At 40.0% G+C, this 144179-nt stretch overlaps 1 protein-coding gene across 1 annotated transcript; it reads right to left on the bottom strand.

Annotated features, from left to right (window-relative positions):
- Positions 1-24988: 24988 nt before the first annotated feature.
- On the bottom strand, positions 24989-125616 carry LOC124721527 (exostosin-2). Its single transcript, XM_047246544.1, has 10 exons — positions 124770-125616; positions 124458-124682; positions 111516-111687; positions 75780-75919; positions 70218-70443; positions 69945-70128; positions 69184-69350; positions 49949-50092; positions 47585-47713; positions 24989-25485 (listed from the first exon to the last, which is right to left on the bottom strand). Exons 1-10 carry the CDS (start codon positions 125357-125359, stop codon positions 25264-25266), a joined length of 2199 nt encoding a protein of 732 aa, XP_047102500.1. The 5' UTR covers positions 125360-125616; the 3' UTR covers positions 24989-25263.
- Between the last annotated feature and the right edge of the window lie 18563 nt (positions 125617-144179).

Raw genomic sequence — 144179 nt, 5'->3', positions numbered from 1 at the left:
GTATTTAATTCTCTGCAGTTCCGCGGTATTGCCATCTATTTATCTGCTGTATCACATACGCCGTATTGTTTTAGATAATTTTTTATGGTAAATAATTAAAAATTCGTCATAATGACGTTAAGAGCAGATGTGTGTACGGTCAACGACATCATCTGACTGAAAAACGAAAAATCGCCAATTTGTCAGTTACGCGGTATTGTTTCTTCATCGACGATATGCAGTTAAGGCTCACCGGCCAGTTGACCATCTTCTGTGCGGATACACAAACAGTGCCCGTGCTCTTACGGGAATCGGCAACAAGCCGCGAATAATGAGTATAATTGGCAGGGGCACTATGAATATAGTGCGGGACAATAAGTGGGTCTCACGGGAGGCGTGCCCCGCAGTCGCACTATCCTCTGTGTCCTCGGTGGCTCAGCTACCGGCACGGTAACTCAGTGTGTTCGGTCACAGGGTTTAGCTACCTTCTGTAATAAAAAATCTGCCGGCCGCGGTGGCAGAGCGGTTCTAGGCGCTTCAGTCCGGAACCGCGCGACTGCTACGGTTGCAGGTTCGAATCCTGCCTCGGGCATGGATGTTAGGTTTAAGTAGTTCTAAGTTCTAGGAGACTGATGACCTCAGATGTTACCCATAGTGCTCAGAGCCATTTGAACCATTTTTTGAATAAAAATCTGAGTAAACGGATCAGCGTACAACCTGAACGACTGTCATCGGACGGCCGCCACGAACAAATTCAACGAACAACATTGAACAAAATGAGATTAAAAAAAAAAGACTGATAGAGCGTCTGCCATGTACGCAGGTGATCTCGGGTTCGAGTCCCGGTCGGGGCACACATTTTCAACTGTCCCCGTTGACTTGTATCAACGCCTGTATGCATCTAGGGGTATTATTTTCATTGTAATTTCAAATACTCACTTAACAAACAGAAAATAGCTCCACTATATAAACACGAGTTCAGCGAAGTTGTTTTGTCTAGTGACATTGGTGTACAGAGTAGGAAATGCTGAGGAGATGTAGCCTTTCTGTGAACTGAAAAGCGATCAGCACTTGTGATAAGGGAAGTTGCCTTTCCCAGAACAATGCTACACCTGCCGTACGAGACCACTGAGAACCATTTTCCCTCTAGCATTGTAGAACAGTGTGCAGAAATTGTGTAGATTCTGTCTACCTGCATTTCTTGCGGTACTATTAGCACTAACTCAGACCTGTATTCCATACAGTTTTAATGCCCTTATTGTAAAATAAAACACCGCAGGGCATGTCTGCACACTGCATCTCCAGCGATCCAGAAGGCGAGCTGCAGAAGGATCGTTATAACTTTGTGGAACGCTCTGTAGCTGCTTTTTGTGACGTAGCGCGGTAGAGAGAATGGGGAACTGCAAACCTATGAAGGAGAGAAGTGCAAGACCACGATCAGGTGCCCTACTTTTCCTCACGCTTCTGACCTCAAACCCCAGTTTCCCATCCTGTTACATTCCCAGAACACAATTCATACCTTAATACGGTTCTACTACATTTATACAGGGTGAGCCACCTAACATTACCGTTGGATATATTTCGTAAACCACATCAAATACTGACGAATCGATTCCACAGACCGAACGTGAGGAGAGGGGCTAGTGTAACTGGTTAATACAAACCATAAAAATATGCACGGAAGTATGTTTTTTAACACAAACCTACGTTTTTTTAAATGGAACTCCGTTAGTTTTGTTAGCACATCTGAACATATAAACAAATACGTAATCAGTGCCGTTTGTTGCATTGCAAAATGTTAATTACATCCGGAGATATTGTAACCTAAAGTTGACGCTTGAAACCTCCGACGTTCAGTTGCGTCATACATTTCGTCATCTGCAGAGCTAGTTGGCATATAAACTTGTACTACTGTAGTAGGCTTGGGCTTTGTGTCTATCTTGGCCACAATAAAGCGTTCACTATGCTGTTTGTAGTAGCTAACCCGCACTCCTATTTTTTTATTCATTATTAAACCTACTCCTGCATTACACCTATTTGATTTTGTATTTATAACCCTGTAATCACCTGACCAAAAGCCTTGTTCCTCCTGCCACCGAACTTCACTAATTCCCACTATATCTAACTTTAACCTATCCATTTCCCTTTTTAAATTTTCTAACCTACCTGCCCGATTAAGGGATCTGACATTCCACGCTCCGATCCGTAGAACGCCAGTTTTCTTTCTCCTGATAACGACGTCCTCCTGAGTAGTCCCCGCCCGGAGATCCGAATGGGGGACTATTTTACCTCCGGAATATTTTACCCAAGAGGACACCATCATCATTTAATCATACAGTAAAGCTGCATGCCCTCGCGAAAAATTACGGCTGTAGCTTCCCCTTGCTTTCAGCCGTTCGCAGTACCAGCACAGCAAGGCCGTTTTGGTTAATGTTACAAGGCCAGATCAGTCAATCATCCAGACTGTTGCACCTGCAACTACTGAAAAGGCTGCTGCCCATCTTCAGGAACCACATGTTTTTCTGGCCTCTCAACAGATACCCCTCCGTTGTGGTTGCACCTACGGTACGGCTGGCTATCTGTATCGCTGAGGCACGCAAGCCTCTCCATCAACGGCAAGGTCCATGGTTCATGGGTGGGGGGGGGGGGGGGGGGAAGGAAATATCCGTGTTATTTTCAAAGGATCCTCCCTAATACTAAAGGAAGATCGGGGTTTAACGTATCGTGGACGACGAGGTCATTACAAATTTGGGCAGGGATGGGAAAGAGAATAGCCATGTTATTTTCGAAGGATCCCTCCCAGCATTGGTCTGAAGCGATTTAGGACAATCACAAAATACCTAAATTAGGACGGCCAGATTTGAAGCCCGGCATCAAATATTCAAATGTGTGTGAATTCCTAAGGGACCAAACTGCTGAGATCATCGGTCCCTAGACTTTCACACTACTTAAACTAACTTATGCTAAGAACAACACACACATACACACACACACACACACACACACACACACACACACACACACACACACACATGCCCGAGGGAGGACTCGAACCTCCGGCGGGAGGGGCCGAGTAATCCGTGACATGGCGCCTCAAACCGTGCGAGGCCCGCGGCATCACTAATTCGGTCCCCAGATTCACCACTACATGTTTTTAAGATTTTGTTCATAGCTGTCACTCTTCCAGCGACTGTGATACATACCGTATATATATTTTTTTCTCAAAATAAAATCAGTCGTGAGCTACACAATTGAAATATTTTATTGCATTTAACCGGTTTCGGTAGATTAGTCTTAATAATGTTATAATAAACCAGTGCTGAACTTCCGAAGATGACAGATTAATCTTTCAAAACCAGTTAAGTACAATAAAATACAGGGTGAAGAAAAATTGGCGCACTAGGACTTGGCAGCGCGATTCCTCGTATACTAGCAATACTAAAATGTCTCTCACAAAATTTCGTCACCAGTATTTTTCCGGCAGTAAATGGACGATAAAGATTGTCAGTCTGGCAACACTGTAATCACATGTACAGTAAATATGTCTGACGGGATAAATTAGAAGCGTTCTGCAATTAGTGCAGTAGTTAGCGTTTTGGGTTAGCATGCAGGAGGTCGAGCGTTCGATCCGGGGTCGACGCTTACTTGTTTTTATTTGCTAAATGTTGTCTGCATGGTACGGTATCTCGTTTCTTAATCGTCATACAGCGATTACAGTGGATCTTCTACAAAACATTTACACTTACCTACTACGAACTCATAAACGGAAGTTCAATCGTTTTCATTGGCCTTCTTGTAAAGGAGCCTTTTCACGTCGTGGACGCGAATTGTTTCGCACCACTGCCTCTACTAGATTCCAAACTTGTTTTTTGTCAACCCTCCCCCAAAGACCCCATCGACTCGTACCAGCAGTTATTCTTGCCACGATCAGGTCCATTAGATTTCGTTACGGCCTTACGTCACCAGAGCTTTGCAGATAATTTCCAAACTCGGTTACCATTTGTTTACCACTAGTTATGCCTTTCAGCATTGATTTCATAAGCGCATGCTGTTTAGTAAGTATATCTATGCGTTACTATTATTATTATTATTATCGATGGAAATATGGAAACATCACGTCCATTACTGTTAGGGAATCATCGTAAGTCGAAAACGAACATTTCACAATTAGCGGTGTCGGGATGAAACATGCAGAAGAAAAGATGAGGTAATGTGCGTCAGGCGGAATAGCACGCTGCGACTAACGACGTGTTTATTCTGTATGCGCTGTTAACCAGACAGGGACCAGTTGCTAGCGGAGTAACGCGCCAGTGACAGATTCCGTGACATTGCTACACATATCGTTTTTTCTTCTTGTGTTATTCTAAAACAGTGTGGCAGACGTACGGCATACACAAACAATGAATATGTGGATATGCTTCTAGTCCTCGGTGCATCTGACAACCGGGCTGGTGCTGCCGCTCGTGAATATGCTGCTGGATATCCTGGTCGACGTCATCCAGATAAAAATGTGCTTCATCGCCTGGAAGTTCGCCTTCGGGAGACAGGCTCTCTCCTTCCACCATCGCGGTGCAGAGGTCGTCCACGGACTCGCCGTACTCCAGCTACTGAGTAAGCTATTCTGGAGGTCGTACACCAAGAACCCCAGCGAAGTACACGTAGCGTAGCGAGCCAGCTGCGCGTCTCGCAACTCACGGTTGTTGGCTTGCAGCACGAGCATGAACTGCGTCTCTATCATTGTTCTTTAACGCAACACCTGCAATCTACAGACCACCGTCTGTGGATGCAATTCTGTGAATGGTTTCAACTACAGGAAGCCAACGACGACATCATAAACACTGTAATATGGCCGGATGAAGCAGCTTTCACTCGGAAGTGTGCCTTCAGTATGTATAATGCCCACCATTGGTGTGACGTTAACTCGCACGTCATCTGCGACCGTGGATATAAAGTTCGCTATGACATCAACGTTTGGGCCGGAATACTGGGAGACAGGAGTTTGGGTCCCTACTTGTTGCTTGACCGGTTGACTGCACAAAGGGATCATACATTCCTCTCAAACTATTTGCCTGACCCACTGGAAGATGTTCCACTTCATGTTCGGTAGATGCTATGGTTCCAACATAATGATGAACCTCCACTCTTTGGAATTAACGGTATGTAGACAGAACATTTTCAGGGAAATGGCTCGGACGTGGAGATTCAGTTGTATGACCTCTGCGTTCATCTGACCTAAATCCCCTGGATTTCTTCCTGTGGGAACACTTGAAAGAGCATGTTTATTCTACTCCGCCGACGCATGTGGAAGAACTGATAGTATGCGTTCTTGCTGCTCTGGTATCTGTGGATGCAGCCATTTGCGAAGAGTCCAGAGCTATACGATACAGCAGGTCACGTAATGTTTGGACGTGCAGATGGATGGCTTTGAGCATCTGCAATGAGGACAAGGTATTCTTTTGTAAACATCGTGCGGTCATTAGCATGGAAATTATTACTGTCACTGGTTGCTAATGTGTTACATCTGAGCGGACGTACTGCATGTGGTATAAGTAACTAGTAGATGTTGAGTTATTTAATTGTGCAATCATCTTTAGCATCTCAAAATTGATATTTATTTGTAGTTATTCTGTCCTATGACAGGTCATTTGTTCCAACTGTCTATTTCTGACTTGTCAAACCATACGCCTCGACCCATAATCGAACCCTCGACCTTCTGTATGCTAACCCAAAATAGCACTACTCCCAATTCCTGACAGAGGTAGCTACCGTACATGTGATTACAGTGTTGCCAGATACCGAACCTTAAAAGTCCATTTCCTGTCGGAAATATGCGCAGGACGAAATTTTGTGGCGCTCATTTTTGTATTGTTAGTATGTGAGAATCGCGCTGCGAGGTCCGAAGGCGGAAATTTTTCTTCGCCATGTATATCAACTGTGCTGGTTTTATTTTGGAAAAAAAACTGTTTAACTTACGATATAAAGTCTTGCAGGAGGCTACGGCCATAATATAAATACTGAGCACTTCTTTGGTACAGTTAAGCACCAACGTTAAGATACAAATCATATGGCGCTATATTCCGTATTGAGTTCTTTTGTCTAATATTCTGATAATGGGATATGGCCGAAATGCGAAAATAAAAAAGACGCGTCTTCAGAGCTTCAGTTCTGCCAGTACCTCTTCTCCTACCTTCCAAACTTCACAGAAGCTCCTACCGGTAGGAGACGAGGTACTCGTAGAATTGAAAATCTCTTTCTGGAAACACCCTCCAGGCTGTGGCTGAGCCATGTCTCCGCAATATCCTTTCTTCCAGGAGTGCTAGTTCTGCAAGGTTTGCAAAAGAGCTTCTGTGAAGTTTGGAAGTTAGGAGCCGAGGTACTGGCAGAATTGAAGCTGTGAGGAGCGGTCGTCAGTCGCGCTTGGACAGCTCAGTTGGTGCCGGCACGGTGGCTCAGCGTGTTCGGTCAGAGGGTTAGCAGTCCTCTGTAATAAAAAAAAAAAAAATGAGTTAACCGATCAAAGACGAACTTAAACGGATGTCTTACGACGTTCGCCCCGAGCACATACAACGAACGAAAACGAACAAAATGAGAATAAAAAAAAAGAAAAGTTGGTAGAGCCATTACCCACGAAAGGCAAAGGTCCCGAGTTCGAGTCTAAGTTTGGCACACAGTTTTAATCTGCCAGGAAGTTTCAAACACTCTGGTGTTCATTTGGGACAACCTCGGAAGACCAAGAGAAATGATAAATCGCGATGACTGAACAGGCATCGAACGTCGCTCCTCCCACATATGAATCCGATGTCTTACATGGGGGTCAAATGCAATCGTATTTTCGATTTTTTTTTATTTATGGTACCTAAATTCAGAACTCAGATATTAATCCCGTAAAATAGTTCGATGCAACCCTCGAAAATTCTCTATAAAATAACTTTGTAGTTTTTCAACCGTCTTTAATATGCTACAGCAAAGTCAAATGTTCTCGACAGGCTGTGTGGCAGAATGCTCGCTTACCGTGTGGATTTGATTCCCAGCCCTGCCAAAATTTAAACAACATTTCGACGAGCAAAATATGTAAGGATGAGAAATAATTTAATCTTTAACTTTTTTAAGTTACAGTAGTTCTACAGGAAAACGCCTATTGCATGCTGCATATTAAGGTTTTTTTACTTTTTTATTTGTCTTGTGCGCCCAGGCACATTTCGTCCAAGTTACAGGGCATCTTCAGGGGTTGTCAGATCGAAGTCTAATTCATTATTTGTAAGCCAAACAGCTTTGTCTCAGTCGGCAAACCGGCTGAAAGTTGGTACTTTTCCTTTTGGCCACTGTTTTCAACGTTTAGCAAAATAACTACCATCTTTGAGTCTGGAGCGCTATTGATTTTTTTCTGTCTTTTGTACCGTATTTTAAACTTCACGGAACTGCTAGCGTCTGACTAAAATTACTCGATAGTTGACTTGTGCCACTTGCCGCTACAGTGCTGCCACATCGGCTGCCGGCTACCGCTCACACAAACAAGGCGGCTCACTTCACAAATGCTGCTAACGTGCAACGCGGAGCAATGTTGGAAGCGGCCGCCGCGAGGTACGTCGCAAATGTCGACAGGCGACAGCTCATTTTAAGTGACAAATGACTCGTTTTACGGCCCTGAATTTAAACTAATGTTCTAAGCTAACCCAACCTCGTGATGTGCCACGTACCCCAGGAAACGGCGGTCGACAATCTGCGGCAGACCTAAAATCGCGACCGCTTTGTTCACGGCTATTAAAGCTAACCTCTACGAGCAAACTTAAGACAGAAAAATTCTGTTTCAGCGCTAAAAGCTAACAGTAATTTCTCGCCGTCAGTGGATACCTGTACCTATCCTCACTCTGGCTACTCGAGCTGCCGCGTTACCAATCCACGAACAGTCAGACCCGTTTGACACTCGGTTGCAGATTATCGACGACACAGGCAGGTTCCAGACGAAAAAAAGTGATACGAAGAAAAATAACAGCAAATAAAAAAGTCAGTGCGATGATGAAAATGACACGGCATAGACTAGAAATTAAAAAAAAAATCATTTAAACCAATTAATTGAATTATAATATTAAAAACTTTTTATTATACTTAGAAAAAATTCGTTGGATTTGAAGGTATTGGGACCTACGAGCTTCAACAGGGTAGGTCATAACGCTACTACTACGCTACGCTACAACACAGAGTTCAGTTGTTAAATTTATGGCTGTGGAATTGCAGCCTTCAAAGATCCGGCTTCACGCGATGTTTTGCGAAGCTTATCTAATGTAAGCCGATCTCTATGATTATGATAACCGTATATGTGACACCGAATCGCGTCTTGTGCGGAAGTATCCAGTAGTGTTTAATTAGTGCTGTACATGGAACGGTTGTATTTCGTTAGCCCGTTGTACGGTGTTTGCGTGTGTTGTTTTTGGTACGGTTATAAAGTATGATGAAATACGAAATAAAAATGCCCGACCCACGAATACAGGATCCAAACACATCGAGAAAGAATACCGGACAAGGGATTGGTAAGTGAACTCACCGGTTGTTGTGTTTGTTTGGCAGCCGCGAAAGGTTCGGGTGTGGCGTTGAGCGCTCTGACTGGAGAAAACAAACCCCTACGCGTGAAATTTTATTCAGGCTATTGTAGAATATGCATCCCTGTTTAAATATTTGCGACAGCCAGGAATCGAACCTAAAACCCATACGTGGCAGTCGAGCATTCTTCCACACAGCCTGTCGATAAAAATCGACCTCGATTTAACGTTTTAAAGACGGTCGGAAAACTTCAAAGTCGATTTGCCCAAAAATTTTGAAGAGTTGCATCGAACTATTTCGTGGAACTTATATTTGATTTGTGACCACCAAGTACACACAAAACGATTGCCGTTTGATCCCCTGGTCCTCTTGTTAGTCGCGGTACGGCGCTTCAACTACCAGTTGCCTCGGTACTCTGACCGTAACTCTAGACGAGAGGTAGGCGGCTCCAGCGGCGAGCAGTTCAGTGACACCGCGCAGGGAATCGCTGCCTCCGCAGCTAGTGGCGTTGTTATTTCAGGAAATGGAGTTTCGACACCGCCGTATCACATGGTGGGGCATTGTAACTGGAGGGAGGCGGCAGGACTCGTCGCCCTGTCCCCCGTCACGTGGTCCGTCGCCTTCAAAACAATATCGTGTTACGCTTCTGGAAACTCTTCCGTATTTGTTCCTGTCGGGCCTGATTTGCTTTCATCGAAAGCAGTAAATTCCCTAATTATATCTCCTCCGCGGACCCTTTTAAATAATTCTCGGGGAGCGGCGCCCGCGCTGGCTGCCAGGTCAGCGCCTTAAAGCAAACTCGCCCACTTCACACCCGATTCATTCCACGCCATTGCGATGTATGGAACAAAGTGGCCCACGAAACACCTAACTAATTGAGATTCTAAGGGCTGTGGATGAAAGTAGCATGGTACGGTTGATGTTACTAGACTACCGAAAAGGTTTCACCTCAGTTCCACATTAATATTTAAAAAAAAGTTTTTGGGAGATTTTTTCCTGGTTTACTTGATGGTCGAGAGCATCTTAACAGGCTAGAAGTACAACGTTATCATGGACGACTGGTCAACAACACAAAGCGCTCTTACTCTCTCTCTCTCTCTCCATCTCTGATACATGCAGCAGTACACCATCTCAGTGGTCTGCCTGTTTTCCTCTTCATTCCCACACGTGTAGCAAACCCCACATCACTCACAATTTGCCTCATGTAAGACATCCGTGGTCGTACCGGCGATTCTTTTTTCTCAATAGCTCCATCTGCTGTTCTTCCTATGATACTGTTATGTCTTAAATGTTTATTTCTTTACGTAGAAAATATTGGGTGGAAGACGTACCAAAGACGGCACTCGCGGGAAGGTTGAGGTGCTCATTTTTCCGCCGAGCTGTTCGAGAGTGTAACGGTCGAGAAATAGTCTGAAAGTAGTTCCACGAACACTCTGCCAAACACTGAAGTGTGAATTGCAGAGTTATCTCGTAGATGTAGATTTACTTCCAAAGACATATAGTTTTCTGTAGTCTTCTCAGCATGTCTTCATTGGTAACTCTATCTCTCAAGTTCAGTTTAACATTCTTTTTACCGTAATTTTGACACTCACATAGGACCGTGCTTCAAATAAGTACTTTCATGACTCTTTTCTTTATTACAAGACTGATGTTCTTCTCGGTGCGTAAGTTCTTTGTCGAATGAAATGCGATATTGACACACCGTATTTTGCGCAGAATCTCTATCCGCCTTCTACCGTCTCTCGTAAAGTTGCTTCCCGTATATCACTTTGAGAAGCAAGATTACCAGAGATGGTTTCCACGAATACATATGCAATTTCGGATTTGTGCGAGGAAAGTACGATTAGGCTGTTCATCATTAAATTGTAATCACACCGGATGTAATTTAGTCAGCCCCAGGAAACATCACGCTAATACCATGTAACACAGACTTGAGGCTTGATAACGACCTCAGTTCGGCCAGGAAGAGAGAGTAAAAGTTTCTACAGGTACGCCACACCCAGCTGATGACTACATACCCTAGAGCTATTAAATTGTGGGGGATGTTGATGGTGACATTTCACTCACTGTTCCAAATAATCCTATACGATTAAGGTCCAGTGACTTAGCAGGCTAGTCGAGGTGCAGTAGGTTGGCTCACAATGGGAATACTCCATCTTAGATGTAGTGATAAAATGGCCCAGTGGATAGCCCATCAAAAACTGAACATAGATCAAGCACGAAAACAGGAAGGAGGTGTACTGAACTGTGAAAAAACAAGTGAAATGGAAACGGTGAACGGTCCAAGCTCAAGGTGTGCAACATTAAGTGAACTGCAACTGGTATGCTGCCGTGGCTGCGCGGTCACCGTGTCGGGACGCAAAGTGGGAGATCTGCGTTAGAATCTCCCTCGTGCCCTATTTCTTTTTCACAAAATTATGAAACTTCCGTCCAGGCATTGACGTGTCTGTTCTCATTCTGTAGTCTCGGCAACTGTCGCACCGTACACTGGTTACAGAATATGAGTCGTGTGGTGAGAACCTATTACTGTTGTAAGTAAATGTGATGAATAGTGAGAGCAGGTGAGATGCCACATAGACCTCCCACAGAAAAAAAAAAAAAAAAGAAATGTGGCACGAGAAAGATTTGAACACGTATCACCGCTTTCACAGTAAGGCACTGTGACCACATAACAGTGACGACGAGGCTATTCAAATTCTCTCGATGTTGCACGTCAGGAGCTCGGATTGTTCACCGGTTTGATGTCGCTTCTGGCTGGCCAGCCGATTTGGAAGGAGGGGACCAAACAGCGAGGTCATCCGTACCGTCGGATTAGGGAAGGACGGGGATGGAAGTTGGCCGTGCCATTTCAAAGGAACCGTCCTGGCATTTACCTGAAGCGATTTAGGGAAATCGTGGAAACCCTAATTCGGGATGGTCGCACATGGCTTTCAACCGTCATCCTCCCAAATGTGAGTCCAGTGGGCTACCCACTGCTTTGTTTTTCACTGTTCAGTACACCTCCTTCCTGTTTTCGTGCTCGATTTGTGTTCAATTTTTGAAGGCCACTAAACCTGAGGCGGGTGCAATGGGAAGACGTCAGTATATTTCAAACGAGGAGCATACGAGTACCGACCTGTAAACGTGGCTGTTGTCACATTTCGAGGTGGGAGTATCCAAAGCACACTCATCGAGAAGTTGTAGAAAATAGGGCAACAGTTAGTCACTGTGAATGTTGAAATAAACATTCTGGTTAATGTACATTGTAACTACAGTCAGTGGGACCTAGTCAAGGTCTGAAGAAATCACAGAATCGCCTCTGACTTGAACTACACTTTTCACCTGGCACAGATTAAACGCTTAATTGGGCCATCAGTGCACTCCACGCCTTACATAATTTGAAAAGAGTCAAAATCACAACTTGTCGGATCACGCTGTATACCAGGTGGTTATAATTAGAGTGCAGTTACTCACATAGGCCAGTGCAGTCTGTAATTACCATATGGCAGCAAAACGTCATAGATATGCTAAAGCGTTAATGTGGCACCAATTTTCTCTGGTAAAAAATTAGTTCCCATTTTGACCACCAGACGGAAATCTGGCACTGTACCCTCTACACTGTTTAACAAGCCATAATATGAGTGAACTCTGTAGCTATCAAGAAGAGAGATGGTGCACTGTTACTGAGAGTATTTTATGTGAATGTTAGCAGTTACAGAGCTGCATTGAGAGAATATCACCTACTGAAAGGTTCGAGGAGAGACTCGATGTCATTAAATGGTTTAAAGAAGATGATAATGAAATGTGAAAACACGACTGAGCTTGATGTTGCACCTGGAAGAGGAAGGTGTCCTATTCTGGTGGAATCTATTGACAAGGTTGCTGTTGCTGTAACTGATCATGCAGCAACGTGTCCCAGGTAGTGCTGATGTTCGTGAAGTGTTATGAGAATTGTCTATCCCATGGTCAATAGTACAGAAAGTTTTGCAGTCAATTTTACACTGGTACCGCACAAGATCCATATGGCACAGCAACTGAAACCTCATGATCCTCAGCAATGTTCTGAATTTTCTCTTAGAAATTTGATAAGATGGTGGAGGATCCACGTGGGGGAAACTAAATGCCTGTGGAAAGTGAGACGAAGAGCTATAGTGCACTTCACAAAACGTAAAACTGTAGTAATCCTTGTCAAACTTTGATTGAGTAAGTGCCAGTGAATGAAGATATGAGTTGGGAGGATCACATAGGCACAGTTTTATTAGTATTCTTCAGCACCCTCTGTGTGATTCTCACTGAAACTGTGAACATAACATTAGACTAACGATAACTCACAGAGAAGAATATAAGAAAATCCACCATGTATAAGAACCACAGTGTGTACATGGTTGTAGATGGTCCATATGGAGGTTTCTTTTGCCATTGTCTTAGGTTTTCTGCTCAGAAAATGCTGTAATTCTGTGAGCCAAAAGCAAATAGACAAAATCATCACCCCACTTTCTTTCACTGCTTAATTACATAATATGTTGTAATGAAAGTGTTCTCCCAGTAGACCTATAACAACACCATCACTACCAAAAATGCTGCTCAGTTGTAGTTGCCAAAAAATATACATACTGCATTTTCCACAGCTTGAGGGTAGGAAGTTTTGGCAGTGTCTGGGGACACATGTTTAATTATCAATGTACATGCAGACATTTTTGTTTAAATATGACAGTTCACAATAGTTCTCAAGGAATATTATGCAGTCAACATACAATAATTTTCAATGGAGAATTATTTTGAAGGTGTGATGAATTTGGTATTTTCAGTCAAATTACACTACATGCTGCATTTCACCATCACTCTCATTTCCACATTCATATGCACAATGCAGTCATAAACTGCACAATGCACAAGATAATGCAGCTTGTCAGTCTCTGTCATTTATTGTACAAGTTAACATACCAGCATCACTTCTTCAGATACAAAGTATTAAATGGTTCTAATGCGACAGTTGATTTCTGAAAGAGAGTATTGTCGTAAGTCAATGAACAATTTTTTCAAATTGCAACAAATTTAAAACAGTACATCCATAATGTAATATCTCTTGTGAGAACTAGATGTATATGACAGCATATGAATAACACATACTTGTGCTACTATTTTTTTATAAGATCATTCTCTCAACAGTCAGATGTAATGTGTTATTTTTTGCAGTCATGTGGCAGTTTCCTCACCTCTATATAGGTCAACTCAGTACAGCCATCATCCAAAATACAACAAATGTTTACCCATTATTTTCAAGAATACTTTTTGTATTACCTTTTAGTGCTCTCTCAATTCATCCATAAATTCACTTGTACATTCAACAAGTTCCCATCAAGAAGAGAAGATTCCAAGATGTGAAACAAGTCAATGATGTTATTAACAAAGTGGGTCAGCTATTGCAATCTGTATTTCCTGCTTTGTCTGTCTTATGTTGTTTTAATCTCAGACTTTTCACATACTGTGCAGTTATTTATAATGAAGTACTGTCTGAAACAAACTGCATAAATATTCAGACAGATCATTATAAAATTCCAAAGCAATGCAGAGCTTAGCAGCTTGCTTTAAATTTTCAGAAATATAAAATTGCACACTTAACAGAACAAAAAGGCATAGTGTCCTATTACTATAATATCAGTTAGTCACAGATGGAATCTGTAAACTCATGCAAATAACAGGATGTAACACCACGTAAAGATATGAAATGGAGTGATCACAGACACTCAGTCGTGGGTAAAGCAGTGGGCGCTGACAACCACGCAGTTGAGTGCCCCACAAAACAATCATCATCATCATCATGGGTAAAGCAGGTGGTAGTCTTCAGTTTATTGGTAGAATACTGGAGAATGCAATTAGTATAAAATGAAGATTGCTTACAAATCACTTGTGCAAGCCATCCTAGAATACTGTTCAAGAGTGTGGGACTCATAAGAAATAGCAGGAATAGGGAATATTGAACATATACAGAGGTGGGCGGCATGAATGGTCACAGGTTTGTTTAACTTCTGGGAGAGTGTTACAGAGATGCTGAAGAAACTACACTGGTAGACTCTTGAAGATAGACATAAAATATCCCAAGAAAGCCTACTTACAAAATTTCAAGAAATAGCTTTAAATGACGACTCTAGGAATATGCTACAACACCCTACATATCAGTCCCTTGGGAATCATGAGGACAAGATTAGATTAATTGCAGCACACACGAAGGCACTTTCCGTGCACCATACATAAATGAAATTGGAAGAAAGACTAATAACTGGTACAATGGGACATAACCTCTGTCATGCCCTTCACATGGACTGTGGTTTGCACAGTAGAGATTTAGGTGTAGATACTTCCTAGGTACAGCAACTGTTGCACTCTGAATATCAGCCGATTCATATTTTGGAGTATAGCAGATCCACATATTCTTATTAGTCTAATTCTGCTTTACTTTCTTCTTCATTCCTGTATAAAATTACTTTTTATGTGCCTCAATAATAATATTTCAATCAGAACACCAATAGCATAGATGAAACTTGATACTTTCAGCCTCTCCTTTTGCTATTTTACTCAATTTCTGAACTTTCCCTTCATAGTTTTTCCTGTTCTTTGCACAAAATGGAAGATGAACTATACTGATGACATACTGTTTCTCAGTAATTGTCCTCCTATCATTGATGCATTATGTCTAACAAGAACATATTTGTCATTGTAGGTATATTTCAAACTTCCATTCCAGAAGATTTCAAATATCTGTTTCCATGCCAGACTATCCTATTCTTTCATACCTAAAAATATTATCGGGACATGCTGAAAAGTAATGCCTCCCAAATGTTTATTCTGTTCTCAATATCAATTGAGATATTATATGTCATGCATCTTACTCAGTCAACTTTCCCGTTTTGCTGACATAAGTTGCAACCCTCTGCCACTAGAGGGCTCCCAATTGCAGCATGTAACATGGTGGTGAGTAATGTAATAATGTCAGTGCATGAGGAACAGCATGCCATAATCGAGTTTCTGACAGCTCAAAACATGCCTCTAATTGAAATCCATAGAAAAATGAAAGTTGTGTACAGTGACGATCGTATCAACATCAGTAACATGCAACGTCGAGTTGTTCGTGCTCACTGTCATCGATCACCTCCCATTTCCCCATACAGCCCCATTCAATTTTCATTTGTTATCGAAACTTGAGGAAAACTTTCAAGGGCTTCGCTTTTATAGTGATGAAATATTTCAAGCAGAGACGAGATTAACGGCTCCGTCAACAAAGTGAAACATTCTATAGTGATGGCATCGACACATTAGTCTCTAGCTGTGAGAAACGTGTTTGACGACAGAGTGGCTATGTCGAGACATAAATATGTAGACGTGAAGAATAAAGATGTTGTATATGACTTCATACACAACTGTAAGGAGAGGTGGGCTACAGAATGGTGCAGCAATTGTCACCATAGGAAAGCCGGACAGGGTAGAAATAATTAGTGAACAAGTTAACACAACAAACAGAAGATTTACTTATGACGTATTTCTCCAATCAAATGAAGACTCATTACACAAAATGAAGCAAGAAACAGAGGTCATCTATCACAATGTCCACAAGAAAGAGTCTCCCTGTTCTAAAGCACAAACAACGAAGGCAGAGCAGCAACCAGGCAGTGTCCGTGTAGCTGCCATAGAGAAGTGATTCTGCATGCAATTGGGGCAAGTTGCTGCTGCCAACCGTGGCAGAGGGCACTCGACGTATCGAGCTGCTCGAGGCTTGCTTGGCTCAGAGGGTGGGTACGATTGGGTCTACCACATCCCGCACAGCTGCTATCACTTTCAGATGGAAACTTGCAATTCTGTTGCTGTGACACTTGTGGGGTGGTATCGATACACAATATCACAATGTGTAATGTTAATAAAGTTAATTTTATTTTAAAATCTTGAAGAGTTGTCACGTAAAAGATTTGGAGGCATTACTTTTCGGCACACCCTCGTACCAATGTAGGTAAATCTTAATACTATAGTGTCTAGTTGTGTAACACAAAGAATTACCATCCCAGTTTTCCTACAGACAAATAATTTTCCAGCAATTCTTTAATTTCTTTCCATGTACTATTTTAAGTAAATAAATTCAGCGCAAAAGACATACAGATCACATAATAGCGTGCCCCAAACATCCGGGACCAAAAATCTGCTGCTGGTGGAGGATCCTAAACCGATCATTTTCAGATAAGAAACTAATGGTTGGAAATGAATATTCAGTTTCTTTTACTGGCATAACAACTTATACCTAACAGCAACTTAATTTCATAGCAGCTGTTCATAGCAGCCCGAATAAATGGCTCATAAAATTTTGATGCACACACTCAAACATCCCTGTTGTTTGCTTCACAATGAGACAGGCAGCTAGGATCCTAACAACCAGCTTCTCTTTCAATTCTACTGGGATTTTTCACACTGACTTCATGTAGCACCATAGGAAAAGATCCGTACAGACAGTATAACGTGAACGTGCTGGCCGTGGGACAGGAACTTCCTTTCCGACCGAACAGTGAGGGAATGTGTTGTTCAGATTCTTACAGACATTAAGACTGAAGGGTGATGGTTCACTGTCTTGCTGAAGCCACATCCAAGTGGACAATGAAACGTTGTGTAGCTACAGCCTCCCATCGGGTAGACTAGTCGCCTTAGCTGACGCCACTTTGGCGTCCCGCATGTCCATTAGGAAGATATTGTGATGAAGACAACACAACACCCTGTCCCCAAGCAGAGAAAATTTCCAACACAATCAGGAATCAAACCCAGACCCTTCGCATGGCGTTCTGTTGTGCTGACGACACAGCTATAGAGGCAGACTAGTGGACAATAACAGATAGTCTCTCCAAATCTGTGACAGCACCCATAGAACAAACAGAAGGTCACTACCTGCACCATTCAAATATGGTGTCAATAAATAAAACCCTATTAATTCATCTGAAACAAGTTGATTTGGCACGACTGTGGCGTACAGATTTTCATCGCTCTAGAATTTGCTATCACAGCAGTTATAAATATCATAACTGTTGAAATAGGCCTCATCTGTGAATATTACAGTTAGGAAGTTCAGCACAGCAGCAGTATGCTGGAAAATGCATTGATAGAATTGAAGTCTGGATTCAGTGTTGTTTGATCCCACTGTCTGTAAACATGTTTTATCATAGCAATGTAATTGCTACTCCATTAGATCACTTTATATTGTATTCTGATTAATCAAACTTCTCCTGTATAATCTAATAACAGTTCCTCAAATCAAACTGTGTGGATAATCCTTTGCTGAGGACATCAGCCAGATGTCTGTGATTTGAATTATCCAGTTTCTATTAAATCTATTCGAGACCATAAGTTTATTTCAGTTACAATGACACCTGTTCTGAAATTTTCTCTGTATGTTTCTCTCAGATTTCTGGGCATTACAGCTTGTTGCACCATAATTAAATGCACATGTATGCAATTTTCTGTAATGAGTAACACTTCATTAACTGGTCACAAACTGTTATCAGTTGTTAGCATCAACAGGGATTCAACATAGATCACTGTTTTATCTAAATTTACTCAATCATCATAGACATAGAAGCAGTTGTTTGTTATAAAACATAAGCAATTTAAAAATACACACCTCACATGCATTACTCACTCAATACTTCAAACCATCTATATTAATTTTGACCAATACTTGAGATATTCAATTTCGTATCCTCTACCATCAGTACAATTTTGGCCCCAGAGTTGTCACTTCTTTCAAAAATTCTAGAGACCAGACTAAATAATTCAGTCTGTTTCTGCCTTATAGGTATAGTGAAAATCCTTCAATCTCTACCAGTCAACTGCAGATTACAATATTAGAACTGCTATCACCACCTGTTTTATGTAATTATCCACCTCAACCCCCCCCCCCTCTCAAAATGTCAATACATTTCTTTTTTCTGTCCTATTACTAGAAAATTATACTATGTTTGACAAACTTTGATGTATTATTTCCACTTGTCAATCCTGATAATATGAGTTGCTGTGACTTTACTGGACCATTATCTCCATGTTTTAAAATAAACTATTTCATCATTTACTAATAGTTATATTGCCTGCCCGGTTAGCCATGCAGTCAAAAGGGGTGCTTTCCGGACGGGAAGACATGCTGATGCCCGGCACAAATCCCCCCAAGCAAATTAGTGTCGAGGTCTGGTGTGCTGGCCAGTCTGTGGATGGTTTTAAAGGCGGTTTTCGATCTGCCTCAGCAAATGCAGGCTGGTTCCCCTCATTCCACCTCAGTTACACTATGTCAGTGATTGCTGCACAAACACTGCCTCCATGTATGCATTCACCATAATTACTCTACCACACAAACATTTTGGGTTACACTCGTCTGGTGCGAGATGTACCCGGGGGGGAGGGGGGGCGGAGGGGACTGGGGGCTGAACCACACTATAACCCTTGGTTCAGTGTGGGGCAGCGATGGGGTGAGTGGATTGCTGTAGCCTGTTGTGGGGTTGTGTACCACTGAGGGCTACAGCAGAGACAAAACCTCTCCGTCATTTCTAGGTCTCCAGTTCAACACAATACAATATTCATATTGTTTTAGTTCGATTATTATCACTTATATATCTGTTTTAACAGATTGTCTCTCACAATACAGAGCATAACATCTCGTCGGAATGTACGCCTCAATATTGATGGAACTATGGCTTAACCCAGACGTTGTCCCAATGCCTCACACACACAGAGAGAGACAGTTTGTGTGGCATATGTTTGGCATATGCCTACATCATATTAGAACTCTTACTATGTGTTATTATGACTTGTCTATGTTTTGTTTTACTTAATTTTATCACGAATGCTCTCATGTGTTTGCAGTACCATACTGTTATGATACTATTACATATCATTTTATGTTTTATGCTTGAGAATCTGAGCATGTAGGATGTTAAAACTAGCTTCATCTGTGACAGTGTTTCAGCACGAGACAGCTTGCTGTTTTGTATCTATATGGTATTATCTATGCAAACTTTGTCTAAATTTTATTCAATAACAATGTCCAGTAGCATGTTGATAGTTTGGAAGATTTCACCATACCTGTAACTGATTTTCTGTTCCATGCAATTTTTCCAGATAGCTTCATTGATGTGTTTTACTATTACTCACCCTATTCTGCTAAAGTATTTGCTAACTGTCTTGTTTGCCTTGCACCTATATAACTACTCTGACGTAATCAAGCTAGAATCCCCTTTGCCCTTCAAACTAAAGGGTGTCCCTCACTCTTTTCTCCAAGAACTCTAATTTTCAGTCAATTTTAGATCTTTTACTGCAGTTACTCAGTATCCACACTAGAGGCAAGGTGTGTTTGAAAAGTTTGGTGAATGGTCTCAGAAAATAAAGGAAACAAGAGTTACAAACCAAATCCCTTTACTGGCCTTTAAAGTAATAACCCTTAGCTACAACACATTTCCAACATCAGTTGTAAAGCTGTTACAAACTGCCAGCAAATGTTTCTTGTGGAATCACTCAAAGCACAGTTGTCACGTTTTGTTGGATGTTCACATGATTACAGGAGATAAGACATGTTGCTACCAATACTATCCGGAGACCAAGCAATATTCGATGGTGTGGTGTTCAACGTCTTCCCCACCTCCCTTGGGTAGAAACTAATGCCGGATCATGCCCCATGTTGGAAAATATGATCAACATTATCTTAATCTTGGATTTTGTCAGCTGAGTTTTTATGAGAAGCGGGGAAGATGACAAATACCATGCTACTGACTGTAGTGCAGACTCTGTATCATATTGGTAGCACCAGGTCTCATCTCCTTTAATGATTTCGATATCCAAGGATGTGTTGCATTGGTGTATTAAGCAATTCCACAAGAAGTGTTTACTGATACCTTCCAACAGCTTTACAACTGATGTCAGAGGTGTGTTGTACCTAATGGTGATCACTTTGAAGGCCAGAAGGGCATTTTCTTTGTAACTCTTGTTTTCTTTATTTTCTGAGACCATTCACCAAACTTTTCAGATGCACCTTATATATTGGTTATTTACTATCACAATCACTATCATTAGAAATGATCATTTACTTTATTTAGGCAGAGCAGCTGTGCCTCATTTGCTTGCGTCAGTGAAAGTGCACCTGGATATCAATTACATGTACACAAAGTTGGTGTGTTCTCTTCCTTCTGTTTGCTTGCATATTATGTTACCTCTTACAAGGGAACCTCCCCATCGCACCCCCCTCAGATTTAGTTATAAGTTGGCACAGGGATAGGCCATGAAAAACTGAACACAGATCAATCGAGAAAACAGGAAGAAGTTGTATGGAACTATGAAAAAAATAAGCAAAATATACAAACTGAGTAGTCCGTGTGCAAGATATGTCACATTAAGGTACCTGTTCCCTGAGGAGCACCGTGGTCCCGTGGTTACCGTGAGCAGCTGCAGAACGGGAGGTCCCTGGTTCAACCCTCCCTCGAGTGAAAAGTTTTAATTTTTTATTTTCAGACAATTATCAAAGTTCATGCACTCAGACATGATCAACTTTGCTCTCCAAAATTCCAGGACATGTTCAGATTTGCTTGGACACATGCAGGATTTGACGGTCTACACACGGAAAAACTTGAAAACGTTAAAAACGTTTGTTTTGACAGAGCACAGGGAAAACTCTGCGACTGTGAAACTGTTGCATTCATTTGTTGCCGTTTATGTGACAAACTCAATGTTTTCATCAGTTTTTTGGGAGTGATTATCACATCCACAAGAAAACCTAAATCGGGCAAGGTAGAATCTTTTTACCCATTCGCCAAGTGTGCAAGTTAGGTGGGTCGACAACATATTCCTGTAATGTGACGCACATGCCGTCACCAGTGTCGTATAGAATATAACAGACTTGTTTTCCTGTGGAGGAATCGGTTGACCTATGAATTTGCGATGAAATGTTTTCGGTTTCCATTGGAGAGGCACTTCCTTTCGTCTACTAATCGCACGGTTTTGTGGTGCGGTCGCAAAACACAGACACTAAACTTATTACAGTGATCAGAGACGTCAATGAATGAACGGTCAGATCGTAACTTTGCGAAAATAAAGTAAGTAAAATTTTTGCTCGAGGGAGGACTCGAAACAAGGACCTCTCGTTTCGCAGTTGCTCACTCTAACCATGGGACCACGGCGCTCTTCGTGTTATATAGTCCTTGATGTTGGATATGTTACACTTGGACAACTCAGTTTGTATATTTTGTTTATTTTTTCATAGTACCACACAACTTCTTCCTGTTTTCTCGATTGATCTGTGTTCAGTTTTTCAAGGCATATCCACTGTGTCAATTTATAACTAAATCTGAGGGGGGTGCGATGGGGAGGTTCCCTTGTTAGTGATTAACGTCCTATTGTGTACTACATAAATTAATGGCAGTATAATGCTGTTGTTACAATGTAATTCCCCCAGATTTGTATCTTTATGCTGAGACTGACTCTTTATGTATTACTTTTACACAGGTGTGCTTGAGGAAGGCACTACAATGACAAAACCAGCCACACAGAATGAAATATGATAAAAAAATACAAATAAAGTGTATTTATGGAACTGCTATTTCTGGGAAGAAAAAAAAAAAAAAAAAAACCTGTTGAACATTTATGCCAGTCTGGGACTAAAACCTACAGATCCCTGTCTTCTGCAAGCCATGCAAATTTAAGCATACCACACAGACCGAATGAAGGCTTCCACCTGCCATGACTGACTAGTCATAGGTGATCAACACTGTGGGCACAGTATCATTTCTATCAGCAGTGCAAATTCCACACCTTTATGCATTATGGACATCATACGTGCACATACAGAAAGAGAACAAAACAATAACAATATTTCTTGTGTGTGTTCATTAGATTTTGGAATGTAGGTTGCGGTGACATACTGGTCATTCATGTAGCTCGAGGTTTAGATTAGGCTGAAAGGTAACACCTCAGTTAGTTGGTGATGCTGTATCAAACGCTCCAGTTAATCCAGCATTAGTGTATTTTACTAACTATGCCCTTACTGGCCAATAATTATGCTGCAGAGGTCAGGTGAAGGGTGAAAGAAACTGGAATGGATGGAAAACTACAAATTCTACAGCTCTGTCTGCTGTTGCAAGACTGCACGAGCAACACTTGGGTATCAAGCAAGCAATGACATATAACTTTTTGCTGTGACAAGTAGTAATTATTATAGTTCTTTGCTATTACTGTGAACCTTCTTTCATCTCTAATGAAAAGGCCATCTATGGGGGAAATCAACAACAAAGGGACTTTAGCAATTTCTTGCCATAGGGCTCGGTAACACTGCCAATATCCAGGGTTGAAGTATTGTCGTCTGCAACAGTTCTATACAATGTGTCAACCTTATTCCACATTAATCATAGTATTGGAGCAGCCCGTGAAACGTGGCATCTCCACTGTTGATCTGCACAAGGGAGGAAATGAGGGCAGTGACTTGCTTTTTGTTTGCAGATGATGTTACACCTGTGGCAATTTTTTATCAAATGCAAGCACAGTATGGTGACAGCTGTTTATCACAAAGCAAGATCTTACAAATGGATAGAGCACTTCAAACAGGAAAGAACTTCTCTGTGTAATGAGGAAAGATTGGGCAGGCAGTCAACGTCAACAACTGAGGACAATTTGGAAGTTGTTGAGGGTACGGTGATGGAAAACAGATAAATCACATTGGACAAAATCACCAATACTTTACATATCAGTTATGGTCCAGCGTATTCCATCTTACATAACAGGCTAAATTTTCAGAAACTGTGCACAAGGTGGGTATGAAAAGAATTGTCAGCACAGCATAAGGTGGAAAGGATGACATCTCTTGCAAACACTTGGCCCATTATCATCATGAGACAGATGAATTTTTATAGCAAATCATTACTGTCAACAAATTGTAGGTGCATCATCACAAACTGGAAAGTGCAAGCATGGCTTGGAAACACCCATCATCACCAGAAGTTAAGAAATTCAAACATCAACCATCAGCTAGTAAGATGATGCTAATACTATTCTGGGACATAGAAGGTGTTGTAGCTGTTCATTCACCCCAAGAGGTGAAACTGTGAACAGTGAGAACTACTGTGATGTGTTGTGAACTAAACTTAAACCTGCAATCAGACCCAAAAGTCACTGAAAACTGAAAAGGTGTCATCCTGCAGCAAGATAACACTCAGTCACATTCTCCCAATCGGATGGTCAAAACAATAAATGAGTTGGGATTCAAATTCCTGGAACAAAATGGCTCTGAGCACTATGGGACTCAACATCTGAGGTCATAAGTCCCCTAGAACTTAGAACTACTTAAACCTAACTAACCTAAGGACATCACACACATCCATGCCCGAGGCAGGATTCGAACCTGCGACCGTAGCGGTCGCGCGGTTCCAGACTGAAGCGCCTAGAACCGCTCGGCCACACCGGCCGGCTAATTCCTGGAACACCCGCCATGCAGTCCAGACCTGGCTCCAAGTGATTTCATGTCCCTGTGTAGCTTCGAATATAAACAAAGTGGTATTTTCTGCTCCAGCCAGTAACAATAAGTGAGTGTGAAAACTTGTTAATTAATTAAGTGGAACAATGGTGAATAAAGTTTTGTTTCAAATTGCAAAAATTGGCACTTGTCGCCACAAGTGTATGGAACAGAAGCTGCAAGTAAAAATGTTTATCAGCAGTTTATTTATCTTAAACATGGAAAGGAAGAACTTTTATGCGTGTCGCATTCAAATCAACTGACAAAAAACAAACTGAAACAACATTATGCAAGTGTGACACATGTAGGTGCAAAGCCAGCAACTGTCTCCAATATTGATATTGGAAGGATTGAGAATAATTAATGACAGTGTCAAGGTCATTACGCACAAGGATTTGGGTAAGGAAATGTCTGTTCTTTATATATGTAAAACAAAATCACAGACAAGCAGAGAGCAACTGCTGCTGATCCATGTGATCAAGATATATTTTTTTGCCAAACCATCTCCAGGGATGAAACCTGATGCTATCAATTTCCCATCCACAGTACCATATATAACAATCACTGCCACATTATCCAGATATTTTGTTTCTTATTTTTATGCGCACATGAAGACGTTAGACCACAATTTTTGTATTGATTCCAAAAGAATTTGCACCTGCAGTTTTCTGTTAGTGTAGACACAGTGTCAAAGGTATGCAATCAATAAGGATAAGTCTGAAACTGAATAAAGATTTAGTTCATATCTTCTGTTTTTGTTTTGATATGATTCACCGCATTTTCAGACACACATTGTACTTACAATCTATTACTGTTGTTGCAATAGACAGAATCCAAATGTACAGTTTTCGTCTGGATGGTAATTTATTGGACTAACCAATACATCATACTGCTTTCTCTGTTTCTTTTTATCTAAAGCACAAAAAATGTAGAGCAAGAAAACACGTAAAAATCACAAAAACAATAGAGAAATTACCAATAATAATAAAACCGTTATAATGAAACTTTTAATAAATAAAATTCTATGGCACAACACATGAATAAAATTAAAACAAAAGAGTATAAAATGTTGCTCACTCACTCGCACACTTTTGACCTTTTTCTTTATACAAAAATATTTCTGAAATGTACCACGTTCCTTCCAAACACAACAGTACATTATTAGTGTCTGCGGATTTTACATAATCTCATCACTGGTTCTACAGGCACTACACTAGTCCTCAAAATTAATGGTGTCGCTACATGTACAAAATCACTTATAAACTACCAATGTCATTGAATCTTTTTAGTTTCTCAGGGAAATTGTCCTTGTATAAAACAGGATCAGCTCTAAATTCAACTGTCTGAAGAGGCATTGTTCCATACACTGCAGCAAATCTATCAATGCACTGTGATCTTTCCATCATATGATTGAGATCAGCTGACAGCATTTCTGTATTTGTGCATTCTGGACATTTAAACTTCTTTCTTGGCGTAACCTGAAAGAACAAAGGTTCCCAATTATCATGTACTTTGAAATTATGAACAAATGAGAGTTTTAAGAAGCATTAGATCATGAGCTTGACTAGACCAGTTGCAGTATCAACGCTTAACCAAAACAAAAAGCTACAATTACACTAAGCAACATGTTTTTTTTTTTATGTTTGTGTAATTTTCACTGTTCCTGAAATACTTTTTTGTACTCATTTCAAATCTGCTACTAGTTTTTTTCCATCACATTTTTCACAAATCAAGTAAACTCACTTTTGTTTAAACCTAAGTTCCACAGACAGAAATTTGATTGCAAGTACGTGAAATTTATTTTAGTAAGATGGAGTAGTTGACCACACTTCTCAAACCCATCTGGCTGTTAGGTGGTAATCTTTAGCATGTCAACAATGAGTATAGTGTTGTGAGGTTATATTTGTGCTGCTGTATGTAGTTTTACTGTTTCTTAAAAATGAGTTCCCTCAAATGTTTGAATAACCCAAAAGTATTATCTCATATTTGTAGTAGCTATGTAATTGCTAAGCAAAGATAGGACATTAACAGTTTTGTGATAAATGTCTATTACTACTTAGTATAAGGCTTGGTGATCAAGACAAAAGTTCGGCACCACACAAGGTATGCAGACATATGTTGAGGGATACAGACTGTGCAGAAATCAATGCCTTTTGCAATTCCCATGGTTTGGAGGGAGCTGCAAAATCCTGTGAATTTTTTTTTTTTATTTTTTATGGTTAACACTGAAGGTCATACCATAAAAAGTAAGAATCATATAAAATATCTTAACTTTTCTCCTTACAATCAGTTATGTATAGTGAATCTCTCCCTATTCAATTCTATCTTCCATTCTTCAAGATTTGCACTGGGGGTGCAGCTTAGACAATGAATGCAATGATAGCGATGATTAAAAGCTGAAAGAAGATTCTGCACCAGAATTATTTAGTTAAAACAAACTGAATGATTTAACTCGTGACTTGAATCTGACAAAAGATGCCACTGAACTGCTTGGGTTAAGACTGAAAGCAAAATCACCTTCTTGATTACTGTTCTCTCGGTACAGAAACACAGAAAAGAAATAAATAAAATTCTTTAAAGAAGATCATATGGTTTTTTGTGTAATATTCTCAGTTTATTGAATTTACTTATGATCCAAGTCAGTGGAGGTTGTTTATAGACTCATCAGAACAGCCTGAAATGTGGACTTTTACATAACAGAAATACGTTGGGCTCAGTATACCATAAGAGGACATTTGTAAATCTCAAGGCTGAGTTGGGATACATGAACTATGAAAAACATCCTTGGACAATATGTGGGGATTTGAAAGTAGTTGACATGTTGCCCTGTCAACAATCCAGCTACACAAATATGCCATGTTTCATTTGTGAGTGGAACAACCAGCCAAAGGCAAGCATTGGAAGGCAACTAGCTGGCCTGAAAGATAAACCCTACAACCCGGTTCATGGAATATAATAAATGAACCAACTGTTCAACCAAGCAAGAAACTATTACCTCCTCTTCACATTAAGCTTGGACTAATGAAACAGTTCACAAAAGCACTTCCAAAAGGTGTTGACTTGGTAACAAGATTTCCAACTGTGTCTTATGAGAAACTTACAGAAGGGATCTTTGTGGGGTCACAGATCAGAAATTTAATGAAAGACAATTTGTTTGAAAATACAACAGATCCAGTGGACAAAGGGCTAGGGTTTCATTTACAGAAGTAGAGGCCAACTTTCTGAGCAACAACAAACATCCAAATTATAATACCATGGTTAACATAATGTTGCAGAGTTTGATGAAATTAAGATGCATTTTCTATAGCCCCATATTGATTTTTTCCCTGCGAATCTTGGCGATGTTGGTCAAAAACAAGGAGAACGGTTCCACTAGGACATCAAGGTAATGGAGAAGTGATACCAGAGAAGATGGAATGCAAACATGATGGTTAACTATTGTTTTATGCTAAAGAGATAAGAGATTGGTGCAGGAAGACAATCAAGAAACAGAAATTTCCTCCATGTCACAAAGAACTTTTTGCACTGAAATCAGTGAAGGGCAACTAAATTCTCATACATATGTTGTGTTTTCATTGTAATTATTAGCGTTTTAAGTGAACATGTACCATTGTGTACTCTAATGCAGTGTACAATGATTCTACATAAGGTACACAATACAATTTATTTATAATGTAATTTTAAAAAATCCCATTAGAAAAAATGGGATTCCAGCTAGAACTTCAGACATGATTTGTACAAAAAAATTACAGGACACAGAAAAATCAAAATTAGATTTGAAACCAGAATGAAACACACTTTAAATATCACCATGGTCATAAATTATCACTCCAAGAGCTTTAAAATGCAGCATATTGATTTGAAAATTATTGGCTTTAAATGTGTTACTTTCCTCTCACAGAAATACATTAGGATGAACTGTTAACCAGTGAGTTAATGTTAAGAAACATATATTTGGATGTAACAACTGCATTTCTTCTTAAACTTTGCAGGTGAACGACCTGTTATGTGTCTTTTATTATTCTAGTGCCATCTCTTCAAGTTTCTAAAATCAAATAAGAAATATTTTGATGCTGAAAGTTTTTGCAGTACCTATAATGAAATACTCATTAGATTCAGTTCTACGACTACTAACAACTACTACTAAGTACTACAACTTCATGTGCAAAGCTGTACTGCTGCTTAACATGTCCATCATCAATGCCTTTCTTTGTATAATCCTTAATAAAAACTGAAGCAGCACATTGTTTCTGAAATTTTAACATGTCAGTGTTGTGTTGTTAGTAATGGACATCAAGACAAGACAGTTATGACTAAGTTTTATTTCTTTCTGTAGTCTTGCGCACGTGACATCGGGGCGCCAGTGACGAGACCTGCAACACCTTTGGTGCCACTGGAAGCCCCTGGTGACCCGGATGTTGCAGCAGCTTCTGATACCCAACATCTGACTGGTCCGTCTTCGCTCCACAGTGGGTGGTAGACAGTGGTGGGTTCGCGTGTCACTAGAGGGAAGGTGAAAGAGGGAGCAGGCCATTCAGCTGGCTCCCTATGTCTTAGCAACAGATACGAGGTGCTACCCAGTGCTGATGATAACTCCAAGCCAGCATGGGATGCCTCTCCTGTTAGGCCAGTGGTCGATTTTCCTGCCCAGTCCGGACAAGTATATAGGGTGGGTATGCTTGTCATTGGGTGCTCCAATGTTAGGTGGGTGATGGAGCCCCTCAGGGAGATAGCAGGCAAGGCGGTCTCATTTGTCATGTGGAGGCAGCCCTGCCAGCAGCAATCGAGCACAATGGGTGCACTCGGCTGCATGTAGTGGTACATGTCTGCGTGAATGACATCTGCTGCTTGTGTTCTGAGGCCATCCTCGGCTCCTTTCAGCGGCTGGTTCATTTGGTGAATGCAACTAGCAACAGATGCGAGGTGTATGCTAAGCTGTCAATTTGTAGCATCATACCACAGTCCTCTGGTTTGGAGCAGAGTGGAAGGTCTAAACCAGAGGCTCAGATAACTCAGCAGTGGTATCGGATGCGAATTTCTTGACCTCTGCTATTGGGTGCCAAATTTCAGGGTTCCCCGTAATAAGTCGGGTGAGCACTACTCACATGAAGCACCTGCTATGGTAGTGGAGTGTGCGTGGGACTTTTTTAGGTTAGAGAATCCCTTCCTTCGGATCAAAGACAATTTGCCCATTAAATCAGCCACAGTGACCTCAGAGAGTCTTGGTTACTCACAAATCAGAGATAGAAAAGATTAATATGAATTTAGTTAACTGCAGGAGCATCCAAGGAAAGGTCCAAGAATTAGTATCACTTACTGAAGGTTATAATGCACAGATAGTATTGGGAAAAGAAAGCTGGTTGAAACCAGACGTCAATGACAACCAAATCCTAAGTTATGATTGGAATGTTTGTCGTAAGGATAGGTTAGTCAACAAAGGTGGCAGCGTGTTTATTGCAGTAAAAACTCAATAAAATCTAGCAAGGTTATCACGGATTCTGAATGTGAATTAATTTGAGTGAAACTGAGCATCAAAGAACGGTCAAAATTGGTGATCGGATGCTTTAATACACCACCTGGGTCAGAACCTGTAGCTATAGAGCGCTTCGGAGAGAACTTGCAGAATAGCATTAGTAATTTTCCTGATCATGCTGTTGTAATAGGAGGTGACTTCAACTTGCTAGGTATAGATTATGAGTGTTATGCCACCAAAATTGGTACCAGAGACAGGGATTCATGTGGCATTGTTCTAGATGTCTTGTCCAAAAATGACTTTGAGCAGATAGTTACAGAACCAACTCATGAGGGTAACGCCTGAGACCTCCTGGCAACAAACAGACCTGAACTTATCAAATTAGTTACTGTAGAGTAAGGTATCAGTGATCATAAGACTGTGACAGCATCTATAACAATGGGTGCTAAAAGGGAAGTTAAGAAAGGTTGTTGTTGTTGTGGTCTTCAGTCCTGAGACTGGTTTGATGCAGCTCTCCATGCTACTCTATCCTGTGCAAGCTTTTTCATCTCCCAGTACCTACTGCAACCTACATCCTTCTGAATCTGCTTAGTGTATTCATCTCTTGGTCTCCCTCTACGATTTTTACCCTCCACGCTGCCCTCCAATACTAAATTGGTGATCCCTTGATGCCTCAGAACATGTCCTACCAACCGATCCCTTCTTCTGGTCAAGTTGTGCCACAAACTTCTCTTCTCCCCAATCCTATTCAATACTTCCTCATTAGTTATGTGATCTACCCATCTAATCTTCAGCATTCTTCTGTAGCACCACATTTCGAAAGCTTCTATTCTCTTCTTGTCCAAACTATTTATCGTCCATGTTTCACTTCCATACATGGCTACACTCCATACGAATACTTTCAGAAATGACTTCCTGACACTTAAATCAATACTGGATGTTAACAAATTTCTCTTCTTCAGAAACGCTTTCCTTGCCATTGCCAGCCTACATTTTATATCCTCTCTACTTCGACCATCATCAGTTATTTTGCTCCCCAAATAGCAAAACTCCTTTACTACTTTAAGTGCCTCATTTCCTAATCTAATTCCCTCAGCATCACCCGACTTAATTAGACTACATTCCATTATCCTTGTTTTGCTTTTGTTGATGTTCATCTTATATCCTCCTTTCAAGACACTGTCCATTCCATTCAACTGCTCTTCCAAGTCCTTTGCTGTCTCTGACAGAATTACAATGTCATCGGCGAACCTCAAAGTTTTTATTTCTTCTCCATGAATTTTAATACCTACTCCGAATTTTTCTTTTGTTTCCTTTACAGCTTGCTCAATATACAGATTGAACAACATCGGGGAGAGGCTACAACCCTGTCTTACTCCCTTCCCAACCACTGCTTCCCTTTCATGTCCCTCGACTCTTATAACTGCCATCTGGTTTCTGTACAAATTGTAAATAGCCTTTCGCTCCCTGTATTTTACCCCTGCCACCTTTAGAATTTGAAAGAGAGTATTCCAGTCAACATTGTCAAAAGCTTTCTCTAAGTCTACAAATGCTAGAAACGTAGGTTTGCCTTTCCTTAATCTTTCTTCTAAGATAAGTCGTAAGGTCAGTATTGCCTCACGTGTTCCAGTGTTTCTACGGAATCCAAACTGATCTTCCCCGAGGTTGGCTTCTACTAGTTTTTCCATTCGTCTGTAAAGAATTCGTGTTAGTATTTTGCAGCTGTGACTTATTAAGCTGATAGTTCGGTAATTTTCACATCTGTCAACACCTGCTTTCTTTGGGATTGGAATTATTATATTCTTCTTGAAGTCTGAGGGTATTTCGCCTGTTTCATACATCTTGCTCACCAGATGGTAGAGTTTTGTCAGGACTGGCTCTCCCAGGGCCGTCAGTAGTTCCAATGGAATATTGTCTACTCCGGGGGCCTTGTTTCGACTCAGGTCTTTCAGTGCTCTGTCAAACTCTTCACGCAGTATCATATCTCCCATTTCATCTTCATCTACATCCTCTTCCATTTCCATAATATTGTCCTCAAGTACATCGCCCTTGTATAGACCCTCTATATACTCCTTCCACCTTTCTGCTTTCCCTTCTTTGCTTAGAACTGGGTTTCCATCTGAGCTCTTGATATTCATACAAGTCGTTCTCTTATCTCCAAAGGTCTCTTTAATTTTCCTGTAGGCGGTATCTATCTTACCCCTAGTGAGATAGGCCTCTACATCCTTACATTTGTCCTCTAGCCATCCCTGCTTAGCCATTTTGCACTTCCTGTCGATCTCATTTTTGAGATGTTTGTATTCCTTTTTGCCTGTTTCATTTACTGCATTTTTATATTTTCTCCTTTCATCAATTAAATTCAATATTTCTTCTGTTACCCAAGGATTTCTACTAGCCCTCGTCTTTTTACCTACTTGATCCTCTGCTGTCTTCACTACTTCATCCCTCAAAGCTACCCATTCTTCTTCTACTGTATTTATTTCCCCCATTCCTGTCAATTGCTCCTTATGCTCTCCCTGAATCTCTGTACAACCTCCGGTTCTTTTAGTTTATCCAGGTCCCATCTCCTTAAATTCCCACCTTTTTGCAGTTTCTTCAGTTTTAATCTACAGGTCATAACCAATAGATTGTGGTCAGAGTCCACATCTGCCCCTGGAAATGTCTTACAATTTAAAACCTGGTTCCTACATCTCTGTCTTACCATTATATAATCTATCTGATACCTTTTAGTATCTCCAGGGTTCTTCCATGTATACAACCTTCTTTCATGATTCTTAAACCAAGTGTTAGTTATGATTATGTTGTGCTCTGTGCAAAATTCTACCAGGCGGCTTCCTCTTTCATTTCTGTCCCCCAATCCATATTCACCTACTACGTTTCCTTCTCTCCCTTTTCCTACACTCGAATTCCAGTCACCCATGACTATTAAATTTTCGTCTCCCTTCACAAACTGAATAATTTCTTTTATTTCATCATACATTTCTTCAATTTCTTCATCATCTGCAGAGCTAGTTGGCATATAAACTTGTACTACTGTAGTAGGTGTGGGCTTCGTATCTATCTTGGCCACAATAATGCGTTCACTATGCTGTTTGTAGTAGCTTACCCGCATTCCTATTTTCCTATTCATTATTAAACCTACTCCTGCATTACCCCTATTTGATTTTGTGTTTATAACCCTGTAGTCACCTGACCAGAAGTCTTAAGAAAGGTAGGAAGATATATTTGCTCAGCAAGGGTGACAGGATATAAATTTCAGAATATCTCAGCAGTCAGCATCAAATATTCAGTGATGAGGATGAAGATGTGGAGAACAAATGGAAAAAATTCAAAGTCATCATCCAATATGCCCTCGATAAGTAGTTCTGAGTAAGGTTTTAAGGGATGGGAAAGATCCACCATGGTTTAATAGCCATGTCAGAAAAGCGCTCTTTGTTTAAAGAGCACTTCATCTCAGATTCAAGAGAAGTAAAAACCTAGCTGACAAACAAAAGCTGAACGAAGTGAAAATGAACGTAAGGAGAGGAATGAGAGAAGTGTTCAATGATTTTGAAAGCAAGATGTTGTCAACCGAATTTAGTAAAAGCCCTAAGAGATTTTGGTTGTATGTAAAACCAGTAAGTGGGTGAAAATCATCTATTCAATCTCTCAGCGACCACACCAACAACGAAATGGAAGCTAACGGAGAGGAGGCTGAAATACTGAATTCGGTCTTCCGAAGTTGTTTCACTGTGGAAGATCGTAACACAGTCCCTCCTTTCAATCTTCATACGAACATTGAAATGGCAGATATTGAGATAACCGATCATGGAGCTGAAAAGCAGCTACAATTGCTTAGTAGAGGTAAAGCATCAGACCATATGAGATACCTATAAGATTCTATAAAGATTATGAGGAAAACTTGCTCCCCTTCTAGTAGTAATTTATTGTAGATCGCTTGAGCAATGACAGGTACCTAACGGTTGGAAAAAAGCACAGTTCATTCCCATTTTTAAGTAAGGCTGTAAGACAGATCCAAACAATTACAGACCCATATCGTTTATGTCAATCTGTTGTAGAATTATGGAACATGTTTTATGCTCAAGAATTATGATGTGCTTGGAAAATGAACATCTCCTCTATGAAAATCACCATGGATTTCACAAACAGAGATCCTGCGAAACTCAGCTCGCTCTGTTCCTCGATGAGATCCACAGCGCAGTGGACAACGGCACTCAGGTTGATGCCATGTTCCTCGATTTCAGTAAGGCATTTGACACTGTCCCACATTGCTGTTTAATGAAAAAAATACAAGCTTATGGAGTATCAGAGCAGATTTTCAATTTGTGTTGGATGCTCTTTAAGGCTATTCACAGATTACACAGTTTGCAGAACGACCTGCAGAGAATTGATGAATGGTGCAGGCTCTGGCAGTTGACCCTGAATGTAAATAAATGTAACATATTGCACATACATAGGGAAAGAAATCCACTACTGTACAGCTACACTATTGATTACAAACAGCTGGAGACAGCATCTGCCGTAAAGTATCAAGGCATAACTATCCACAGTGACCTCAAGTGGAATGACCACGTAAAACAGATAGTGGGAAAAGCAGATACCAGACTCAGATTCATTGGAAGAATCTTAAGGAAATGTAACTCGTCCACAAAATAAGTGGCTTATAAGGTGCTTGTTCGCTCAATTCTTGACTATTTTTCATCTGTCTGGGATCCCTATAAGGTAGGACTGATACAGGAGATAGAGAAGATCTAACAAAGAACGGAGCATTTCATCACAGGATCGTTTAGCTGGTGAGAGAGTGTTACAGAGATGGTAAACAAACTCTATTGGCAGACATTACAAGAGACGTGTTGCGCATCACGGGGAGATTTACTATTGAAATTTTGGGACAGCACTTTTCAGGATAAGTCGGACAACATATTACTTCCCCTCACACACATCTCGCATATTGACCACGAGTAGAAAATTTGAGAAATTAGAGCCAATACAGAGGCTTACCGACACTCTTTCTTCCCTCACACTATTCGCGAATGGAACAGGGTTGGAGGGATCAAATAGTGGTAACGAAAGTACCCTCTGCCACACACCATTAGGTGGCTTGCGAAGAATGATGTAGATGTAGAGGTAGATGATAGAGCACAGTAATCAGTCATCCTTTTCTTGCAGGTTTGACTTGGCAAATCAAGATTTCAGCTAGTGCCTAGCAATTATCAATGCATGTTATAGTATGTCAAGTCCCCTGTTGTTCGGGCTTCTGTCACAGTATGTTCAAGCTAGGCACTAGGCGATATCTAGATTTACCAAATAAAACCTGCAAGAAATGGGCAATTGATTGCTGTGCTCTGTCATCTGAAAGTCATATCACAGTCGTTGAGTGCACCCAAGTTCCTAATGGAAGGTAACCTGATGAATTTCAGTCATTATTCAATCTTCCACTTCAGCCTGTTTAATGATCCATTTGTTTGTTTTCATGTCTTTTCTAATTACTTCCAGCCTGCAATAAATAATACTCAGCAATCTTCAATTTTTAATAGTTTTTAATATTAGAAGTCCCAACTTCATTGTGATAGATCAAACTTGGGAACGCACACAACTGCCAACTTTACATTTCAGACACACTGGAAGTTTAGTTTTAAAAGCACTCCTGGTCACTTTTATCCTACTGTTTACTTTTTTTTGTGAACGTCCAGTTCCCTTCAACTCCCCTACATACAAAAATCCATCTACTTTCTCTACAATCTCACTGGTATTGCGTAGAATTTTCTTTTCAATGAGTTGATTAATGATTAATTTAGTCTTACTATGACTTTTCAGGCCTACTTTCAAACATACCCTATTAAGAATGAGATTTTCACTCCGAAGCAGAGTGTGCGCCGAAATGAAACTTTCCTGGCAGATTAAAACTCTCCGCAGGAGAGCTTCCGTAAAGTTTGGGAGGTAGGAGACGAGGTACTTGCGGAAGTAAAGCTGTGAGGACAGGGCGTGAGTTGTGCTCGGATAGCTCAGTCGGTAGAGCACCTGTCCGCGAAAGGCAAAGGTCCCGAGTTAGAGTCTCGGTCCGGCACACAGTTTTAATCTGCCAGGAAAGTTTCATACCTTATTAAGTTCGTCCTTTACCTGTTGAAGATTATCTGTATTAGAGGCAAACAGTATAATGTCAAAGCAAAATGAAAGAGGTTCAGGTACATTCCATTAACACTCATTTTTCCTCCAATTTCCCAGTCTACGAATTTGAAGACTTCCTCTAGGGGTGCAGAGAATCACCTTGATGATATGAACCACCTTTGCTTGACTATTCTTTCAGTTCTGAATTTTTCAGTCGCCACATGAAGTCTAATGGAAGATGTAGCATTGGTGTAAATATCATTCGGTTTAATAACATAGGTCAAATGAATGTCTCATACCTCAAGGTCTGTTACTACCAAGTTTTCTCAAAATCGAGTCAAAACATTCTCAAAATCTATTAATCCAATTCAAAGATGTAATTCATATTCATTGCTCAGTTCTTTAATTTTATTTACAATTTGTAGCATGTTCAAAGGATCAAAATTCAATTTTTAATGCATCTCTTGATGATTTTAGTGAATAATTTTAACATTATAGAGAGGAAGCAGATAGGTCTGTAGTTCTGTGTGTGGTGTTTGTCTCCTTCATAGTTTCAGTTTCAGGCAATTTCCTTTAGCTGTGCACATCCTACAAATGTTTTTTACGTTCCATTTCTATTTGACTCAGTTTTAACAATTACTACTGAAACACCATCATGGCTGGGTTCTGTCCCTGTCTTAATTTCTCAAATGGGCTTCCACACCTTATCTGGTATTAATTGTGAAAAGTCACAATTTTTGCTAGCCCCTTGCCATACACCCACCTCCACACAGCACCAGGACCCTAACTTCACTCATCCCCACACCCTCTTCCGTACATTTCCCATTCCTCTGTTCCGTCACCCCCTCCCACTCCACTTCTCCGCGTCACTGCTGCACGAACTCACCGGTGCAGTAACCGTGCTCATACCGCGTGCCACATTCCTATCTCATATAGCTGCCACCTCTTCCTCTCCACATTTATATTCGTACACTTGCTGCCTCCTTTGGTGCCATTAGCCATCCTTCCCCAACCGTACCTGCAACACCACACTTCTTTCTGCCCTTGCCTGCTCCCCTCTCTCTCCTGTGAGATTTCTAGAGCTGTCGTGCATCCCACATATCTGTTGCCATCGGTTTCAATCTTCCCGTGCTTCCTAGTCTTCTTCTCTTTCTCTTTTTCTCATGACCTCCCTTACCTCTTGTAAGAAGGCAACCTTCAGTCTTCCTCTTCTCCTTCTTCTCTAGGGGGAGATCATTTTTGGGCACCGATCAATCACATTGTAAGAGCGTAACAGGTGATCTGCGATTCTCATATTTTATCTGTGAGCTGTCTCAAGTCTGCGCCTTTTACCTACTCTTGTATTCATTACGTGGTCTCGTGGAGATATTCTATGTGATCTTTCTACAATTCTTAATTTCTTTTTTATTGACTCTGCGATACTTTTATACATCGTCCTCTTCACTTTCCAACTTATCTGAGAAGACCATAACAGAGGGTTTAGCTCCTGGATTGCTGTTTTTTCATGGGCTACTAATTAAATTTAAAATTTTCATGTGTCTTGAAGTACTGATCATCTACTATTATGTTTTGTACACTTTCTCCACTGCACAGTTGTTCAGTATTTTCAAAATTTATTTTCAGTCCCCACTTATCATATTCTTCTAATAATTTTCTCAGCATAAATCAGCCTCCTCACTAGCCACCACTAGCTGATGATCTATGAAGAACAAAAGTGTACATACATAGATCCTTTGTTATCTGAATGCCAAAAACTGCACATTTCCTACTCTAGAAGTCTGAGGCCTTCTGGATGTATATTTTAAACAATGTTGGAGGCAAGCAGCATCCCTCCATTACTTCTTTTGTAATTTTGAAATGCTGTGACAAAATTTTACTCCCCAATTTGCTCAAATGCTCTGCAAACTCATATAGCTTGTATACAGGGTGTTACAAAAAGGTACAGCCAAACTTTCAGGAAACATACCTCACACACAAAGAAAGAAAATATGTTATGTGGACATGTGTCTGGAAATGCTTACTTTCCATGTTAGAGCTCATTTTATTACTTCTCTTCAAAACACATTAATCATGGAATGGAAACACACAGCAACAGAACGTACCAGTGTGACTTCAAACACTTTGTTACAGGAAATGTTCAAAATGTCCTCCATTAGCGAGGATACGTGCATCCACCCTCCATCACATGGAATCCCTGATGCACTGATGCAGCCCTGGAGAATGGCTTATTGTATCACAGCCGTCCACAATACGAACACGAAGAGCCTCTATATTTGGTACCGGGGTTGCGTAGACAAGAGCTTTCAAATGCCCCCATAAATGAAAGTCAAGAGGGTTGAGGTCAGGAGAGTGTGGAGGCCATGGAATTGGTCCGCCTCTACCAATCTATCGGTCACCGAATCTATTGTTGAGAAGCGTACGGACACTTCGACTGAAATGTGCAGGAGCTCCATTGTGCATGAAGCACATGTGTCGTACTTGTAAAGGCACATGTTCTAGCAGCACAGGTAGAGTATCCCATATGAAATCATGATAACATGCTCCATTGAGTGTAGGTGGAAGAACATGGGGTCCAATCAAGACATCACCAACAATGCCTGCCCAAACATTCACGGAAAATCTGTGTTGATGACGTGATTGCACAATTGCGTGCGGATTCTCGTCAGCCCACACATGTTGATTGTGAAAATTTACAATTTGATCACGTTGGAATGAAGCCTCATCCGTAAAGAGAACATTTGCACTGAAATGAGGATTGACACATTGTTGGATGAACCATTCGCAGAAGTGTACCTGTGGAGACCAATCAGCTGCTGATAGAGCCTGCACTCTGTACATGGTACGGAAACAACTGGTTCTCCCGTAGCACTCTCCATACAGTGACGTGGTCAACGTTAGCTTGTACAACAGCAACTTCTCTGACGCTGACATTAGGGTTATCGTCAACTGCACGAAGAATTGCCTCGTCCATTGCAGGTGTCCTCGTCGTTCTAGGTCTTCCCCAGTCGCGAGTCATAGGCTGGAATGTTCCGTGCTCCCTAAGACGCCGATCAACTGCTTCAAACGTCTTCCTGTCGGGACACCTTTGTTCTGGAAATCTGTCTCGATACAAACATATCGCGCCATGGCTATTGCCCCATGCTAATCCATACATCAAATGGGCATCTGCCAACTCCACATTTGTAAACATTGCACTGACTGCAAAACCACGTTCATGATGAACACTAACCCATTGATGCTAGTACTGTAGAGCAATGAGTCACATGTCAACACAAGCACCGAAGTCAACATTACCTTCCTTCAATTGGGCCAACTGGCGGTGAATCGAGGACGTACAGTACATACTGACGAAACTAAAATGAGCTCTAACATGGAAATTAAGCGCTTCCGGACACATGTCCACATAACATCTTTTCTTTATTTGTGTGTGAGGAATGTTTCCTGAAAGTTTAGCCGTACCTTTTTGGAACACCCTGTATACTTCTAACATTTGTCTTTTAGGCCCACTCCCCCTTAAGACCTAAAACAGTTTTTTCAGTGGCACTGTGTCACATGCCTTAAGATCTATGAACACTCAATGGCTACTCAGTTTCCTTTCCAGTCTGTTTGGCATTAGTTGTCTCAAAATAAAAATGTTGTCATTACAAGATCTTCCCTTCTAGAATTCATTTCCTCCTCAATGTCCCTCAACATCCTCTCCATCCCACCCTTTAGAACTTGATCATACAAACTACCAACAGAGAAGGTGATAATTTCCAAACACCTTCTTACTACCTTTCTTTTAAATTGGACTTAGATATTGCAAATTTCTTTCTTTGGGCCCTTTTTCTCCCTCTAACATGCATGCATTAAACAATTTACTCAAACATTCTCAAAAACCTTCAGCCCATGCTACAGTAATTCTATTGGTATGCTACCTGATCCAGGAGATTTTCCATTACTTTAACAAATCTTCCTACTTCCGCTGCAGTTATTGGGTCTACATTTCACACAGACAATTCATTCTTGAAATCCATATGTATGGCCTTACATCTGGTTCTCTCTTCCATAAGCAGTATCTTGAAACGATTCTCTAATGCCAATGATGGAAAAATCACTGTATAGGGAGTCCCATAATGTTCCATCTCAGAATCAATGCAGTTTTTATTTTATGTAAATTATTTACCTAAAAATATAACATGCCATGCAGTTTTATTTGCAGACAACACATCCACACTTAGTGAAATTGAGACCATAGAACACATTCCTTGAAGAGTCACTGACACCCTAAATCGTTTAGAGCATTGGTTTGATGTAAATTTATTAAAATTAAATATAAAAAACTTTTATACAGTTTAAAACTAAACAAAATCAAGTGACTTCCCAACTACCCATAAAAATTAGGTACTTCGGGGAGTAGAAACTGTCAAACTCCTGGGGATATTTCTAGAAAAAAATTCCTGGTCTTCTCATATAAGCTACTTGGCCAAACAAGCTAAACAGTCTTGCATTCACAATGAGAATATTATCTTATGCAAGTGATATGGACACTAGGAAAGTTTTCTGCCATAGCTATTATGAATCTATTGTAAGATACAGAATAAATCTTTTCGGGGAATGCAAGTAGTGTAAACAGAATATTATTATTTTAAAAGCGTTGTTGTTATTCTTTTTGTTGCTGGGGTCTTCAGTCCAAAGACTGGTTTCATGCAACTACTTGTAACCTACATCCGCCTGAATCTGCTTACTGCATTCACTCCTGGTTTCCCTCTACTATTTTTACCTCCCACACTTCCTTCCAGTACTAAACTGGTGATCCCCCGAGGTCTCAGGATGTGCCATACCAACCAATTCCTTCTTCTAATCAGGTTGCGCCACATATTTCTTTGCTTCCAAACTGTATTCAATACCTCCCCCTTAGTTACATGCTCTACCCATTTAATCTTCAGCATTCTTCTGTAGCACCACATTTCAAAAGCTTCTGTTCTCTTCTTGTCTAAATCGTTTATCATCCACACTTCACATCCAAACATGGCTACACTCTATACTAATACTTTCAGGAAAGACTTTCTGACACTTAAATCTATACTCTATGTCAACAAATTTCTCTTCTTCACAAACACTTTTCTTGTCATTGTCAGTACATTTTATATCCTCTCTACTTCAGCCATCATCAGTAATTTTACTTCCACTACTCTCAATGTCTCATTTCCTTATCTAATTCCTTCAGCACCACCTGATTTAATTCTCTACATTCCATTACCCTTATTTTGCTTTTTTTATGTTCATTTCAAAAAATGGTTCAAATGGCTCTGAGCACTATGGGACTTAACATCTGAGGCCATCAGTCCCCTAGAACGTAGAACTACGTAAACCTAACTAACCTAAGGACATCACACACATCCATGCCTGCGGCAGGATTTGAACCTGCGGCCGCAGTGGTCCTGTGGTTCCAGAACCGCTCGGCCACACCAGCTGGCTGTTCATTTCATATCCTCCTTTCAAGACACTGTCCATTCCATTCAACTATTCTTCCAAGTCCTTTGCTGTCTCTGACAAAATTAAAATGCCATTGGCAAACCTCAAAGTTTTGATTTCTTCTCACTGGACTTTAATTACTACTACAAATTTTTCTTTGGTTTCCTTTACTACTTGCTCAATGTACAGATTGAATAACATTGCAACAGGCTACAGCCCTGTCTCACTCCCTTCCCAACCACTGCTTCCCTTTCATGCCTCCTTGATTCTTATAACTGCCACCTGGTTTCTGTACACGTTGTAAATAGCCTTTTGGTCCTAGTATTTTACCTCTCCTATCCCAGAATTTCAAAGAACGTATCCCAGTCAACAATTTCAAAAGCTTTCTCCAAGTCTTCAAACACTATAAATGTAGGTTTGCCTTTTCTTAACCTATCTTTAATGAGAAGTCGTAGGGTCAGTATTGCCTCGCATGTTCCTACTTTTCTTGGGAATTAAAACTGCTCTTCCTAAGGTTGGCTTGTACCAGTTTTTCCATCCTTCTATAAAGAATTCATGTTAGTATTTTGCAACCATGACTTATTGAACTGATAGTTCAGTAATATTCACATCTGTCAACACCTGCTTTCTTTGGAATTGGAATTATAATATTATTCTTGAAATATGAGGAAATTTTGCTTGTCTCATACATTTTGCTCACCAGATGGAAGAGTTTTGTCATGACTTGTTCTCCCAAGGCTATCAGAAGTTCTAACGGAATGTCGTCTACTTCCAGGGCCTTGTTTCGGCTTAGGTCTTTCAGTTCTCTGTCAAATTCTTAACGCAGAATCACATCTCCCATTTCATCTTCATCTACATCCTCTTCCATTTCTATAATATTGCCCTCAAGTACATCTTCCCTGTACAGACCCCCTATACACTACTTCCACTTTTCAGCTTTCCCCTTTTTCCTTAGGACTGGTTTTCCATCTGACTTCTTGACGTTCATACAGGTCGTTCTCTTTTCTCCTAAGTTCTCTTTACTTTTCCTGTAGGCAGTATCTATCTTTCCTTTAGTGATATATGCTTCTAAAGCCTTATATTTGTCCTCTAACCATTCCTGCTTAGCCAATTTTCACGTCCTGTCAATCTCATTTTTTAGACATTTGTATTCCCTTTCACCTACTTCATTTACTGCATTTTTATACTTTCTCCTTTCATCAGTTAAATTCAATATCTCTTGTTTACCAGAGGATTTCCACTAGCTCTCATCTTTTTACCTATTTGTTCCTCTGCCTTCACTATATCATCTCTCAAAGCTACCCATTTCCCTTCTACAGTAGTCATTTCCCATGTTCTTGTCAATCGTTACCCAATATTCCCTCTGAAACTGGTTACTTCAGTTTATCCAGGTCCTATCTCCTTAATTTCCTACATTTTTGCCATTTCTTCAATTTTAATCTACAGTTCACAAATAATAAATTGCGCTCAGAGTCCACATTCGCCCCTGGAAATTTCTTACAGGTTCATATCTGGATCTGAAATCTCTTTCTTACCATTATATTATCAATCTGAAACCTTCTGGTGTCTCCAGGTCTTCCACATATACAACCTTCTTACAACATTCTTGAACCAAGTGTTAGCTACGATTACAACATGCTCTGTGCAAAGTTCTACCAAGTGGTTTCCTCTTTTATTCCTTTCCCACAAACCATATTCAGCTACTACTTTTCCTTCTCTTCCTTTTCCTACTACCAATTTCAAATCACCCATGACTGTCACATTTTCATCTCCCTTAACTATTTGAATAATTTCATTTATCCCACCATACATTTCTTCAATCTCTTCATCATCTACAGAGCTAGCTGGCACAGAAACTTGTATTACTGTGGAGGGTGTGGGCTTTGTGTCGATCTTGGCTACGATAATGTGTTCACTATGCTGTTCACAGTAGCTTATCAGCATTCCTATTCTCTTATTCATTATTAAACATATTCATGCATTACCCCTATTTTGTCCGCCCCCAGTAGCTAAATTGTCAGCGTGACGGATTGTCAGTCCTCTGGGCCCAGGTTCGATTCCCGGCTGGGAGGGGAATTTTCTCCGCCCAGGGACTCGGTGTTGTGCTGTCATCATCATCATCATCATCATCCTATCATCCTCATCAACTGCAGGTCGCCAAAGTGGCATCAAATTGAAAGACCGGCACCCAGCAAACAGCCTGCCCGATGGGGGGCCCTAGCCATACGATTAAAAAAAAAAACTATTTTATTTTGTATTTATAACCCTGTATCCACCTGACCAGAAGTCCTGCTCCTCCTGCCACTGAACTTTACTAATTACCACTATAACTTTAACCTATCTATCGCCCTTTTAAAATTTTCTAAGCTACCTGCCCGATTAGGGGATCTGACACTCCACACACTGATCCATAGAATGACAGTTTTGTTTCTCCTGATTATTATTAGAAATATGTGTAATATTAAACCTAGACAGTTATGCCAACTTTTATTCACAGAACTAAAAATTTTCACTATTCCACATATTTACATTTATGAACTGTTTATCTTTATCTGTACCATTCCAAAATTATTTACTGAAAACCATTTTCAACACATGTATGACACATGAAACGAGATAATTTCATGTTGCTGTCTCGTAGACTAAAACTATACTCCCAGACTCCTCAGTAAATGGCAATGAAAATTTATAATAAATTAAAAATGAAAAACTTTCACAGTATGGAACTAGATTTATGAAGATAAAATTACGCTAGATGATGAAGATTTCCTTGCACGGTAATAAATTTCAAATTGTTTTTTAAAATTAAGATTGATTTTTTTGACACATTGTATGTATCTCTGTCACAATATTTATTCTGATGAGTCTCCTGTAGTTTAAATCAATGATTCACATATGTACAACACAAGACAATAAAATTCTGATTTTGTTATATCTGTCCCTTCTTTCACATCTCTTCTTCAGTTCCTCACTGTTTTCCAGGCTTCTGCCACCTGTGTACCCCCCATACATCTGTCTATCTTCACATGTCTTTCTTCTCACACCTAATTTATCCCATCAATAATTTCTTTTCATCTTCATTGTCTTATATCCACATTCTTTATTCTAGCCTCCAGGTCCCTTATCCTCAGCCAATTGTTATACATTTTCTTCTCCATTTTCGTCTTTTCACATATGTTCTCCATACACCACTCTGGGCTTTGTTTTGTTAGTCTGCTTTGTTGACCCAGCACTTCATACGCTACCTTGTGAATGCATCTTTTGATTTGTTGGTATTTCTCTACAGAATTTATGCATTCATAAAAACTAAGCAGCTTACTAGCTAGTCTCAGTTTATTAAGAAATTTTAGTCTCAACTCTGAGACTATTTATATTATATTATATTTGACAGCATCCAGGATTTTAATATGAGCACTACCATCCTGAGGAACCCTTTTCCTTCATGGTGGCATGACAATCTTTGCTCTAAGCAGGAAGTGGTCGGAGCCATATTCTAGGCCTCTGTGTACCCTTACATCATTCACACTAAGTGTAGAATTTTTGTTTTGTGTTATACATTCAACAACTGTTCTCAAATCTCTTGAATGACTGTCATGTGTATTTATGTATCCACTTATCTGAAATAAACCATTTAAAATTTTCAAATTCAATGCAGCACATGTGTTTGCCAATCTTTCGCCATTTTCATTTACGACATTTTCTCCACATGTTCCTACTATCTCATCATCTACCTCTGTACCTATTCTTGCATTAAAATCTCCCATACTGATTATTCCCTTTTGAGGCATTATCTTTTCCAGGACAATTGTCAATTCATCAGCAAATCCATCTTTGGTTTTGCTATCAGTGTCATTTGTTGAAGCATACACTCCCACTAACGTGCACCGCATCCACACTTGGGGAAGTCCACAGTCATAATTCTTTCTCTCTAACAAATGGCTTTGCATTACCATATCTATCATACTCTGATAGCTGGAAATGACTAGAAGTGTCCTGTACTTAGCATCTGCCTTGACATTGCTTTACTAGTATCAGCTACATTCGTGAATCTTGGAGATATGCCATGTCTGTAGAACAAAAGCAGAAACATGACACGAATCACTACATGTGCTGCCAAAGCCAGACCCCACGCAGGACACTGTTGAGGAGTACAAACAGAAACACACCTCGACAAAATATTATCCTCCTCCTTCATGAAAGTTCTGTGATACCTTGTTTCAAGGCATAACATTAATCCTAAACACAAGTATCAGTTTTTCCAAGATTCCATTATTGGTACTCAGCAAGCATCCTACAATGAAGCATCAATGAGTTTAGTGTTGGCGTGTTTGTTGCTGTTAGTAATAATTTATCTTGCAGAAAAACTGAAGTAGATAGTTCCTGTGACTTAGTATTGTTAGAGGTTATTCTTGACAACCAGAATAAAATAATAACTGGACCCTTTTACTGACCTCCCAGCTCAGATGATACAATTGCTGAAAGGTTCAAAGAAACCTTGAGAGCAATTTCAAATACGCACCTGACTCATACAATTGTAGTTGGCGGTGACTTCAATTTTACCCTCAATATGTTGGCAAAAATACATGCTTAAACCAGGAGGTATGCATAAAAGATCATCAGTAATTGTACTAAACACATTCTCTGAAAATTATATTGAGCAATTAGTTCATGAGCCCATTTGAATAGTAAACGGTTGTGACAACACACCAGCCCTCTTAACAACAAATAATCCTGAGCTAGTAATGAGTTTCAAACCAGATACACGGATTAGTGAACACAGGGTTGTCATAGCAAGACTGAGTACCATGACTCCCAAATCCACAAAAAATATATCTATTCAAAAACACAGATAAAAATTCAGTTGATGCATTCCTGAAAGACAATCTTCCAAATTAACAATGTAAGTGTAGACCAGATGAGGCTTGAATTCAAAAAAATAGTATGGACAGCAACTGAAAGATTTGTACCAAATAAATTAACAAACAATTGATCTGATCCCCCGTGGTAAACAAAACCAGTCAGAACAGTGCTGCAGAAAAATTGAAAAAAGCGTGCCAAATTTAAATGAATGCAAAATTCCCAGGATTGGCTATCTTTAACAGAAGCTCAAAATTTAGTGTGGATTTCAATGCGACATGCTCATAGTAGTTTCTACAGAAAAACTTCGTCTCAAAACTTGGCAAAAAATCCAAAGAGATTCAGGTCATATGTAAAGTATGCTAGCAGCAAGACAAGCAATGGAATGCAATGACGATGCTGCTAAAGCAAAGTTACTAAACACAGCCATCCGAAATTACTTCACCAAAGAAGATGAAGTACATATTTCACAATTCAAATCAAGAACAGCTGCCAACGTGGGTCCACTTAACACGTATTTAGAAAACAACATTCTTGAGAAAACAACAAACTCTTTACTTACACAAAGTGTTGAAGGCTATTGACAAGGAATTTCAAACTGATTCTGTATTTCTAGATTTCCAGAAGTCTTTTGACACTGCAGCTCATAAGTAGCTTGTAATCAACTCAGTTATGTGTCTGGATTCTTGATTTCCTGTCAGAGAGGTCACAGTTTGTAGTAATTGATGGAAAGTCTCTGAGTAAAATGGAAGTGATTTCTGGCACTCCCCAAGGTAGTGTTATAGGGCCTCTGCTGCTCCTTATATATACAAATGATTTAGGAGACAATCCAAGCAGCTGTCTTAGGTCTTTTGCAGATGATGCTATCGTTTATCATCTAGTAAAGTCATCAGGAGATCAAAACCAATTGCAAAACGATTTAGATAAGGTATCTGCATGGTGCAAAAATTGGCAATTGACCCTAAATAATGAGAAGTGTAAGGTCATGCACGTAAGTGCTCAAAGGAATCCGTCAAGCTATGATTACACCCTAAATCAGTCAAATCTAAAAGCCATAAATTCAAATAAATAGCTACAAATAACAATTACGAACAACTTAAATTGGAAAGAACACATAAAAAATATTATGGGACTGCTTACACTACCCTTGTGTGTCCTCTTTTGGAGTACAGCTGCAAGATAGGATTACACTGAGAAAGTTAAAACAAGGGCAGACTTTTTTGCTATCAAGAAATAGGGGAGAGAGTGTCATGGACATGATACAGGATTTGAGGTGGACATCATAAAAACAATGCCATTTCTTTTTGCAGCTGGATCTTCCTCCTCCAAATGCAAATGCAAAAATATTTTGTTGACGCCAGGTTACACAGGGAGGTATGATCATCACAATAAAATAAGGGAAATTAGATCTTATGGAGAAAGATATAGGTGTTCATTTTTTTTCACATGCTGTTCGAGAGTGGAATAATAGAGAATTATTGTGAAGGTGGGTTGAGGTATCCTCTGCCAGGCACTTAAATGTGATTTTCAGAGTAGGCATGTAAAAGTAGATGTAGTACAAAGGGAATATACTGCAAGTAATCATGAACAAGTTTGAATTTTAAAATAACAACACAAGTCATGCTGATTCTTTTGCTGTGGTTGTTCTGTGTATCTTAAAAGAAGAAAGCAGCTAACTGTACCTTTATTGGAGCCTTGCTGGTGATATTTGCAACAAGGAAGTTCATCGCTATATCTTCACAGTTCATGTGTTCGTCCACCCATTCCTTAATATGACCTGGCATTGCAGTAGTATACAGGTAACTCCAGTACTGTTGGAAAGAACAGTCAGTGTTAGTGTCATGGACCAATGTCGCATTTATATTATGTATAAGGGGCATAATTTCCATAACTGTTAGTGCCTTCATGGAAAAATGCTTGCAGTTGCCTACAGAACCAGGATTGCATCCAGATGTGCACCTCTTCATCTGAAGCAAATCAATGGGCATGAATGTCTTTCTTCAGGACTCAAAAAATTTTGAAATCACATGGGGAGAGATCAGGACTGTGTGGAGGATGTGTACGGGCTTCCCAGTGAAACTTCTGCAGCATACTCAAAACAACCTTGGCAACATGTAGGCAAGCATTACCCTGCAACAGAATAATGCCATTTTGACTATGATGCAGAAGTCTCACTGGGAGGTCCTTACAAATCCTTCATACACTCGCAATCTCTCCCCATGTGATTCCCATATTTTTGGTGCCCTGAAGAACGACATTTGTGGCTATCAGTTTGCTTTGGACGAAGAGGTGCATGCCTGGGTACAATGATGATTCCATAGGCAACTACAAACATTTTTCATTTTTCAATGAAAGCATCGACTGTCTTGTCTTACTGTGCGATAAGTGTATTAACAGTTAAGGAGGTTCCTTTTAAAATAATAAACAGTTTATGTCCTTTTTTCCCATCTGTCTCATTTTCATTTGTGCACCCCTTATATTATTATACAAAAATACACCAAAAACTAGAGAACAAATGATAGCCGTGAAGTTACATTGTGACAATCTCTAACTCATGCTATGGTTCATAGATACAGTCAAATTACTTTTATAATTTGCCATGTCTTGTTTTATTTTCTTTTCCTAATGACATATCACTCATAACAACCAATTAACTTTGAAGCTGGCACTAGTTGCAACAATAAAAAAACTGTGATACTATCCAATAGTTATGCACATAATACTCTTCTCATACCAACACCCATACTTTTCTCATAACAACACTCATTTGCTAAGGAATCTCAGATTTCAAGCCGTCTAATTTGTGAAATAACACTCAATATATCAAAGATTTCTTCCAGCATTTTCATTAGTTGTTCTGATTTCAGGAGGCTGGCAGTGTGCTGTTATCATGTTATTTCTACTAAAAAATTTCTGTTATATAGTTACTTAATAGATTTTAAGAACCCAACTTAACCTTTAAGCCCTTTCTGTATGTAATAACTTTCAAATACAACTTATCCTTGTTTAATGGTGCACTTGAATCATTTGGGTGCATTAATGTTGATGATGCCTAACGAAGAGGACCATCCTCTTAGGTTCTCTTTGTTGATTTGGCATGTTCTCTTTGTTGATTGGGCATTTTTGCTATCCAATAGCTCACCCAAATTAACAGGAATTTTTTTGAGGGGGAAGGAGGAGAGGGGATGTGTTACTGACACCCAAATTGTTCCCACAAGAAGCTAGGGAAATATAGATTGAGAGAGAGTCTTGCATCATCTGGGCAAGCATACTAGAATTTGAGTGCAGCAGGGTTTTACCATGCTTGCAAGCAAAGTGGCCAAGGCAAGATTCCCACTCCCTGTAACACACAGCATTTCAATAGAATGTCCAGAGCTATAATCATAGAGAAGTCATTGGCCAGCCTTCATCTATGCACTGAACAATAGCTTGCTATGTATATGTAGGTCACTACCATGAAGCTTAACAAATAGTGAATGTTCATTCGCCTGATAAATAAGACTACCTTCTCCCAAACTCACAAAAAATATGAAGTAAATTGGAATCATGAAGATTTGCAATATTACGTAATTATTGATCACAAGAAGACAGCAAAACCTTGAAAAAGAAAAAAAAAATGTTGAGTAGAAATTAAAACTAATATTAGTGTAGTTATTCTTTTCGAGAATTACAGAACAACTTGCAAAATCAAAAAATTTACTTGACAGATATCTGAATTTCCATTCCTCCAGTTTCTATTCCTTAAATATGTTACTTTGCTTTTACCTCACCTTCATAGAAGAGAATGTATACATTTAAAAAAGAATCTAAAATTTCTATGTTGTCTACAAAATACCTAGATTTCAGCAATAACTAATTTACCCCAATATAACTTTTACTTACAATATATTTTGCAACAATTTTAATTATCACAGGAAATAATAATTAGATTATATCTTTTTTGTATAAACAGTTCCCAACAATAATTAATTCTTTTCACAAAAGAAAAATAAGAAACAGGGTTGGCATAGCCACTATATTGGTTCTTTTTAAATGTTTTTTCTCACCTTGTGGTGGAATGCAGCACCAGTCAGAACCATAGATATATGATTGGTCCACTCTGATTCATATTTCCAGTGTTGTGTCACATTGTCCCAAACATGGGTTCGTGAAGGAAACCCAACAATACGGTCTGGAAATTCTCGCCACACCTGTGATGAGTAAAATCAATCCCTCTTTTTCCACAAAATTACACAGTATATGTAAAGATTTGATGTACATCACTGTTACAGCAAAGACATACAAAAGCCTACATAAATCTGACATTTGTGTCTAAGACTATAAAAAAATGCATAGAAACATTTGCAGAAATGGCAAGAATTGAACTAGAGACCATATAAATTCCAGGCGCCATGCAACAGGAAACAGTTGTGATTATGTGACATTATAGTTTGCAGACACTTCACAACAAGTGATGACGAGAGGTCTGAATTGAGCAAAACTTTGAAGATCAATGAGATCAAATTCACCTGCTGGCAGGGTTTTGTGTGTATAGAATGATCAGTCACGGCAAGATGTGTATGCTGTTGCATTAGATGACTCAACACCACAAACATTAACACAGAGCACGATCTAAAAGTGTACCACAGTCAGCTAGTGAAAGTGAAAAGGAAGGCAAGCACATCAACCAATAGTAATTCATTCTTTTACACAAGGCTCTCTTCTGTTTGTCAAATCAGTGATTACATACATGTTAATATAGTTCACAGCTAGGTACATTTAGAAGCATGAACTTAGGATTGTGATGCTCGATAAGTAACAACCTTTTTTCAGTACTGCCCAGACACAAAAGTAAAATTATTGTCAGCTCCTTGTTGCAGCACTTATTTGTGAGAAAATGTGAATATCGGACTCTGTTTTGCTTACCATGCACACATTCCAAACTATCAGTTTGTCTAACATTATTTCACTTAGGTTTATTCACATGATTACCAGCTGTCATCAACAAACATGGTGCCACATTTACCCAACAGAGGCAGCACATTTCCCCAGAAGACATCAAGAAACTTTTCCAATAAGTGACACAACAGAGACAGATACTGTCTTACCCAACCATTACCAATTTTCACGTGGAATTGTTGGTATAGGGCTTTGAGAATTTAACAAATCAAGTCATAAAATCAAAGGTTAACTTCATCACCAGAGAGCTTTATGAGCCATGGAGCTATTGTAGCGAGCACTCTCGTCTTCCTCTGATCTGTGAATCAACACTCTGCCCCAGTGATGGAGTGACCTACTATTTTATGTGAAATAGTAACAGAGTGCTTTGGGATTTTAATGTACCTGAAATACAGGTAAAAGTGAAAATAATATTAATCAACAGAAAAATTCAGCAAACAAACACTGACCTTTGTGATTATTGCCTTGGGACTGCACCATAAAGTCACATTTTACATATTTTTCTGATGAATGAGGTAGATTAGTGAAAAATCACTGAATTTACTCTCAAATGGAAGCAGCTTCTAACACCTTAATCATATTTCTCTTAAAATGACATGGTGGTTCCTTCAGCAAGGTCACAAGCAATACACCTCTCATCCTTGCCAAATTAAACATGTAACCAATCTAAAAACAGTTTTCACAAATTAAATTCCTATTCCTAGTTTTGACATGTTGGAATTCTGAACACCAGCAATTTCATCCAATAAACTCAAGACATCTCTGCATGATTTCTGTAAACACATGGTTCAATTCTGGGACACTCATATATAGACAAGGGACTTGCAAAAAATTTTAGCAAATAAATTTACAGCCATTAAGGAGAATTTCAGAAGGTAATAAAGCACTTAAAAAGGCAATGAGTGTCTAGTGTACTAGATAAAAAAAGCATTTGTGTGTCTTTAATGTATTCAATGACATGTAAGTTTACACTGAAATCAGTATGTGGTACCTTTATAATACAACGAAATATCAGTAAATCAGTGCAGCAGGAATCATTAATTGTGCTCCAGATATATCACAACCTATTAAGTTAAGTGGCTTTTTAACTATTTTAAACCAGGGTCATTGCATGCCAAGTGGTCTAGAGGTTTCCACATGACTATTACAGATTTTTTTCTGAAATTCTGTGTGGACATTTGCACATGTCCCAAATGAATATAAACAAAATTTTACTTTGACCAATATCATACTTCCAGCTGCATAGTAATTTGTTAACACTATCTATGGAAACATTTTCTTGAAAGAAACATAACTAATCATCTTGCGTAACGTTTTACACTCTCTTAAGTGAAATAATAAAAAAAGATTTCTTGAGTAATTTTCATATGGATAATTTGAGACAAAGTTGGCTGAAAAATGTGTGCTTGAAAGAATGTGAAGTTTACTTGCTTATATCTCCAGAAATGATAGCAGGATAAACCCGAAATTATGCACATAACAATTTACCAGTACAATGCTTCAGAATATAGAATTTCATTCTCCTACTGGTTTCCAATAGTTTACAAAAAGAGGGCAATGTTGACAATTTTGTAAAAACGCCAAAAATGGCTATTTTTAGCCAACTTTTACATAAAAGAATCTTCTGCAAACTCATTTAAACCATTTTATCGGAAAGACCATTCTAAACCATCTAAAAAAAATAAATTTGGTTTTGCAATGCATGCATATAAGGCCCTAAAAATGAAGAGGTGGAGGCTCATTTAAAATACACCCATACTCTGCAGGTACTCACATCTGACATCTTTTATTACATCTTATAGTTGTTTAGTACTCTCTAGGGAAGGTAATACCAAAAGTCCTGATGACTAGGAAATGAGATTGAGTCAGAACAAACTCAAAAAAACTTCAAAAGAAGGGATGTCTTTTGTCACGACTCATCATGACATATTTCAGCCTGTCTTACTGCTATGGTAACTACAGAACAAAACTGGTTATAAATTTCAAAATTTAACTGTGCATTACCAAGGCACTACACATTATGATAGCAAAATTTTTGCATAACAGCCACAACACACACAGTTCAAACTGCCTTAAGTGTTACATCAATGTCACACTACATAAGTTCTGGGGAAATACATAGCAACCTACCTGACTTTTTTTTTTGGAAAGGATTCACATTATAAAAAATTTGGAGTATGTCTTCTTATTATGCAATGCTATTGACATGCTAGTTTAAAGTACAGGACATTTTGTGTTTGTGTCGTTTGGGGTTTATATGAACTAATGAAAAACTCTGTAAATGAGTTGCTATGGTTCAAGGTGGCTTAACCACTGCTGGTCTCTCTTAAAGTAAGGAAACCAGCATCCCCATTACCATAGGTGCCACATTTGATAGCTGTGTAACAGCAGTCACTGGTGGGTTTCTTTACCACAAGTTCCAAGCCTGATAAGTGTTTCTTTACACAAGATCCCAAACCTAATGATACATTTCTCTAAGTGTCAGAGAACTAAGCTATAAGAGGTATCTTTTAGGGGTCATAAGCTTATGTTTCCTTCATGCTACTTGAATTATAACTGTAATAATGTGTTGTCACAGAATCCAAGACTCTTCACCTATTGATGGACAATAAAATGAGTTTGCTGGGCTATGTGGGTGCAAAAAGCTTATTAAAACATCCTTCCGCTCATCGGAAGTCTCACAGGTATTTTGAATCCACCACTCTTTTCCATAAACACATACAGCAAATTGCCTTGGCTGAAGGTGATTAAAGTGTAGGTGAACAAGGGTAAAAGAATCGGTGAGTCACAGTACATGGAAGAAGGGTTAGATCATTTAACAATTATATTTAGAAGAAATAGCTACCCTGAGAAAGGGGAAATTAATAGGGCACTACATATTAAAATATCAGGATCTTCTAGCAAAACAGAACAAGCTACAGGGAAAGGTCTCCTCGCATTCATAAAAACACACAGATTGCATTAGCAGAGTGCCACAGTACAGGCACAGTGTTTAGACTTTAAAAAAACCTGGTGAATATTTGAACACTGGAAAGTACCTACTCTCACCATTTTCCACAGCAGGAGTATACAAAACCCCTTGCATATGTGATCAGGTGTACACAGGAACTACAAAAGGATGCATTAACACCCAGTTCAAAAAATGCAAACGCAACTGTTATCTGCGCAAGACTATGAAATGTAGCAAGATGGAGTTACTCTATGTAATACTGTTCTACTCTTTTAGATAACTAGAGTTTTTCTTTTGATTACTAGACTGATAGTAGATGTACCTAGTTTATTTAAAATGTCAAAATTCCTATCTAAGCTGTATTTTGTTAAAATTACAGCTTAGATAGGAATTTTGACATTCTGAATTTGTAGTTTACTAGATTATTTGTGTGCTGATAATCCCAATGACAAAGTTAATTTTCCATAAAACGTTTTCCTTTAAGATAAATTTGTAATTAAAGTTGTTCCTACACCAATTAATGTGGTGAACTAATAAATGTTTATTAAAAAAAAGGTCTAGCTCATTGGATAGCCTTAATTTACCTCTTTCCTGCAACCAGTTTATTTTTCCTAGAAACTTGTTTACTAATAAATTATTGTTTTGACCCATGTAAAATTACTTTCATTATTTGAACTTTTAAGTGTGTGTAGTTCCCAAATTTCAAGTTATACTTTTGTTGCCCTAATTTTTCTAAATCAGACAGTGCTTTTCGTTATTCAAATAAGCCACTAATTAAGGATGTAAATAAATCAGGAAAATTAAGAACCTGAGAATTTTACATGTAATTCGGTAAACCATTGCATAAATATACAGTGTGTTACTCAGATAGTACTTTGAACTTTAATACTTTCATACATATCTAGCATATAGTGACACAAAATAAGTATGGATTCAATAGAGTGATCACATTAACAAATTTGAACCTCGCACTATTATAAAGTAGAAGGTAATAACCAATTTATTTAATTATCCATATGGCTGACTGTAGGACCAGCTGACAATGCCACAATCAGTCTGGTATTAGCTATCGAATCTGCGGCTAGCTTTCACCACAATAACAGCTACATACTGAAGTCTGCACTTCCCTATTATCTGAGTAACATCTCTATGATGGAATGTGTATTTTGTAACAAAACTCATTATACAATTCACTTGATTAACACCTCAATGTAGAAGTCGTGCCTGGTAATCACTAGATCAACATTTCTTTATCAAAGTGAGCATCAGAATAAATCTTAGTAAACAACTTTATAGAGTCTTTTGGTTATTTCTTACACTTACGATCTATGGTCTGTGGAAGGCTAATGTGTATACAAACATTAGTGCTGAATTAGTTATGGAACAGCTTACTACATAAGTCGCCAGTGACAATGATTGTGAAGTGACGATGTTCTAACCTCTCATTTGTAAATAATGAAATGTATTGATACGAGAAGCTGATCACTGCCAAGATGTGTGTGTGTATGTGTGGACAACAATAAATGTGCTAACAAGTCAATGTCAAATCAGTGGTGGTGTGTCTTATTTTTCAACTTTGCGACCGCACCTACTCGTCATCACTGATTTCATCCAAATTTGAAGTATATGAAGGGCTTGAACAGAAATGAAAGTGGCAGAGAAGTAAGAGCTCCTGATGGCCAAACGCTTAGATGGCATGGCACTGGTGAGGCATCAGCGATTTATGTTTGCACAGTTCCCCAGGCAGTGACTGGCACAGCAGAAAGAGTATAGAATGGTAATGTGAGGGTTACTGGGTTGGATTCCAGTCCAGAAGCTTTTTTTACTTTCAGTTTTTACATTATTTACATTGCAAGTAAACCAAAATAGTGTTTAATATTTTTATAAAAGGCTAGTGTTTAATATTTTTATAAAAGGCTAGTGTTTAATATTTTTATAAAAGGCATCAAAAGAAATGGCAAAGAAAAATTTGGGATTGGAAACAAATTTCCAGACAGGTATACATGAGAACTTGGTATATAAAATTACTTACTTCGTTATTTTACAGTTGATGATTTACGTTTGCTGGGGTGATATTCATTGTAAAAACCGGAAAACCAGCAATTTTCTCAGCATCTTGCAAAAATAATAAATGATGTATTTTTATAATTACAGGATTGTTTCAATGTTTCTACACAAAAACAAACTTAGTTTACATTCATAAAAGGTTGACTCTCATCACACAGTTTGGCAGCAAACCACACATAATACATCATTTTGCAAACTATTGTTGAGGATAGCTGGTGATGTACAGTGGAATGTATTTTGATACAGTTTTCTCAGAATGTAGTTTATTTTCTCTCTCGATGAGATACTAGTAATTCTGAAGCTGTTTCATCAAATTCTTTGCCTGGTGATAAAAATAGACATTGCAGGGTTGCACTAGCACTGTGCATTTGGGGGAGCCACTTTAATACTGCATGATGGCACTCTTTCTTAATCTAGAAAAATCTCATTGTATAATTGTGAATTTGCTTGTCTTCCCCACAAGTCAATTAATAGAAGATATCTATTCTCCTGCATGTATGGCTTCATCATATCAGTCAAATAATTTTTGAATAAGGTCGTTGTAAGTTCCCCAGATTTTTACACATACTACTCCACCATCTTTTGACTACTTGATCCAAAAGAACCAGTATGCTCTTGTAACCATATTTAGACTATTGGTAATAGTTTTCCAGAAGGGTTCTTCCCAGTGCATGTAATGTAAAAAGTCAAAATGGGAAATAAAATAAAAGAGAGAGCTTCCACATAGAGATTTGACACCACAACCCTCAGATTAGCAATCTATACTCTTCCTGCTGCACCAGCCACTGCATGAAAACCACACAAACGTATAAGGCTGATGCCACACCCAACATATGCCAAAAATGCTATTTTTTTTTTAAACACTTGGCCATCTGGAGCTACCACATCTGTCACTTTCATTTCTGGCCAAGCCCTGTATATATCACATATTGCGATGAAATCAGTGATGACAAGTAGGTGCGGGCCTCTAGTTAGTTAAAAACCCCAAACAGGTTTCAGCAAGAGACATTATGGTGCTACCAAGAAATTTCAGTCTGCAACTAGATTAGTAACACTACATCCGATAATCAGAAGCAACAGATTGTGCACTGGGACCAAGACCACAGAACCACCAAATTTGTTTCTCTGATAGTAAAAGTTTGTCAAGGTCCATTCTTTAGTATGCACGGATATACAGAGATGCCACAGAAATTTAAAAGCACAAAAACAACTTTAACAGAAAAGGAGGAGGATTGAAATTACACAAGTCATGGGCCTGAGTGCTAAATGAAACTTCCAGCACCAGCTCATCTTCCTACCTCAAAAATTTGACTGCAGAAATGATCACAGTACATTAGGAAAAAATGGATGCTGGAACACTGTTCTACTCAAATTTTGGAATGAATTCAGAATTTCATTAACATATAGTATACTGCTTATAAACAAAACAGAAAACCATAGTGAGAAACAAGACACATTACTGACTGTCAGATATGGTTTTCATTGAGCAATCCTTGCATACAATAGCAGTCTCTCTTGTGTACAGCTGCTTGTCAAGTTAAAACCAGGATCTCTCACCTACGTGCAACATCCACCTTGTAAACAAGTTTGACAGTTCAGGATCATTAGCTCTTGGCACTACAAAAAATGACAAATAGTTCAAGAATCACAAAGATTGTTCTGTCACAGCACCTTTACTATTCTTTTCCTTCATAAGGTTGTAAAAACTGGGAGGGGTATGGCTATCCTCCCTGTAAGTCATGTCTTCACTGCTGCTAGAGGGATGTAATGGTTGGACATTTTGCCTTGATCCATCTAATTATTGTTATGTGTGACTTCTTTCACATTTTTTGTCAGTTAAATAGGCTGGTTTGAGAGTGTGCCTATTAGCATGCTTGTCTTGTGTTACACTGTAACTTGATACACTGTAGCCAATTGCATTATCAAAGAAGTCCCATCATGGTCTGTGATATGTTGCCTACAGCACTATCAGACAATAATCACAGAAGTTCTGTTTCTCACCAATGTTTATTTTATACCCAGGTATCTACATGCTTGGGTTCTCTTTGCTGGTTAGCACCAAAATCACCTATTATCTTGACAATTTGCTAACTGATTCCCTCTAATTTTGCCCTTGTGTTGGCAGCTACTATTATTAATAAACCACTTGCATAGGAAGTGCAACATGTGATACTTATCTTATCATGAAGCCGGTTCAGTAGTGGCTTTCTCTCAATATTCCAAAACTCTGTGTTACACACAAATACCTTGTGCTCTTGTGGTGCTGTAGCAGAATAACTAATGAATACTGCACTGACATCTCCTCAAGACAGACAATACAGTGAAAGGTGGTAGCTTTTTGTTGCACGTTTGCATGGCGAGCTTCAGACAGCTGGTTATTTGCCCTTTGGTGCATGCCTCCCACTATTGTACTCTTCATTGGAGTAATGTTTATTAATATTGTTGTTTGATTCTCCGGCACAAATTCAGTCTTCTTTCTCATTGTATTTCCCTTATTGACCTCTGGTATTATCTTCTCACCTATCTTGTTCCATGTCAGACGGCACGGTGGAGCTCTATGGAGTCATCGTCCCTTCGGAATTTCTGAGGAATTTTAGGATCAGCTCATCTTGTACTGTCTCCAGTGTTTGTATTAATTTGTTTGCTTTGATGTCAACGTAGGATGTTCATATTTGTTATACTTAAAGTACATGAAATTTTAGTGACATGTTTTAATTCAGACACAGGTCCTCTTCAGTGTGTAATGTGGTTACTAACTTCCTAGTTTGCAGGCATAACATCTATGTTAATAGTAGTAAAGCCTTACACTGTCAGGGAGGAGACAGCAGCCTTAATGTAATTCATGAAGTTAAAAATTTTTAATCTAAAACTTTTTTAAAGCCTAGACCACATATTTTTTCCTTAAACGATTAAATCATGATAAGTAGTTTCAGTTGCTTTTTACAACCATCTTCAGATTACCCAAACGATAAAAGTGTTGAATATGCAGTAGAAACTATCACTATTAGCTGTAATCATGATGGCAATTTTTACTGCATAGTCACCACTTTTTTATGGTTTGGATGATCTGAAGATGATTGTAAAAAGGAACCAAAACCAGTTATCATCCTTTAACTGTTTAAGAAAAAAAATTAGTCTAGGCATTACAAAATTTTCATTTCATAAATATCCTGATTTGATGTTACAGTTGTATTATTATGAAAAGTGTGTGCATTTATTAAAGAACCATTCATGACATAAAGCTGCATTCTGAAGCCACAGTCCTCTTTGGCAGTTACTCGTTCACTGGGTGCACAATGCAGATTTTGCAGTAGCATCCCTATTACCAAACAGTGTGTGTGTGTGTGTGTGTGTGTGTGTGTGTGTGTGTGTTTTTGCATTCATGGCGTGTCTTTGACACTGTTGTGCTGTTATCCATCGCCACTATGATGGCTGTTGGACAATACCCTGATGTTATGACCTGTGCTGTGCCTGGCATGTGAGGCAAATGTCTCATTTCTGGATAATGACGCCTTTATACACTTTCTTTAGTTATTGTAACACAATGGCACAATGTATTACATTTATTTGTTCAATTTTTAATCTTTTTTCTATGTTCAATTACCATTAGTGTTTCAATATTGAGTGAGAATGCTGTGAGTAACAACAGCTGTTGGGCCACTACAGCATGTAATCATAAACAATTCGACCAAGTGTCATCAGTAATTGCTTGTAGAGTGCATGCAAAATTACCTGGCCCCTAGCTGTGCACACAGCATGGTAAGAGAGGGGACAATGGTAGTGGTGGGGGTTCTGTTGAGGACGGGGCAGCATAATATGAGAGGTGTAGTCTTACAGCTGAATCCTTCACACAAATTCCTATCTTGCTGAACTTCAAAGCTACAGGTCATGCCAATACAACCACTAATCTGATAAGTCTATCATTTATTATTGAAAAAAACAATGAGTTACAGGATTATGTTAAAATTGCAACAGGAGCAATCTACTTTAGTCTGACTTGTAAACCCTTTTTCTCTCTTGTTACCATGTTAAAGTTAAGAGTCTTTTGCCAAAACACAGCGGATTTATACAATTTCACCTCACTAACACTCGCAAGTTAGACAGAATCCTGATGCAATCTATTATCAAATGAACAACCGAGGAAAAATCTGATCAATAGATTTTGAGAAGCTCATCTTCAGTGTAACATTAAACATGTCATCTCTTCACTCATTTTCTTGCAAACCTCATACTAATTCTCATTTCACTAGCTATCAATGGCTCTTTAAACAATTACATTTCACTGAAAAAATCTGTAGTTACTCATATATCCCACCAGATCAAAAAAATTCGCATGTTAATTACAAGGTAAAATACTCTCTACTTTGTGTGCTATTCTTTGTTACAAATTTGACTCAATATATGTAACCACTAACGACATATGAGGAATGTTACGAATATTTCACTTTCACTTGCACATGTGAATGGGAAGTTAGTGCACTACATACAATTCATTTTTTCAAGACTGGAGATAGATAAAGATCTCATCTCACATTTATAGAAAAATACAATATGTTAGCCACATTTCATACACAGAAATGTATGATCTAACATCCGCCAAAAGCAAACTCATAGTGACACCTATTCTTTATAGGAAACTGTTTGAATTTCGTGCAGTACCTTACTTAATGTCAAAATATCACAGTAACTATGAGCATTAATGAAATGATAGACAGTTCATCATGAAGCTGACAAATGACACTATGATATACAACAGAATTCACAAAATCACTGTACTTATCCAAAATAGTCTCCTCCTAAATCAATACAAAGCTGAAATTGTTTAAAAAGTATTTTGAAAGAATCACTCCAGTCCTTGTATGGAATTGCATCTAGTACTGCAGTACAATTTTCTTAGATTTCCTTAACTGCGTTGTAACAAAGTCGTTTCTCTGCCAAATTCAATTTGGGGGACAACCAGAAGTCAGCTGGGGCCAAACCCAGTAAATACAGTGAGTGATGCAGGACTACAATCCATCTGCTGGACAAATACTAGTGTATGATCTTCACTTTGTGGGCTGGGGCACTGTCGTAGAGGAGCAACCAGGAACCCACCTCTCAGTATTCAGGTCAAATTCCACAAATTCTCATCCACAAATGATGGAGGATGACGAAATAAAACTCACATTTAACTGTTTGCCCTTCTGGTACAAATTCTCTATGAATAATTCCTTTGGAATTGTAGAAAACTGTTACCATTGTCTTCACATGACTCTCCCACAAGCACACTTTCTTTGGTTTCGGATTCTGTGGGCTCAACCATGCTGCACTCTGCCACTTTGCAAGAGGCTCATATTAGAAGCACCATGTCTCAGTTTTAATTGCCTGAAAGTGCATGCAGTGCGAACCACACGTGATGTCTCTTTTTGCCCAAATCCTCAGACAAAATTCTGTGCACAATAGTTTTCGATACTCCTGACAGCCCCTTAATGGGTGATGCAGAAACACATCTATCTGGTGCAATTATTTCAGCAGGTTTTTGCACATTTTCATTGCTGTGACTTGCCCGTGGCTTTAATGCTTGTGGTGTGTTCTTAATGTCCTCCCTGCCATCACAAAATAGAGCAAACCACCTAAAAACATTTGGACTGCTTAAACAATCATTACCATAAACACTTTTCATTATATCAAATGTTTCACAGGCGAATTTGCCTAATTTAATACAAAACTTGATGTCGTCTCACTGCTCCACCACTATTTTCCAATGAGCGTCAGGCATGTAGTCCTCCCCAGGGGATACCACCTTGTCAAAGGCACCTTGTATGCTGGGCAGGGAGGCTTGTGAGCTTTGACGAAGTGGGGGCTTGGCCGATGGTAGTGTGGCTGCTGGTAGTATCTCCCAAACCAAATTGGCCCCACCAGAGGAGCTAGAAGAAGCGTGTCCCTCCCCATAGGGCGAGGGGGCTCAAATATGTTAGATCATCAAACCCATCTATGGGAGCTAACCCCGAAATGAAAGCCTGGTCCTGATGGTTGGGGGATGAGCACAGGGTTGTTGATACCTCTGATTTGTAAAAAGCCTGTCTTCATGAATAATGTAACAAGGAGTGTTGGATTCTGAAGGCAAATTGTGTCAAGGAACAGGCTCCAGCTCTTGGCTGATATACATCTACAGAGCAGCAAGTTAAATGTTTATCTTTACCTGTGTTTCCACATGGTATACTTATTAAATTTTGTGCGTGTTTTTTTCTGTTTAAGAGGTTTAATCTTGCATTTTTGTATGTGTAAATTCATTCAGTCTGTAGCACAATAGTTGCTCACTGAAAAGCCAGCTGCATAGCTCATTAATGTGTCAGAGTCCATTGGTGACAAATCAGGAGCATAGCAAGTTACATATCTAGGATTGTCTGCTTTTATAGTTCACTTCTTCAGTTAATCTTGCTAAGATGGATAGGATGTGTGCGTGTCGTGTGCAGTAGCCTCAGTTTGCGAACAGCCGAATGTGCTTTTGGCTGCAGTCAGTCACCTTCAGGCTGCTGCCTTGTGGTGTAGCGGTGGTGGAGAATCTGACACATTGCATGGAGCACCTCAGGTGTTGCTTGTTTTACCCATGGGCTCTGCTTCCAAGGCACCTCCTAATGCACCCGATGCCGTGGATCTGCCTTTACAGCAGGGTGAGTGGGGGGGAGGGAGGGGGGGGAGGGGGAGTGGTGCATTTGCATCACTCGAGGCAGAGGGCCAATGTGGAGACCAGCTGCCTGGTCTTGCCCATTCACCCTGTGAGTGGACAGGTGGCCGCTCTTTCAGCTGTGTCTGAGTAGCACATGGGAGGAGGGGTTTACTAGTTATTGGGAGCTCCCATGTTACGTACGTTATGGAGCCCCTTAGGCAGATAGCATTCAGGGCTGGAAAATAAGCCAATATGCACTCAGTATGTCTGTCATGGGGCTTCATCTAAGATGTGGAAACGGTCTTGCCTGTGGCTGTCGAGCATGCAGCGTGCAGTTGTTTGCACGTTGTGGCTCACATAGGCACCAACAATGCCTTTCGTGTGTGTTCTGAGGTGGTCCTAAGTTTGTACAGGCGACTGGCAGAGATGGTGAAGACTGCTAACCTCACACAGGGTGCAAGCAGACCTTGCAATTTGCAGCATATTCCCAGAGCTTGTTGGGGTCCTTTGGTTTGGAGCAGAGAGGAGGGTCTCAATCAAAGGCTCTGTCGACTATGTGATGGTCTTGGCTGCAGATTTTTAGACTTGTATCATCATGTGGGGATTTGTAGGATTCCCCTTGATATGTCATGGGTGCACTATACAAAGGAAGCAGCTACTCAGGTAGCAGAGAGCTAGTGGATTGCACGTGAGGGTGTTTTAAGATAGGCAGTAGTCTGAGGTTCTCTAGTGGACATCCGCCAGTTGATATGCAGAAAGGGAAGTCAAACAGCATTCAGAATAAAGACACTTCAACTACCAAAATTTTATCAGTAAACTGTCAAAGTATTCATAATAAAGTTCCCGAATTTACTGCCCTCCAGGAAAGTTCCCACACTCAAATTATTCTTGGGCCCCAGGGCTGGCTGAAACCAGAAGAGGAAAGCTCCGAGATATTTAGCAAGCTGTGGAATATATATTGGACAGACAGATTAGAAGCCATAGGAGGGGGAGTGTTCATTGCAGTGACAAAAATATTGTCTCTATTGAGGTCAAATGTTGAGTGTGACACTGAAGTCATCTGGTCACGTAGAACAGGTGTACGTGAAACCAAGTGAATTGGGATGTCAGTAGATTCAATGCGATGGGTACAGACAGTCAGTCATGTGCAATAGTTTTGAACACGTTTTCTGAAAATTGTTTTGAGCAGCTAGCTCAGCAGCCCACATGCAATGGAAACATCTTAGACCTTGTAGCTACAAAGAGGCCGGACCTTTTCGACAATGTCAGTATAGAATCGGGGATCAGCGATCATGATGTCGTTACAGCAAATATGATTATGAAAGTTAATAAATCAGTGAAGAAGGGCAGGAGTGTGTTACAGCAAGACAGAGCAGATAAGCAGTTATTAACATCTCACTTAGACAGTGAATTGGCATCACTTAGTTGCAGTAAGATGGATGTAGGGGAATTATGGGCAAAGTTTAAGCAGATTGTAAATCGTGGTCTGGAGAGCTATGTCTTTAGTAAGTGGATAAAGGATGGAAAAGACCCACCATGGTTTGCTAACAAAATTCGGTGAATGCTGAGGAAGCAGAGGCTGTACCACTCTCGGTTCAAAAGGGAATGCGTTCTCAATGACAAGCAAAGGTTAGTAGAGATTCATGTGTCTGTGAAAATATGTATGCAAGAAGAAGAAGAATAATAACTATCACTGTCACATCTTAGCAAAAGATCTGACAGAGAATCCACGAAAATTCTGGTTGTATGTAAAATAGCTAAGTGGGTCTAAGGCTTCTATTCAGTCCCTTGTTGACCAGTCTGGTGTGGCAGCTGAAGACAGCAAAATGAAAGCCAAAGTTTTAAATTTCTTATTCAAGAAATCATTCACACTGGAGAATCGTACAAACATACCATACAGACTCCTGTATGGGAGTAATAAGCATACCTGGTGTAGAGAAACAACTGAAATATTTGAAAGCAAATAAATCATCACGTCCGGATGGAATACCAGTTTGATTTTACAAAGAGTACTCTATGGCATTGGCCCCTTACTTAGCTTGCATTTATCATGAATCTCTCCCCCAGCACAGAGTCCAAAGAGTCTGGAAAAAAGTGCAGGTGACTCCAGTATATAAAAAGGGTAAAAGAACGGATCCGCAAAATTGCAGACCAATATTCCTGGCTTCTCTTTGTTGCAAAATTCTTGAACATATTCTCAGTTTGAATATAACAAGCTTTCTTACACTGAGAAGCTTATGTCCACAAATCAACATGGTTTTAGAAAGCATCACTCCTGCAAAACTCAGCTTTACCTTTTCTTACATGATATACAGAGAACTATGGATGAAGGGCAACAGGTAGACTCCATATCCCTAGATTTCCGGAAAGCATTTGACACAGTGCCCCTTTGCAGACTGTCAATGAAGATACGAGCATATGGAGTAAGTTCAAAGGTATGTGAGTGGCGCGAAGACTTCTTAAATAATAGAACCCAGTATGCTGTCCTTGACGGTGAGTATTAATCAGAGACAAGGGTATCACCAGGAATGCCCCAGGGAAGGGTGATAGGATTGCAGCTGTTTTCTACACACACACAAATGATTTGGCAGATAGAGTGGGTAGCAATCTGCTGCTGTTTGCTGATGATGCCATGGTTTATGGTAAAGTGTCAAAGTTGAGTGACTGTAAGAAGATACAAGATGACTTAGACAAAATTTCCAGTTGGTGTGATGAATGGCAGGTAGCTCTAGATCTACAAAAATTTAAGTTAATGCAGATGAGCAGGAAGATCAAACCTTTAATGTTCAGATACAGTATTACTAGAGTCCTGTTTGACACAGTCAAGTCGTTTAAATACCTGGGCATAAAGTTGCAAAATGATATGAGGTGAGCGAGCATGTGAGAACTGTGGTACAGAAGGCGAATGGTTGACTTCGGTTTATTGGGAGAATTTTAGGAAAGAGTGGTTCATCTGTAAAAGAGACCACATATAGGACGGTGGTGCGACCTAGTCTTGAGTACTGGGCAAGTGTTTGGGATCCACACCAGGTCACATTGAAGGAAGACATTACAGCAATTCAGAGGCAGGTAGCTAGACTTGTTATCGGTAGGTTCGAACAACATACACGTGCTACAGAAGTACTACAGGAACTCACATGGGAGTCCCTAGAGGGAAGGCAACATTCTTTTCAAGAAACACTATTGAGAAAATTTAGAACACCAGCATTTGAAGCTGACTGCCAAACGATTGTTCTGCAACCAACATACATTGTGTATAAGGACAACGGAGATAAGATACAAGAAATTAGGACTCACACAGAGACATATAGACAGTTGTTGTTCTCTCACTCTCAAATAGAGTGGAACAGGAAGGGAAATGACAAGTACTGGTACATGGTACCCTCCACCTTGGACCGTATGGTTGCTTGCAGAGTATTTATGTAGATGTAGATGTAGATATGGATACACCAGTGCTTAAATTTGGAACATGGAATGTGCATACACTGGTGTAGATAGGGGCTACGAATAGTATTGGAGAAGAGAGATTAAGGTATGGAGTGGAAGTTGTTGCACTTCAGGAAATCAAGTGGCAGAGAAGGGGTGAGATTCATATGCATAAATTCTTCCTATATTAATCACAAAAAGACAAAAGATGAGGAGAGCATGCAGTTTGGTTTATAGTCTCCAAAGATACATACAATTCTGTTATTGCTTTCATTCCATATAATGAAAGAGTATGTACTCTGCATATCAAATGTAAATTCTACAATGTGACCTTCATGAATGCACATGCACCAACAGAAGACTCAGATGAAGGTGTGGTAGATGATTTCTATCATCAGCTGCCTGATGTTTGTGATAGAATAGACTCCAAAAGAGTCCTCGGTGACTATTATGGCAAACAGCAAAGAAGAAGCTTTCAGAAGTGTGTCTCGTAGGGAAAGTTTACGTGATGGAACTAGTAATAACAGTACAAGGGTTGCCCAGTTAGCATTTGCAAACAAGTTAAGGGCAGTAATTACCTGTTTCCCAAGAAAAATATCTACAAAGGGATCTGGAAAATACCAGAAACAAATGAAGAAAATCAAACAGACCATATACTGGTATCAAAGATGTGGCACCTGATATGGAAAGTGTGCGCATTTTCTGAGAAGCTAATTCTGATTCTGACCATTATGTAGTAAGAGCCAAAATGGGGCAGAAACTTGTTATGGCTACCAAACAGCTATAAAACAGCTGAATGATACATTTACTGTTCAAAAGTATCAGAATAAATGGAGATAGGAGTTACAAACAAAAGAGGGTGAGGACTATATGGTCAAAGAATGGCACTCTATTAAAAATACGAGCCTTACAACAGCACATGAAGTATTGGGGGCCAAGAAGACTTAGAAATGAAAACTGGTATGATGATGAATGTAGACAGGCTGTGGAACAGAAAAATAAAGCAAGACGGCACTATATTATGAGAAGAGAATAGAGGCAGCAAGGGTACATAGGAGGAAAAAAGGGAAGCCATAAGGAGAAAGATAGAGGAGACAAAAGAGCACTATCAAAGAACGAGAGCAGAAAGCTTTCTAAGAAAATTGCAGAAGAAACCGAAGTACGCTGACAGATAAACAAGATGTTCTGGATAGATGGAAAGAATACGTCAAGGGGATTCTGGAGGGCAGTCCTACCAGGATTATCAGGCACTCTAATACACTGCAGATCCAGAGATAGAAGAACCCAGATTAGAAGAGGTACAGAAGATAGTGCACTGTCTTGAAAACTTACAAAGCACCAGGAACTGATTGAACAATTGCAGAAGTGTTGAAAATGGGGGAATTAGTCTCCATAAACAAATCCACAATCTTATCAAGTTGATATGGAATCAGGAAATAATCCCAAAAGAGTGGACTGTAGGGGTAATTCAACCAATCCATAAGAAAGGAGACAAGACTCGTCGTTCAAATTACCGAGTAAGTATCCTGCTGAATATAACCTATAATATTCTCTGTAGTATTATCTACAGGCGAGTTCCATATGCAGATGAGATTCTGGGAGAATATCAGGGTCGATTTCAGCCTAATGGGTCAACAACAAATCGTATACTTGTGCTGAGGCAAATAGATGAAGAGGCATATAATATTGAGCTTTAGAACCTATATGTAGACTTGATAGTGTTGATAGGGCAGAAATGCCAAATGATTTGCTGCGGCTTGGTATACTGTCTAAGTATGTCTCACTTATCCAAGCAACATTTGCTGGTCCCAAGGCTGCAGTGCAAGTGAATAGAGAACTCAGTAAATGGTTTAGCATTAGTAAAGGAGTCACACAAGGGGACACCCTCTCAACAATACTTCTTAATCTGACTCTTGAGGCAGCCATTTAGAAGCATCAAATATCTGGTTACATCAACCCAGATGTGTGCATACACCGATGATGTAGCAATTATTAGTAGAAGAAGAGGAGTTTCATTAGAGAGAACAATATGTGAGCTGAAAGAAGCCACACTACCTAGAGGCCTTGCTATTAATGAAATGAAGACTAAGTACACAAATCTCATCAGGAAGGAAAATCTTAACTCGGATAAACTATCAGCAGCTGGTTTCGATTTTGAGCAAGAACTTTGACTATCAGTGATCTAATATTAATAGGACAAAATCCATGTCACCTGAAACAAAATAGCACAGCCTAAGTGGTAATAGATGCTTCCACACTTTTAAGAAATTCTTAGCCTCTATGTTATTAAACAGGCAACTGAAACTTCAAGTTTATAAGGTCATGATGTGAAACATGGAAACCAACAAGTACCGATGACCAGCATCTCAGGGTATATGAACACACAGTTCTGCACAAGATCTATGGGGTAGTTAGGATAACAATGATTTTTGGAGATTCAGAATGAACTGAGCTGGATCATCTGACATCGTAAGAACAATAAAAAGTAGGAGAATAGCTCAGCTTGTACATGGCCATAGGATGGATAATGGACAAACACCGAAAACTGTTTTTGAATGGAGGTCGGGTAAAAGAAGACAGAGAGGGAGGTCACAAAAGAAGTGGACATATGGTACAGAAGAGGCTATGAATCTCTCATAGTTAAAGGATGGCAGAGAACTGCGCAGGAGAGGGCACAATAGAGGAATCTTGTTGAAGAGGGTAAGACTCATGTAGGGTTGTAAAGGCATGAGGAGGAGGAGGAGGAGGAGAAGAAGAAGAAGATCAATATCAAGTGCCTTCTGTCTCCTCTGGAAGATGGGATCAAGTAGGGTCTTTAGTTTGCCTGTGTTTGTGCACACATTGTTCATTTTGAGGTGAAAGTGGTCAAGTTTTGTCATAAGAAAATTAATAGTATCATCTTTTGGATGTTTGTGTCTAATTAGCTGTTTTATAGCTGCAGGGAACATATATATTTTGACTAACTGCTACTCTTATGGCATTTTCATGTTTTGCATGTAGGATTCTTTGTAAGTCATTTTATGACATATGCAGTAAACTGTGTACCACTAACATTTCCCTCCCTCCTGTTCCATTTCCAAACGGTATGCAGGAAGAATAACTGTCAGTACATCTAAGTATTTTATAAACAAAATAAGCATTGAAGTCATGTCTCTCATCAACTACTTCAGTTTTTGAAATTGTGAAATCCTATAACATTTTATACCTTAAAACACAAAAGTTTGTGTTCCTTTGGAATGTTGATAGCATACCTCATATCCAAACTCCAGTTCATCTGCAGTAAGCATTACAATATCATCATCTATTGTCAGTATGGCTTCAGTTTCTATTTCTTCATATGGATAGAACCGATTGGATAGTTTGTTTTCTTTAGTCTGAATAACCTTCAAAGGCTTATTTATTTTGGGCCACATTGATGCTGAAAGCAATAATAATAATAATAAAAATAATAATAATAATAATACTGGAACAGAACCATTATAACAGATAAAACAACACCACATAACAAACCTGACATCATACTCACCAATAAAAAGAAGAAATTAACACAACTAATCGAAATATCCATACCCAATACAACAAATATACAAAAGAAAACAGGAGAAAAATTGAAAAATACATCCAACTGGCTGAGGAAGTCAAGGACATGTGGCATCAGGATAAAGTTGACATTATACCAATTATACTATTAACTACAGGAGTCATACCACACAATATCCACCAGTACATCAATGCAATACAGCTACATCCAAACTTATATATACAACTACAGAAATCTGTAATTATTGACACTTGTTCAATTACCCAAAAGTTCCTAAATGCAATGTAACATATACCGTACAGTTAAAAGGAAGTCACGCTTGATCAAGGTCCGCGTCACCTTCCATTTTTAACCAGACATAACGTCTGAGACAAGAAAGAAATAATAATAATAACAATATCACAAAATCATTACTTTTACAAATATGTTGCAGGTACAAGATTGTAGTATCAAGGCTACACAGTAACTTACGATGTGGTGGATATTTACGTTGATTGTTCCATACAACTAGAACTTTATTTAAGCTTGGTGCCTTCACAAGTTTCTGTATCAATGTAAAGAGAGACTCTACCCTGTCATATGTTAGTACTACTGCTGTGAAACCTTGTGAGCGAGGTGCAGTCAACTGCAGGAACAAAGGAGATTTCGTTGAAAGCTGTAAGAAAAAGAATGTTCTTGTAGATGTGTATAGCATTTATCTGTGGAAATTACAACAACCTGAACAACCAGTTATTTATATCTTACAGGATTTGGTGCCATATTCCAATCATCATACGTTCGGGCATACTGAGGGAATACCCGATCATTTATTATGTCCAGTGCTGTTAATGTAATAGCTTTCAGTGTTGAAAAGTAACGATGGTAAAGCCAATGGCCTTGAGTGCGCAGGTCTTCCAACCGTTCATCTGACACACTGGACAGTATTTCAGTAAGCCTGCCAAGATCAGCTTCAGTAATAATTACAGCAGCTCTGGAACACACAAATTCTGGATTAGAAAACAGAGGTAAGGGATCCAGAGATTTCAGTCAAATCATGTCACAAAATCAGGTAGTCCAAGAAATAACTGAAATCAAACAACAGTCATTGCAGTGTAAAATAACAAGAAACAACATGTTTTTATTTCATTTTCAGATTCCTGACTGTCAGATACCTGTCTGGCTGTGCCTAAATAGACAGTGTCAACAAGAATTTAAAGTAATTTCTTAGATACTTGGCAACTTCTTGCAGCTCACAATGAAAAGCAGCACTGTACAATATTTTACCAAAAGACTATTTGATGGACCCACATTGTTCAGGATAAACACGAAGTTACTCATCAAGTGCTGCAGTTAAATTTCAAAATTATCAGTTTAAGTGTTATAATGCATCACAGATGACTAACTTCGAAATAAAATTATGTCAGAAAGTCCACAGCCCATGAAGATGTCAAGTTTTGCAATACTTAAAAACATAACTACCTCTACTAAAACCTCAACCTGGGACTACCCTGGAATTTCTCATGAGAAAAAGCTAATTTGCTTTAAATAAAACTTCAGTACACAGAAGACACCACATCACTAACAGCAAACTGGAGACATGCTAGGAAGATGTACAGCTTAACTAAGGCGAAATCTTTCCTTATTTTTCATACTGGGCAATCAATTAAAATAATGAATGAATCAATGAATGAATGAATAACCTTTGACAACAACCTACTTTGACTGCACAGATACTCTGCACTGCCCACAATTTTTGAAGTTGCATTTGCAAAACATACAGCATGTTAAAAGTATTCCATGTTTTGAGAGGTGGTTGTATGGATCAAAGCAAGAAAAAATGTCCAGTAAACATGGGTTCTAAATCCCATACCTTAAGAGCTATGAGCATTTTTACATCTTCACTGCTGTGAAACACACCTCTCTTCTACTGCAAGCTCTTTGCTACTGTGAATGACCTACAGACTGCAGTAAACAAATGAGGACACATTCCTCTGTTATTGTTGATGAATAAATCATACAGTAAACACCTTTTAGTGTTGTTCCCATAAATTGAATTCATGGTTCTGGGTTAAGTGTAGCATATACATTAGTTGTAACGGAACAATTTTTCTTTTTTTTTTAAAAAAAAAGACAAGTTGGTGAGATGCTTTTACATTGTAGTTTTGTCTTTGCGCTTACCAGCATAGTGGGAGCCTATTACTCCACACAGAAAATGGCAGATTCAATCTTCTGTTACAGTGTGGCAAATAGAAACAACCACTGACCACATGACTGCAAGTTCCCATGGGGACTAATAGCCTCCCATTATACTGGTAAGTGTAAAGGCAAAACTACAATATACAAGCACCTCACAATTTTATCAAAACAGAAACTGGTTCCATTAGAATTAATGTATGCACTGCACTTAATCCAGAACTATGAATATGGTTCACAGTAACAACATTAAAAGATGTTTATTACATGCTGTATCTATGGACAATAATAGAGGAATGTGTCCTCATTAGAGTATTGCATTCTGTAGCTCATTCATGATTCCAGAGAGCTTGTGGTAGAAGAGATGTGTTTCACAGTAGTGAAGATGAACAAGTGCCCATTACTCTTAAGGTAGGCATTTTAGAGCTCATGCGTACTTGTTATTTTTGGCTTGTTGTGGTGAAAAACATGGAAAAAATTTTTAACACCTCGTATAATCACTAGCCACAGTGACTGAAATGTAGGAGACTTCTGTCTCTAAGCTGTTCATTTTTGGAACACAACCTACAACCAGCTTAGAAACAGAAGTGATGACACTTTCTGCAGGACCTGATCATCATTTTGCAGGACAACACTCAAGTACATACAGTGCCCGTTGTTGCTAATTTGTTTGACTGACGGGGTTGCTAAGTGCTATACCACCTACTGCACTCCCCTGACTTAAGCCCTCCTGAGTTCAACTCGATTTCTAAACTGAAGGAAACACTTCACGGCATTCGCTTCAGAACTGCTACAAATTTGTCAGGCAACAGACCGCGCCACTCGACCTGTCAACACAACTGGCACTGCTAAGAGTATCCTATGACTTCCACATCACTGGCAATGGGTTATACACAATGCTGGTGACTACTTTGAAGGTCAGTAAAACTTTGAAACACGTATCTATTTTGTACGAGCTGTAAATAAATAGTTGCCACTATTAAAGTTCCAACCCACGTATACATATTTTTAACATTAGGGCTGTTATAATACTCCCTTGGGGTATGTCCCAAAACTATTATGACATCTTATGATTTCTCTCCATTCAAAATTATGTGCAGCGTTCAATTGGCTTGGATGTCATCATTCCAATCTCAAAGCTGTATCCAACATTCCACGGACTCAACAAGAGGCAGCACCGAACTATAATTAACAGCTTCTGGAAGTCGAGAAACACCTACTGCCTACTGGATCTTGTGGATGAGCCGGGTGAGCCAAGTTTCACAAGACGGCTTTTAGTGAAGTCATGTTGACTACTACATAAATTTTTTTTTCTCCAAAAAGGTCTCATATATGATTATTAAATAAGTTCCCTAACTTATTCATCCTAAAGGATTGTCAATTACCACTTAGTATTGAACTGGCAGGTAGATTACTGTGATATCAAAACTATACATGTTATTGGGTTCATTATGAAAAGGCACCACTTCTAATCATGAAGACAGGCCCAGGCAACACAGCACGAGTTAACCCAGTACCCCACTGTGTTGGACTGGTGGCTTGCACCATGTCATCTCAGTAGTATTGCGACCCTGCAAGCAGAATTTTAAAGTCAGAGCATACTAGAACACGTGGCTACAGTTTGATCCAAATCAGTCTGCTGATGCACCCACTGTATCTTTTATAGCCTTTGGCCCCATCTATCCACATCCACTGATGTCTACGGGCTGAAGATGGCACAGCAGTCAGTCAGTACAGTTGGACCTTCAATGCCAATTTATCATGAGGTTGTCAATAAAAGCTAAGTCACGTAGCAATTTTGAAAGCCACAGTATTTCCAACCATGTCTGGCGCCTTAACACCAGAATAGATTATACATGCAGTTCAGAATAATTACATTCACTCATTTCTAGAAATGCATGAATTCTGCATTAAATAAGAAGTTTGTACTCCAGAGTCACACTTCAGCCTATAGTAGGACACGGGACATAGCGAATACAGCAGCATATGTAAGCAAAACTGGATGAAAATTAGGGATAGGAATCAATGTCAAAAACACCCCCTCCCCCTCTCCCCTCCTTGTGGAAGTCTATGAATGTATCACACCAGGACTGGTCGCCTTTCAACTGTTTAACAGCTTGGTGGATTTTGGAATGTTTATTCAAATACGAGGTCTTAAGAAGCAACATTCTTGTCTGAGCCATCCAAGCACCACTTGTTAGCTGCCTCACAGCTTCCATCTGTCAGCACCCCTCTCCTTTTACTAAGCCATCAGAAGTTTTCCTGAATACCTTGCTGGACTGCAGTTTCTGGGTGACAGGCTCATCCTCAGAGAAGGGCAAAGGTCCAGGTTTGAGTTGACATTGCACACCCAGTTTTAATTTGTCATAAGGTTTGACACTGGTAGATACAGAGACAAAAATATTATGCTAGAAGTCATTATTTTTTTACCTTTAGGCTGCATTACATCCTGTATGTGTACGGAACACCATTGAATTTTCTCCATTCAATTCTTGACAGCGAAATGTTTCTTACTACCTATCACTATGAAATTTTTGTGTTTGGTTTATTTTCTTCAGAAAATGAAGTCATTTGGGTAAAGCTTAAATCTAAATAGCAGTTAGACAGCAATTTCATATAACAATATTCAGTTCCCTCCCATAATCCAATGCTATTATATGTGAAAATCAGATAATCGGGTCAGTAAAACTCAATCACTGAGGTTATCTTCACAGGAGAAAACTATATAGCATTCTGAACTCCATTACATAAAACTTCTGAAATCTCTCAAATGCACTTAAAAGATCCCTATACATGAGTGACAGTTCACAGCAATCTGTCACGTGTGTGACTGATTGCACATGTGTGTGCAAATCACAGCAATTGGTCACAGGTCATTTTGAAATCCCAAGCAGTCTGGAGGATCACATGTGATTTGTGCTTGCAATATGGCTGCCTGGCTTGTTGGCAGCTATGTGTGGTAATATGGCTGTGACTCATGTCTGTAGTTTTGTTTCATTTTTCCCACATTGAGTAAGAACTTTAAATTAGAATTTATAGTTATTCAGGGACCCTGAATGACTCTGAGAAGTGAACTGGAGGCTAGAGTTGCCATTTATATTATGAAGTAATACAAAATACAACCTCCAGTTATGTAGTGATTACCATTTTGAAGTTTGTGCAATAGAAGTAGAATTGATGGGACATTTACAGTAATAGTCACAATACAATAGGCTCCATCTGATGATTTTGAGTTAGTTATGAAATAATTACATTCATTATTAATGTTTTTAACTTCTAAATAGAATGACATATGTACTGTAATATTAAGAGGACATTTTAGTTTAAATGTTCAGGACAAGTCTACTTCACAGCTATACTCAAGTCTCTTGTTTTTTCATACGATCCAACTCTCCATCATAACTTTATAACAAGAGTTCTGGTAATTAGTAGTGTTGTTATAAACAACATCTACATAGGCATATCGAGACTTCAACCAAATTGTGTAAATACATGCAATTAAACTGTAAGACCACTGTAAAACAGGAATTTAAGTCTAATAAATGGAAAAAAATTGTACTTGGACACTGAAAAAGATTGCACAATCTACTTGGCATCACTGAAAAATGTAATGTATTCTATAAAGTAACCTACAGTTCACAAGAAAGAAATTTCAAAACAAGTCTAATAAATCATAATTCTCATTTATTTTAAATTGCTTTTTGCATGTATTTGTGAGGGTACAGAAATTAAGTGTAACTGCTAGTAAACACTGCAGTTCATTTTTCATATCAGTAGTAACCATAATACTGATTTAAACTGCTTGACAAACTGCTCATGTCTGGCATGTTAAAGTGAGCCACCGATTGCTGGTAATACCACATGTGATGGATTCCTGTGATCCGTCCCCAATATATGGGGCCCTGTAATTCAGCAGAAGTGTTTTGACTAGTGGCTTATAGCTGTTCTATGATTAGTTTGTTTATCATAGATGTGGTGCCAACTTTGTTGATTACACTTTTGTTTGATCAAAATATTTTTTGCCAATTTATATTCAGTACTGTGAACTACCACCAAAGAAAGTGATACTGAGAGATTTTCAAAATAACAAAGAACACAAACAAAGAACACACACAAAAAAGTTTCTGAGTTTACCTCTTCCAGTCCAGAACATCACTGAAGGGCATGATAAGTGAATCTGCACAAATCACCGGAACACAACCCGCTGCCATTGCCTCCAGGAGGGTTGGTTGTCCTAGTCTTGCACCACGTATCACCAAACAGAATTTAGATTGCTGTAACAGTATATTTGTATAGATACAACTAATTCGTACCTAGTAACTAAAAGTCAAATCAGCATTTATTTATAGCATGGTCAAAAGATGAAACAATCATGAAAATGAGGTGCAAAAGTCTTTCTGCACTTATATGGCATTGTTTTGATGTCTTGAGGATGACAGCAGACAGTCACTTAGACTAAAATGGACACTGTGATTCTGTAAATTAGATTAGAAATAATCTATCACTTGGGGTTGAGCAGAAGAGTCTTAAAGGGATAGGATGAAAAGTTCTCTGTTTGGTAGTAAAATAACTGTACTCTTTAGGTCATAAATGTACTTTTTTACCACGTAATATCCTATTAGGTTAATGCACCATTAAGTACATGCCAGCTCTGAAGTGTGATTCTGAAAGGTCTGCAAAACATCCACCTACAGCTGCCATGAGTTCTTCACTGGACTCAAAATATTTTCCAGTCTTATTGTTTTTAATGTGGAAATAAGTGGATATCAGATATATCAAAATCTGATGAACAGTGTGGATGTTCCAAGAAGTCATACTTCAAATACTCCTCAATTTTCCCACCATAGGTCAGTGCACTGTCCTAATAAACAAAGATTTTATTTTCTCTTTTTGCAGTCTCAGCCTCTTCTTACCTATTTGTTCATCTAGTTTGCACGGAATATTATGTAAAATTTGACAGTTACTGTTTTATCCTTTGCAACATAGTCAGTAAGACGAAATCGCATTCAGATCCCAGAAATGCTGGTCACAGTCATTCTGACAGACAAAAGGGGCTTTGCTTTTTTTGTGCACCAGTTCTCATCCATTTCTTTAATTGTTACTTCATTTCTAGTATGAATGGGCGAGTCATAATGCCTCCTCTACATTAACAAATCGACTCCAAACCCAGTCTGACCCCTTTCTAAACTGTCCAGACAGTGCTGATAAATAAGTTTTAATTTCTGACTTTGGTCAATATTCAACATATTTAGCATTCTTCCTTGCGATAACCTATTTTACAATTAATTATCCATGAAAAATATACCACAGTCTTTCTTCTGATATACCTATGGTGCAGGTTATTTTATATCCTTTAATCGTCAATTATTTAATTCTAACAGGACTTGCACTCTACATTTTCATCTGTGACTGGAGTTCTGGGATGTCCTTTACATGCATCACACTCCAGATCAGGACAAGTACATCAAATTCAGCAATCTATTTCATAACTTTTGAAAATTGAAGAGCACGTTCATTACAAATCACCTGTAACTCCTAATGAGTTTATATTGCCAGTAAACTGACCAAAACAGAATAAAAATATGACAGTATGGTATTAAAGTGTATCCATTTAGAAAATGCACACACACATTACATATATACAGGGTGTTTCAAAATTACACCACAAACTTCAAGGGGATGCAGATGGTATCTAGACAAACAAAATGAGGATAGGAACCTGTGTCCAGAAATGTTATCCAATGACGCTTCGGAGTGTCGAAGCTATAGAGACGGTGACTGTATATGTATGTATATAATGAGTGATTCTGTGATGATGATATGAACTTTCAGGGGTGATGGAGAAGGATAAATGCATCACTTTGAGATAAGAGACCCTGGCCAAGGAAAGAACAAGTCGAAAGTTATAACAGAAATTGTTCTGATACCTCTGGCAGTGGAATACATGTACAGGTACTGTTTTTGCTTTGTAGGGTACCCAACTTTCGGAAGTGGTAGTATGCACCAAAAGAAGGGAAAAAGTCTATTATACAAGGGTTTTAAAATGCATACCTTAACAGCCAAGAGCTATTGTTTAATAAAGGAGATATATTTCACAGCAACGAAGATGAACAAGTACTCACAGGACTTAAGGTATGCATTTTAGAGGCTACTGGACATTTTTTCCTTGTTTTAGTCCGAACGTTGCCCACCCTACAATATTAGCAACAACAGTACTGGTACATGTATTCTACTGTCAGAGGTATCACTTATAATTTTCAACTAGTTCCTTTCAAGACCGGGGTCTCTTACGTCAAAGTGACACATTAATCCTTCTCCATTATTCCTGAAAGTTTCATGGAGCCACCCTGTGTACACATACATATAGATTACACGCACCAATGCCTATAACTTCAATGTTCCATAGCATTGTTCAAATTCACAAGTCATACTATTGTGCACTGTGTATCAATATAAAAACAAAATTTCTTTGCTTTAAATGCCATCTCTTTCCCAAACCAAAAATGTAACACCTTGTCTTCTTATAAGACAGTCAGAATACTATGCTAGCCATTTTAAGGGCTGCAAAGAAACAAGTTAAAAGACTTTTCAACCTAACAACCAATTCAGATGACAATATAGAATACCTACCATAAGAATAACCAGAATAGATGCAGGACCCCTCAAACAACACCAGACATGCTTCTATATCTGTGGCTTTAGTGTATCACAAACCTATCTTTTTATGATAATTCTCCACAACTAATTCAGAACTGACCTTAACACTGCTTTCATTTCATCTGAATATTTAGAGTACTCCACAAAATGATTTTTTTATCTTTTGTTCTGTCTTAGTCACAGTCAGGCTTTAGAACTCTTCATAAAAATCAGTCTAGCATTTCTTTTGTAATGCTATACTCTCTCAGTATTTTCTCTCCCTCCCCCCCCCCCTCATCCCCCCCTCCCCCTCACCCTCCCCCTCCCCCTCCCCCCCCCCCCCCCAATGAGACTGGAGCCTACTTCTCTAAAATATTGCTAAGGGTAACTCTAAGCTTCAAAACCCCATCAGATCAATGGATCTTTCACTAACAGTGTCTTATCTTATCACTCTGTGAGCCTCATCATACCTAAACCATCATGAAAATACACAATAAAAGTTCTATGTGCACCTGAAGTGTATGCTGCAGACAGATGTAGTAGAATGACGCTATTGGCTGGAGCACGTTTGGTACCTGCACCCAGGTGCGAATCACCCCACCACCCACCTTCTTATGTGCACACCACTATAGCACAACAAAAGGTATGTTACTAAGACTGAGCTCTCAAAATTAACCTTAACATGTTACAAAAACAGTGCTATCCAGGCTCAAACAAATATTACAAAATTTCAGTAAAGATCACAATAAATACACACCCGAGGTCCTTTTAAGTTGACAATACGAGTGCTGCAGTTTCTTGATTTACATGGAAACCAATTGCAGAATCAGTTGTTCACCCACCCACAAACAATCATGTACTATCTCATAGCAAGCAAAGTATGGATTATGGGCATGTTAAAAGTCAAAGCAAGAGCCAAGCAGTATTTAATTAAATCTGAAGTGACAAATATCTTGATGTTTTTACAATGTTCAGTTTAATTTTGAAACTTCAGACTATCTGATTGAACAAGATACTCTTTTAAACACACTTTATGAATTGCAAAAAACTTTGAATTGTCATTTACACCTGGTATGGCGTGTGCTGACTATTTCATGGTACATATCACCCACCTTGAAGCCTACACCAGCATGTAAGTTCTGAAGGGTATGTCTGATACCAGTCACAGTTAAGCAATCTATTAGAGAAGAGCTAGACTGTCTTGATTCTGGGTGTCATCTACCCCAGAACTGCAAGTGATTGGGCTACACCATTAGCTGTTATCAAGAAGATGAATGGATCTCTTCATTATGTGCAGACCTGAAGCCTAAACAAGGTGCTCAGTTCATAGTAAATTAATATCTAATTCCTACACCAGAAGAACTGTCGAAATTACCAGCAGGAAAACATTTTTCAAAGATATCCTGCACTGACACACATTTAAAGTTGCTGCTAGACAGTGTGTCACAAAACCCAGTTGGTTATGAACATACCTTTTGACTTATGAAAGTACCTGCACCACCAACTGGCATTGCATGCATATCACCAATTTTTGAAAGATATTTGGAGCAACTCACAGTGTTAGTGCCGGCCACAGAAAAGCTTTTCAAGAAGCAGAACATTCATGTCATGTCAAATGGGCCTTCTGAGTTGCTCCAGCTGAATAGGGAATGAGGGAATTGCAAACTGGCCTCCATAGTCTTGGAGTTGTGTCACTTTCTCAAAAGCGACATAGGATGAGGAATCTATTTCACTTTAGATACTTTTTGATATACTAAAGATACTGGTGATCTATTTTAAGTTTAACGAATAGTCACGGTAGTCTCATAAAATATTAAACACAGAACAGTATGTTATTATAATAATATTAACCAATAAGACGCATGCACCAATTTCTTCTTTGTTTCCATATGGAACTATGTGGTTTTTCGGTACCGGGGTAGTACTTATATATGAGTTCTGCCATTCTTTGTGAAGCCACCATAAATTAACACACTGGCACCTACTTCTACATTACTAAAAATCATTGTAGAGCCAAAAACCATTTACAAATTAATAATGCTATGACACTTTATGTTTTATAAGAAGCACAAGTCAAATTTCCCTAATATGTCTCAGTACAATGATATATGTAGCAATGATTCCCTTGTACTTCACTCACATCTCCAGAATGGCAATACAAAATTATTCTCATATCTCCTTTCTATGTGAAGCACCTTGATTGTGAGAAAAGGATACAATTTGGGAGGTGCACATTCATTACACCACAAAAACATCAGGGAAACCTAATTTTCAATACATTTTTACCATGTAATTTCTTCCCCAATCCCAAAAAATATATTTCTGAATTCTTCCACCAATGGCACATGACTGCCACACACAAGTTACCTTTAGCTGCTTCTTGATTGCCTATCTGAGCTCAGTTTTAACATACATAAAAAATATTTATTTCCTGATTAAAAATGTAATAATATCCTGAGATAACACACATACATTTGCAAGAAGAATATATGAATCTGTATAAACTTCAATTTTCCTTCTTCTCTGTATGAAATAAAGTGTATTACAACTCTCAGTGGCAATTCCATCGCCTGTCAAATGATCACCTTGTCCATTTCCTTATGGCATCCTATGATAACACTGCAGATAACCAAAGGGCACCAATAGTCAGAAGCTCAAATTTACTTATTAGAAGAACTGCTGACACCCACATCCTTTCGAACTTGCTTATTGTATTTCTCTCTTTGTCTCCTCCTGCAATTTTTACCCCCAACACTAGTCTCCAATATAAAAATTGTGATCCCTTGCTGTCTCAGTATGTGCCCTATCAATCTATCCCCTGTTTTAGTCAAGTTATGCCACAAATTTCTTTTCTCCCCAATTCTGTTCAGCACTTCCTCATGGGTTGCGTGATCTACCCATCTGATCTTCAGCATTCTTGAGTAGCACCCCTTCTTGAAAGCCTCTATTCATTTCTTACCTGAACTGTTTATGATCCACATCTTACTTCCACATAAGGCTACACCCAGACAAATACCTTCAGAAAAGACTTCCTAACATTTAAATCTATATTCAGTGCTAACAAAATTCTCTTCTTCAGAAATGCTTTTCTTGCCATTGCTAGTCTACATTTTATATCCCCTCTGCTTCAGCCATCATCAGTTGTTTTACTGCCCAAATAGCAAAACTCATCCACTACTCTCAGTGTCTCATTTCCTAATCTAATTCCTTCATCACCAGCTGGTTTCATTCTACTATATTCCATTACCCTTCCAAGACACTGTCCATTCCATTCAGCTATTCTTCCAAGTCTTTTTCTGTCTCTGACAGAATTAAAATGTCATTGGCAAACCTCAAAGTTTTGATTTCTTCTCCCTGAACTTTAATTTCTACTCCACATTTTTCTTTGGTTTCCTTTACTGCTTGCTCAATGTATAGATTTGACAACATAGGGGATAGGTTACTACCCTGCCTCACTCCCTTCTCGATCACTGCTTCCCTTCATGTCCATCAACTCTCATAACTGCTGTCTGGTTTCTGTATAAGTTGTATATAATCTTTCATTTCCTGTATTTTATCCCTGTTACTTTCAGAATATCAAATAGTGTATTCCTATTCACACTGTTAAAAGTTTTCTCCAGATGTACAAAAGCTATAAATTTAGGTTTGCCCTTCCTTAACCTGTCTCCTAAGAGAAGTCGCATGGTCAGTACTGCTTCACATGTTCCTATGGTTCTTCTGCATCAAAACTGATATTCCCTGAGGTCAGCTTCAACCACTTTTTCCATTCTTCTATAGATATTTCATGTTACTATTTTGCAACCATGACTTATTAAACTGATAGTTTGGTAATTTTCACACCTGCCAGCACCTGCTTTCTTTGGAATTTGAAGTATTATATTCTTCTTGAAGTCTGAGGGTATTTCGCCTGTCTCGTACATTTTGCTCACCAGACAGAAGAGTTTTTTCATGTCTGCCAAGGCTATCAGTAGCTTAAACCGAATGTCGTCTACTCCTGGGGCCTTGTTTTGACTTAGATCTTTCAGTGCTGTCAAGTTGTTCTCACAGTATCGTGTCTCCCATCTCATCTTTATCTATGTCTTCTTCCCTTTCTATATTGTTGCCTTCAAGATCATTTCTGTTGTGCAACCCCCCTATATATTCCTTTCACCTTTCTCTTCTTTGCTTGGTACTGAATTTCCATCTGACCTCTTGATATTCATACAGGTGCTTTTCTTTTCTCCAAACATCTCTCTTACTTTCCTAGAGGTAGTATCTATCTTTCCCCTAGAAATATATCCCTCTATGTCCTTACATTTGTCCTCTAGCAATTTCTGCTTAGCCATTTTGCATTTTCTGACACTCTCATGTTTGCATTCCCTATCACTTGCTTCATTTGCTGCATTTTTGTATTTTCTCCCTTCATCAATTAAACTCACCATCTCCTGTGATATCCAAGGATTTCTATTAGGCCTCATCTTTTTACCTATTTGATCCTCTGTTTTAACTATTTTCTCTCACAAAACAACCCATTCATCAACTGCTGCATTCTTTTCCCCTTTTACAGTCAATCTTTGTCTGATGCTTCCTCTGAAATTCTTAACAATCTATGGCTCTTTCAACTCATTCATGTCCCATTTCCTTAATTTTCTACCCTTTTGCAATTTTTTTCATTTTTAATCTATACTTAAATCCAATAAATTGTGGTCAGAGTCCACAGCTACCCCTGGAAATATCTTACAGGTTAACATCTAGTTCTGAAATCTCTGTCTTACCATTATATAATCAATCTGAAACCTTCCGGAGTCTCCAGGTCTCTTCCACACACACTGCCTTCTTTCATGATTCTTAAACAAAGCGTTAGTGATTAAGTTATGCTCTGAGCAAAATTCTTCCTGGCACTTCCCCTTTCATTCCTTTCCTCCAGGCTATATTCCCCTACTATTTTTCATTCTCTTCCTTTCCCTACTACCAAATTCCAGTCCACCATCATAATTCAATAATTTCCTTTATCTCATCATACATGTTTTCAATCACTTCAGCACCTGTGGAGCTCGTTGGCATATGAACTTGTACTACAGTGGTGGGTTTTGGCTTCATGTCTGTCTGAGATACGATAATGCACTCACTATGCCGTTTGAAGCAACTTACCTGCATTCCTACTTTCTTATTCATTATTAGACCTACTCCTGCTTTACCCCTATTTGAATATTGTATGTATAACCCTGCACTCATCTGACCATAGGACCTGTTCCTCCTGCAACTGAATTTCACTGTATCCAACTTCAACCTATCCATTTCCTTTTTTAAATTTTTTAACCCACCTGGATGACTGGGGGATATTACAGTAGTACCAGAGATAACTGTGCTCAGATGCATATAAGCAAGTGTTCCATAAAATGAAGCAAAGTTTTGATTGTTCTTATATCATGCAAAGGCAGCACAGTTCTGATAAAGGTAAGTCAGGGCTAACAGGTTGCAAGATCACCAGCATATGATGTCCTGCCTCTCACAAACATACAGGGTGTTTCAAAAATGAACGGTATATTTGAAACAGCAATAAAAACTAAACGAGCAGCGATAGAAATACACCGTTTGTTGCAATATGCTTGGGACAACAGTACATTTTCAGGCGGACAAACATTTGAAATTACAGTAGTTACAATTTTCAACAACAGATGGCGCTGCAAGTGATGTGAAAGATATAGAAGACAACGCAGTCTGTGGGTGCGCCATTCTGTACGTCGTCTTTCTGCTGTAAGCGTGTGCTGTTCACAACATGCAAGTGTGCTGTAGACAACATGGTTTATTCCTTAGAACAGAGGATTTTTCTGGTGTTGGAATTCCACCGCCTAGAACACAGTGTTGTTGCAACAAGACGAAGTTTTCAACGGAGGTTTAATGTAAGCAAAGGACCGAAAAGCGATACAATAAAGGATCTGTTTGAAAAATTTCAATGGACTGGGAACGTGACGCATGAACGTGCTGGAAAGGTAGGGCGACCGCGTATGGCAACCACAGAGGGCAACGCGCAGCTAGTGCAGCAGGTGATCCAACAGCGGTCTCGGGTTTCCGTTCGCCGTGTTGCAGCTGCGGTCCAAATGACGCCAAAGTCGACGTATCGTCTCATGCGCCAGAGTTTACACCTCTATCCATACAAAATTCAAACGCGGCAACCCCTCAGCGACGCTACCATTGCTGCACGAGAGACATTCGCTAACGATATAGTGCACAGGATTGATGACGGCGATATGCATGTGGGCAGCATTTGGTTTACTGACGAAGCTTATTTTTACCTGGACGCCTTCGTCAATAAACAGAACTGGCGCATATGGGGAACCGAAAAGCCCCATGTTGCAGTCCCATCGTCCCTGCATCCTCAAAAAGTACTGGTCTGGGCCGCCATTTCTTCCAAAGGAATCAATGGCCCATTTTTCAGATCCGAAACGATTTCTGCATCACCCTATCTGGACATTCTTCGTGAATTTGTGGCAGTACAAACTGCCTTAGACGACACTGCGAACATCTCGAGGTTTATGCAAGATGGTGCCCGGCCACATCGCACGGCCGACGTCTTTAATTTCCTGAATGAATATTTCGATGATCATGTGATTGCTTTGGGCTATCCGAAACATACAGGAGGCGGCGTGCATTGGCCTTCCTATTCACCAGACATGAACCCCTGTGACTTCTTTCTGTGGGGACACTTGAAAGACCAGGTGTACCGCCAGAATCCAGAAACAATTGAACAGCTGAAGCAGTACATCTCATCTGCATGTGAAGCCATTCCGCCAGACACGTTGTCAAAGGTTTCAGGTAATTTCATTCAGAGACTACGCCATATTATTGCTACGCATGGTGGATATGTGGAAAATATCGTACTATAGAGTTTCCCAGACCGCAGCGCCATCTGTTGTTGAAATTTGTAACTACTGTAATTTCGAAAGTTTGTCTGCCTGAAAATGTACTGTTGTCCCAAGCATATTGCAACAAACGGTGTATTTCTATCGCTGCTCGTTTAGTTTTTATTGCCGTTTCAAATATACCGGTCATTTTTGAAACACCCTGTAACAGCAGCTCTAACATAGGTACTAAAACACTTGAGCAACAAGTTTGTGTGGCCACCAAGATATAGAGTGCCTGAATATGCAATGTTGGCAGACCTGTTGATTAGCAAATGTAAAAGGAGATCCAGGAGGTACAGCACACAATGCAGCCAGCACCTGTCTGATCACAGTTTTAATGTAAAACTACTTTGGACCTCAGATTACTGCATATGACAAATAATGACAGGATTATGTAATGGATTCTTGGTGTTGTTGATAAACTTCACGAGTGGGTATGGGATCTACTGACTACAGAAATTGTTAAACTATGACAGCCTGGCTGGTTTTCAGACTTCGTATTCTGCATTAATCGTAGAGTGTACTTTCAGTGTAATAAACACCACACACTGTTATGCACAGGCGATAACACTATGAATTTGTCATTAGCACCTTTTCTGGGTGTATATACACTCCTGGTATATGCTGATAGTAACTGCTGATATTGCCTGCTGGCTTCTCTCTCGGGTTCTTCTGTTGATGTTTGTTTGATGAAAAACCAAAGACAAAAGCCAATAGGTAATTCATCAAAAAGTGGCCACAAAAGACTTAACAATTTTGTAACAGCTGATATGTCTCAGTATTGTTTATTTGCAGCCCCAGTCCATAAAAATCAAGATTTTTCTGCACAAGCCAATTCTTTTGCTTCAAAGACAGCAGTGGCAGGAATTATTATCAGATCAAAAAAGTAGTGACAGTTATAGCACACACCACAAAAATTTCATTGTAATCTATAAGGCACAAAGGTCCACGTCATAAAAGATCACACGCTACACCTAGCGCTATTTGGCCAACAGGAAACGTTTTTGAAAAACAGTTCTAAAGCTGAAGGAAACGGGCTTTTTATTGAGCATCCAACACTACACGCCAAGAGGGAACCACAAAAATGCCAATACCCTATCCCAATTACCCATGGAACAAGACCCAACCATTGATAAGGAAGAGGCAACATGTTTTCAATGAGATACAGGTCTGGGAAACAGTGAAGTCATTTATCTGCCTAACTCATGCATGACAATGAAGTTTTGGCTCAAGTGGTAAGTTTGTATAAACAGTTATGTCGTAATAATTCCTGTAACGAACTACTGTGTCTTTTCTACCAATTACAGTCCATCTGCCACAGAAGATTGGTGGCTAACAGTTTGCTTCATTTTGCTGTGTCGGAGACAGTGAAGATTATTCTTATGGTGAAGATAGCAGCATTCAGCTTCTTCACAACACCTTGAACATTTTTTCAATGATGTAAGCCTACTAAGGAGAGCTTATGACTAGTTCTTCTTCAATGCTCTCTTCTGTTCCCAACATCTCTTGAGCCCTGCTGATAATTTCTCATTCCTCGCCTGTGAAAGGGACTTCCAACTCAAGTCATTCAGTACTTCATTAAGCCACAGGCTTCCAGTCTTGTAGCTTTTAACCAATGAGAAGATCTTGGTAAGCCTATTGCCATTCATTCATTGTAGGTGCCCATAGAACTTGAGCCTCCTACGTCGCATACTGGTGTGGGCTGATTCTAAGCATTGGCACAGTTCAGAATTAGACTTCAATCGGTAGGTTTCATCTGGGAGCAATCTCGAGCCATGAATTTTTCTGAGAATATGTCTTTCGGCTTTCTCCAGATCATCCATCATGCCTTTTCTATTCATCAAGAGGGTCTCTGTGGCATACAGAAACTGTGGTCTGACAGCAGTTCTGTAATGACAGACCTTAGCATTCTTCAAAATGCACTTCATGTTGTACAGATTGTGGAACAGATGGTGTTGTGGGTTGGCAGGAGAGTCAACACCGTATTATTAGAGGAAGCCGAAAGGCACGCGTTTTAGCTCACGCAGGCTGGCGTGAGGTCTGGAACAGGACAAGGAAATTAGACTTTAGAAAAACAGACGTAGCTGGTGGAATACTTAACTTTAATCCATTAATGATGAGCATCGCTCTTGACGGTACATGTTTTACAGTATCCACTGGTAATGGCGCCTTGCTAGGTCGTAGCAAATGACGTAGCTGAAGGCTATGCTAACTATCGTCTCAGCAAATGAGAGCGTATTTTGTCAGTGAACCATCGCTAGCAAAGCCGGTCGTACAACTGAGGCGAGTGCTAGGAAGTCTCTCTAGACCTGCCGTGTGGTGGCGCTCGGTCTGCAATCACTGATAGTGGCGACACGCGGGTCCGACGTATACTAACGGACCGCGGCCGATTTAAAGACTACCACCTAGCAAGTGTGGTGTCTGGCGGTGACACCACAGATGGTATGCTGCGCTGAGTTTGTTAAGCCTTCTTAAGGTGGAGGTGCTGTCTCTACCATTGAGGTGGACCCATTCACCAAGATAAAAGCCGATTGACCCTCCCAATGGTTCCATGTATAGTTGTCAAAGGGGTGTTACTGGAGTGCCAGTTCTCAAGGTAATTGTCATACGATATTTGTAACACTGACTTCACAGCTCTCTCCTGCAGGGTTTGGGCAGCAATGGCAGCATCCTTAGAGTTGTTGGTTAGGATTGCAATGTCATCTGTGAAAGCAAGGCACCTTATCTTGATTCTTCAGGTTCCGGCTCCAATGGTAACTGGTTTGATTCCTAGATTCCTCAACATACATTCCCAGGTTTTGATGACTTTATCAAGCACCTAAACAGAATGGGTGATAGACCATCACACTGCCGTACTCCCATTTTAATGTTGAAACTCTGATATACTTCTCCTTTGAACTTCACCTTAGAGGTTGTATCTGTGAGAGTCTATTTGATGAGGAACAGATGAGGGTGTGTGTGTGTGTGTGTGTGTGTGTGTGTGTGTGTGTGTGTGTGCGCGCGCGTGTGCGTGTTGTAACCCACACCTTGTTGTTGGAGTACTACGAAGAATGTTTGGTGATCGATGGAATCATAAGCTTTTGTAAAGTCGACGAAAACCACAATGATGTTCATACTCTTCTTTTGTTTTAATTGGTGAATAGTTTTCAGATTGAACATCTGCTCAGTACAGGAACTTCCACATTGAAATCCTCCTTGATATTCACCAACTGATTGATCACATTGACTTTCTACATTGTCCAGTACAATCTTGGAGAGCACCTTGTATCCTATTGGAAGCAGGAAATTCCCCAGTAGTTGTTGGCATCACGGCGATCACCTTTCTTATGTAAAGGGTGTATAGCAGCTGATTTCCAGTGATCAGGGATCCTGCCAGTCTCCCAACAGTCGACCAGGGCCTCCGTGATCATATTTCCACCTGCTTTCACATCTTATGCAATGATGTCACCTTCCTCGGGTGCCTTGCAGTTCCTAAGATGGTTGATGGCATTAGCAACTTGCTGTACAGTTGGTGGATTAGATGGTAGGTGTATCTTGAGGATCTTCAACAGGCAGTCTTTCCGTGAGCTCTTCACAATTAAGCAATTGTTCAAAATGGTTTACCAAAAGTCCCACGTTTCGTGGTTGTTAGTGATCAGCCCCTGGCCATATTCTTAAAGTGAAGACATTGTGGTTTATACCCTGAGAGTTCCTTTTTGAAAGCCTGATAAAAGTTTCTGGTGTTGTACATTTTAAATTCTTCATCCAACTTTACCAGTCTTGATCAATGGTAAGATCTCTTCACATGCCTGATGGTCTTGCTTGTCAGTTTCTGCACCATGGTGAAATTCTCCCAGTCTTATTGTCATTTAGTCGAGTTCTACTTCCCCCAGGCTGTGGCACGGTCATCAACTGCAAGGTCACATTCAGAATTCCACCATCTATGACATCGTTTCCTTCGAGGTTGCCCAAAGTTATTGGTAGCCTCGCTTACACTGGACCACAGTTGGTTCCAGTCTTTCATTTCTTTTTGCATGATGTCTGTTTTAAAGCATTCTTTATTCTCTGTAAAGGACTGGGAATCAATCCTTGGTGGAATGCTGGTAGGAGGTACCTTTTGATTAGGTAGTAGTCTGATCTTTATTTGTGTGAAGAAATGGCCAGTGTCATCATTCCATTTGCATACTCTGACATTCATGATCTCTTTTCTACTCTTTACACTGATTGCAACATTATCAATCTGAAACGATCCAACAGCAGCGTTTGGTGACTGCCAAGTGGTCTGGTATCTTGCCTTTCTAGGGAATACTGTGGACATGATCTTCAACTGATACAACCTACACAGTTCAATTAAGCATTTGCCATCAGCATTTGTTTGTCTATGTGTTGTGTAAGGCTCCAGTATGTCTTGGTATTGTCGTTCTTTCCCCAGTTGAACACTGAAGTCACCTACCAGTAGTTTGATGTGGTAATCGGGGATCTCACTAATCTCATTGTCTAGCATCTGCCAGAAATTTATATTTCCAACAAAGCTTTTCATCTGCCATCAGTCCTAAGAACTTAACACAGTTGGCTTCACTGACTTTTGGGCCATCTTGGTACAACAAAACCTTGGTTTTACAAAAGTTCCATAGTACAAATTGGATGTATGCATTTATTTATTTATTTAATTTTTTTTTCAGTTGAGTCTTAATCCATTCTCTGAAAGTCATATGCAGACGATAGCAGCTATCTTATTAGTTATAGCACTTTCATTCCATTCCATGTTTTTCAAAATAACACCTATGTCATATGGAAATAAGATTTTTTTTAACAATTGTCATGTTTAATGGTAGATCACTAATACCTGAGCACTGTTCAAAAATATCATACTTTAATTTATAAAATAAAGTTGTTGAGATACAATTGTCTGACACTAGTCACCTTCACAGTAGTTCTGTTCAGCTTCTACATACCTCTCCCAGTTCTGCTGCCACTGCTGGAAGCATCACTGGAAACCTTCTTTTGGTATGGTGCACACCTGCTCTGTTGAATTCTGCATAATGTTTCCCTGTTCTGAAATCTGGTCCCTTTCAGAATCTTTTTCATTTAAGGGGAAAAGCCAGAAGTCACTTAGTGGTAGGCCAGAGGAATAGGGAGGCTAACAAACTACAGCCACATTGTATTTGACCAAAAAAATTCAGAATTAATTGAGAACAATGAGCAGGTGCGTTATCATGGTGACTGTGCCAACTGCCCACTACCCACAGTCTGGCCATTGACATCTCACTGCTTCACGAAGGCAATGCAGAAGCTCTTCGTAGTACTCCTTACTGACATCAGTACTATCTGGGGCATACTCATGATGGACTATGCCATTGGAGTCAAAAAAGATAGTCAGCAAGAGTTTCACATTGCTGTGGACCTACCTCACTCTTTTGGGTCTTAAGGATTATGGATGCTTCCATTCCAATGACTGGAACTTTGTTTCTGGGTCATACCTATAAACTCAGGACCCATCACTAGTTATCACTGTGTCAAGAAAGTTGGGATTACAGTTCACATTATCCAGGATGTCCAGTGTGATCTCTGAATGAGACTGCTTCTGCTCATTTGTTAGCACCTTTGGCACAAATTTGTGAAAGATCCTCCTCAGACCCAAATGCTCTGTCAAAATGGAATTAATGGATCCAGCAACAATTTTAACCTCATCTGCAAGTTCTTGATTGTGATGTGTCTATACTGCATCACCAGGGTCCTTAAGTGATCAATAACAACCTCATCTGCAGAGTCTGAGGGCCCATTTGAACGTGCTTCACTCTTCACTGATGAGCAGTCACTCCTTTATCTGTGAAGTACCAGTTGCTTTATTGCCAAACACTTGTTGAATCTTGGATACTGTTTCAACTTGAGAATCACCAAAACGAAATTTGATGCAATAAAGTTGTTTCACTTTTTCTGTCATTTTTCTGACAACACAAAATCCAATGACCACCACTAAAACCTAAACGTCGTGTGGCTAGGGCCTCCCGTCGGGTAGACCATTCGCCGGGTGCAAGACTTGGGATTTGACACCACTTCAGCGACTTGCGCGTCAATGGGGATGAAATGACGATGATTAGGACAACACAACACCCAGTCCCTGAGCGGAGAAAATCTCCGACCCAGCCAGGAATGGAACCCGGGCCCTTAGGATTGACATTCTGTAGCGCTGACCACTCAGCTGTCGGGGGCGGACCTGACCCCCACTTACACATGTTCACTTGTCAATGGCTAGCTACAACTAGTTGTTTCTGCAGGCATTAAAAAATAAAATCACGCATCCACATTACATATGCGTAATATATCTGTGTGTGTGTGTGTGTGTGTGTGTGTGTGTGTGTGTGTGTGTGAGTGAGAGAGAGAGAGAGAGAGAGAGAGAGAGAGAGAGAGAGAGAGAGCGTGTGAGCCCTGATACCACTGTCGGTTTAAACAACAAAAAATAATGTCTAATACCTCTATAACAGCCATCATATATCAGGAAAAGCAACTGGCCCAGAACATGTCCATTCAGCATAATAACTTATGTTGATCATTACTCAACAGTTCATGGAACAATAACTACTTTATTAAAACTTAATCATCAGCAGTTGGGTACATTATTTTGTAACAGCACCTACATTCAGACTAGTAGATATCAGAGTTCTGACTAATCATAAGTAACTATTTTTCTGTTTATTAAATTTAAAGCAAATGAACTTATTGAAGTAGTACTTCACCCTAGACTAACAGAGAGAGAGCCAGCATCACAACTGGGGTATCAGGTCCAGGATATAGTTAGCCATGCAACTAGACATGAAGGCTAGGTTGACGAGGTAACGAGGAGAAGTTAAGAGTTGCACTGAAAATTCATTCAGTTACGCATGAACACGAGTCTGTCAGTGCAGCAGCAGAGCCACACTGCAGTCTTCGCCAGCATGCCACAGCAGCCACATGCCATGGTCTTCACTAGCATGCCTTAGCAGCCACACGACAAGCTTTCATGAATAGCAAGCAGAAAGCAGAGTCTAAACCACAAAGATCCTCTGTTTTCCAGCATGCCACCAAACCTGTCATGACACATTAGCTGCCACTAACAGTATGCGCCACGGCAGCCACAGACCAAAAGTTAAGTGACAGCAGCATTCGGGTTTGCCTTGTCATCACAGTATGTTAGTAATGCTTGATGGAATAAAGAAGTCCCCGAGTCAGAGTGGGCCTAAACAGTTAGGGAGCAATATGGGGATTAGTTGTAAATCTGGGGGGAACATTTGTGAATTTGTAGCTGCCGGGCCTTTTCTTGCACAGATGTAGTTTATTATGGAGAAGTTGGGAGGATTAGAGGAAGCAGAGAGCCCAAATGAGGGAATCGGAAATCATATTAAAACTGAAAATGACATGACTCAAAGGCTTTTATTGGGGATTAGTGAGAAAGTAGGTGAGGTGGGTAAGAATCTGACACACCAGATTAGTGTGGTAGAGAAGGATTTGAAGGAGAGGATGGATGCTGTGCAGACAGAGTTCACAGAGCAGGTTAAAGGAACTGAATTCATACTGAAGATAGTGTAGATAAGGTGAGACTGGGACTGAAGAAGGGAGCTGAGGTCAGGACAAAAGAAACCGAGTCTGCCAGGGCCACACTGAGTAATGTAGCTATGAATAGAGGGGAGACAGTGGCTATGCAGCTTAAGGTGAGCCCTAAAATTAAACATTCAACAGAGAAAATAAGTACCGTGTGGTTGATTTCTTAGCCTCGCGCAAAGATTGCTTCATAGAAGGAATGACTGACGAGGTGAAAGTGAAGTTCATTAAATGGCAGCAAGACGAAAATGCAGAAACATGAGTGAACCAGAATGCAGGTGCAGTCAGTGATTTTGCCATGTTTGGGGCACTTATGCTCAGCAAGTACTGGGATGTTAGGAAGCAGATACAACTGTAGAATGCTTTCCTCAATAGTCCAAGCTACAGTAATCAGGGTAGCTTGTATGAATTTTGTGAAGCAGAGCTGCAGAAGTCAGTGCATCTAGATAAACCATCGGGCACTCTTGTGGAAATCTCTACTCTTAAGAGACAGCTGTCTGACCACTTCAGTTGGATGTAATTGACAGCCCCATGGAAGAATAGGTGATACCATGAGTTATCGCAATAAGGGCACAGGTAGTGAAAGAAGCTTTGCAAACACTAAAAGAGACAGAACTCGGCATGAAGTACAAAACACTGATAGGAAGCACACTAGTGTAATGTTAAAAGCCTACAGCAGGGCTTAACAACTGGCTGGTTTTGAGCGCGAGTACTCACGTCTGCTCAGGTATGTGCTCGCGAGCAGGTGCAAGGTCGCGGAGTAGGGAGGGAGGGGAGGGAGGGGAAATACGCGCGCACGTTTGAACATGATCTCGCGTTCTTAGCAGATTTAACTAGCCATCTGAATGCTTTGAACATTTTACTACAAGGTAAAGATCTGCTAATTACTCATTTCATAGATCGAATACAAGCTTTTAAAATGAAATTGACACTTTGGGTGAGTCAGATGGAAACAGGAAACCTAGCTCATTTTCCTAAATTATCATCCATGCAAGATGTTCACAAAGACTGAACGTTATTCACATAGTTTAGTTGATCAGTGCTTTCAAGATCTGACAGCACTAGACAGTGATTTTGATCTGTTCTCTCCATATTCAGCGAATATTTAAGAAATTCGTCCTGAGCTGCAGCAAGAAATTATTGACCTGCAGTGTGACAGAGAATACAGAGACAAATTTCAGAACAAGAAAAACATTTTGGAATTCTACAGACACTTCCCTCAGGATAGATTTCCTCGTTTGCACAAACTGGCAGCTACAATAATACCAATGTTCGGTTCCACGTATGTTTGTGAACAACTGTTCTCTGCAATGAAATGTAACAAGACGCGCCTGAGAAACGCATGTCTGATCGAAATTTAAACTGCACGCTGCGCCTAAAATGCACAAGAACAATTACTCCGAACATAGACGCAATTGTAAAGGGCAAAAAGTACAAGATAACCGAGAATCCCACACTTCAGTGACACCTTTTATTGTGTAACAGTTCACAAATTAATGCGAATGTAGAGGCATACACTAAGCTAATAAAATTATGTGACATGTGTACATCCTCCTTTATTTGTTTCATTTGTCGCAGTAATAATTCGTGAGTGATATCCCTGCAGGTGGCCGTGGATTTACATTGACTGGCGGCAGCTGTTCTGTGCCCCACATGACTTTCCCCACTCCCCGCTCTGGTCCGGTAGTGGGGGTAGTGTGCTCCCGCTGCTCCGTGCTCGCGCCTTGCTGCTCACAGCTTGCTCCGCGAGCACGTATGTTGTGAAGCCCTGGCCTACAGCATAATCTGAACAATCGTGGAAATCAGTTTAATTGGGATAGACCGGCTGACAACAGACAAGGCAGCAAAGACCACATAATAGGGAATCAGCAGCAACAGTAGCCAGAAAAGTATATGTTCTCCCTACTGTGGTTCATGAATGGAGGGAAATGTGACTTGGTGATGAATCCAGGATTGAAGGAGGTTATGAAAATTATAGTTTAAGTAATAGTGATTTAAGGGAGGCTGGAGTGTTTCACATGGAGGCTGCACTCAGAAACATTGAGTAGTGGGGAGGCTGATGGCAGCATTAACAAAGTCAGAGAAGGAAATGGAGAGCGAATGATGCTTCTATTGATCCTAATTTAAATTATTTGTTTCATCAAGAAGCTTGTGGGGAAGACTGTATCAGTTTGGCAACACCACTGCCGAATGATCAGAGTGTAGTATTGTGTTTGGCAGAAGATGGCTAAAGCAATATTAATGTTTGTGAGGAATGAGCTGAGGTAATTCCAGAAGTAATTTATGCACCTAGCATGCAAGAAACTGAACCTGTCGCAGCTTAATTAAAAGTCAGGCTCACAGTAAGCCTCGTGTGTACAAACAGTCCATTTACTGATAAGCAGGAGCCTGTAGTAAATTCTGATACAGGCACAATGAGTGGCATACTGGGGTCTGATCAACTTGGAGGTCATTTAAATAGTACACATTGCTGGGACAATGTGAGAATGTTAGTCACTGTTGACAATGAGCAACAAACTGCTGTCAGGGATCTATATTTTGATTGGCTCAGTAAGGAAGAGTGCAATTTTGAACCAAATGATTATGTCACACAGGCCAGAATGATTAGTTTGTTGTCACCACAAACACTGGTAATAAAGAAATTTAGCATTGCAAGGAAGCTGCACAGTTTGAGCAAGAGTCAGACTGCATTCTGGGCTGCTTCTGATGTGAGTGAAACAGATGTGCTTAGTAGTATTAAGGAAATGTGGACAATACCAAAGGTTTGACTAAGGAATATAACAGAAGTGAGGTTGTATATCCAGTAAGGAGCAATAGCCTATGATATGTTTGCACGATGGACATTTATATTAATATTATGAGAAGGAAAGTTGCTACTCACCATATAGCAGAGATGCTGAGTCCCAGATAGGCACAACAAAAAGACTTCCACAATTAAAGCTTTCGGCCATTGGCCTTCATCTACAACAAACACACACACACACACACACACACACACACACACACACACACACACACACACAAACGACTGCAGTCTCAGGCAACTGAAACCACACTGCAAGCAGCAGCAGCACTTGTGCATGATGGGAGTGGCAACTGGGTGGGGGTAACGAGACAACTGAGGTTGGGAGGGGGAGGCATAGGGGTGGGGGGTGGTGGACAGTGAAGTGCTGCAGGTTAGACGGAGGGCAGGGGAGGGGTGGGGAGGGGGTCAAAGAAGTGGGAAAGGAGAGAAATAAAAAGACTGGGTGTGGTGGTGGAATGACAGATGTGTAGTGCTGGAATGTGAACAGAGAAGAGGCTGGATGGGTGAGGACAGTGTGTATGTTTGGTGGACAGTGGAATACCACTGTGGGAGGGGTGGGAAGGATAGTGGTCAGGGCTTCACCTTTCCAGTCTCCCATCACCTCCCAAAGTCCCACCGTCCAGCCATAGAGGAGCATTCCCCTGATAACTCGGTACCACCCAGGACTGGAACAACTGAATTACATTCTCTACCAGGGTTTTGATTTCCTCTCGTCGTGCCCTGAAATGAGAAATGTCCCACCCACTATCCTTCCCACACTGCCCACAGTGATATTCTGGTGTCCACCGAACCTACACAATATACTCAGCCATCCTTACACAACCCCTGCTCCCAATCCCTTACCTCATGGCTCATACCCCTGCAATAGACCTGGATGCAAGACCTGTCCCTTACACCCCCCCCCCCCCCCACCACCACCACCACCACCACCACCACCACCACCACCACCACCACCACCACCACCTACTCCAGTCCAGTCACTAACATCACCTATCCCATCAAAGGCAGGGCTACCTGTGAAACCAGTCATGTGGTCTCCAAGCTAAGCTGCAACCATTGTGCTGCATTCTATGTAAGCATGACAACCAACAAGCTGTATGTCCGCATGAGTGGCCACCGACAATCTGTGGCCAAGAAACAAGTGGACCACACTGTTGCTGAACATGCTGCCAAACATGATATCCTTCATTTCAATGACTGCTTCACAGCCTGTGCCATATGGATCTTTCCCACCAACACCAGCTTTCCTGAATTGTGCAGGTGGGAACTTTCCCTGCAATACATCCTACATTCCCATAACCCTCCTGGACTCAACCTTCATTAGTCACTGTACACTCACCCATCTAGCCCCTTCTCTGTTCCCATTCCAGCACTCCACAGTCGCCATTCCACCACCTCAACCAGTCTCTTTATTTCTCTCCTTTTCCACTTCTTTGCCTTCCCCCCCCCCCCCCCCTTGTCCTGCCCTCCATCTAACCTGCAGCACTTCACTGCCCGCCACCCCCACCATACTATCCCTCCCCCTCCCCACTCCAGTCCCCTCCTTACCCCCACCCAGTTGCCACTCTCATCACGCACCAGTGCTGCTGCTTGCTGTGTGGTTTCAGTTGCCTGAGACGGCAGTTGTGTGTATGTGTGTGTGGCGGGGGGAGGGGGGGGGGGCGCTGAGTGCATGCACGCGTGTATGTGTCTATCGTTGACGAAGGCCAATGGCCAAAATCTTTACTTGTAAAAGTCTTTTTGTTGTGCCTGTCTGCAACTCAGCATCTCCGCTATATGGTGAGCAGCAACTTTCCTCCTCATAATACTGTTACATTCCATCCTGGATTTTCCATTGTTGGACATTTATATTATTTCTGTATAGATAGAGATTAACATTTTGAAGACTGTATTTAATTTTTTTGTATGTTCATTTACTGTTTGTAAACTTCTTTATAATTTTCTGAATTGATTTTGGTTTGCAGAGGTGGGTTTGAATTTTATTTGCTGTTTTATCATGCGCTAGTTACGTTTGTTTTATTTGATTTATCTAAAAGGACAACTGATGGTCTGTTTCAACCATTTGTTTGCATTTCAAGGGCATCATTCACAGTGAAATGAAGTTCCTTACATGACCAATGTTGTTGTTGGTGTTCTTTCATAGTGAAGACACAGATCACAATATTGAAAGCACAAAAACCAAAATTGTGTGCCTTGTTTTCAGCAATCCAGCTGCACTAGTATCTGTTACTTTCTCGCAACGAATTTTCTGCTGCACGAGTTCGGACTGCCTAGAGTGGGTTTCCATAGCCTCACCTACAAGGGTCAGGGTTAGATTATTTTATCAACGGCTCAACGGGTTTCAACAATTGTCTGTCTGACGGAGTACGGTCTGGCTGACAGAGTGTGACAACATCACAGCAGCGTAGGTCGCACCGAGACTGTCGTCACTGCAAGAAAGATCACACGAACACTTATCACAGAGAGTTGTTCATGATATCAAATGCTTCAAATGTATTAAGTGCTCCAATCGTATTATATACATGGTAGAGCACTTGCCCGCGAAAGGCAAAGGTCCCGTGTTCGAGTCTCAGTCTAGCGCACAGTTTTAATCCGCCAGGAAGTTTCAGATCGGTGCACACTCCGCTGCAGAGTGAAAATTTCATTCTTGATATTATATACATTGTCAGTTGCAAACAAGTTGAGGAGTAACACTAAAGACTATTTTTTTAAAAAACTTGAAAAGAGCACACAGTGATAAAAAAATGAATTTAACACATTTCTTATCAGCTCACGTGGAGCACAGGCATCGAGTCCTAAATTTAATACAGTGTTCATTTATTAAAATGTGTTATTTTTGCATACAAAAGTTACATTACCATTTGCAAACAGATACACTCAGGTTCAATTTTTATTTATCATCTTATTTTTGGTACGAGAACTTGTCGTTCCGTTAGTTTACAAAGTGCTACACGTGCAAAATTTACATACGTTAGTTTCGAGACACCAAGCACGCACTGCACACATTGATCTTGCCAACAAACAAAATGTTACAATTTTATTTTTTCAGTTTTTGAAATTTCACAAGTCTTCTCTGGTGAATATAATCAATATTGGTGCTACTTTACTTACCTCATTCACTGAGTGAAGAGCTAAGTTAAGTAGAGGTATTGTTACACACCAAGTCATATCTGTGTACTGATGGCCTGTTTGGTCGAGTGCAGTATTTGAGTCACATGCATACAGAGAGTTCAGTCACAGTTCATGTCACTGGCTGGCCAGCAGCTGTGCCATGGCTAAGTGATTCACTTCCAGCAGAGGTGGGCTGGCTCCTTGTGGGTTTTTCACGAGCTGCACGTGACATCAAACTCTGGTAGCCACTAAGACTTTCAAATTGCACTCTACTTTTTTGCGTGTGTGCAGTGCGAACCGTGCCGAGTACGGGAGGGTACGCGGTGTCAGACGAAAGAGAATTTGATTACAAATCCAGTGGTACACATGTATAATCTGGAAACGTTATATGAGAGCAGTTAAGAGACAAATAGCTCTGAATAACAGTAATTCACTAAGTAATTTATAACTTTTAAAAGTATTCATCACACCAAAGGTAATAAGCATTGACAGACCTACTCACATGTTCAATCATTTTAATAATTAAGCTGTGGGAGACATTTTAACTGAAAAATTAATTAAAATCAGCATAACTTTTGAATGAAAACTGATACACGATCACTTATTACAGGAAGGCAGCAAACACAGTTTGGGACATCTGCACGGGTATTTGCAGTGGTACAGTGGCAGGTATTAGGTTTTTGAAATATTTGGCATTCCTTCGGTCTTTGAAGTATTCCGGCACCTTTCAGACTGTGATTCTTTTGTACAGTGTTGGACTTTTTCTCAGATAGAGTTGTGGGGACTTTAATTAAATTTCTTAACTAATCGATATTTAGGACGGCGTATTATTGTGTCGATTAGTCAGCTTATTGGTGAGGATAATTAGGTAATGTTATAGCTGTGAACACAGTCTGGTGTTTTCGAGTTAATTTATTAACTTATTTACTATCCACTACTGGGAGCTCGAGGCATTTTATCGATCCAGCATAACACCTTGTGTCGGTCATTACTTAACAGTTTAGTGACAGATTCGTGGAAAAATAAATTATTTTATTAAAACTTAATCGTGAGTAGTTAAATACACAATTTTGTAGCAGCACCTATGTTCAACCTAGCATGTATTAGATTTAAGTGACTGAACATTATGAAGTAGTATTCTGCCCCTAGACTAACAGACAGTGAGCCAGTGATCTACAGCGTTTAATTGCAAGAAGCAGTATTGACCTGGGGAGAGCAACAGCAAAATATTTTGAAAATCTTAATTTCGACTTGTTATAAGAACCTATTCTACACCACTCGGATTTAATACAATAGTTTTATCTAGTGGCAAGTTTGCCACTCGTTCCCACCTACCTGTATGAGGCTGATGGTTTAAGTGAGCATCTCATTACTGCCTTCACCGGCAAACATTTCCTGGTGGGAAAGAAAATGCACTAATACTGAGATAGAAGTGCTGACCATCATTTGCAGTATTGATACGTTTCAATTCTGCCTCCTTGTAAGACATGTCACTGTGCACACAGATCTCAAAGCATTATCATTTTTAATGAAATGTAAACTGACAAACAATTGTCTCACAAGGTGGGCAATCACAATTGAAAAATATGACTTTCAAATTAAATACATATCAGGGGAAGATAATATTATTCCTGATGTGCTGTCACGATTACCCAAAAAATATGAGAAAAACATACAGCACACTCGATGGAGAAAAAAGGAGGGTGTAACATGTGGGAAAGACATTAAGAAGTTACTGAGCAACATTATGGTCAAACAGGAAGCAGACAAGGTCTTTGAGATGATCAAAGATAAGTGTGACGATCCAAACCTATTACTGTAAGCATCACGATGTCCTAGAAGGCACCTAGAAGGCACATGTGAATTCCATTCACTGGTGGTTGTATATACCCAGTACTGCAGTGGATGATATGATTAAATATGTAAACATGATTTACACACACTTTGGAGCCAAAAAAATGTACACTGAAGTGGGAAGAACACATGAGCTTTAATAGCATGGCTCATAGGGTACATGCAGTGCTGAAAATGTATGAATTCTGTCAGAAAACAAAATTCACAACTACGCGACGCAAGGGATTAACATATCATAGAGACCTGATAAATCAGGACAATTAGTAGCATTGCATCTTTTCAGCCCACTATCAAATGCTAAAGGAAACTTTACACAAGTACTAGTAATCTTAGAGGTTCTCTAAAATATGTACAGTTCTATCCATTGCGAAAAGCCATCAGTTGGCTAATGATAAAACAAGTAACAGAGGATTAGTTCATGCCTACTATTATGCCAGACAGTATCTTGATAGACAATGCCTCACAGTTCCAATCACATGAATGGAAAATGACTTTAGAAGGCAATATGGTCAAACAAATTCTAATCTCTGCTTACTGTCCTGGCACCAATGCAACTGAGTGTGCAATTTGTGTACTTGTATGGCTTTGTACAACACACTGTGGAAAAATTTTAAAAAATAAAAATTAGGCTGAAAATTATCCAATTTTGAAAATGTAATCAATAACCTATACCATTCTAGTAATGGTTTGCCACCAAGCACTGTGTTATTTGGAAGAAAACCAAGCAGAGTTTTTACACACCTTCAGTTTCCACACACAATAGAACTTGCACAAGAAGAACTTTAGAAAAAAGTGTTGGATACTATAAACAGAAAGCAGCTAAACACAAACATGCCCAGGATATACTAGTGTGGCCTACTATACAGAGTGTTACAAAAAGGTATGGCCAAACTTTCAGGAAACATTCCTCACACACAAAGAAAGAAAATATGTTATGTGTACATGTGTCTTACTTTCCATGTTAGAGCTCATTTTATTACTTCTCTTCAAATCACATTAATCATAGAATGGAAACACACAGCAACAGAACGTACCAGCGTGACCTCAATCACTTTGTTACAGGAAATGTTCAAAATGTCCTCCGTTAGCGAGGATACTTGCATCCACCCTCCGTCGCATGGAATCCCTGATGCGGTGATGCAGCCCTGGAGAATGGCGTATTGTATCACAGTCGTCCACAAAACGAGCACATAGAGTCTCTACATTTGGTACCAGGGTTGCGTAGACAAGAGCTTTCAAATGCCCCCATAAATGAAAGTCAAGAGGGTTGAGGTCAGGAGAGCGTGGAGGCCATGGAATTGGTCCGCCTCTACCAATCCATCGGTCACCGAAGCTGTTGTTGAGAAGTGTACGAATACTTCGACTGAAATGTGCAGGAGCTCCATCGTGCATGAACCACATGTTGTGTCATACTTGTAAAGGCACATGTTCTAGCAGCACAGGTAGAGTATCCCGTATGAAATCATGATAACGTGCTCCATTGAGCAGTATATACTGACGAAACTAAAATAAGCTATAACATGGAAACTAAGCATTTCCGGACACATGTCCACATAACATATTTTCTTTATTTGTGTGTGAGGAATGTTTCCTGAAAGTTTGGCAGTACCTTTTTGCAACACCCTGTATATGCAGTCAGAAATTTGATCCTGGTTAAGTCACATACCAAGTTGTCAAAGGGTAAGAAAGAAACCTGAAAATGTTGTCATTATTACTTTGGTCCATTTTGGATTAGAGAGATAGGGCAACTGAATTTCTCGAGAGCAGATTATATTCGAATTTGCAAACAATATGGAGTGCAAAATCCTATTGTCGTCACGACAAGCGAGTCAATGAGTAAAAAACATAAAAATCATACATTTAAGAACTTCCCACACTGCTGTAGTGTATTTATATTCATTTCAATGTGGAAAGACTGGTGCTGATTTTACCAGTGAGTTCAAATATGGAAAGTGTTATATCACACAGACTGTTCTTAAGTGTGGTGTGCATGTCATATGTTACGATTAGTAACTGCCTTGAGACGTGAATACAGTGTCCTCTGCCTACATACAGTGCACGAGTGTTTTGTTTCTACGTATCTAATGTCAAAATTTGTCTGTTTCGGTTGGCTTTGTCAGATTGCTGGCATGATGTGGTAGTTGACTCATAAACACCACCTGTGCTGAATTAGCGCAACTTGTGTGTCACTGTTGCACATGCATTGGGACTGCTGCATCACTACCGGTTGCAGAGAGGCCATCCCCATCACTTACCCAGCAAGAGCACACCTGAACTTATGCCTTGTCTGAAGTGGTTCATACAGATACATCATACCATTGCCAGTGTGCAATTCAAGGACGCAGCCACACCTCTCTATATGTCAAGCAGGTACGCATGTCATAGCCCTGCACCAGCCCCCACAAATCTGACCCTCTTACTCTAAACAATCCTCACACTTCATTAGTGGTATGTGTGTGACATCTCTGTGTCAAATATCAAAAATAGTCGTGGTTCACTAAAAGTAGAGCTCAGTGTGATTAGCGTTTTCACAGTGCTTAAAGTGAGTGCTCCAGATACAGACGTAACCTGTAAAGTATTCTATATGTTTATGTTATTTCTGTGTGTTTCATGTGGTCAAGTCCTTTGAATGTGTGATATTTTTAGGACATGTATATTAGTAATGTTCAAAAGACACACTATTTTAATATGTTTAGAAAAGCCTGCAAATCCTACCATACATTTTAATCTGGTTAAGAAAACGTGTGTGTTTCTATGATTCAATTATTTATATTTACACATATAATTAATGTGAAGATTAGATGGGTAGATCACATAACTAATGAGGAAGTATTGAATAGGATTGGGGAGAAGAGAAGTTTGTGGCACAACTTGACCAGAAGAAGGGATCGGTTGGTAGACATGTTCTGAGGCATCAAGGGATCACCAATTTAGTATTGGAGGGCACTGTGGAGGGTAAAAATCGTAGAGGGAGACCAAGAGATGAATACACTAAGCAGATTCAAAAGGATGTAGGTTGCAATAGGTACTGAGAGATGAAGAAGCTTGCACAGGATAGAATAGCATGGAGAGCTGCATCAAACCAGTCTCAGAACTGAAGACCACAACAACAACATTAACTTTTGTGATAGTCTATTAGGGAATGTTTCCTGTCTTTTGTGTGTCTATGATCATGGTGTACCTATTTTAAGTAGCTTCAAACAGCTCATTCTTCATGAGAAATTGTCAAGTTTACAGTTAAAATTTTCTTTAACACAGATAATAAGCCCATTATTTTATGTGCACTACTGAAAATGTAATGAAAAGTTTTCACACCACTTTTCACCTTCATTTTATTGTACATAGCTTCATAAGTTTACTGTTCAATTATCATTTTGCTTGATGATATTATTTGTATAATTTTCCAAGCTGTTACACAATATTTGATTGTGAGTAGGGCTGAGCTCATATTCTGTGATGAATCACCGTTAATACTGAACACATTCAGCATCACACAACTGTAGAATGCATTTAGGAAGATAGGTTCATTCTGTGGCACTTACTGTTAATACTAGATACATTCACCCATACCCTAAAATTAGCTGACACTGATAAAATTGACAGACGCAGGTGAGGATTTAGTTGGGTTAGGTACAAAATATGTAAGTTATAGACATACCACAATGTTAATGTTAGCTGAACTTTATTACAATTTTTTTTATTTCTTGGACAATTTGGATGTTTTTGGTTGTGGTTTTGTTGCAGCTTTCTTATCTTGGATTTTTGTCTTTTGCGCGAGAAATATAAGGACAAAAACTTAAGAGTTCCAAGGATGTGAAGTTACCACTACTGCATGTTTATCATTACAAGAACAAATATAACCACTCTGATGTGTGACAACATGCAGTTAAATGTCTTTGAGCTCAACAAAGGGTTTTGTGATTTCTTGTCTTTCAGCATGTGCCAGTGAGGCAGAATTAAAAGTGAAGTCTACAGATGCGGTTTGTCAACACTCAGTCAGAGGAAGTATTGAAAAGAAATCCAAGCAGTGTGCTGAATTTTATGGTCATGACAGATGAATATTGAGCAATAATTTGAAAGTAGGGAATATCATTCAAGATTGAAACATAAATGAAAGCTGAAATTTTATTCAAATCTCTTGGAATGATTTTGTTGTTATAACTCAATAATATCTTGAGAGAAAAGTTATAATAAATTAATAGTGACATCTCAATTCACTTTACTTAATGAACACCGCTCAATCACTTAACAAGTAATACAAATGACAACAAAACAATCCATCATTGACAAGGAGAGAAGTACTTATCAATGAAGTGAGTAACAAAGAGGAACCTCAACAATATATAACCAAAAAATCACAAGACATGTCAGAGGATTTTCCTGTTGGGTCACTTGATATTGTGACATAGAAGAAGGTGTAATTAGATGAATGCCAAACACTAATGTCACCTAACAAAGGTTTATTCAGCACTTGCACATACAGGAGCACGGAGCGAACTGCCTCCAGCCAAAACGCACACACAATATATATACAGCTACAGAACATTCCAGTACAATGATTCTTGACATTTGTGGATACTTCTAGAATGTATTCAAACCAAATATAGAAATTAAAATTGTACAGTCCAGGTGAGTTTTGAACTCTACAACCCTCCATACAACAGTTTAGTATCATAACCACTACACCACGGTGCTACTCAGCTTCTTCTGAGACATTGCTCCCTCCTTAAGAGAACAGCGTCTCAGTGTTACATCCTCCTAGTCCGGGAACAAGTCGTCGGTCCTGCATACTCCGACTCCCGATGACTGATGCTCACCCTGGCGGTGATCTTCTTACAACTTCTTTTGCCACTACGCTCTTCATCACCTTTCCACTTGTTGCCTGTCACTGGAGCTTCAAATTTACCCTGGGTTGCAGGATCCTTGTAGGGCTTCATTAGAAGGACGTGGACCGTATCTCTGATCTTTCTTTGTCTTGTGCCGGGGTCGAAATCTTCAACTTCGTAAGTAACAATTTGTCCATTGTATATAAGTAAAATCTGACAACTGTTTTACAACCTTATAGGGTCCACAGTAGCACCTGAGGAGCTTCTCAGAGAGACCAACATTCCAAACAGGAGTGAAGATCCAGATGATGTCACCAGGCTGGGCTCCCATCTTACCTTCAGCGATCGTTTTCTTGAGCCTGCCGCATGCAGAGTCGAGCTAACTGCCGAGCTTCCTCAGCTCTGGTTAACACCTGGCCGATGTAGTCATCGTCCACATCAGTGTGTAATGTAAACATAGTGTCCATCGCCGTAGTTGCCTCATGCACATGCACTAAGAAAAGTGGCATAAATACTGTGGTGTCTTGTTTGGCGGTGTTGTAGGCAAACGTCACAAAAGGTACCACCTCATCCCAGTTGCTCTGCTCAACAGTGATGAAAACTGACAGCATATCAGCCAAGGTCTTCTTAAGGTGTTCAGTAAGCCCATTAGTTTGCGGATGGTAGGCAGTCATGGGATGAGAGACGTAGCACCAATGGTTTCTCTCTGTAACGAGATTCAACTGAAAAACTTTCCCTCGATCCATAATTTATGACCTTGGGGCACCATGTTTTAATACAATGTCTTCCACTATGAATTTGGCTTCGGCTGTTTTCACAGATTTTGTAATGGCATAGAGTGTCAGATAATCAGTGCAAACAATAATCTATATATTGCCATTAGCAGACGTTGGAAATTGTCTGAGTGGTCAATCCGAACACACTGGAAAGGTGTTTCGGTTGGTGGAATTGGTATGAGTTGGCCAGGTGGTTTCTGAGGAACTCCCTTTCTCCTCTGCCACTCTCAACAATGCGATACATAGTGACTGACACTCCTAAATAAACCTGGCCAGAAGAATCTCTTGCGGATTCTATCGTATGTCTTGATAAATACTAAATGTCTGGCCTCAGGTGTGTGACGGAATTTCTGTGGAACATCTAAGCACATGTGTTTAGGAATCACTGGTAGCCACCTCTTTCCAAACGTATCAAAGATTTTCTTGCAAAGCAATCCATTAACTACCTTAAACTGTCCTTTCTCATCCTCTGACCGATTTAAGGCAAGCATAATTTGAGATATCTTGGTGTCCTCCTGCTCAGCAGAGAGATGCTGGAATGCAACAAGACAGTCACTATCTTCATCAAAGTCTTGATGGTCTTGCACAGGGTTTCTTGAGAGACAATCAGCATCTTGATGTTTTCTTCCACTTTTGTACACTATGGTAATGTCATACTCTTGAAGACGTAGTGCCCACCTGGCGAGTCGTCCTGTTGGATCCTTAAGACCTGTCAACCGACAAAGTGAATGATGGTCTGTAACAACTGCGAATATCCTTCCATAGAGATACTGTCGAAATTTGCACATGGCCCAGATCACAGCAAGACAATCTCTTTCTGTAGTTAAGTAGTTTCTCTCGCCTTTTGTAAGTGTCCTAGAAGCATAGGCTAGAACCTTCTCTTTTCCATCCGAAATTTGCATCAGAACAGCACCAATCCCATATCCACTGGCATCTGTGTGTAGTTCTGTAGGTGCTCTCTCATCATACAGAGCAAGTACAGGGTCAGTCGTCAGAGCTTTTCGCAGCACATCCTTCTTCCTGACGAGAACCACTGGTGATGACCATGGGCTCTGCGAAAGCTGAATGATGTCATTCTTCATCATTTTCTCTACCTTGTCGCGAATTATTCGACGTTCCGTTGCTGAAACACGGTATGCTCTCTGGCTTATTGGTTGATGGTCTCTAGTGCTAATCCTGTGCTTCACCACTGATGTGTCTAATTTTCTCTTCGCCTGTGGATAAGCATTCAGAGGACTCTTGAAGAATGGCAAGTAGCTTCTTATGTTGTTCCTGAGTGAGATCTGGCAATAGTCAAGCTAGAAGATCTTGTCTTGTAGTGGTGGCGCTAATTTCACCAACAGGCTCGGCACAGGAGGTTTCTACGACGCTCAGCTGTTCTGCAATTAACGGATCAGCATTTGCTATGCACATGCGTCTTGGAAGGATCTGCAATTCTCAGCGACAGTTAACTATCCGCAATTCACTGAATCCGTCCTTAAACAAGATGACAGAGGCTGGGATGACCAATTTATTCTCCAGTGGTATGCTTCTCTTACATTCCACTACAAGATCCATGGGTTGATGCATGGCATGACACATGACAGTTACCTTTCTAGCATTGACTGCAGGAATGATCAGTTCATCCTGCACACATTGTCTCCACACACTCGGATGCGCATCTTCCTGTCCACAGTATCTCATCTTGTCTAGCATAATCTTCGAGCGACCACAATCTATACTTGCCTGAGAAGCTGTCAGAAAGTCCCATCAGAGAATGTCATGACTACACTCTTGTAAGATGATGAATTCTAAGGGCTGTGTATGGCCACTTATACCCACACGAATGGTACATCTTCCTGGAAGTTTTACATATTTCCCATTAGCCACCTTCAGCAGAGACGTTTTGTTGTCGACAAATACAGTTTTCTGCAACTGGTGACGGTACTTCTCTGAAATGACTGAACATGATGCTCCAGAGCCCACAAGAGCTTGGGCTGGTTGGCCATCCATGAGGATATCAACGTAGTTTCCTATCATTTTTGTAGTGATCGACGGCGGAGGATTTCTCTCTTCGGCGGCCTCACCTCCAACGAAGGTCACACCCTTTAGTTTTCCAGGTTGCGGTGGCTACGTGATCAGCTGGAGCTTCTAAATGGTGATGGAGACCTTGATCGGCGTGTTGGGGAGCGTCCTCTCCAGCAGCTAGCTTGCAGCGATGGTGACCTATGTCGTCATGCACCCACATCTTGTTGTTCATCTTCACCGTCCCAGAGTTGGCGTCAGCTAAGATCAGTCTGCTGTCTTCTGGCACAGGTAACATCAAATATCCACTGCCTTTCTCGACAATAGAACACCATATGTCCTGGTCGTCTGCAGTGGAAACATACTGCTTGGTTATCCTGGGTCCTCCAGACGTCGGTCTGTCTTGGTGCCCAAACAGGTCCCTCATGCGGCATTGTAGGAACGTAGCTCTGCCTGGGTCTTGACTATTCACTGTTTTAAAGAGAAACTACGGAGGAGAGACTGGGTTTAAAATCTGTTCCACTTCCTCCATTATGACCTCTTGAAGCGTCTTGGTTTTTTGCTCGTCGTGCAATCCAAGTACCTTCTGAACTTACTCTCTCAACTATCTGATGAAGAACACTTGTGATATCAGTTGCTTCTTCCATCACAGACATCGATACGACGTTCGGAAGCCATTCAAGCTTCTTGCGTGTAATTCTTTTTTGATGCATTGTCTCCATACACTGTAAGGCACTACCCATAATTCTGTATTTTTGCATTTTATATACTGATAGTGAGTGATTCATGCAATCTAACACTTTGAATAAGTCAGTGAAGATTCCTGCATCTTCTTGTGATTTATCTGCAGTGGAACCAACTTCATTTATGAATTCATTAATTGCATAAATTTTACTTTTTCCTTTTTGGAAGCCAAATTGATTTTTTTGAGATTATTAAATTTGTGACAAATTTTGAATTTCGATTGCAACAACCATTTCAAACATTTTAGAAAACACAAGAAGAAGGGAAATTGAATGATGAAAGGGTGCAAAAAAGGGCAGCTCGTTTTGTATTATCACGTAATAGGGGAGAGAGTGTGGCAGATATGATACGCGAGTTGGGATGGAAGTCATTAAAGCAAAGACGTTTTTCGTCGAGGTGAGATCTATTTACAAAATTTCAGTCACCAACTTTCTCTTCCGAATGCGAAAATATTTTGTTGAGCCCAACCTACATAGGTAGGAATGACCATCAAAATAAAATAAGAGAAATCAGAGCTCGAACAGAAAGGTTTAGGTGTTCGTTTTTCCCCGAGCGCTGTTCGGAAGTGGAACGGTAGAGAGAGAGAGAGAGTATGATTGTGGTTCGATGAACCCTCTGCCAAGCACTTAAATGTGAATTGCAGAGTAATCATGTAGATGTAGATTTCCCATATCTTCTTTAGAGCCTTTTACAAATGACGGTTTCACTTCCGCATATATTAGAATATATGGAAAGTAGCCTTCTTCAAGTGATTGATTAATTATTTCAGACAGTGGATGTACTATAATATTTGAAGCTGTTCTGATGACTTTGGCAGGTATTTCATCCCATCTCACAGAATTTTTATTTTTTAAGTTGTCATGCTGAAGGAGAGGGTGCACCACATTTGGACGAACTCTTCAAATTCTTGCTTTCAGTTTCCAGAGGATCTAACGGTACTTTACAAAGTTTATGGTGGTGCCTTTAGGCATGAATTTCAAATGCACTATACCTTGAACATCCCAGAACACTGTGAGCATGACTCTGCCTGGTGATGGCACGGTCCTGAACTCTTTTGGTGTCAGTGATCCCCTGTGGTGGAAATCCATTGATGCTCTCTTATTATCAGGATCAAAATGGTGAACCCAGCTTTCATCACCTGCCACAATGTTGTTGTTCACACTCAAAACACAAACACAATTGTTGACAGATGTCCAATCTCCTCTGTTTCACGTCAGGATTGAGCATTTGAGACACCCACCATCCACACAGTTATCTGTACCAGAGTTCTGCAATTATGGTCTGTACACACACTTGTGCTATGCCATCTGTGTCTATGTTATCTGACAATTTTCTCTGATGATTTCATCAACTCAATTCTGATAAGTCTCATCGGTTGCCACATGTGGTCATCCACTCTGAGGTATGTCAATGTGTTGAAGTTAGTAACACTGCTTCCTTCATTACTGATGCTGATACAATCATCACCATACACAGCTTTCATTCTGCTATGGATTTCAACTGGAGGCATAATTTCTATGCTTAGAAACTCGTTTACAGCATACTGTTTCTCACACGCTGACACAGTTACATTACACACCGCCATGTTACACGCTACAATTCGGAGCTCTCTACCAGCAGAGAGTGCAACTTGGGAATGTTGACCAAGCAAAATATGTGACATGTAATACCTCAACTGATATCGAAAACTGAACAATAAATTCAGATTCATTACTTCTCACCATGGCCCCACATGCAGAAAAGCAGGATATGCTGAGTATTTTCCCTCCAAAAGAATTGTGTTTTGAGTGATTTTTTGCAAGTGTCAAAAATGCAGGAAAGCCATAAAATTTGTGTAAGTAGCTCCTTTGCATGCCAGCAATAGATTTATGTGACAGTGCTGAGATGATAATATTTGACAGTCCATCTGCAGCAACACACAGAGTGGGGAATTTTAAGTATTCAAGTTGTTTTTGTTTATTTGTTGTGGTTTATTTTCAGCATAGCTTTATTTTAGTTTGGAGGGCAGATGTGGTCGAAAAAGAGGTACTGCTTTGAGTGTGAGTGTGGCGCCATTTTGGTTTTGGGACATTGGGGGGAGCAGTGGGCAAATAGATACAGATGGTTATGGATGTCAGGAGGGGCAGCAATTAATTCAGTTATGTATGCTTTTTGGATGGCATGTAGAATGGCAGTTTTCTTCAGTATTTATTTTGTGAGGGTCTTAACATTTTTACATGATGAAATTGCAGAGAAAATATGTTTGTTTTACATTGTTTTTATTCATATTTAAGAATCAATGCATTGTTATGTGTTTGGCGGATATTATGTTGTAATATAGCTATATAAGTGAATTAAAGTTATCTATACCAAATGCAGGCTTCTATTACACTCTTGCCCATCCCCTCCTCATGTATTGCTCTGTACTTTCAACAATTCTCATACCTTATGATAAATTGCAATTTGTTACACTTATTTTCTGACTTCTTTTCTCTTACCTCTGACCAGCCTTTAAAAAACAATTTTTTTTAATATAACTTTGCGTATCTGCATATCATTTCTATGAACATGACTATTACTCACACACAGTCATCCTTTTTTTTAGTATCCTAGTAATATAAGCCAACATGGAAGGCTCCAGAACTATTCACAGTCTATAATTCTAAAGTACATACAAACAATTCAACTCTCACCTGTAAAATATCTGGATAGTTGTAGACTTCATCTCCTCGGCACCTCACAGTGTAGTTGCCTTGAAGAGCTCCAGTACAAGATTCCAATAGAAGTAAGTCCTGTGATAAGTTCCATAACTCTCTCATATACTCTGGATGCAAGTTGACTTGAGATGAAATGGCTAACCACAACCTGTAGCAAATGAACCTTAATTCGATTTTTTATTTCTGATGTCAAAAGAACATGCTGTAAGAAATTGCATACTGATATTTAAACAAGTGCTTTGTACCTCCACAGTTAAGCAAGTTCTCTATACCTCCTTACGCACCTTTGTTTCAGTATGAAACCTCAACTCTTCAAACCTTGCACAGATTACTATATTTTGCCTTATCTTAAACAAATCTAACATACTGCCACTCTAGAAATAGTGTGTGACTCCTCCTCCCCAGCCCCCTTTCAACATCACATACATACTGCATGCAGGACATAATGTGCAAGAGATAACCTATCTGCTAGTTTTTGTCAGATGTCTCAATGGAAACATGAAAATCTTCAAACTTCTGAATGAATCACTAGATTTTTATCCACCTATTATTCACAGGCATCACCTGATGATGATAGTGTAACTACCAAAGAACACAGTGGATAAATGTGCTTCCAATTGATCCAGACATTCCAAATTTTCACTTGGGTTATCAGTCGCAAACTTCACAATACAAACTATAACAGATGAAATAATTAACAAAAACCAACTGCAATAGGAAACATAAATAAGAGAAATATAATCATCTGATATTAAAACAACACCACATGGCAGTATCTTGAGCACATGTTCTTCAATGAATAAGACTGCACTTATTGACAAGTTGCAAGGGTTCTCACCCTATCTTCATCGTGCAAAAATCTCTACTTGAACAAATGAATGTTTGTGCTAACTACTGCAGCCTGTAGGTAAATATGTTGAGGGTGGAACTGTACTGGACAGAATGCACAACGCTCAAAAACTCTATGATGATACAAGACATTTCATTTAAAGATAGGTACATCTAACTTTACTTTGTCAGAATGATAATAGACTTGACTGGCAATATTATCTGGACAAATATCAGGGTACAAGAGTACTTCTGCACATACCCTTTTACCCTTTTTCATCCCTCCCCCCCCCCCCCCCCCCCCAAACACACACACACACACACACACACACACACACACACACACACACACACCACAAAGGAGTTATGCAAATTGGCCACATATTGAGATTCATACATGTATCAACAGCAAATGCAAAATTGTAAAACTTGGCTGCCAATGGATGAATGTGTGATGCTGAAGTGCAATTTTACTCTGCAGATGCCAAGGATACTAAACAGGGGCATCTCAATACCAGGGCATAAAGTCTTTGTGAATTTCATTCTGTGTACTCAGTTGGACAGGAAGTATGCCTTGCAGACAGATGCATGAGCAATATACACAGAGTTCGACATTTGGGCTCAGAGAAGCTAGTTGGAGAAATCAGTGAATTGCCTAACGTTTGAATAGGAGCCATGTCACTGTCCGACATGTTAGCAGGAATGGATGAATGAAACACAGTGTCAAGTAGGAACTGGTTGACCTAGATTAATGACAGATGTCAGACACATTTGGCCTGGAATCTCACTGACTGGAGTAGAACTGTCTTGGGTGAGGAGTCCAACTTTGAACTGAGCCCCGATGAATGACGGAGGAGTTTCTGGAGATGCCTCTGATAGCGGTGGGTTACCAACCTATCACCTGCCATACAATCTGACAAAAAGGAGTGATGGTCTGGGCAATCATTTTATTTCATAACAGGATTCGCGAAACCCTTACAGCACAGCAGTACGTCAATGATATTCTATGCCCAATTTTGTTGCTCTTAATGGCAAGTCATCCTGGCTTGCAGTTCAGCACGATAATGCCCGCTCACACATGGCAAAAGTTTCTACAGCTTGTCTTCATGCTTCCCAAACCCTACAATGGCCAGCAAGGTCGCTGGATCTCCCCCCAATGGAGAACATTTGGAGCATTATGGGCAGTACTCTCCGATCAGTCCAGGATTTTAACAATCTAACATGCCAGTTGGACAGAACTTGGCACAGCTCCCCTCAGGGAAACAACTATCAATCAACATTAAGGGGAATAACTGTTCGTATAAGAACCGGAGGTGGTCCAACACATTACTGACTTGGTCAATTTGTAAAGCTCTCTCTCTTGAATAAATCATCCAATTTTTCGAAAATTGCAATCATTTTTTTGTCTGTAAATGTACATAACATCTACTGATTTCCATGCAATTCAGGTGATTCCTTCATGGTGCATCCCTTTTTGTCTTTGAGTGTATTTACTCATGTGAGGGAATTTCTGATCCAAAGATACGTGGTCATGTAATGATTCAGTTGGTACTCGTATTGATGATTTATACAAAAACAGAATATTCATATGGGGAAAACTTACTTAGTAGATCCTCCTCTTGCGTATTTTGTAGTTTATTTATGATATATCTACATAATATACATCAAAAATACTTGGAGATTTGTTCAGCATCATGCATATAAATTTTCTGAATTTACCTTCAAGTTTTAGTTTGTATTATGAAAAGTGCATTAAATATGGCACAATGCTCTCCAATGAGGGGTGCACATAAACATCAGGCTGCTGTATAGGTCAATATGTTACCAGTCTTTATGTGGTATTAACATTTGTTGGCTTCACAACTCTCAAATAAATTACCCCTTTCAACCAAAGCTAGACCTATGGTTACACTACAAATCAGCATGTCCCTACAACCAAGATTTCTGGTATGGTCCAATATCACGATAAAGAAAGAGACTCTAATCTACTGTGAGAAACCAAAAGCAGTGTACCGCAAAGAAGCTTCCAAATGTAGAACTAAAAGCTGAAGGTTTTCACTCAATTTTTTTTCTTCTGATGGATGCTTACTGGGAATGTAACACACAGAATAATGTTCATATTTCTGAGAAACCATTAAATACCTTATTTAAGTGTAATCCCCATTTTTCTCACAGTATTCATTACAGTAATGCAGTAGTTCCTTCATATATCCATTTTTATTAACTGCACATCTCATAATTGAGAATATATTAGGCGACGGCAGAGTGACAGCCTTGAGAAATATGGATATTTATCTACAAGGTATTTATCAACTGACACCACAGATAATTTTGATCACCCTTTTATGAGTTAAAAGATTCTTTCTGAATGTACAGACATGTCTCAAAATATGATGCCGTATGACATAATTGGGTGAAAAACAATCCAAGTAAACAAGGGGTCAAGCTAAGTTTACAGTACCACCTGTCCGCAATGACCTGTGATGTACCTGTGTTTTATTGTGTAAGGTCATTGTGACACAGCACCTTTGAAATTGATTGTGTTTCCAGAGGCCATGTTAGAGTACGCAGTGGTGTGCTCTAGAGTGGGATATTTTTTGTTTCTAAATTATTTGTGAGTGAAGGTGCTGCGGCATTGAACTTAATGCTGTGTGTTACTCTGTTTTTTGTTTTCATTGGCTTGTCAGTGACTTGTTCTAATGCCATGAGTTACTGGCTACTGATACATTTTCAGTTTTTGAATTGTTAGTTCATTGTGTTGTTAATGGATTAAATTTTTTTTCCACCTGTTTGGTACTATGTAAGGATCTTCCGACGAAACTTACTTGTAATTCGTTAGTTGCTGCTATGGCCAATGATAGGGCTGCTACAATTAAATTCCTGATGTATGGCAAATTTACGGAATTCACCATAGCCACTGCTTCTTTGGGACAAATACATGTGTCATCGTAACAAAATTATGAGAGATTCATGGTTTGAGAATTCTAGCTTTGGTTTTTTAGTATGTGTGTGTGGGGGGGGGGGGGGGGGAGGGGGGGGAGGGGGGGGGAGGGGAGGCTCAGCTGACTTTGGGCGGTAACTATGTTATTAAGATTTTTTTTTTAATTTTAAGAACTGTAAGGTGTTTGTTTATTTATGTAATTTTCTTTAAGATGTGGGTAACAAAATTTATGTTAGAGAAGTTTTTTATGATTTTGTAATTTGAGTTGATAGTGAAGGTTCATATTTAATATTCATAGAGGTGGTTTAAAGGGGTGGGGGAGAGACCAAACTATGAGGCCATTGGTCCCTTGTTTCCGGTAAAATAATTACACAAGGGAAAGACAAAAAAAGGAGATGTACAACACAATAACAGGAGCAAGGAAGAACCAGAAGAACGACTGAAGGACAACCAACACTACTATGGACAAAACAGGAAAAGAAAACCACAAAAAGAAACAAGAAACAGGTAGAAGGAGTAAGAACAAGAGATCAGATGACCGTGGTGGGCCGACCACAAGAATAAAAAGAGAAAGCCAGGCACTCTGCGACACATTAAAAGCATTACTGTGGAGAACACAAGGGGACAAAGGACATGCACTAAAACTTATACAGAATGATAAAACCCACCGTCACATATAAAATGTAACACTAAATTAGCCGATGAGGGGTTGTCAGCTAAAATTAATGGCAATGAGTCCAGTAACTGAAGAGTCCGTTGCAGGGCAGCCAAAGGACAGCTCACCGGGCGCTGCACCAATGCTGAGGTGGGTCATCTCGGTGCAGGAGGTAGCCGTGTGTCACCTAAGCCTGGCTAATGCGGAGCCAGCAGAGAACCACAGAGTCCCTGCGAGAGGCCCGCATGGAGGACTGCCACACATTTGTAATCTCCTTAATGGGATGCAGTTTGTTGTGCGTGCTGAGGTTATGCCATTTCATCTCCCAAAGCTGCAAAACCTTGCGGCATAGGACTGAACACAGGTCAGTTGCAGAGAAGCTGATCTCCATAAGCAGTTTCCGCGTAGTCTGTTTCGCCAGCCTGTCAGCAAGTTCATTGCCTGGAATTCCAACATGACCTGGGGTCCAGACAAACACCACTGAATGCCTGGACCTTTCCAGGGCACAGATGGACCCCTGGATGGTCACTACCAAAGGATGATGAGGGTAGCACTGGTAAATAGCTTGTAGGCTGCACAAGGAGTCAGTACACAGAAGAAACGACTCCCCAGGGCATGAACGGATGTGCTCAAGAGCACAAGATATAGCCACCAGCTCGGCAGTGAAAACACTGCAGCCATCGAGCAAGGAATGCTGTTCAATATGTCCTCCATGCACATACACGAAGCCAACATGAGCATCAGTCATCGACAGATTGGTGAAAACCACTTCGTGGCCTCAGTAAATGTCAAGAATCAAGAGGAAGTGGCAGTGGAGAGCCGGGGGTTAACCGAGTCCTTAGGGCCATGTGAAGGGTCCAGGCGAAGCCGTAGCTGAGGTGTACATGATGGGAGTGTATGTAAATGGACCTCCAAGTATAGGTGGTAAAGGCAAGGACTCCATTTCAGAAAGAAGGGATTGGATACTAACTGCAATTGGGAGCCCAGACCTGGGCCATCGATGCAGGAAATGAACCGCCATGGGTGGGAAAAGGAAACAGTGATTTGTATGCGCAGGAGAACTATGAATGTGTGCAACATAACTGGCCAGCAGTTGTGCATGCCTCACCTGCAATGAAGGGACTCTGGCCTCCACAAGGACGCTGGTCACCAGACTCGTCCTAAAAGCACCTGTCACTAGGCGAACGCCACAGTGCTGCACTGGGTCGAGTAAACGCAACAGAGGGCACGGCCGAACCATAAACCAGACTCCCATAGTCAAAGTGAGACTGAACAAGGGCTCTGTAGAGCTGCAGCAGCGTAGAGCGATCTGCACGCCAGTTGGTGTTGTTCAGGCAGTGGACGGCATTGAAGTGCTGCCAGCACTTCCGTTTAAGCTGATGAAGCCAAGTCAATCAGGTGTTGAAAACCAGTCCTAAGAATCGGTATGTCTCCACTACAGTGCATGGGTTGTCATTAACGTAAAGTTCTGGTTCTGGATTAATGGTATGACGCCAACACAACTGCATAACACACAACTTTGTGGCCAAAAACTGGAAACCGTGTGCTAGAGCCCACAACTGCACCTTGTGGATGGCTCCCTGCAGGCGACACTCGGCAACACCAGTACTGGTGGAGAAGTACGAAATGCAGAAATCGTCTGAATACAGAGAAGGTGAGACAAACGGCCCTACAGCTGCTGCTAGACCATTCATGGCAACTAAAAATAGGGAGACACTCAATACAGAGTCCTGCGGGACCCCATTCTCCTGGATATGGGGGAAATTATAGGAGACACTAACTTGGACATGGAAAGTATGAAGCAACAGGAAATTTTGGATTAAAATCGGGAGTGGGCCTCAGAGACCCCACTCATATAATGTGGCAAGGATATGATGTCACCAGGTGGTGTCATATGCTTTTTGTAAATCAAAAAAGACGACAACCAGGTGTTGGCATCTGGAAAAGGCTGTTCAGATGGCAGACTTGAGGGACACAAGATTATCAGTGGTAGAGTGACCCTGGTGGAACCTGCCCTGACATGGAGCCAGTAGGCCATGTGACTCCAGGACCCAACCCAAACCAACTGCCAACACACCATACGTTACAGCAGCTTACAAACAACATTGGTGAGGCTTATGGGCCAATAGCTATCCACATCAAGCGGGATTTTACAGGGTTTCAGCACCGGAATGATGATGCTCTTCCGCCATTGCAATGAAAAGATGCCATCGCACCAGATCCGGTTGAAGATGATGAGGAGATAACACTTTTAGTCAGATGAGAGATGTTTAATCATCTGACTGTGAATTCAATCTGGCCCAGGGGCTGTGTCAGGGCAATGTGCGAGGGCACTGTAGAGCTCCCACTCTGTCAATGGGGTGTTATAGGATTCACTGTGGCATGTAGTGAACAAGAGGACTTTCCCTTCCAGCCGCCGTTTGAGTGTGTGAAAGTTAGGGGGGTAATTCTCTGATGCAGAGGCTCGAGCATAGTGTTCTGCAAAGTGCTCGGCATTCGCATTTGTGTCGGTAGATAACATGCCATTTATGTTAACATCTGTTGGGGCCTGGTACCCGAAAACAAGTTTGATCTTCGCCCAGACTTGAGAAGGTGATGTATGGCACCCAATGGTTGAGACATCTCTCTCCCAACACTCCTGCTTCTGTCATTTGGTAAGTTGGTGAACGAACGTACAGAGCCGTTTAAAGGCTATGAAGTGCTCCAGGGAATGGTGTTGCTTATGCCGCTTTAGAGCTCGCTGACGTTCATTAATTGCTTCAGCAGCTTCCGGCGACCACCAAGGAACTGCATTTTGCTGGGGGCACCCTACAGAACGAGGGATCATGTTTTCTGCCACAGAAACGATTGTTGTAGTCACCTGCTTAACCATCACATCAATGATATCATGTGGGGGAGATTCAACGGTGACAGCAGAGGTGAAAGTTTCCCAGTCTGCATTGTTTAAAGCCCATCTGGGCAGGTGTCCGTGGGACTGATGCCACGGCAGTGACAGGAAAATGGGGAATGGGTCACTACCACACAGGTTGTCACGTGCTCTCTAGTGGATAGATGGGAGAAGCCCTGGGCTGAAAATTGATAGATAAATGGCCGAGTAACTGCCATAAGCCACACTGAAATGTGTGGTGGTCCTAGTATTTAAGAGGCAGAGGTCGAACTGAGACAGTAAAGTTACGACATCTATGCCTCAGCAGTAAGCATGGCGCCACCCCACAAGGGGTTATGGGTGTTAAAATCTCCCAAAAGTAGGAAAGGTTTAGGGAGTTGATCAATCAGTGCAGTCAATGCGTTCAGGGATACTGCACCATCTGGAGGAAGATATACATTGCAGACAGTTATTTCCTGTGTTGTCCTTATTCTGACAGCCACAGCTTCAAGAGGGGTTTGAAAGGGCACAGGTTCACTACTAAAAGAGTTTAGGACATAAATGCAAACTCCATCTGACACTCAATTATAGTCACTACAGTTCCTGTAGTATCCCCTATAGCCGCTGAGGGCAGGGGCCCACATGGACGGGAACCAAGTTTCCAGGAGGGCAATGCAGAAAGCAGGTGTAAAGCTTAACAGCTGCTGTAGCTCAGCCAGGTGATGGAAAAAACCACAGCAATTCCACTGGAGGATGATGCCATCATGAGACTGGGAAGGCTTGGAACATTCAATGAGGCAGTTTATGCCTCAGGGTCTCATACTGACACCAACTTTTCGCTGAGCAGTCTATATCCATTGTGTCCGAGGGTCTGGTGAGATATAGGTCCTCAGCAGACACCAGAATCTCCACCTCATCCACAGATGCAGAGCTTGTAGGTAGCAGAGGTGTGGGTGTCACCACAATTCCCTTCGTCTTGGGGACCTTCTTTTTGGATTTCTCTTGCTGCTCCTTGGGTTTCCCTGGCTGGGAGGACTTCACTGATTCAGTCTCCAGGACTGAAGATGAGTGTGAAGCCCTACCACCAGCTGCTTTTGGGCTCTTCAGCCACTGGCGGGTGTCGTCTTTCCCATAAGCAGACCTGTGAAAGGAATGACCCAAGGGACCCCTTCCAGAAGTGGGGACTGATATCCCCGATGGTTGGGGGGTTGTTGCTCCCAAAGTAGGTGGTGCGGGAGCAACAGGGAGGGAAGTGCCCCCCCCCCACCATCGAGGGGGCAGGTGTAGTCTTCTAGTTCTGAGAGGCAACAGGAATGAAAGGAACTGATGGGGTGACAATGGTTGTCGTAGCGGCGGCGTAAGAGGAGGTCAGAGCCACAGGATATAGGCGCTCATATTTCCTCTTAGCCTCAGTGTAGGTCAGTTGGTCCTGGGTCTTATATTCCATGACTTTCCTCTCTTTCTGTAAAGTCCAGCAGTCTGGCAAGCAAGGTGAATGATGCTATCTGCAGTTGATACAGATGGGAGGTGGGGCACAGAGTATTGGGTTGTGATCAACTTCCACAAACTCAACATGTGCCACTGGAAGTACAGCGGGAAGACATATGGCTGAACTTCTAGCACGTAAAGCACCACATCAGGGTAGGGGTATATGGCTTGACATCACAGCGGTAGACCATCATCTTGACCTTCTCGGACAATGTGTCACCCTCGAAGGCCAAGATGAAGGCACCAGTGGCAACCTGATTATCCCTCGGACCCCGATGGACGTGCCGGACAAAATGAATGTTTCGCCACTCTAAATTGGCGCGTAGCTCTTCGTCAGACTGCAAGAGAAGGTCCCTGTGGAATATAATACCCTGGACCATATTTAAGTTCCTATGGGGTGTGATGTAACAGAAACATCCCCCAACTTGAATGAGAATTTCACTCCGCAGCAGAGTGTGCGCTGATGGAACTTCCTGGCAGTTAAAAACTGTGTGCCGGACTGAGACTCGAACTCGGGACCTTTGCCTTTCGCGGGCAAGTGCTCTACCAACTGAGCTACCTAAGCACGACTCACGCCCCATCCTCACAGCTTTACTTCTGCCAGTACCTCGCCTCCTCCATTCCAAACTTTACAGAAGCTCTCCTGCGAACCTTGCAAAAGTAGCACTTCTGAAAGAAAGGATATTGCGGAGACATGGCTTAGCCACAGCCTGGGGGGGTGTTTCCAGAATGAGAATTTCACTCTGCAGCGGAGTGTGCTCTGATATGAAACTTCCTGGCAGATTAAAACTGTGTGCCAGATCGAGACTTGAATTCGGGACCTTTGCCTTTCGCGGGCAAGTGCTCTACCAACTGAGCTACCCAAGCACGACTCATGCCCCATCCTCACAGCTTCACTTCTGCAAGGTTCGCAGGAGTGCTTCTGTAAAGTTTGGAAGATAGGAGGCGAGGTACTGGCAGAAGTAAAGCTGTGAGGATGGGGTGTGAGTCGTGCTTGGGTAGCTCAGTTGGTAGAGCACTTGCCCGCGAAAGGCAAAGGTCCCGAGTTCGAGTCTCGGTCCTGCACACAGTTTTAATCTGCCAGGAAGTTTCATCCCTCAACTTGTCACATGCAAGTAATGCCCATGACTGGGCAGAGGATGCTGTTTATATTAAGACTGACCCAGAGTGCATTTTGGACAAGCCCTCCACCTCCCCAAACTTGTCCTCCACATGCTCCACAAAAAACTGAGGCTTCATGGACATGAAAGACTCCCCATCAACTCTTGCACATACGAGGTAGTGGGGCGAATAAGCTTCACTGCCATCCTTAACCTGGCATTCCTCCCATGTTGTGGTTAAGGAGGGGAACAATTTGGGGTCATATTTCTCAGCACTGAAGTTAGACTGCTGGCAGCGGATCACCAGCAAGAGATGACGTACTACGCTTCATGGCGTGTCATCCGCCCTGATGCCACCCATTCCGACCCGGGGCCCTCCCCACCAAGCCACAGCAAAGGCCACCTGGCAGGATGACCATTGCCGGGAGTTCCGATGCCCCCAGGGTGACGGGCATCTACTCCTTGGCATACATGGGGAGTTGACAGCACAGGCATCAGCAGAGCGATCCATGTGTAGTCAGGGGACTACAACCAACAGGGTACATGGCAGCCCCACCACAGTGGACTGGCTACCGTGCTAGATATGAGGTGCAAATAAGTCCATGGTCATCATCAGTGCAGAAAACGACACTGAATGGTGGGTGGAGGAAAATGCACCCAGTAAGGTGTCTTTGCCCAAGAGATGGAGGATGAGCAGGACTGCAATGCCTCGATGAGAAAGTAAGCTAAAGATCTCAATGCACGATGGACACAATGCATCATGTAAGGCGCCCTTTCCCAGTTGACTTGCTCTTCCGGAAAATTTTGAAAAATGGAGGTCAAACCCTACAGGGGACCATCACATAAACGCCGAAAGGTGTGAGACTCCTTTTAGTCGCCTCTTACAACAGGCACGAATACCTCGAGCCTATTCTAACCCCCGGGCCCACAGGGGGTCACCAACTGTGTTCTAGTTATTTTGATCTGGTTAGGTTTTGATAATAGTTCTGCTGGTTGTGGTAGCATTTGAACTATATATGCAAAATAAAAGTTCCAGTACCAATTTTGGAGTTGGGTTTCATGCTCTTGGGGTCTCTGAGTTATACAGGTCATGTGATATTTCCGATACCCCTTTTCTTTTTTTAATTGTGGTTTTTTTGATTGCTGAGGTGTTTGTTTGGTTGATTTTTGCTTGCATATTTGTTTTTCTAGGTCTTCATTATTAGGACTGTCACATATTAGTTTGTTCTGCCCAAAACCCACAACTTCCCATTCTTATCCCATAAGTTTCATGTTACTTCTATAATTAAACATTTTTGATGTTGTTTTTGTCTGTTTATCTGTGTAATGTGTAAGCTTTAAATAGGGTTACCTGTCTGCTTGATGATGTCATGGGTCAAATCAAACATGTGGTACCACACTCCTCGTATTCCCGCAAGCTTTAATCTTTCTGTATCAGTGGCAGCAGAAGTTATTCTTTTGGTCAATATACCATTAGATCATCTCATTTTCTGCAGAATGAGCGTGCTTTTCTTAGATTACTAGAGCAAAATCTGCTGCCATGCAGAGTGGAGTTGTCAGTGGTGAATATTTTGAAAAGAGTTAACACTATGACATCTCCTTGTAGTGGAACATCTCTTTCCTGTAGATTGCTCATCCTGCAATCCAACAAAAATCCTTCCATTTTGCAGTAGCATTCTGTAGTATTCATGATCTGGTAAATTTTCCATCATATTATATAATTCCAGTAAAAGCTGATCTCAGTGGCCCCCACAAACTTGAAATCACTGCCAGTAAATCAAACCTTGGTAAGTATATATAACCTGTCTACCTGCCCCAGACTTGGTACTAGATTAAATGCAGTTATCATGTACATTGGATAAAAGTTTTTCAAATATCTAATAGAAATGATATGAACAAAATTGGGCAAAACCTCTTTGGTCTACAAAATCATTTCTTCGTTCTGGTGTTGTAGGTAGTATAACAGTGTCTGAACTAACTAATGAAAAGCACACATTTTGCACAACATGAAAGGGAAAATTCCCACAGTAATTTTACACTTCAGTTAACCAGCTTCTCGAATGAAAACCAGGTGATTAACTGATAATTGGTATGATAAAAGTAAGAGCATTATGCCAGAAGGCAATATATTTTCTTTGTCCACATAAAACTTTCAGTAAATATGTGAATGAGACATTAAGTTCTATTACAACTTCTGATAGAATGAGTCAACTGGTTCATTCCATTATCTATGGACTGTTTGGGCAGTTTCTATATAAATGATGTAGAACAAATTAGTTTACAGGCTATTATATATATGACTTGTTCATGCACGCGGTTACATTTCAATCCACAAAAGATAAACAAATTAGTCTCAAGCACTACTCATACCACAAGCAGCAAATTCATACACTTAGCAAAAATGAATGATCAATATTATTCTCTATACTACAGACATTCCAGTTTTTTAATTAAAAATTCTTCTACAGACTAGGATTTGCCGAGCAGAAATGATTCCATTGATTTTTTTTTTTTTTTTTTTTTTGGGTCACATTTGATGTTACATAATCACAATGTTGAGAAAATGATCCTGAGAGTATGAATGGAAACTAGGTCTACTGAAAGTAACTGCCTGTGAACTGGTATTCAGAAGTATACCCCTATTTATTAACAGTGTCTAATAAAAACCCATGAGGAATTTCTGACCAAGACAACAAATTATTCTAAACCATACCACTCTCAATATGTTTGCCCATGTTTCTCAGCTAGAAATACATGTTAATTCACTCTGTAAATCTCAATAAGATTCAGCTATTATGACTTAGTCAACACCAGCCAAAGTTCACAGCCTCTTACATTTGATTCATTCAGTCACACAAAGTGCTCCTTAAATCTCATCATCTTCAGCAATGTGGAATGAGTCAAGTTGTACATTAAAAGGCAGAAGCAACTATTATTGGATACTTTTGTAAAATATACTCTCAACAAGTTATAACTAGCACTAATATACTCTCCCTCTCTCTCATAATAAATACATAAATAAACAAAGAAGATGTGCAACCTTGGTTGTTTCTGCTCATCAGGTGCTTGCAGCTTATCAACAAGTGGGCTGTAAACTGGAAGTGATACATCAAAACCAGGCCGATATGTCCATGATGAAAATCCAGCTCCAGCTACCATGGCATGTCCAAGAGCAAGTTCTACAACTGTGCTATAGTCAGGTACTGCACCTGGCAGCATATTAAATATAAGATGATTTTCTCCGGGGTAATCTCCATCATACCAGCTGAAGAAAATAAACACATGGAAACAAAATTAGTATTTTACAGACGTTAAGATAGAATAAATCAGTGCGCCACTTCGTTTTACTTACTAGGGCAAGGACGCCAATGCTTGTGATGTTTCTACAGTTCTAAAGCGATTCTGGTTTAGTGTGTCGATGGTTGGCACAAAAATACATGCTTCTGCTGGATTTGGTGTATAATATTTGCTTTCTAAAATCGCTTGCAAAATAAAGTAAAATTCTCTCGAAATTTGACTACCAATCGGTATCCCTTTTGAATCCACGTATTTCTTTACAGGGTACAAGTACACCAAAATTCGATTAATTCCCTTATGCCCACACCGATACACATTGAAACAGTCATAATAGCTGCAGCGGGGATTTCTCGCGTCCGAAATACGAGAATTTGAAGACAGCGATACTTCTGGAAGGGAATGTAAATTTTCTAAGGAGATACGATCATAAACCTGTGAGGTGCCTTCTTGTGTTGATGGTAGAAAATGGACAGTAAGCAGAAACACCACCGAGATGACAGCAAACAAAAATAAACTAAGAAAAAACTGCCTAAAACCATTGTTGAATGACTTTTGTTTGGAGAAGCCTCTGTTGCTTCCCATCACTTTGGAGCTAACGAAGCGCTCTCTACAACTACTCTCCCGTAATAGCACCACCAACGACATGCGACACACTAAAATATCCTTCGCCGCTTCTGACTCTGTCAAATGCTCGTCTCACATACCTCAAACACTCTTCTTATAAAAGCTACAAAATCATGTCATTGTGACACAGTTATTATTAACGGATTTGCGATAATTCTAACAAGCGTAAGAGGAAAGAGTAACATTCAACAACGTTGTGAAAAAAACGGAGTTATACAAACATGCATGACACTCCCCCTTACTGTTGTCATGCAGCACAGCTGACATTTGCATCCATAGATTTACGAACACGCGTATGCCTATAATCTGTGACTATGGTTTGGCTGTCGATGACAGGTTCATCGGAAAAAAAAATAGTTTCATGAAATTTCTAATCTTCTCTGGACAACTTTATTAAAATGCAAGAAGTAATGTTCAACTTCGATATTAACATTGTACACTGATGTGACCTGGTGTTCTTTAAATAATTTCTGTGATTTCATTTACTGTCGTTCAGGAAACAATCAACAACGATAGCCACCCACTATGATTAGTAAAACAGAAACGGTAATGAGATCCAAATGGACAAAGGAAAGACTAGGCTACACTACCTCTCACTTTCTTAAGGGCCACTGTACCTCGGCAAAAAATGTGTCAAACTTTACTGTGTTTGCCAAGTACATGACCGTGTTTAATGTTTTTGCAGAGTGTGTTTGACGTGTTTGCCAGGAATTTTGATTGACCGAAAATTTGACAAGGTGGAGGACGCTGTTTGTGTCGATGTTTCGCCTCATATGTTTTGCAAAAAATAGTTTTATTACAGTTTATCTCACTGTAATGTGAGTTTCCACAAATATGGAAACTATAATCAAAAGTAAAATCAAAATAGCACTGGCAGTTACCTAGACGATCGAGGGATCATCTTTCTCAGCCGTATATTACGCAGAATGCTCAGAGAATGGTTTGGCGTAAGGTGTTTTTGAAGGAATTGAATAGCACTTGCGTAATGCACGATCACAAACGTCTTAATTTCATAACTCACAACAAAGACACTTAGTGATTTCGTGATCCAAAAGCATATAGCACGTAAGTTTTCATCACATTTCGCGTTTTAATAAATTTATAACTTTTTCATAAATGTTTTGATACAAGTTATAAGAAATAAATCCATCGTAAACGTTACTAAATAGTGAACAAAAAATTTCCGTCTATCCTAGTGCAGCACATCAATAACGGATACAGAACGAGGACCCAGAAGAAAACAAAACGAAATGTGAACAACCATCTGAAGATAGATCTGTGAAAATTCCAAAACCGGTCATAGTTTGATTCAAATAAACCTTGTTAAACCATACTTGCAGCTGGTTGCTTTTCCAGTTATAAACCTTTTAGTACAAGGTGTCCCATATAAAACCGGTATACCTCACTGCCGAGATGAACAATGAACTAACTAAAAAAGAATGCATAATAGTAACGTTAAAACATGATTATAAGAAACGCTGGAAGTGGTGGCCATCGGCATCCAGGCACTTCACATGCAGTTCGACTACAGATGATTAACTGGTATGTAGGGCATAATGGTTTTACGTGGGACACCTTGTATTACAACCACAATTCTCAACATGTCAGTTTTCGACAAAATAGCGTAAAGAAAGAGATGGTTCTGTCAACTGCCACCATGTTGTGTGCTACGGCTATACGTTTAGTCTTCCATTTATTCAAGTTTCCTCGCTTCTTCTTCATCTCTAGACCATTAAAGAAATTTTGGGCAGTATCAGAGACGAGGACGTCGTTCTCTGTGAGACACTGGTCTTTCAGGGGATATTCCGTTGTGTAGTAAGCCTGCAATCGAATATCTTCAACAAGTATATCTTCTGTTGTTTCAATCACATGTCGACGGTCTCCCTCTGGGGATGACTTTTTGACTGATGCCAATATCCAAAAGAATTTTGTATCAGCGCTTTTCTTCACAGATAAGGCGATCACTAAATCACTTACATACATCTTCAATGGGTGAGCTTTTACAGACTTGGTACCAGGATTTGGTCTGTTAACTGCACAAGAGAAAACTGACACTCCTCATCATTTTCACTGAGGTTATTGAAAATTTTATGCATAGCTCCACCAATTTCAGTGGCATATGGGCCTCATTTTTTTTCCCACATGGTTTGGATTGCCATATAGGACCTTCATGCATCTGATATGGAGCCGGGCATTAGCTGTAACCAAGTCAGGAACTGGTCCAATTAGACATACAATTGAGCGTCCTAATTCATTGTTGTGTCTCTCAGCAAGGTTCACAACAGTTTCTTGCAGACCCAGGTTATGCGCACAATACTCTAGGCTCCATCGATTAGCTGGGAGCTTCTTTTGCAGAGCCAGAAATATTGGCGCAAATGCCAACCCACGCCAAAAATAGTTGGTTTTGAAATCAAAATCCGATTGTGCAGATCGAGTTACTTTTCAGCTGCCATCGGCCGCAACTCTCTTAGCCTTCGCAACAATTAATTTCTCGTTAGTAAACTTTTTTCTGCATGGTACACGAACCTTAACCACAGTTTTGTCCTTTAGAAAGGCAGCTTCCCAACGTTCCTCTTCCTACTTTCTTCAAGAATTTTCTTCAAGTTAACTTTGGTCTTAGTACAACACTTCTCTCCCATCATCCAGTAGACCATCATATAGAACACATTTCTCACTTGAACTATGCATTCGAAGCAACCATAAGAGGCCAAACTCATAAACAATTGCTGGTGTAGGAGACCAATACCAAGGACTGGCCCTCCCCCTGTCAGGGTATGGGGAAGATCATTGACATCTCAGAAACTTCTTTTCCCTACATCATGGCTAATATCAAGTATCAACCATTCCAATAACATCGTGACACTTCCAAAGAATGGAATTCGGCAATGGATGTTCAATGAAGCACACGCCTTACGGTTGGTCTGACAAAAAAATCACACAGACCTATACTGTGTGAAATTTTATCTCCTTTATTTTCAAAAATAATAATATTTGCCGAAATTGTGTCGTTTCCGACTTATAAGCGAAAAACTCTCAAAGAAACCCAGTTTTTTTCTTGATTTTTTTCCGTTTTTGACTCATTTCTGGCCCGAAACTTTGATTTGGCCTTCTTGAGCACCGTTTTATTGAACTAAAAGAGATTACTTGTCAACAGACACACTGCTCTGGCAGTTTACCTAGACGTCAAAATGTGGATAAATCCGAATAGTGATGAATAAAAGAAAGGGCAGTCTCATACCATAGATGAAAGTTATGAGAAACAGTGATCTGTGAAATTCGTAAGTAAAGCACTGCCCCTTCTTTGCAGTGGCACACTGACAAGGGCTTTTTATTCTTGAGACATATCAGAAAATAACAAATCGAATTTTCGAAAGAATAAAAAGTGAATGGTCTTATTCAGATGTTCTGAGTTCTCTCACTCTTGTAGCAATGTCGTATTTCCAACTGAGTGCAATAGAAAGGATAAGTGTGTGAGTAACAGTGTTGACAATTAGGTAGAAATTGTGGAACAGAACCTCAAACAGTTGACTCATTTCACTCAATAGTCAGAAAAGTACTGATTCTGTCACACTTAAATCTCGCATTTCAGAGAAAAATATAAGATATATTCTATTATGTTCTACTACTGCTTTTTTTACGTGTGGTTGCCAGGAGGCTGACAAAAGGAAGCAGCTATTCGATATCACCGATTTTGTCCAGATTTATGTTATAGGTAAGATTTGACCAGAAATCAAATCGAAAGAAGTGACAGCTGCAAATGGCCAAGCGTTTAGAAAAAATGGCATTTTGACTCAGGTCAGGTGAGGCATGAAATATTAACGTTAGTGCAGTTTCAAGATAGTGGTTGGCGCAGCAGAAAGAGTACATAATGGTAATCTGTGCGTTGTGAGGTCGAGTACATAGGTAGAAACTGTTTTCTTTTTCCTTATTTTCAATTTTTACGTTACTTACACTGCAAATAAACCTCTATAGTGCTCAGTACATTGCATTTATTAATATTTTCATAAAATTCACGAAAAGGAAAATATGGGATTGCAAATAAAATTCCAAGTAAGGATCGTAAAGCTTAGATGAGAGGTTCATATACAAAATTATATACTTTTATTTCCGCACAGTTAATGGCTGAAACATGCTAATGTTGTCCCCAATGGCCAATGGTTTGATTTTATCTGCACCAGGAACCTATTGTTCATGTGCAGCTGGCAAGGGCTACTCAAAGGTCAAAACTAAACTAATGGAATATGATATTCTGTATTCTTTAATTACAATACTTTCTCGAAAAGTTGTTTGCAGAGTCCTTGTCAATGCTATAAGTACAAACCTTTCTTGGAGATTTATTTGCAATCACAAATTTTGCTTTGCCTTTTCTTTTCATGCCTTTCTTGAAAGTAGAGACAAATAAAGTATAATGAGCATTATTTTAGGTTGTCTGCGGTGTAAGAAATATAAAACTTGAAAACAGAAAATGAGTTCCGACATAGGAACTTGATCCCATTCCCCTCGGCTTCCCGCTCTCTATTCTTTCCACTGTGTCAACCTTTTCTGGAAAATACACTGACAGAAATTGCTCATGCCTTGCCCGACCCACACTAAGAATGCTATTTTTTTCTAAACGCCTGGCCATCTGGGGCTCCCACTTTCTGTCAATGTCATTTCTGGCTAATCCCCTCATATGTCATGAATTTGGACGAAATCCATGATGAGTATGTGTGATCCTCTTGTAAGACAAAGAGAAGAGATACAAAATGCAATGAACTTTCAAGAGTGATATTTTAAGCCCAATCAGATCCCCATGTGGGCATCCTGATGCATATTTCCCATGGTTTCCCTAAATTTCTTCAGATGAATGCCAAGATTATTCCAGCAAGAAAATCATTGCTGATTCCATTCCTTCACTTTGTCCTTCTTTTCAAAGACTGCCTTCTTGGAGAAAAGCAATATTCTTTGCATAAAGAATATGCTGAAGATATTGACAACGTACTTGGCATAAAGGAGCATCATAATACTTTTTCTTTTTCTGAGAAAAAAGTGTTAATAAAGCATAAGTATTTATTGTGGTCCAGTTCTGACAATTCTATCTTGTCTCGCCTGCTAATTAATATATTTAACTTGTAGATTTTTAGAAACCAATGCCACTCCTGCAGAAGTTGAATGTACTTCAACATATTTTTCGGCAGACATCACTTCTTGAAATTCGACTACCACATCACTATTGGATTCAAAACATTCGTCTAAGATAGGGAAGGTTAATGGTCAGGAAATGGCCATGAAAATAGTTCTAAGGAAAAATCTGCATATGGAGGGTGATTAAAAAAGCTGCATCAGATTGAAGGAACTGACAAGGGGAAGGCCTCAGACACGGCCAACTGATTCGGCTCAAATTTGGCAGGTCGCTTGTGTACAACCTAAAACGAAGGACTCTTAGATATTTTGGGTCAACACCCCCGCAATTTTGAGAAAATCGCCCCTAAAGGTTGTGACGATCAATCGACTCAAAATTGGAGGGATCGATAGATAATTGTAAATAGAGCATTTTTCATCATCAGGTATGGGGTCCGTGAACCCAAACTTTTCCAGAAATCGAGGAAAGAAACTTCTACAACTGCCGCTTCTGTACCCACATGGTAAACGCTTTTCGCCGACACTTCGGAGGCAGTGTAGCTGTCGAAAGGTTGTATTCATTACATGTTCTTGGAGCCGTGAGTATATTTGTTTCGTATGTTTATATAACAAGTACCACCCATCTAGTTGATCGAAGAAAAGTGAGGACGCGTAATAGTGACTGGAAGAGCCATTGTAAAGTGACCTGGAGTAACATTTTAGTTGTTGACTATCCCAAGAGGTTTGATAAATTTATTTCCCTACTTTATTATTATCATTCCTTATTGATTTCCTTACCTTACTGACCCTCCTATCCCTATCAATTGAGATACAGAAAAATACAAACGAAAAGAACATCCGCTACGTTTCTGCGAGATTCGAGCGCGGGTTCTCCGATTCCCAGACACTTACCTTGGCCGTTGCGATATCTTTTTTTAAATCTCATTTTGTTCGCTTTCGTTCGTTGCATCTGCTCGGGGCGGACGTCGTAAGACATCCGTTTAAATTCGTCGTTGATCGATTAACTCAGTTTTTTTAATACAGAGAGCAGCTAACCCTCTGAACGAACACGCTGAGCTACCGTGCCGGCGATATCGATGCTGTCGATGAGAAGCGTTAACCATGTGGTTACAGAACGGCAGTTGTAAAAGTTTCTTACCTCGATTTCTGGAAAAGTATGCGTTTGCGGACCCATTACTGGTGATGAAAAATGCTCTATTTACAATTATCTATCGATCCCTGCTATTTTGAGTCGATTGCTCTTCATAACCTTTAGGGGCGATTTTCTCAAAAACGCAGGGGTGTTGACCCAAAATATCGTAGATTCCTTGGTTTTAAGTTGTACACAAGCGACTTGCCAAATCAGAGCCGAATCGGTTGGCCGTGTCTGAGGCCTTCCCCTTGTGAGAGAAGAGTCAAAATAAGAATTTACGGTGTTGGAAGTAATCCTGAGCCAGCGACAGCTTTGGAATGTCAGGAGCAACAAAGACAATATATGCACATGTGCCTCAGATTCATGAAAGATAATGTAATGTTTACTCAACAATGTTAAACGTTACAGAAGGTGTTCAAATTGCTAACAATCACATTCAGTACAGGCGTAACGTCTTCATAGAAAATTCTCAGACGTTCTATCAAGCATGGACCTCATCAGGCTTTGCAAGTATCCTGACGAAAAATGATTGTTCGTCAGGAACTGGTGTCATGTACATGTGCACGAGGTTTTTGATATATCCCAACAAAGAAGTACACAAAAACAGTATACTGTATTTGGTGAATTTATGGCATGTGTGCATTAATTATCCTTGTTGTTCCTGATATTCCGAAGCTTCAACTGGCTCAGGATTACTTCCAAGACCATAAGTTCCCATTCCAAAGCTGTATTTCGGCTCCTCTGTCAGCTCCTTCAATTTTTGCACAACTTTTGAAATCACCCTGCATACTCCACAAGGCACCCTACAGTGCACAGTATGAGTAGTACAATAACATTGTCATTTCCCACTTATAAACGGAATGATGGAAACAAAATACTGCAAAGCCTTTGTATGCACTTTAATGTCTCGCATTTTCTTCTATTTAAACAAGATGTACCATGGGGGCAACAAAATTATTACACTCTTTACTGTGAATACTGGTTCTTTAAATGTGTCCAAATGCATTTTGTGAGATCAACATTGTCTTGCTATTAAACATTCCTGTTTTAAATTCCCTAGCCATCTGACTTATAGTGTGTATGGATTACACCAACCGCCTATGACACTAGCAGTGCATCTCTCAATTTCTACGAAACTTGTTGTAAGGTCCACTGGAGAAGGATTACAAACGAAGCAGTATTCTTGAATAGTTCATAGCAGTGTCTTTTACGAAATTTCCTTAGCAGATACACTGCACTTTTTCAGTCTACAGGCTGTGTCTGCATTGAAACGTATTTGTTTGACTACCTGTATCTATGAATGCATTTCCCTTTCCTTTCACTTCATTAATACAGTCAGGTGATATAACAGCCTCTGTGAGAACTAAATTTGCTGTTCAGTGAGGATCACAGAGCATCTTTTTGTTTCAAAGGACATGCACTTCAGAGTAATTCCATTAAAGATCCTAGTAGCATGTGACATACCCTCCTCCGACTGAAGGTGATTACATGTTGTGGAATGGGTAACATGAGAAACTGAAAGTGCTGTGCAATCACTGATCCATTGCCACTCACTCACCACTCCCTCAATCTACAGACATTGTTTTGAGCTGGGTCCACTGCGCAAATTTTTCGCACAACAGCATCCCATTTAGCTCCATAGGATTGAGGTAAGGTGATAGAAGGACGGCTAGGAGGGATGATTAAACAGACACCTTATAGTCTATGGAATGTATTTCAAAACATTCGGACACAGTTCAGGAGTGATGGTGTGATGCATTCATTGTCTTGGCGAAGGTACATGTCACCTGCAAGGTATGGTAGGTGAACAAACGGTTGTACATGCTCGAACAAAAGATTCCTGTATCGTTTGCTATTGTAAGATGATTGTAGATGTGTCAGGAGCCCTATTTCATTCTATGTTATGAACTGCAGACGAAATTACTTTAAGTATCAGACTGAGTGCTGCCCTGCTGGCAAATGGAATGCAGTACCTCAGGTGGCTTCGATGTACCCATATTCTGACAGAGATATGTACTAATAAGTATTACAACCAATCAGTTCAGGTTACTTTTTCCATGGTGTCCATGCACCAGAACTGATTTCTGTATGCATTGATATGCAGTGAGCAGTAATACATTTATCAGTTAGGGACTCCCTTAATACATGTGTGGTATGAATCGTCTAGTCCAGACTGTCCTGCATTGAAGTGGAGACATGTACTGTTTTGTGATCATAGTTACAATCTGTGACTATTGATGGAGACCATAGTCATCAACATAGTTTTGTCTACAGCAGTATTGTCAGCATGACCTAGCAGATAGTGTGTCCCATACATATGGCCCTCACAATCCATTGCACTGACATCACATATCCTGCACGTGAATTTCACACTGATGTCCAGTACTAGGTCTGACTAAATTCTGATCATGTGGGACATCAAACCACTCCATTTCTATGTTTGCACAAGGACCCTCTCTTCAACACAGCAACTGACTGTAGTTTAATTGTTATGAATTTATATTCAACACTGAAGTACCTTCCTAATGATTAACTTCTTATTAAATATCAGTATCACTTTAATCATTCTACAACATTATAGGACACAGCAGAAAAAATTCCCACATTTGGACTGTGGTGTAAAATCAGACCAAACATGATAATTCATTTGTTTATAAAAAAAGTACAATGATGTAACTGTTTTAAGTCTTATACTACTAATTAGTGACAGTTAGTAGGAAGGTTGGGTGCATTCAGGGACAGGCTGCATTGTTACCAGATTTCTCCCAAGGTCAAGGTCACCCACCTCCCCTTCCCCATCCACTGCCATCACACCAACAGATTGCTCTAGTCCCACCCCAGCTGTTGCAACATTTCTACCCTCCTTTCCCTACCCACCCCTGTTATACCAGGGGTGATTTACAGACATGTACCTGGATCTGGTGCCCATGCTAGCAGTCAACAGGGCAAACACTGCTACCTGGAGACGATATGGTAGTGAGAGCACAGTTCAGACTATAATATAAATGACTTCCTTCATATGACAAATGACCTGAGCTACTTAAAAATTGAAGCTCCTGATTCGTATTGCATTTTGATGATATCATATTACTGGCATTTATAGTGAAACATGGGTGATTCAGTGCTAATGTGGAAAATTTGTTTGCTGCTATGTCATAAGATGTAATTGTAAAGTAACAACATGTAATTATTCCAGTCTGCATGATGACTTTTTCATTATTTACAAACTTCAGAATGTTTTAGAACTACATGTAATGACATTAGCAGTCCAAATAGCCATTCCAGCATTGCTACTGAAATGACATTTATATAATGTGTCTTATACTTGACCGCAATCCATCAGTCCAGTTCTCTTTCTTACCTCTTCCTCTCATATCTTTAACTTTTCCCTCTATAATTATTTGTTGGAGACAATTCATAGTATCTGATGGTTTTGTAAAATATTGGTCTGCACCTTAGCATTACGTCGTTGTCTGGAAAATTATCCAGTTCAGCTGCTTGCCAAACAATTGCTCATGACACCCAGAACCAACTTCCCAATTATGGCAGATATTGGTGTGTGTGTGTGTGTATGTGTGTGTGTGTGTGTGTGTGTGTGTGTGCATCTCTGAAGATTTTCTCTTTTCATATGAACATCACACATTGGTTCATGAATAACAGATAGATAGCATACAGACGAACAGTAACTGTACAAACAGGGTAAAATATTGACAGAAAGAGAAATTTGAAGTTTAAAAACTTATCAAAAACGTATCATAATCATAGGTTATAGTTTTTCTGTATTGACTTATAAACCAACAGATATTGTACAACCATGGTAAAATGTGAATGAAGAGAGGAGTTTAAAATTTAAATGAGGGATACAAAAAGTCACAGAGATGGGTTACAGTTTTTCACAAATCCAGTGTGGCAAGTGTAAGGTCATTGATCTCTTGCAGCGACCATTGAAAGCAGGTATTTGGGCTTTTTAAGGGCATGTGGAAGATTGTTCGTTCTTTACTTTACATGTTCCAAATGAAGGATTTTTGGCCATTCTCCAAAGGAGTAGCGATCAACTGCATATTCCCTCTCCAGTGCGGATTCTGTTGAGATAGCGCCATACTCTTCCACTCTGGCTGAAACTGGTGACTTTGATTGACAGGTCTTACATGGGGTACAGTTTCTGACTTATTGTCTCCATTCTGATCGCCAGTTCTCGTCAGTAGTAAAGTTCCGAAGTTGTGTCGCTTTTCTCACAGTTTTTTTTAAATTTCAGTCTTAGTTCCATATGAAGGGCTTATTCAATAGTGGTACAAGTCCACTTTTGTTCATTTTGAGATATAGAGTCCTAAAGTTAAATGAGTACTGAAAAATCTGCAGTTGAGATACCAGAAATATTCAAGCATATGGGTTCTTGCTAGAGATGAACCTTTCTTTCTGTTTTTTTGGACCATTAATGTCAGAAGCATTATAGACAGAAAAGTGGAGGTAAAGTACTTGTACCATTATTAAAATAAGCCCTTCATATGTGCATTGGTAAGCTGGATAGAATCAGCGTGAATATGCAGTGCTGGTGTATTAGAATACTTTTGAAGATGACACTTTTGAGCAGACAGACATCTAGTCTGGGGCAGTACTAAGTTGCTCAGAACAGGTAACCACTGAGTGGGGTTAAGGTGTGTGTGGTGGCTGTTGATCCAAACAAATGCAAAATTCTCAGCAGCAGAGTAGACTTCAGAGATGCTGCTGGTTCTCAAGGTCTTGGGCAAGGATGCCATCTCTTTAAAGTGAAGATAAGGAATAATAATGTATAACAGAAGTGAAAATAAGGTCTAAATGCAAACAATGAAGGATCTAAAGTTGACTACATCTAAACCATGAGACTCAAGGGACTTTTTCAGCAAGTTGTGAATGCCTACAGCCGTTTCATCACTCTGTTCTATAACGTCAACCAGTTTATGTTTTATTCCAATATCTAGATCAAAATACCATAAGACTACTGGGAACATTTCCCTGTTTTCAGTGTTAGATGCACTGGTACAAACAGAGAAAAATAAACTAGACTTAGGTCGTTTTTTGAAATACATGAATCAATGAAAACTTCCTTGACTAGTTTCACGTAGCAATCTATGCTAGAATAACTGAATAAATGCCAGTTTTTCTGCAGCTGCACTGCATAATTATTTTGGTGATGTGTCACTGAAAGAGTTAGATATCTCGTTTGCCTGCTGAACTTCCCTCTCCCTCTCTTTGTGGCCTATCAAGACGTAAAAATAACGAATCAGTCACTGCTACATTTCCTAGATTGCGAAATGAATAGCACAAATAAATAATGACTATTGGCCTATAATTCATACTAAGTTACCTAATGTTTTCGAATGTTGAAGACAATCTTTGTTTCCATCATGTGCAGTACTAAAATCCTGTGTTTGGGCAAAGTTCGCACTTTGTGTGGCTATGACTACATCATCTACATACTTTTTGGACCTAGTAGTAGGTACACCTGACGTGCAGACGTTGATGTAGTCAATAGATTAAACTCCGTTCATCCTTCTTATAAGCAGAAAGCGATATTGTGTTCAGGCCAGCATTGCATCTTTTCCAATTTCTCATATAAATTGTAATGAATGACTAGATTTCCGTCCAAGTTGCTTGCAAATGCACAAGATGTGAGAGAGAAGAGATATAGTGCACATGTTCTTTAGTCAGAGAATGCACATATCAGGGCACTTTAAAAAATTAGGAAAATTGTTACCGAATTGTAATTAGTGTTACCTACTGCGTTACCAATTTCAGTGTAGGTTATAGGTAGGTTTTCCACTTTAGCAAACGAATGGTCATTAAATCTAGTTCTTTGTTCAGTTTAAATTCCACAGGTGAATTTTCATATGCTCAGTGCAGAATGTCATATTCTTATAACCTCAGTATAAAGACTGCAAAACACAACACAGAAAATGCCCTATAATTTTCGCCACATAGAAGCATACAGCAAGGAGTGTATGACAGTCACACTGACCAGTCGAAATTCACAACATATTCACAGGTTGGTTAACACTTAATTACACTCTACTGTGATTATTTCTATTGTCAAGATTGAGGCAACTTTCAAATGCACTATTTCAAGAATGTGATGAAGCTTATGTCACGTCTTCGGGAGCTCGTTGTCATATACTAGGAAGGTTGTTGCCATATATGTCAGTAAAATTTAATCTTATTGGATAAATCTTACATATGGCTGAAAAAATCTTATGGGGTGGTCTGAAGCACCCAAATGATGTTTACCTCTTGTGTGAAGTGTATGAACTGTGTAGTTTTCCAATCTTTGTGACAATGCAACATTTGAACTATAATATTTTATCTCACATAACATCCTAAGTCTCTTCAATATAGCAACAAATGGACTGTAAGGTTTCTTCAACATTGCGGAGGTATGAAACAACTGAACTGTCAAGTTTCATTGGAAATATATATGGATGGAATGAAATATATTTCAACTTGTAAAAATATTATTATTATTATAGGTTTTGGTACAACTGTTATACATTGTTGATACACATGTTTGTACTTTCTGAATAGTTGAAAATAAATCACCATCATTGAAACATTGTCATGCTTTTATTTCTGCATGAACCTCAATCATCAAACTACAGTATTTTCCAAATAACTGTTTTTATGTGGCTTAAATTCAGCATGTACAGTAGACTCTTGCCCATCTGGCTCATGACTATCCTACTTCCATACTATCCAGCTCATTTAATCCAGCTTACTTAATTAATATTATAATAATATTTCTCTGTAATAAAGTGAGAACTTATTTATTGTACATACTGTACTCTTCCAAAGCTTTAGGAAGTGCGAACTGTGTTTTTTGTGCTTCTAGCACATCTGGAGTCACAATTATAAGCTACATACTGTATAGTTAATACTGAATAGATTACCAGAAACACTTTTCATCAAACAACACTTGGAAGCCTCTTCCAGCATTCACTAACAACAATGAAAACATGTAGAGAGCAGCTCCATTGGCAACCTGTGTCCTTTGTTTCTTCAGTTGTATATCAGATGTCCAAAGTGCATTTATTGTTAAATTTTTGATTTATGCAGTCCTTTGTGTTTTAATTAAAGAGTCCAAGAGGGTGATAAGCCAATGGCCTCCCCACAATGGTAACACTGGTTCCTGTCAGATCACCAAAGTTAAGTCCTGTGGGGCTTGGCTAGCAGCTGTTTGGATGGGTGTCTAGTCTACTGAGTGCTGTTGGCAAGCAGGGTGCACTCAGCCTTTGTGAGGCAAATTGAGGAGCAACTTGACTGAGAAGTAGCAGCTCCAGTCTCGTAAACTGCCAACAGCCAGGAGAGCAGTGTGCTGACTACATAACCCTCCACATCCACAGGCAGTGACGCCATAGGCTTAAGATGACACAGTGGTCAGTCAGTACCAATGGGCCGTCTGAGGCCTGTTTGGATGGGGTTTAGTTAAGTTTTAGAAATGCGTGATAAATGAAAAAAGCTTGTAGTTACTATGGATCAGAAACTATGTGCTGTTATGCAACTCTTTTAAACCCTAAAATTCATAAGTTTCATATTTTTTGTTAGGCCTCACTTTTCACACATGTGTAATCATACTTAACAATACAGACCATTTACCATTTCCTGTAATAATTTTTGAAGGGTTCACTATGGTATGCACAGCTTGAGTGTTGAGTCCACCTGATGATCCTGAACACTGCTTGTGAATGGTGGGGGTAAATGACAACAGTGCTGCAGAAATTGGAGCAACTATTTTGGATTGACAACACTGTAGGCTGCACATGTGTCCCCAAATCTGCCAACTTGATTGCCATCTTGGATTCTATCATCATTACAAGTCTGACAAACATGCAGGCTGGGCCAGTATCCTCAGAACAATCATCTTGTATATGACAAGTGGCCATCTCAAATTGTGAACTTGGAACACATTAAATTTGAGAAACATGCAGGATATGTGAGCTATACTTGAGAGCTTTTAAGAGGTCCTGCAACCTTAACATAAATCTTGTTCTTGAGAAAGTGTGTTTCTACAATGTCACATTCCTGGCAATGGAAAGAGGCACCAAAGGGTGTGACTAGGAGTTACTCAATTCATGAACACAGTGTTTGTTCCAAATGGTGGGTAGTGACTGTCATCACTCAAATTGTACAATAAAAGTATCTAATGGCATTCCAATCAGTTTACATTTACATGTCTGCATTATCAGGACATCAAATTCCCATACATCCTATCACAAATTTTCTCATGCATCATCATGTAACTGGAAAGTTTCAAAAATTTACCTTATATATTGCCACATTGCAGTAAAATTGTGACAAATTACCCTTTGTTAGAGCAAAATTGTAACAAAATACCCCATATTACAGCAAAAATTGTAACCAAATGCTGCTATTAGAGTGTAATGGTAACAGATTGTCCTATGTTACAGTAAAAATTCTAATAAAATGCCCAAGTTGGAGTGAAATTGTGGCAAAATGCCTGGTTACAGTAAAATTGTAACAGAATGTCCCTATAACAGTGAAACTAAGAAAATGCACCTGTTACAGTGAAATTATAACAAATTAGTCCATGTTATACCAATATGCTCCAAAAGCTGTTGTATGCTTGATGCAGTTCCTGTCACAATGTTTTTGTTGACACAATTCCATTCTACAGCAATATATTAAGTCTAGCCATCACCTGATGATCTTCTTTAACTAAATTTAGTTATTCTTCCTGTATTACATTTAGCATATGAAGTTTCACCATTAGTCTTATAAGCTGCCACAACACTAAATACTGTATCTCTATACACCTCTAGTAGATTTGCCTTCATTCAAAGTCTGTTAGGTCCGATAGTGCGGATTATTAACACCATCATACTGGTAAGATATACACTGACTGCTACATGAGCAAATTTGTTTCTAACAGGCAGTCAGAAATTACACTCTGGAGGAAAGGTTATCCGAATCTGCAGAAAAAATTAATATTTGGGTCAACATTTGTAAAACTATAATTCTTTCTCTAAAACCCCACCCTATGGGGAGAGAGTGAGTGTTTTTAGTTTTAGCGTATCAAAATTTAAGAAGTAAATAAGCATTTTTTATTTTGTCCGTAACTATTTTCCACACAAAATTGAGAACATGGATTTTCTTGAATTACAGTGCCAACTACCAAGAATCAAAACAAATGCTTAAGCAAAATGTACATAGCTTTTTATGTAGAATCTGATTCTGCAATAAAAATTAGGGTTCGTATTTGAAATTTTAAAGTTGCCTCCCACCCCACGCCCAGGGAACTGGGGTGGCGGACTAATTTTAGCACCAGCAGATGTCCCCCTCGAAAATTATCAACTTTGGATTCTACACATTTTTTCGTGTGAAGCTTATTTTTCGAGTTATTCTGGTTTGCCAACTTAAAATTTACTCCCAGTGTATATAGGGTGTATAATAATTGATGGAGTAAACGCATACAGTTGAAAGTACATGATACTAGAAGCAAAAAAGTCTCAGTAAACACAGGCTCGAAAATGTATAGCTTAAGAGCTACAAAAGCTACAGTATCTTCGATACTGTGAAACGAATCTCTTCTACTACAAGTTCTTTGCTTTCCATATTTTGGGAACTGGTAGTATGGACCAAAATAAGAAAAAAGTCCAGTAATAATGTGCCCTAAAATGCATTCCTTAAGAGCTATGAGCACCTGTTCATCTTTGCTACTTCAAAACATAATAATCAAGTGCTCGCAACTTTTGAGGTATGTGTTTTAGAGCACATGTTTGCTAGACATTTTTTCTTAATTTGGGCCATACTACCACTTCCCAAAATATGTAAAGCAAAGACCTTGCAGTAGAAGAGATTTGTTTCACAGTATTGAAGATTAAAAAATGCTTGTAGCTCTTAAGGCACGCATTTTCGACCCTATGTTTACTGAGACTTTTTTGCATATAGTGTTGTGTACTTTCAACTGTTTGTTTTTACGCCATTAATTATCATTCACCCTATATATATTCATAGTTTTGTGAGTACTCTGTCTAATGATATAAAATACTACAGCAATTACAGAGAAAAAGAAATAAAACAACATAAATTTGTGGTAAACTTCCCTATATTTGTGCCTTACACTGTGTACAAGCATTTTGGAACTTGGAGTCACACACAGTCGCAACATCTTTCTTCCTTTCTGATGTTCACATCCCTTCACTCAACATGGTTTTGTGAGAGCTGTGTTGTTACTCTTCCAGGGAATCAAATTTATGTTCCCCTAGCATTTCTGCTACACATTGGTGTGAGGGGAAGGAGCATTATCAAGCTGTTAAGATTCTAGCAGTACATCCATGAATTCGATGCCCATCGTAATACCTTCTTGATAATGGGTCCAAACAATTGAAAAATACTCCAGAATTGTTGACATTAGTGGATAGTACATATTTTACATGATCGTTCCATTTAATAGTATTACCTATACATTTTGTATCCTGTTCACCGCTAATATTGTAATTAGATACTGTCACGATCTTCTTCTGTATTTTAATCATTTTCATACAGTTCACATTAGCATCTTTCATAATATTTGCACAGGAGATTTTGTGTTCAGCTTTATTCAGTTTCTTATGATTGTCCAATGATTATATGAAAGTTATTCGCAAAGTACAGTGCGATTTGTTATACAATGTAAACCATCACCGATTTTTCAAAAAACTGTTTTCATTTAATTCCTCACACGTTTCTATATTGTCCTACAGAGTTGCCATATTTGGTTAAATATTTGCCATAACATTCTACAAGTTGTTGTATCCCTAAGTCATAGATATCTGCCACCACTACGGATAAACAGTCTTTAATGGCTTCTTTCATAGATAATTTCATGCAAGGTTGTTCTACCCACACTCGGAAATTCCGATGTTTAAGATGAAATTATGAATCTCTGGTTGTCACCCATATTTTCATTCATGGCTTTGACCTAATTTTTGAGGTCGCTGATGGTTGGCCTGGTTATGGTTCGTTACGGACATTTTCCCATCTGTCCTTGAAAGCTCTTGCCCATTTACACACTTTGCTGTCACTCATCACATTCAAGCTATACACCACAAATATCTGTCGCTGAATTTCCGCTGCTGCAACATTCCTTGCGGTCAAAAACCGAATGACAGATCATATTTCACAGTCGGTGAGCTAACTAATTGTTTTAAGTATTTTGAACTGACACTATACACAGCACACTGCGACAACACCAATGCAAATGGCTTGGTTTGACGAGTAAGGTATGCTGGCTGTCGGTGTGCATGCACATTTCAATGTTTCCATGGCATTCGATTAGCTTGAGCAATTCGGACCTTACATTCTGAATAACCCTTGTACTTTTGTCTACACAACAGCATCATCACTGAACAGTCCTGTAGTTCTGCTGATCCTATCTGCTGAACTATTTATACGAGGGCTTTCCACAAAGTATATTACGTTTTCGTTTGTGTCCGTTAGGGGCGGGGCTAGCGCGGCCATCTTGGTGTCATGGCCTTCCGCCGCTCAGTCGGCATCCTGCCGTGCTAGTGAGAGGTTCGTGCTGTACTCCGTTGAGTTACTGTGACAGTTTCAAATGTCAGCGTTAATTGAAAATGCCGCGAAGTGTGAAGTGCGTGCTGTAATAAGGTTGCTGACTGCAAAAAACTGTACACCAATAGAAATCTATCGGCAGCTTTGTGAAGTGTATGGGGACAACATAATCACTGAAGGTGGAGTGTGTCAATGGGTCATAAAATTTAAAAGTGGCCGAACTAACGTTCACGACGAAGAGCGAGGTGGAAGACTCAGCATAGTGACTGCCAAACTTGTCGAAAAAGTCGATGCCGCGGTCCGTGAAAACCGTAATTTCACAATAACGGAACTCTCTATGAGTTTTCCACAAATTTCACGAAGTTTGTTGCACGAAATCATTACCGAAAAGCTTGGTTACCACAAGTTTTGTGCAAGATGGATACCAAAAATCTTGACAGAGATTCACAAAACTCAGCGAATGGCTGCAGCATTAACGTTTTTGGACGCTTACGAGAAAGATGGCGACTCATTACTCGATCGCATCGTTACTGGTGACGAAACATGGGTTAAGCATGTGAACTGCGAGACAAAATTGCAGTCAATGCAGTGGGGTCACACAAATTCCCCCCAAAAACGCAAGAAATGCATGCAGACAATGTCGGCAAGGAAGGTGAAGGCGACTGTCTTTTGGGACAGAAAAGGTGTGATTTTTGTGGATTTTCTGGAAAGAGGCACTACAATAAACTCTCAAAGGTATTGCCAAACTCTGCACAACTTCAGAAGAGCAATACAAAACAAGCGCAGGGGAAAGTTGGGCTCAAAGATCTTGCTGATTCACGACAACACCCAGGCCCACACGGCAAATGCCACTCGTGAAGTTCTCGAATCTTTTAAGTGGGAGTTGTTTCCTCATCCGCCGTACAGTCTCGACCTGGCACCGAGCGACTTCCATTTATTCCCAGCAATGAAGAAGTAGTTGGTTATGCAGCGTTTTGATGATGACACACAGCTTCAAAAAGAGGTAACCACGTGGTTGAAGGCGCAGGCGGCCGAATTTTACGGCGAAGG

The sequence above is a fragment of the Schistocerca piceifrons genome, chromosome X (genome assembly GCF_021461385.2).
Source record: "Schistocerca piceifrons isolate TAMUIC-IGC-003096 chromosome X, iqSchPice1.1, whole genome shotgun sequence".
Lineage (NCBI taxonomy): Eukaryota > Metazoa > Arthropoda > Insecta > Orthoptera > Acrididae > Schistocerca > Schistocerca piceifrons.
This window is presented reverse-complemented; position numbering and strand designations above follow the sequence as displayed.

What these genes read in the sequence shown, in the direction of transcription:
- LOC124721527 (XM_047246544.1), bottom strand. Translation starts at nt 125,359, where the DNA reads ATGTCGTTGGTGGTGCTATTACGGGAGAGTAGTTGTAGAGAGCGCTTC. An exon ending in GATGTTCTGGACTGGAAGAG is followed by an intron (nt 70,444 to 75,779) that starts GTAAACTCAGAA and finishes TGTGTGTTCCAG; the next exon opens with AGCTGCTGTAATTATTACTG. An exon ending in CCAGCAAGGCTCCAATAAAG is followed by an intron (nt 25,486 to 47,584) that starts GTACAGTTAGCT and finishes TTGTTCTTTCAG; the next exon opens with GTTACGCCAAGAAAGAAGTT.